Source organism: Aedes albopictus, chromosome 2, assembly GCF_035046485.1.
Source record: "Aedes albopictus strain Foshan chromosome 2, AalbF5, whole genome shotgun sequence".
In the NCBI taxonomy this organism is placed as follows: domain Eukaryota; kingdom Metazoa; phylum Arthropoda; class Insecta; order Diptera; family Culicidae; genus Aedes; species Aedes albopictus.
Genome location: NC_085137.1, coordinates 284,486,325 through 284,622,486, shown reverse-complemented (window position 1 = coordinate 284,622,486; position 136,162 = coordinate 284,486,325). Strand labels below are relative to the sequence as shown.

The following is a 136,162-nucleotide window of genomic DNA, read 5'->3' as shown; positions in this document are numbered from 1 at the left end:
ACGACCGGAGCAGCTTTCTTCAGCATCTCGGCGTAGCTTCGCCTTGAACGCTGCTGCAACGACCGTTTTTGATGTTGTTTTTGCTGTATGTACTTCGGGCAGACATTGAGATCATGTGGACGGTCACTGCCACAATAAACACACTTGGGCGGCGTTTTACACGCACCGTCCACATGTCTCTCCCCGCATGTTGCACAGCGAGGTTTGTTGCCGCAGTACTGGGCAGTGTGGCCCAGCTGCTTGCAATTGGTGCAGTTCATAACCTTTGGTACATACAGCCTCACAGGTAGCCGAAGTTTGCCAATCACCAGCAGGTCTGGTAATGCTGATCCGGAGAAGGTCACACAAAACTCATCCGATGGTGTGTAAACCTTTTTCTCGCCCTCCTGGCAGACCGAATGCAGTTGCCGGCAGTCCAGTATCTGGACAGGAGGAAGAGAAGGGTTCTTGAAGCGACCACAGCCTTGCATGATCGTTTCGCAGGTCAAAGATCCTTCGGCGACCTTCCCCGAGATCTCGACCTGATGGCTTGGAATGTAAACGAAATATTCAAGTGTGAAGAGCTCATAGGCCACAATCTCATTAGCCTGCTTCCGGTCACCAACCGAAACCCGAAGCTTTCCTGTACCAACCATGTCAATGGCGATAACAGAAGAAAACCGCTTTGTCAAGTCCTTGCTAATCTGAACGGTGTTCAAACGTTTGCCTTTGGGTCGGAAGAAAACAACATATGGCCCGCCAAAGTCGGGAGGGTAGGCGTTGAGGCGGGGGGACGTCGAAACAGATTTACTGTTGGTGTCCATTGCAGAAGTGTCAGGGTGAAGGGAGACAAAGGGATTAGCATTTACATCGCCATGTTGGCTCGAGCAATCCGATGCCAATAATGTAGCTTCGTTAATGCGGTACGACGTACCCCCGCCATCTTCATCATCGCCCATTGTGATAGCTAACTACCACCACGGGGCACTCAAAAATTAACACTATCACGGGGACGAGGAATAATCGAAAAACAAGGGACAAAAATAACGCTACAGGAAAAGTGAGAAAAAAATGCTTATATACCAAATTAAATCTAATCAAAGAGTCAGTGGAGAGGGGGAACAACGAAGGGTAACTTTATGTACTTATCTTTGTGCACTCTGTATAGCCACAGGCTCGACGACGACAGCGATCGGATCGCCCGCACTGGGAAGAGGCGAGCTGCTGCTGAGAGCCCGTCACGCTCTCTGCTCTTCTCTCGGTGGGCTGCTGCTGTCGACGACGATGAGCTTGGGTACTCACTGGAAGAAGCCGATCACGGCCGCGCGAGCGGCGTGGTATGCGGGGGGTGCTGCACTGCTGTGCTCGATAATCGGTCAATCCGCCACGTGATACAATAAAAACGTGAAATTTTCTCAAACTAACTGAACTTTTGCGGCAAAAATAGTGGCCTAGCCAACCGCACTCGTCCCACTAGGGATAACCACTTAAACACTTGATCACTCGGAAAACTAGCGCTTTGGAAATTAGCTACCGAACTGGGAATATCTGGAGACAAACCGGACGAACGAAAAGTTGCGACTGTCTCACACGAACGCTCGCCAAAGAGTGATTTCGTGTAGAATATCCCGATCTTTTCCAAATTTGAACCACTGATACACAACTAGTTGATGAACTTACAGTAAAAATTTGCTTTTGCCTTTTTCGAAAAGCTGGTTGAACATTTTTGTGCAAGTGAAAATTTTACCTGTCTCAATTATTTTGACCGCATCCCCTGTAATAGCTACGGCATCGCAGATTTGGCATGTATAGAAGTTAAATAGACGTAATTCTAGCATTGTGCTGAAATTGCATCACATCAACTTCTTCACAACCAAAACTTGCGCTGCCGTAACTGTTATATGACTTGCGTGTTGCTTGGGACCGAGCTTGACTACAAAGATATTAAAAGCTTTCAACTTTTGGTCTTGTTGATTTGGTCTTGTTGACGTTGATGGCAAGACCTGCCGCCGAGGAGCGATTGGCAAGATCATCAGAGCTCCGATGAGCTAGGAGAGCAACGTCATAAGCCAATTTGAAGTCATTTAGGTGCTCCATGATAATGGGCGGCCACATAAATTCACGATTTGGTTCACGATCAATTGCACCTACCAGGATCTCGTTGAATACGATGAGGAACAGTGGCAGTGATAGTATACACCCTAGCCTCACTCCAGCAACGTCCCGGATGGGATAGGACAAGACAAGGTTGTGCAGTACTCTGCACGAAAATGCCTTGTACTGTGCTTCAATGAGGCCGATGATTATCTCAGGGGTACTCTTGCGCCTGAGGGCTCCTCACATATTAACGTGATTGAGGTGGTCGAGAGCTTTTTCGTAATCAATGAACACCAAGTAGAGAGACTCTCGGAATTCATTGATTTGTTCCAGAATGATACGAAGCGTGACAATATTGTCCACACAGGATCGTCCGGCACGGAATCCTGCTTGTTGCCCTCGGAGAGTTGCGTCCATCTTCTCCTGTATCGAGTTAATGATCACTTTGCAGAGGACTTTGAGAACGATACACAGTAACATGATGCCCTGCCAATTAGAGCATACAGTAAGGTGCCTTTACAAAGAGTCTAATCTTTAAGACGCCTTACATCCAGTCGACCGGAAATGTCGTGGTTTCCCATATGTTGCAGAATAATAGATACAGCAGTTGTGCGGATATTACGGGGTCAGCTTAGAGCATCTCTGCTGATATGCTATCGACCGGCGGGGCCCTGTTCGATTTCATGCTAAGGATGCCTATTTCTTGTTCCTGCACTGATGAAACTTCGGTGTTGACAAGGTAATGCGTCGAACCCTTGGCAGATCATTCTGAGGTGTTGATGGCGTGGCCGATACTAAGGAAAGGTTTTTTTTTCGTGTTTGGGACATAATGCCACTGCGACCATTAATTTGATCTTTTGTGGCGTCATCCTCTTCATTTTTTGCCATACTGAAAAGAACCGACACTATCAGGAGTGACTATCCTCACAGCAAATGGCGTATGTCCCAATCAGGTACCGCTCAGTCTCTAATTTACAAAATCGACATTTATCTTCTTGCAATTTACCAATCAATTTCAGATAGTATTTGCAAGGGCAGTGGCCAGTTATTAGTCCAGTGTAAGTACTTATAGGGTGTCCCAGAAAGTATGGGCACAACTTTGTATAGCGAGAATACAATCTTTTTTTAACAAACAACAATTTTTATATTTTTGTATTTTTATTCAAAGTATTTTTATTGCTACCTGTAAAAACATTATGCATTTAAAAGTGTTTTTGTATGCAGAATGTTTAAAATAAAAAAAGAACTTTCAAAACCCCTGCACAACCTACTTTTTTACCATTTCGACATATACACAAATTCGAAACATTTTTTTAGAATTTTTATGGCATGATATATTCGAAAACATGTTTCCTTAGATTCTTGATTGAAAATTTTCATAAGAATATGGTTTGCCTGTGCGTACTGGCCTTTCAGAATTTTGAGAAAATCGAAAAAATCGCTTTTTCTATTTCTGGATGAAACATGCCCACAGACATTCGAGTTTTAAAACATGTTTTAACGAGATTTAAAATAAATCAATCTACACCTAATAAATTTGGAGTATTTATTTAACTTATAGTGAAATTTAATTGTCTTTTTCTGCATGCTGTGAAACATATTTAGAAGCTTGCTTTCAAGTATTTGAAATTCGGAGTTTCAAAAATATCGATTTTTGAGTTTGAATTAAATTTTCAGGTTCGAAATATGTTTTCAATTTAAATTAATATTTGTACAATAGATACGCATGTAGAAAATCACGGATAAATTTTTTGAAATTTTTTTCATGCTTAATTTCATACGTGGAAAATAATTTGTTAAGCGATGTTATTGAAAAATATAGAAGTTTGTGCGGGATCTTTAAAAGGTCTTCTAGGGAAAGTTCTACCGTATCAAAACGATGTGTGAAAATCAAATTCTAATAATTGGCATTTGATGTAAATATATTAAGGCAGGATATGTGTGAAAATCAAGATTAATCATGCATCCGTTTCCAAATAGCAGAGCTGCGAAGTTGTGCCCATACTTCCTGGGATACCCTATAGGTCATTTATATTCAGGTCTATTAGCCTTAGTGTGTTAATGGCGTCTGGTGTAATGAATCGCTTTGATTGACGAGAATCAGTTATGTTCATCCAGTTACGCTTAATTTTAAACTCTTCTAATATCTTGAATTTCATTTTTAAGGCACTTGTAGCCAATCTAAAAAAATGGCTCCGGTTCTATGAATTGAGTGGATGACCCTTGTTTTGCCAACTGATCAGACTTTTCTTTTCCTTCTATTCCGCGATGCCCAGGAACCCAGTAACGATTAACCTTTTTGCGACAGGACAATTGCTGCAGTAGCTTCGAGCATTCCAAGACTCGAACCAGCCAGCGTTTCAGCTGGTCAGCCGGGTCTGTCAATAACTGTCCAGACGTATCTTTCACGAGCATTGTTGCATTAAACTTAGTACCACTAAGGTGACTTGAAACATCGTAGACGGATGTCGCCGATGCTTACGGCTTTCTTGTCTTCTTCGGCTAGAGAGCCCCAATATTAATTTAAGGCTTACTAGTAACAACCATCTACAGTGGATTATCATACAAAACGAATTCCTATAAAACGGACTCGTATTAAGCGGACTCCTACAAGCACCGTCTAGTGTAAGAGTTACGAATTTTGCAACTCAGAATCTATAAGACCTAGACTTACCCAACAGCTTTTCCGAAGACACCATCCTTTAATATTATCCGGGTTTTGAGTACAGCACATCGCAACAGTGCTTGACAATATGGTTCAGCAATTCAGCAATTCAGCATCAAACTGTTGATATTACCTCTAGCGGCTAAGTTCGCAAATAATCATTTGGACCAAGTTTTAAAATGGTAGGTCTTTTTAATCACAAAGACTTTGCCGAAGTAAGGATGGCGTTATCGCTTAGCAAACTCGAGATAATTAATCACATCCCACAGTTACCCGAAATCCCATAAGCTTTATGTCTTCTTTTAAGCAGATTATTGCGCCCCTGACCAGTTGTGATCTTAAAAGAGTCACAAATGTATTTTATTCTAAAATGCAACAAGATTGGCAGAGTAGCCAATCTCATAAATCAATTTTATATCATCAGGTGATATTAAAACATTGAGATGATTCAAGACATTAGAACTACAATTTTATTGCGTTTAGTGAAAAAAAAATCGCAGTGATCACTTCTTTGTGTTTTATATTCAAATTTTAAATTACCAATGAGCGACCGTAATCAAATTTTGTACCGCAATGATCCACTCAAGGTTATTGTTTAATATTGCATCATTCAGACACCTCATTATGAATGTAGCGTCCAAAAGGAAAAGCGGTTTGCATTTACACTTGAGTGGCAGTTGACAGTTTGTGGCTTGGTGGAAGCTGGATATGCAATGCAACCGTGAACCAATCCATTTGTTGCCATTCCTTTGCATTGTAAGAAAGCTGATTCTGGATAATTAAAGTGAATAGGTATGATCCGTTGCGGAACGGAAAACAAACAGGACCGTAAACTACTTAATTTGATTTAAAAATACCCAATCAATCTTCTTCACTAGATCGATCGTGTTTTCGCAGACACTTTCATTTGAGAATCCATGTCTTATTTTCCTTCTTCTTCTACTACTTCTTTCTTCTTCTTATTCTTCTTCTTCTTATTCTTCTTCTTCTTATTCTTCTTCTTCTTCTTCTTCTTCTACTACTTCTTTCTTAGCGTAACGTTCCAATTGGGGCAACGCTATAAATCTTTCCCCAATTATTAACTGAAAGCTTCTTCTGCCTGCGACCTTTCTGCATGTGTGTATCTTGTGGAAGGCCCAAAGTTACTCTATGCCTAAAGAAGTCCAGGAAATTTCCATAAAGTTTTTGGACTGTCTGGGAATAGAACCCGTCACCATTAGCATGGTCATGCTGAATACCCACGCCTTTACAGCTGTGACTACGTAGGCCCATCATTTAAGATCTACTTCTAGTAGACTTAAAAAATCTTTAAGGGACAATTATCCTATATGATAATGCATTGGCAACATTAAGTTTGTACAATACATCAGAACTCCAGCCAACTCCAAAGGCAGTATGTTCATGCATAAAATTCAACACAATATTTCCGGTGTGGTTCTTTTGTGTACTGTGATACTATTTAGTACATCCCAACCATACTTTTAAAGCTGCGAAACATAAATTGATGGTTCAATATCCCTAGCAAATACATCCAATTACTAGCGGCAGCAACCCGAAACTGAACAATTTAATCTTCTGTTAGCTTGAATGATAAGGGTCCTGTGCTGATAAGCCCTCTCCGTGTCATTGCTGCAGCCCGTTTCGCTGCTGTAGGTACGCTGTCAACTTTGGCGAGGAAAACAGTGAGCGGGTGCAAAGTTGTAATAACTTTGAATTGGGAAAATGCCGGAAATGAGAACAGATATCGCTGGGTCTGTATGCTTTTTATGAAATACACATATTGAGGGGAAATAGCTGCCTATTTGATCTTGATTACTGTTTGCTCGATTGGAAATGTTTAAGCAATCGTTGGGGGCATTGGACTTTTCGTTATGAATGGAAAGTATTGCAAAAACGCTATTCAGTATTGTGCTACAACATGACATTTATTGTGATATTTTTTTCATCACCGAATCTTGTTGGCTTTGGTTTGTATTCCATAAATCTATCAATGTGTTTACTATTATTCCGAATTAAATTTTGAGTTTTCATCAAGCAAACACAATAAGGAAGAGAGAAGATAAATGGGAAACAATTTATATCGGCACGTTTTCCATCCAACCGCAAGAAAGTTTTTCAAAATAAATTGGTGCCTACTCCTGGATTGCGGGATAAACGAAAGAGATAATTGGATGGTCGTTCGTCGAGGATGACTGCAATTTTGGCAGCCTCCATATAACAACGAGATTCTTTGATGAGAAGTACTTATCACCTTTCTAGTCGATTTTGAATACTAATTGGAAGGACCGAAGGTTCGCGTAAGGAAATATTTTTTTCTTTGCATCACCAGCAGCCATGAAAATTGTTATGTGAGATTTGAATTTGTTGCACTCACACCGAATAATCTGTCAGAAGCTAACATGTACCGCAGGCATATTTTGATGAAGACCTTCAGCCGATGAGTGTTTAATTGCCCATGAAAATAAATTATAAAAAAATTAACGATTTCTAATCGGAATTGTAAAATATTTTTTACCGGTTCAAAAATGAATCGGTAAAATGAACCGGTTTAGCGAAATGAACATTTCTATTGTACTAGTCGCTTCTCATTCAAAAAAATCTGTTATCTCCATTGGTTCCCTTTTGGACGTTGGAGGGTAAAAAACATTCTCAAATTGTCCACTTCCCCAGGGGAACCAGGATTCCGGAACGGTCCTGAAAGTGGCCAATGTGGCCCATAGGAAGTCAACATGACTTCTAGTTAACTTATTCTAATAAATAATAAAGTTTTTATAAGCTTTGAACAAATATCATGCATGTTAAGACTTTTTGCCACCTTTTGTATGGAGCCGCATCACTGTGGGTCGGCTCCAGAGGCACGTTCTCCTCCATTTGGGAAATTTGTGCCAAAATTTATTGTTTTTTTAACCCTTCAGGACGCGCGCCATCAAGCAACCGAAACTGCACCGCATTCGTGCTGTATACGACGAGCGAGGTTTTTTGGTAGTGTTGTATTTTTTACAACAGCGCGCGTTCTGATGGGTTAATGTCTCAGGCTGATATACATTTCTTTTGATTTTTTGTCCCCCCTTTCAAAACTTTTTGCCTGAATTTTGCATTTTGAGGGGGCAGATAAAAACATATTGTTCAAAATATCGGGTCTTGTCAAAAATTCTTTAACAAATCCTATGAGTTTTTAATATTTTGTTTTAAATTAAACACTTTATTATTTTATCCCCCCCTCGATCAACCTGCGCGTGGAATAAATGTTTGTATTATTACTATTCGTGAATTTAAACTGAAGCTAACTCTTTACAATCATATTATTGTCTATTCAATAGTCGATTGTCTTTATGTTAATAGTCATTTGATAATTGTGGAAATCTCATAGCACACTGGGCTGAGAAGCAATGTTTGTCTCAGTCTGCTGAATTTCATCAAAACGATTTGTATCGCTTCGTATCAGGATTTTTTCATTATGCGATACATCGTTCCATATTGCTAAGGGGTTCATTTTTGGCTAAAATTCCCTATAAAGCGTTATTATTTTATAAGAATAGTCTGTTCCACTCTTTGTTGTTCGACTCACAGGTTTCGTAGTATGGAAGGGGCTTGACCTGTTTCTTTATCCATTCCAAGCTGAGCATTAGACTCAATATTGTCGAGATGGTAAACGTACAGTTTTTAAGCAAGGACGTTTGAGTTGGATGCCTGGTACAAGGATTTTCTTTTGATTTGTTAAATTAATTTCCATGGGCATATATTATTTCAATGAGTGCTCCATATTATTCAAATACAAACATACTCATTTATGCCGTTTTTCTTTTTGAACCTGGGTCAGTTCCAACCCGAACTCTGAATAAAGAAACGTTTTCAGGTTTGCGATTAATCACTGCAATGGTGTGCGTGAGTTTGAGGTCTGGTTTGACGGGTTTGACAGTTTGACTAGCTTGTTGCGTTCTGTTGCGTTTGTTGTTCGCGTCTGATCCGCTGCGGTTCTTTTTTCAAAGGAGAAAATATTAAAATAAAACATAAAATGGAAACGAAATCGGTAAATCTGGCGGAATATGTGCCGGCCGTGGATGATACCGGCATGATCCTGCGAGAAGGCGAATACCTGTTCCTGAAAAATATTTCAAGTAAGTACGAAGTTCTCTACAAATTCTCTGGGGTGAAGCGTCGAATGGAGGAGGATTCCGGGGGAAATTTGGTGGTGGGAAATCGGCGAAGGCGGGGGAAATTCGGCAACTTCAATGATTATTTGGTAAATCTGGTGGGGGAGGGGTCTAGCATTCTGTGATTCGACAGTGATTCCGGTGGAATAAGATGACTACGGGGTAATCAGGTAATTCTGGTGAGAAACCCGGAGGGAATTCAGTGGTTCTGGCGGAATTTGGTTCATTTCGGGAGGAATTCAGCGGTGCCGGTAAGAATTCGGTGATTCCCGGGGGAAATTAGGCAATTACGATGAAAATTTCGGAGGGAGTTTAGTGATTCTGGGGTAAATTAGGTGATTCCGGAGGAAATTGCGGAAGGAATTCAGTGATTCCGGGGAAATCAGGTAAAATGTCGGAGGGAACTTGATGATTCTGGGAGAAATTCGGCGATTCCTGTAGGAATTCTGTTATTCTGGGGGAAATTCAGTGATTTCAAGGAGAATTCGGTGATTTCGCGGGATTAGGGGTAATTCCCGAGGTAATTCCGGTAAGAATTCCGGAAAGAGTTCAGTGATTTTGCGGTTAATTTGGCGATTTCGGTAGGAAGTAGGTGATTCTGGGGTAATATGGTGATTCCGGGGGAATTGGGTAATTCCGGTGAAAATTCTGTGGAGAATGGGAGGGAATCAGGTGATTCAGGATGGAATTCCGGTGGAAATTTGGGGATTGCGGAGGGGGAATTCAGTGATTCCGGGGAAATTTGGTTATGCCGGTGAGAATCCCGGAGGGAATTCGGTGATTCTGTGGGAAATTCGGTGATACCAGTAGGTACTCGATGATTCCGGGGAAAATTCAGCGATTCCGGGGGATTTAAATAATTCCGGTAAGAATTCAGTGATTCAGCGGGTAATTAGGTGATTTCGGTATGAGTTAGTTGATTCCGGGGGAATTGGGTAACTCCGGTGAAGATTCTAGAGGGAATGCAGTGATTCCGGTGGGAATTAGATAACTACAGGGGGAATCAGGTAATTCCGATGAGAAATCCGTAGGGAATTCAGTGGTTCCGGCGGAAATTTGATGATTCCGGGAAGAATGCAGCAATCCCGGTAGGAATTTGATTATTCCGGGAAGAAGTAGGTAATTCCGGTGAGAATTCCGGAGGGAGTCGGGTGATTCAGGTTGTAATTCCGGTGGAAATAGGAAGTTTCCGGTGGGAAAAACGGAGGGAATTCAGTGATTCCGAAGGAATTGGGCAATGCCGGAGGGAATTCGACGATTCTTTGAGAAATTCGGCGATTCCATTAGGAATTCGATGATTCCGGGGGTTTTAGATAATTCCGGAAGCAATTCAATGATTTAGCGAGTAATTTGCTGATTTCGGTATGAGTTAGGTGATTCCGGGGGAATTGGATAATTCCAGTGAGAATTTCGAAGGAAATTCGGTGATTCTGGGAGGAATTCGGCAATTCCAGTAGGAATTCGGTAATTCCGGAGGGAATTTGTTGAATTGAAGTAAGCCATGAATTTATTAATGTCAATAAATCATTCCTTGTTCAAATCTGGCCACAACCAAACGTGTCTTTACTAACAGGTTATGGGCAACACGCACCATAGCTACGCAGGGATGGCATTCCGCACAACCTTCCTTTTGCATTGGGGTCATTTTTGGCCAATCGGCACATTAATTTGACTGTCGTGTCGTAGCCAAACAAGTTAGAGACCTGAAATTTTCTGACTTTTCCTAACTTTTGAAAACGAGTATTTTCGAGCTATAATCCGCTTTTAGCGACATCTAGGAAAAGAGCAACAAAAAAAGTAACACATTTGGCATTAAGGGGTCAAAAATGGCCAATAACTTTGACACGCTCCCAAAAATCCATGTCCGATCCGATTTCCATTCTCTTAGGCTTAAATGAAAGATATAAGTTCCAAGAATCAGACCGTGACCGTGGCCATTTCGGGACACGGGCCCCTGTAACCGGTTCCGGAAGGTGCCCACAGGGTACATATAAAGATTTTAGTGCAGAGGATCGTTTCGACGATTCAAATGCCGTATATTTTTTTCATCTAGAACCAGAAAAGCAGCGCGATAATTAGGGCATGAGCACATTAACCATATCGAGATATTCTGGTGAGAACCGGAGAGGCTGGAGAGGCCGCTTTGAGCCAACTTTTCAAACTAGTCATATGACGGCTCTATCTTTATGGTTTTTCATACCAATTACGGTGATAATCCCCCTGCGGCCACTGGAACGTGACATAAAGAAACATGTCAGGAGATGGGGGATGTATGATGGGACAGAGATGGGATTTCTCCAAGGATTCCCTCAGAAATTCCTCCAGGATTTCCTTCAAGAAATCCTCCAGGATTGCTTCAAATAACTCTCAAAGATTCCTGCTAAAATTCCTCCAGGGATTCCTTCAGGAATTCCTCCAGGGAATCCTTCAGAGATTTCTCCAGGGATTCCTCCAGGAATTCCCCCAAAGATACCCCCAGGAATTCTCACAGACATTCTTTCAGGGATTCTTCTAGGAATTCCTCCAGGGATTCGTTTAGGAATTCCTCCAGGGATTCCTCGAGAGATTTATCCAGGGGTTCCTCCAGGAATACCTCCAGGGATTCCTCCACAAATTCTTCCAGACGTTCCTCTAGAGATTCCTCCAAGAATTTCTCCAAGGATTCCTTCACGAATACCTCCAAGCATTCCTCCAGGGATTTCTTCAGAGATTCCTGCAGAGATTTCTCCAAAAATTCCTCCAGGGATTCCTCCTAAATTTTTCAGGAATTCCTCCAAATATTCTTCCAGGAATTTCGCAAGAGTACGTCCCAGAAATCCTCCAGGGATTCCTCCAGAGATTCCTCCAAGAAATCCTCCAAGGTTCCTTTGGAGTTTCTTCCAGGAATTCCTGCAGGATATCCTCCAATGATGTCTCCAGGAATTTGTTCAAAATTGTCTTGAGAGATTTCTCCAGAAATAATTCCAGGGATCATTTCAGGACTTTATAAAATGATTCCTCCTGTGATTCTTCCAGGAATTCTCCAGGACTTCCTTCTGTAATTTATCCAGAAATTCCTCCAGAGATTACTCCAGGAATTCCTCCAAGGATCTACTCAGGAATTCATCTAAGGATTCTTTCAAGGATTCCTCCAGGGATTTCCTCTAGGGATACCTCAAGGAGTTCTTCTAGGGTTTACTCAAGGAATTCCTCCAAAGGTACCTCCAGGAGTTCTCACAGACATTCATCCAGAAATTCCTCCAGGAATTTCTCCACGGATATCTCAAGGAATTTTTCCAGGGATTCCTCCAGAGATTCCTCCAAGAATTACTCCAGGGATTACTTCCAGAATTTCTCTAAAGATACCCCAGGAAATCTCACAGACATTCTTCCAGGAATTCCTCCAGGACTTCCTCCACGCGTTGCTCCAGAGATTCCTCTAGGAATTACTCCGGGGATTTACTCAGAAATTCATCTAAGGATTCCTTCCAGGACATCCAGGAATACGTCCAAGAATTCCTTCATGGATTCCTCCAGAGATACCTATAGATTCCAAAAATACTTCCAGGAATTTTAACAGACATTCTTCCAGGGATTTACTCAGGAATTCATCTAAGCATTCCCCCAGGAATTCGTCCAAGAATTCCTCCAGGGATACCTACAGGAATTCTTGCAGGTGTTCCTATCGGAATTGCTCTAAAGATACCTCCAGGAATTCTCACAGACAATCCTTCAGGGATTCCTCCAGCAATTTCTCCAGGGATTCCTCCTCGAATTCCTCGAGGAATTCCTACAGGCAGTCCTCCAGGGATTCTTTCAAACGTTCCTCCAAGGATTTATCCAAGAATTCCGTCGGGGTTCCTCCAGGGATTCCTCCAGGAATTTCTCAAAGGAATTCTTGAGGAATTCCTTCTCAAATCCCTTCAAGAATTCCTCCAAGAAGTCCTCCAAGAATTCTTCCAGGAAATCCTCCAGAGATTCAACCAGAAATACCACCACCTAGGATTCCTCCAGGGATTCTTTCTGCAATTCCTCTAAGGATTCCTTCAAGAATCCCTTCAGGAATTCTTCCAAGAAATCTTCCAGGAGTTCCTCCAGATATTCCTTCAAGAAATCCTCCAGGGTTTCCTTTAGGAATTCCTCCAGGGATTCCTTCAAAAATTCCTCAACGGATTCCTCCTGGAATTCTTACAGACATTTTTCCAAGGATTCTTCCAGGAATTCGTTCAGGGATTTGTCCACGAATTTCTTCAGGGATTTCCCCAGGAATTCTTTCAGACGTTCCTCCAAGGATTCCTCAAGGAATTCCTTCGAAATTCCTCCAGGATTTTTTCCAGGAATTTCTCTAAAAAAAATTCTTTAGGTATTCCTTCGTGAATTCCTGCAAGAATTCCTGCAGGAAGTCCTCCAAGAGTTCCTTCAAGAATTCCTCCAGGGATTCCTCCAGCGATTCCTCCAGAGATTGCTCCAAGAAATCCTTCAGGGATTCATTCAGTATTCCGCTAAGGATTCCTTCAGGAAATTCTTTAAGAAATCCTCCAGGGATTTCTCCAGAGTTTCCTCCAGAAATTCCTCCAGAGATTCAACCAGGAATACCTCCAGGGATTTCCAAAGAAATTCTTTCAAGGATTCCTCCAGCAATTTCATCAGGAAATCTCGAAGAATTTCTAGAGGAATCTTTGAAGGAATTCCTCAAGGGATCCCTGAAGGAATTCCTGAACGAATCCGATGAGGAATCCTTGGAGGAATCCTTGGGGGAATTCGAGGAGTACCCAACTAACAATCGCCAGCCGCAAACAAGCATGCATGCTGAATTGTTGCTTTATAATAGTAATTATAGCTGAACTAAAATAATGCTGTACACATTACTGTACAAATGCTTTTTCAATTGAAAAAGTAGCCAATGTTCAACTTCTCGTACTGGTATTAACAATGATAATTTAAAACACTTTTCAAGCGTTTTATAAGATTTTTATTCGACTCGCAGTAATTCCTTTACAACATAGTTTAACAAGACTTTTTTCTGCTTCTTGTTAAGTTCATGTAAAAATTAGGACATTTATCTGTATAATGTGTTTTTCACAAGTCAAATAAGCGCTTTCGTTTCATCATACTTCGACTCAGAGTACATGATGAAAAACACGTGTTTTTTACCGAACAACAGCTGAATTAATCTGTTGTTCAGTCGTTAACCATAATGTTGTACTAATTCACCACTGCTGTATAGGAGTCAAAGGTTCGATTCCCGGTCGGTCCAGGATCTTTTCGTAAAGAAAATTTCCTTGACTTCCTTGGGCATAGAGTATATTCGTGCCTGCCACACGATATACACATGCAAAATGGTCATTGGCAGAGGAAGCTCTCAGTTAAAAACTGTGGAAGTGCTCATAGAACACTAAGCTGAGAAGCAGGCTTTGTCCCAGTGAGGACGTTACGCCAAGAAGAGGAGAGGAGAGGAGAAGGCTTCGGATGGTGATGATTTCAAGACAATGCGAAACTTTAACATGAAGTCATTATCTCGACTCTCATACAATTTTTTAAACGTATTAAATGCAATAGAAAACATCGAGAAAATTATCAGTTATTAAAAAAAAATAATGTCGTTCTAAACGAACTTCAATATTGGACAATTTGTGATACTAGAATTGGATAAAACTCCATAGATTGAGTCAGAATTCCTAGATAGAAAATTTCGATCGGAATGTTGTTGCAGAGATTCCTCCAAAGATTCTTGCATGATTTCCACCAGCAATTCCCCCAAAAATTCTTCCAGGAATTCTTCCAGAAATTCTTCCAAAATACCTGCAGGGGTTTCTTCCAGGAATTCCTCCACAGATTCCGCGAGGCTGGAGGAATCCCTCCAGGGTTTTTTCAGGAATTTCTGCAGGAACTCCTCCAAGGATTCATTTATTCATTTCTTCAGAAACTCCTAAAAAATCCTCAAAAAAATCTTATTGAAATCCCTACAGGAATTCTATCAGAAATTCTCGAGGAGTTCCTTCAGACATTCCTTCCGGAAATTTCTCCAGGAAGCCTCATATTCCTCCAAAAACTCCTCAAAGAATGCCTCCAGGAATTCCTTCAGAGATTTCTCCTGAAATTTCTTCTGGGAAAAATCCTCTAGGAATGTCTGCCAGAATTTCCCCATTATTTCCTCTAGGAATTGCTCCATGGATTCCTCCTGAAAATCCTAAAATAATTTTCGCGGATGTCTTTTCGAAATTCCTCCAGATATTCCTCTAGAAATTGCTCCAGAAAATTATCCAGGAATTTCTACAGGAATTCCTCCAGGGATTCATCCATGAATTTCTTCAGAAAATCCATTCATCCAGAAATTACCCCAGAAATTCATTCAGAAATTTCTCAAGGAAGAACGCCATAAATTCCTCCAGGGATTTCTCCAGAAAATCCTCTGGCAATTTCTGCTAGAATTCCTCCAGAATTCCTCAAGGAATGTTTCCTGGAACCAGGGATGCCATATATACAGATTTAACTGTATTATACAGATTTTTGAACATTCGTACAGATTTCGATTTATATGCAATACAGATTTTTGAGCTAGAGGGGCTATTTTATTTTTGTATGGGATACAGCTTTTTCACCCAAATTTTGTATAAGATACAGATTTTTGAAAATACCGATACAGATTTTTCAAAAAATCATCTGGTACCCCTGCCCGGAACTCTCCCAGGAATTCCGCGAGGATTTCCTCCACGGACTCCTCCAGGAATTTCTCCAGGATATTTTCCACGAATTTCTTTTCCCAGGGATTCAATAATGATTTTTTTTTTCAGAAATTCCCCAATAAAATCCTCCAGAAATTCCTTCAGAAATCTCTCGAAGAGTTCCTTCAGACATTCCTCCAGAAATTTCTCCAGGAAGCCTTACATATTTCACCAGAAATTCCTCAAATAATGCCTAGAGAAATGCCTAGAGGAATCCCGGAAGGAATTCCTAAAGCAATCCCGGAAGGAATACCTGGAGGAATCGCAGAAAGAAAACCTTAACGAATCATACAAGAATGTTCTGGAAATTTCCAGAAGCAATTCTTGGTGGAACTCTAAAATTATTTCTTGAGGAACTACGAAAAGTATTCGTGACGGTATCTAGAAAATATTTTTGCGAAATACTTTAAGAAACTCATGGGGAAATGCCGCAATGGACCCCAGAAGAAATTCTCGAAGGATTCATGGACTAAATGCATAGAGCAATACTGGATGAAAATATTGAGGTAATCCCAGCTGCATTTTGTGTAATAGAACACGGTCTTTCTTCCTGGAGGAATCCCGGAAGGAATTCCTGGAAGAATACCGTAAGGAATTTCTGGAGAAATCCCAGAAATAATTCCTGGAGGAATCTCGGAACGAATTTCTGGAGGAATCCCGGAAGAAATTCCTGGAGGAATCCCGGAAGGAATTCCTGGAGGAATACCGGAAGGAATTCCTGGAGGAATCCCGGAAGGTATTTCTGGAGGAATCTCGGAAGGAATTCCTGGAGGAATCCCGGAAGGAATTCCGGAAGGAAATCGTGGATGAATTCCGGAAGGAAATCCTGGAGGAATCCCGGAAGGAATTCCGGAAGGAAATCCTGGAGGAATCCCGGAAGGAATTCCTGGATTAATCCCGGAAGGAATTCCTGGAGGAATCCCGGAAGGAATTCCTGGAGGAAACCCGGAAGCAATTCCTGGAGGAATCTTGGAAGGAATTCCGGAAAGAAATCCTGGATGAATCCCGGAAGGAATTTCTGGAGAAATCCCGGAATGTATTCCTGGAGGAATCTCGGGAGCAATCTCGGAACGAATTTCTGGAGGAATTCCGGAAGGAATTTCTGGAGGAATCCTTGCAAAAATTCCTAGAGGAATTCCGGAAGAAATGCCTGAAGGAATCCCAGAAGGAATTTCTGGAGGAATCCCGGAAGAAATTCCTGGAGGAATCACGGAAGGAATTCCTGGAGGAATCCCGGAAGGAATTCCTGGATTAATCCCGGAAGGAATTCCTGGAGGAATCCCGGAAGGAATTCCTGGAGGAAACCCGGAAGCAATTCCTGGAGGAATCTCGGAACGAATTTCTGGAGGAATTCCGGAAGGAATTTCTGGAGGAATCCTTGCAAAAATTCCTAGAGGAATTCCGGAAGAAATGCCTGAAGGAATCCCAGAAGGAATTTCTGGAGGAATCTTGGAAGAAATTCCTGGAGGAATCACGGAAGGAAATCCTGGAGGAATCCCGGAAGAAATGCCTGGAGGAATCCCGGAAGGAATTCCTGGAGGAATCCCGGAAGGAATTCCTGGAGGAATCCCGGAAGGAATTCCTGGAGGAATCCCGGAAGGAATTCCTGGAGGAATCCCGGAAGGAATTCCTGGAGGAATCCCGGAAGGAATTCCTGGAGGAATCCCGGAAGGAATTCCTGGAGGAATCCCGGAAGGAATTCCTGGAGGAATCCCGGAAGGAATTCCTGGAGGAATCCCGGAAGGAATCCCGGAAGGAATTCCTGGAGGAATCCCGGAAGGAATTCCTGGAGGAATCCCGGAAGGAATTCCTGGAGGAATCCCGGAAGGAATTCCTGGAGGAATCCCGGAAGGTATTTCTGGAGGAATCTCGGAAGGAATTCCTGGAGGAATCTCGGAAGGAATTCCTGGAGGAATCCCGGAAGGAATTCCGGAAGGAAATCGTGGATGAATTCCGGAAGGAAATCCTGGAGGAATCCCGGAAGGAATTCCGGAAGGAAATCCTGGAGGAATCCCGGAAGGAATTCCTGGGTAAATCCCGGAAGGAATTCCTGGAGGAATCCCGGAAGGAATTCCTGGAGGAAACCCGGAAGCAATTCCTGGAGGAATCTTGGAAGGAATTCCGGAAAGAAATCCTGGATGAATCCCGGAAGGAATTTCTGGAGAAATCCCGGAATGTATTCCTGGAGGAATCTCGGGAGGAATCTCGGAACGAATTTCTGGAGGAATTCCGGAAGGAATTTCTGGAGGAATCCTTGCAAAAATTCCTAGAGGAATTCCGGAAGAAATGCCTGAAGGAATCCCAGAAGGAATTTCTGGAGGAATCCCGGAAGAAATTCCTGGAGGAATCACGGAAGGAATTCCTGGAGGAATCCCGGAAGGAATTCCTGGATTAATCCCGGAAGGAATTCCTGGAGGAATCCCGGAAGGAATTCCTGGAGGAAACCTGGAAGCAATTCCTGGAGGAATCTTGGAAGGAATTCCGGAAAGAAATCCTGGATGAACCCCGGAAGGAATTTCTGGAGAAATCCCGGAATGTATTCCTGGAGGAATCTCGGGAGCAATCTCGGAACGAATTTCTGGAGGAATTCCGGAAGGAATTTCTGGAGGAATCCTTGCAAAAATTCCTAGAGGAATTCCGGAAGAAATGCCTGAAGGAATCCCAGAAGGAATTTCTGGAGGAATCCCGGAAGAAATTCCTGGAGGAATCACGGAAGGAATTCCTGGAGGAATCCCGGAAGGAATTCCTGGATTAATCCCGGAAGGAATTCCTGGAGAAATCCCGGAAGGAATTCCTGGAGGAAACCCGGAAGCAATTCCTGGAGGAATCTTGGAAGGAATTCCGGAAAGAAATCCTGGATGAATCCCGGAAAGAATTTCTGGAGAAATCCCGGAATGTATTCCTGGAGGAATCTCGGGAGGAATCTCGGAACGAATTTCTGGAGGAATTCCGGAAGGAATTTCTGGAGGAATCCTTGCAAAAATTCCTAGAGGAATTCCGGAAGAAATGCCTGAAGGAATCCCAGAAGGAATTTCTGGAGGAATCCCGGAAGAAATTCCTGGAGGAATCACGGAAGGAATTCCTGGAGGAATCCCGGAAGGAATTCCTGGAGGAATCCCGGAAGGAATTCCTGGAGGAATCCCGGAAGGAATTCCTGGAGGGATCCCGGAAGGAATTCCTGGAGGAATCCCGGAAGGAATTCCTGGAGGAATCCCGGAAGGAATTCCTGGAGGAATCCCGGAAGGAATTCCTGGAGGAATCCCGGAAGGAATTCCTGGAGGAATCCCGGAAGGAATTCCTGGAGGAATCCCGGAAGGAATTCCTGGAGGAATCCCGGAAGGAATTCCTGGAGGAATCCCGGAAGGAATTCCTGGAGGAATCCCGGAAGGAATTCCTGGAGGAATCCCGGAAGGAATTCCTGGAGGAATCCCGGAAGGAATTCCTGGAGGAATCCCGGAAGGAATTCCTGGAGGAATCCCGGAAGGAATTCCTGGAGGGATCCCGGAAGGAATTCCTGGAGGAATCCCGGAAGGAATTCCTGGAGGAATCCCGGAAGGAATTCCTGGAGGAATCCCGGAAGGAATTCCTGGAGGAATCCCGGAAGGAATTCCTGGAGGAATCCCGGAAGGAATTCCTGGAGGAATCCCGGAAGGAATTCCTGGAGGAATCCCGGAAGGAATTCCTGGAGGAATCCCGGAAGGAATTCCTGGAGGAATCCCGGAAGGAATTCCTGGAGGAATCCCGGAAGGAATTCCTGGAGGAATCCCGGAAGGAATTCCTGGAGGAATCCCGGAAGGAATTCCTGGAGGAATCCCGGAAGGAATTCCTGGAGGAATCCCGGAAGGAATTCCTGGAGGAATCCCGGAAGGAATTCCTGGTGGAATCCCGGAAGGAATTCCTGGTGGAATCCCGGAAGGAATTCCTGGAGGAATCCCGGAAGGAATTCCTGGAGGAATCCCGGAAGGAATTCCTGGAGGAATCCCGGAGCTTATGAGCTTAAAACGACAAATCGTAACGGAACGACGCAACGGCAATTTTAGGAGATTCCGTATTTGCCGTTCCTGCCGTTCTCATTGTGTGGCAGGATCTCTAGGAGAAATCAAAAAAGGAACTCCTGGAGATACTCAATTAAAAATAATTTCCATAGTTTTGGAACGATTGAAAACAATAATATTGAAATGGTAGTTTTTCCTACTTTTGGTGACCTAATCATTTATGGTTTAAATGACACCGCTACCGAAAAGAATCCGAAGATACAATCAATCTAGAAGAACCGGAAGACCAACGAAAGTAAAGCAACAATATCTTACCAGAGAAACGAAAGCATCTGTTGTTTTGCCGGAACATTCTTACGTCCAACGCCAGCATTTGCAACATAGAACTCAGAACCTTCGTATCTGGACACGAGATGTTCCGCTGTTGATCTTTTAAGGCGGAAATTACGGCGGAACTGTAAAAAAGCAAAGAAATTAATCAAAGAAACATGTAATTAAAAACCAATTACCTACCTCTTCGTCGGAATATTTGGCGACAACGTCTTCCACAAAATTCTCCACCCGATGCCTCTTCTGCCGATCTTTCCGACCACACGCCTTGAACATCAGATCTTCAAAAACAGGATCGTCAGAGTCTGATTCTGATGATGATGATGATGATGCACACATCAGATAGCTGGAAACCGCCTGTACAGCGGCCTGCACAACGCCATGCAGCAGATTTCCCCCCGGGTTACTCATTTTTGCACTTTTTTTCAATCGAGAAATCAACTACGAACTGTTACTAAAAACGTAAACACGAAACCGATTTGACAGATGTATGTTATCAGTGTATTGGTGCAACAGGTTCAAACTGTAAAAGAAGTCAGTGCGAACCCGTCGTCTAAAAAGTTCAACCTGGTGCGAACCTAGGTTGAACCTAAGCGAATAAAGAAACATTTTGACAGCGGTTAGGTTGGAACTGGGGCGAACCTAGGTTGAACCTGAACAAAAAGAAAAACGGCAACAGATTCGGTCGCTTATCGGCTTCCACCGAATAACTCGCTTCATCTACTTCCCGATCACTATAAAGCCAACTCCGCGTTCTGCCTTATCGCCGCCGCTGTAGTAGATGTGGTACTTGAATGAAGTGTTGGCGATGGGATCCACCGCTCGGAATTCGCGTTCTCCAGTTTTGGGCCATCGTATCTCCTGGATAGCGGCCACATTAACGCCGACATTCCGCAGTTCACGAGCCAGGATCCCAACACGTGCGGGTTCATTCAAAGTTCTCACGTTCCAAGATCCGACTTTCCAATCGTTGTCCTTTATTCGTTGCCGGGTCTGTTGCCGTTGAATCAATCCGTTTACTCTACTATTGCTTTTCTGGGTGTTTGAAGGTTTTCAGCAGGCTACCTTACCGGGGCCGCGCTGCCTACATTGCGTTGAAGGGGCTGCCTTCTTAGGTATAGCTGACGCAATACAGCATTTCATACTCAGCCGCTGGATGCCAGAACAGACGCTGTTTGAGCCGCACCTCCTTGGTGAACAGACGCTCGGATCGTACCTCCTCAATCTAGCTGAAGTCAGAAGGACAACAGTGCCCAGGCTGCACCACCATAAGCACACAACTCTTAGCTGGCGGTCTTTGTCATCGTTTGACCCATGGAAGCATGAGGTAGGAATTTGTGAGGACCAGAGCTATGTTGGACGCTCTCCTTATCGACTCACCGTTTTGCAGCCTAATTTGGCTATCACAATGCTAACCGGCACAAAAAAGGTTCATCATATAGTCATTACACTGCCGCTTTACGCATAACCCAAGTAACCAAAAGTTCAGATAAAAGGGTACTTTATAAGCTAAGCAGCTTGTTCGAGGTTGCTCATTAGCCTTCTAAGCAGCTTCATTTTTAAGTAATTTTGGAACTTTAAAGTTCACATAAGCACGCTCTACAGCCTTCTTAGCAGCTTCTGACAGAACTTTGTCAAAATTCATGCAGAAACAAAAATGTGTTTTTCAGAATCACAACCGCACCCTGTTGGTGGGTGTGTGATTCGTGTCTGCTTCTGATTTATATATTTTTACACATGTCGCTGCTACGTAGATTTGAACTGGATCCTTCTGCGTGATAGCCTGCCGACTTACCGCTGCGCTGCTGAAGACACTTGACAAAGTCAAGCTAACTTCACTACTGTACAAATGGGCAAAACTGGCTGCCGACAGAAAATCGATTCAAGTCAGACTGTACCTACTGATCACTCAATCACAAGTGTAGTACTGTGGTAGAGCGTAGGGCTCTCACGCAGCGACTATCGGTTCGAATCCGATGGGCGGCAAGTTTTTTTTGTTCAAGCCTAGTATTCATTGTTTGATAAATTCATAGTTGTCTTTTATTCTTGAATGCTTAAACAGTTGTTTTCTGTAAAAGAAATAAATTTAATCTTCATTGAAACACAATGCTACTGAACTGAACTTCTATGAACTTTAAAGTTCCGACAAAGTTTCGAGTAGCATCTTAAGCAGCTTTAAAGTTCCGTGAAGTTCAGATAAAGTTCCGAATGGAACTTTCTGGCTGCTTAAGAGGCTAACAATGAGCCTTGTCGGAACTTGTGACCGAAGTTCCAGCAAGGCTCATCGTTAGCCTCTTAAGCAGCCAGAAAGTTCCATTTGGAACTTTATCTGAACTTCGCGGAACTTGAAGGTGCATTTTGTCATGGGAAGCGGAACTTTTGGTTACTTGGGAACTGTCCCATGTTATATGGGATTCCCATATAACATGGGACAAACAGGCGTAGAACGGCAGTACAGCTTCTAATAAAAACTGCTTGCAAAAATAATAGAATACACCCTTCAACATTCATAAAGTTAATTGTCAACATAATCACACTGACTGGCCATGCTTGATAAAGCAATACAACCAGAGTTTTGACAAATAGCCCCTCTTTTATTGGCTGGTCATAACCTGTCAAAATTGATTTTTAGGCAGAAATTCTTTTATCTTCCAACATTTCGTCCTTTGGTTTGGGCTGTGGACTGTCGGAATATGTTTGTGATTTTAGGAATGAGTTTTTATTTTATTTTTTAAATCACTTCACCAATTATTAACATGATGTCAACACACTGTGTACTAAATGCAATGTTTGTGGTTGGTAAATTGGCAAAAACAAACATTCTGCAGGGTATTCCACTGTAGGATACCACTGGGATTCCGCAGGAATTCACTGAGTATCCACTGGGATTCCGCTGCGAATCCGCTGGGATTCCGATGGAATTCCACTGAGATTCCGCTGGGATTTAACTGATGACGTAAAGTTCTAAAACTGCTATGGAGGCGCATGGTATACAACATACTAACATCAAATCTCACGCCTCCAATGAAAGGGTTCAATATGAGACTTTCCTTAATTTATTATGAATGTTTTTTTTTTTGAGGTTTGGCTTTAACATACGATAAAAAGTTTTGTTGAATTACATACATATTGCTATCGCTATCATTCTTAAAATTGAGAAATCGAGGCAAATGTTTTAAACTATTTCGATAACATTGTCAAACGTAACACATTCGCAGAGAATTCTCTCAGCGACGATACCTAGTATAAATTTTCTCAACAACCCAGTTTCCTAGCCATTAATGAAAACTTTAACCGTTCCCTTTTATTTCGAACAATACACCATTGGCATTGGTAGAGCCTGTATTCGTTGCCATTGACATCCTTATCACGAGAATCTAGGATATGGAGTCATACAAAAACTACGTTTCGTTCACATGGATAATTTCAACCGTTTTCTACTCTGCCCGTTCTTGTAGGAAATCGTCGAACGTTTTGCATGGTTTGTCATACTTTGCTTAGCTTTCTATCATCCCCTTTAAATATGAGTTATAATTTGTACATAACCACTTGCAAGAGTTCATGCGAAACTTAGCACGTGCTCTTCAAATGAACATATTCACGTTGTGTTCATACCGCGCGACTGCGTAGAACTGCATTCGAGTGACTCCTTTTCAAGCATGATATCTTCTATGATGAAGCCTTGTTTCAATTCAGTGCCATTAGAACTACCTACACTGAAGGATGCTACTGTTTTTATTGCTGAGCATCGATACGAAGCTGATGTTTGCATTCTCATTATTCATCATCCTTAAGCTGTTGCTTCCCGTTAAATAGTTGGGAATGTTCAACGAACTGTGTAAATTTCTATAAAATATTTGCCCTTAAAGTTGCTTGCTTGCATTTTTCTTCGAAACGTAAAGAATGAAGAGGAAGCATATTAAATATGCATCAATAACGGTAGCTCTCGACGTTGAAGATTATCTTTCATAGAACAACGAAATCAATGACTGCTGCTGCTGAATGCTATCAAATTATGTGAGCACCGTTGAACTTCTTGGCATATCGTTTCAAAAGAAAACGCAAATCACAAATGATTAGAAAGGTGGTACCGGTGGAACGCTACACCGGTTCGAATTGAATTTGATTGATCGACAAGGTCGAATCTTATCGCCCTTTCCAGAATCTCCATAACGAGACTTTCCTGGAAGTGTGAATTGTTTGCTTGCATATCTGGAATGAGAAGCAGAAAACTGGAAAATCCATCCGATATCTGCTTTGCGCGTTTTATTCGTTGGTTTGAGAATATGAATGGCCTCTTTGTGCAACATGATCTGTATTAATTAAATTGGCAAAATGAAAGTTTAGGAAACGTAGTAAAAATTTTATTCTGAGTGACTTTGTAGGATGCTTTTTTCCATGGATTTTAGAATAACATTGCCAAAATAGGCAGTAAAACGTCTATCAATGTAACATGTTTGACTCTACTATCATGGAACAGTATCGTTCACTTCTTTCGTTATATAAAAAGAAAATCATGCAGATTACAGAGGAGATTCATTATACCTGTTTTAATTGAATTTCGGCCTTTTCTCAGCTGCAGACAGTCACGCGAAGCCATGATTGATTGAGGGGCTATTTTTGGTTGCTTTTGGTCTGAACTGTGTCATTAAAGTTGCAATGCATGATGCCTGGTTTTTTATTATATTTTTTTTGCTTTTTTTCTGCGTCGAACAATCTCCAAAACAAATCCGCATGGGCGGTTTAACCGTATAATAGCATGTTTTTGGTTTGCCACAATTTATAGTTCACTACTTTCAAAATATTGCAAGAGTTACGATATAAAAGGCTAGTATTTTTATGTAACAAAACATTCCTATTAGCTTCTGGACTCAGCGTGACCCATTACCAAACTGATGAAGATAAAACTTCAGAAAATAACCTTTGACGTACCCGAGCAGAGGGGAATATCAAATTAATAACTACGAAATCACAAAACCTGTTTTTATATCTTGTTGTGTTATTATTGAATTATCAAGGTATTACGTTTCCATAACATGTTTTGTTGGACAATCTTATTTTGTTATGACCAAGCTATTGGTATATAGCAATTAAATATCATTTCAATATTACATTTTGTTGTGGAACAAGTTTAGTTATTATTGTATTATTGAGAGTGTACAAATACTTTATGCTATTGCTATCAAAAATAAAATAAGTTTTGAAATAAAACCTACGTCATTCTACAACGCTATTTACATCATTTCGTGAGTGAGGGGAACAACCGCATATTCTCTCATCAATTTGTTTTCCTCTTCCATTATTTATTACATCCTAACTGAGACAGAGTGCAAGCAAACTTTTTCCGACGGAATACTAGCTAGTGATAGTATTCCGAGAGAAAAAGTTTGCATGATGCACCAGCAAAATTGTTGAACGATTTTTTGAAAGTGCGCAAAGTGAGGCCCTAGATGCGCAAAGTATGTTACGCTTACGGTATCACATTTGATAAGAGGTGTGGTGTATTACGTGACATGGAGTTGCTGTAATGTGTACAAAACCAAGTCCCTGCTGGGCGGCGCGAGGTTTGAAATTAACTGAGTTGTAGCTGAAAAGTACCCTACATACATCAAAACGATAACATAGCAAACGATATTGAAGGTGGGGTTTGAAAGGGACGTTCCAGATTCCGGTTTTGACATGAGATTTCAATGATAAAAATGTCAAAATTATTTAAATAACTTGTTTGAACGAATCTAATACATACATACAGCTGAATCCCAAATTGTAGATGGTTTTAAATGGGATTTTCCAGAAATATTTTGTATTTTTACATGTTTTCCCTATCTTTCCAGAGGATAAAATCGGATCTACCTATTTGTGGTAAAAGATTACACGAATATGTAGTTGAAAATACGCCTATGAGGGAAGAGAGAAACTGAAGTTCGCAATGAATGTTCCGCCCTTCTCACATGATGGTATAAATATGTACAGCATTCTCAATCAACACGAAGTCAAATATGATGTAGAATCGGATGCTAAAGTGGAGGCCATATGCGAAAACGCTTCCAGTTAACCACGGGTAAAGTGTACGCATAACGCCTCCACTTTAGCATCCTATTCAACAGCATATGCGATCGTTTGATATCATAACTAATTTTGCTTTCGGAATGTTATCAATAACTCTTTAATATCAAAATTTGTTATTGAAACATTTCCCAAATTCACTGTTATTAAGTTGTTATTGACACTAACAAAACATGTTATTGAATTGATTTTCCAGGAACAAATTTTTGTTATGTGATTTGTTATTTTGCCGCTTATGACAGACAAGTTTATAACTCAATATGTTATGTTAATAACATAAAAATCGCAAATTCCATTATGCAGTTATTTTACCAAAATAACGCATTTTGTTATGCTGTTGTTATTCTCTTCTGCTCGGGTATCCAGACATTTGCTAAGGATTGCCAATAATTCAATTTGTGTCCGTTTTATTTGAAAATGACAGATTTTTTTGTTTTGAGCTTTCACTCAATTTACTGGCAAAAAATCTAAACATACTAGAAAAATACATGAATGAACGCAACTAAACGATATTGCTTCAATTCCTAGAGTAGTCTATGGCAATTTTTTGTACTGAGTTCTATGAATGACGTTCTGTATTGTATTTCCTAAAATTATTCCCGTTCAAAAGTTTGAGTACTTTTGGATGAAAGGAAATGTTTCTGTTTTTTCGATGAAACTAATAAAACTGATTCGTGATTATTCAAGCTCTGATGCAGAAAAATTATTTAGCAATTTTCTTAGGTGAATTGAAATAGGCAGATGTACTGTCAACTAACTGATTTACAATGCACATAAAAGAGCGTTAAGGAGATGCAGAGGAATTACACTATCACAACATAATCGTAGAGATGTTTCTTGACTATGTGCACCATATTGATTTCATTTTAGTTTTGCACCTCAGAAAAAAGGGATAGCAAGGATAGGCTTGCCAATATACTCTATAAAGAATCAAGGCTTGATGGAATATATTTGTCTATGAATAAAAGTTGTAATGGATACACTTAGTTGCAAAACACCCAAGAATTTGTGTTTTTTAGCCTAAACATATAAACTACCTTTAACCCTCTAATACCCAACCCCGCCTTTAGACGGGGTATAGTTTGAGCATTTTTGTAATTTTTGTTTCGCGGAAAATCATTTTTTTTATATTTTTGGCTGATATTTACGACTGTTTTGTATATCTCAAAATGGTTTTTGGTGTATTTTAAAGCGTATTTAAATTTTTTGAAAATCATTGAAAAAATGATGTTTTAGTCACCTTTTAGAAGTCATTGTTTATTCTGTATTGAATCGCTACAATTAACATATTTTAAATTTTTCCCAAATCATTCTACCCTAGTTTAATAGTTTTAGGGGATCGAATACACTCTAAAATTATTTTTCTTAAAGTTACACGGAAAATGAAATTTTCTATGAAAAAAAAAATGAAAATAAAAATATTTCAACAATAATCATAAAATCTCAAAATGTTTTCATCTCAAAAAATCCGTATTCCAAATAGGCTTCCAGGAAAAATATAAAAGTGTGGGGATGTTCAAAAATAAAAATTAGAAAAATCAAAAACTGAAATTCACGAAATCGAGAATTAAAAAGAATCATCTTCCAAAACATGTTTAAATCGATTTTAGATGACGAAAAATGATATTTAGATCAAAATCAAAAATTTGGGTATTAGAGGGTTAACATTCACCTGTTCGCAGCTAGTGCTATGTGCACTAGCCCTTCTGAAGCAACACTTTCTTGGTGGTTCCGAAAAGACAAAGGTTTTGGCTTGTTAATTGAAAATGCGTTTTTCTCAGTCTCGATTAAATTAAAAAACTGCTATTAAATCCTATACAACGTTTCGGTCGCTTATAGGACCTTCCTCAAGGACTCTAAAATTGGTTATTTATTTTATATGATGATTTTTACAAAAATGGCTAACATGGGCATGTTGTTTAGTGGGTCGAGAAAAAAGTAGTCCTAGCTTTCACTTTTGTTGTATAGAACGGACATTACACAGACAACCAGTAAGATGTTGCATAGGATGATAAAGTGGAGGCCATTTGCGTGCATGCCTCCATTTAGGCGCATGTAAAATGCACACTAGGGCAGTTCAGACTTCAAACATGTTAAAAATGCAAAGCTCCCAGAATTCAATTCGGCTTTGACCCTATGACTTCATGCATGTGCTAATGCTCTACAGCGAGGAGAACCTTTTTCAAAAATTCTCCATAGTAATAACCATATAAACCTATTTTGCTTTTGGGCCACCATTAAATCACCACTGAAATGGCTGAAATGGCTGACAGGACTCTAGTTTTGCACCAAGGATTGTAATGAACATATGGGAGATTTGAATTTTTGACATGTTTAAAGTCTAAACTGCCCTAATGTACACATATCGGCTCCACTTTAACTTCGTATTCAACATCTTACACGATCACTGGTTGACAGAGTAACGTCCCACTACTTGAACCTACCTGTTCAGGTGTCTGTTGAGCAGATTATCCTCCCAAAAGACAAAAAAGAACACACACACAGATTTCGTGAGTTCAAATAAATCAATAATGAGAGACGACTACGGTTGTTGGAATTTCGCAGGAAAAGAAATCTTTGGCAAAGTTTCTTTGGAATCCTAATCAGACTGGTAGAGTGGCTTAGGACACCACAGAGATGACTCGATTGTGATACAAATACGCTAGAGGGATTGATGCTAAAATTTATTACCATTGTGCAAATTTTTGAGAAGGTTATCACGAAAAAAGGGTGGAAATGCATTTAAAAGAAATAAGTGATAAGTGATTTTCTCCGTCCGGGTTCTAAATGGACAATGCCTTGGGATTGGAATCAGTCTTCGAGTTTAATTAACTGAATAAAGACGATCTTTAAATATATGTTATTGCTTACTTGGAGCTTCTGTGCGCCAAATAAACTCATATCTAGTCAAGGAAAGGTCTCTGTTGACTAATCCCGTGAATATTTGATGACCTATCCTTCAGAGCAGGGATGGGAACACTCACTTGCAGAGTCTTATACTCACTTGCTATTTTCTCAGCTCAGAAGCGTGCAATCAAGAAACGATGTATAGACGACTTTTGCCTTGTGGTTTTGTCTAAAACTTTTCCGAATAGAGTAAGGGTCGCACACGAATCCTAAAGTCGTGATAAAGCTGTGAAAGCGACTCTCCACGAGGTGATTGTAATTTACATTCACCTCGTGGAGAGTTGCCTTCGCAGCGCCCTCACGACTTCTGTATGCGTGTGCGACCCCTACTCTATTCAGCAAACTTTTAGACAAAATTACGAGGCAAAAGTCGTCCATACATCGTTTTTCGATTGCACGCTTCTGAGCTGAGAAAACTGCAAGTGAGTGTAACTCTTTGCAAGTGAGTGTTCCCATCCTTGCTTCAGAGAACCGTGCATGGACAATTTACACACGAAAAAACTTCTGTTGGCTACTGAAACTAATCCCAAGCAACACATTTGTCATAGAAGATTCGCGGCAGCGCAGGTTTTTGTTGCCCAAAAGTCACTGTGACTTACTTCTAGCATGTAAGATTTATATGTTAGAAGTAAATTACAGTGACTTCTGTGTTACAAAAACATGCGCCGCCGTGACTCTTCTGTGACAAATGTGTTACTTAGGATATTAAATCGGTCAGGATGAAGTAAGTTGCTGTACAATGCTCAGGATGACCGGATGGAAGTCAGTAACTCAATGTTTAATATGAATTTGTCTCTAGGAAGTCCCATGTAAGCAAAATCATGTATTTACAGTTACTTGAACTCAAGGACTGACTATCCTCAGGACTCGTGTTGAAAAACTTACTTCATACTTACCTTACCAATCAGGCTAAGGCCGGGGTGGCCTTTGCTGTACATGGTAGCCGTCTCCATTCCACTCGGTCCATGGCTGTTTTTCTCCAGTTTCGCACTCTGCGTAGAGTCCGCAGATCGTCCTCCACTTAGTCGACCCACCTAGTTCGCTGTGCTCCACATCTTCTTGTACCGGTCGGATGACTCTCGAGAACCATTTTAGTCTGATTGCTGTCCGACATTCTGATGACGTGACCCGCCCACCGTAGCCTTCTGATTTTCGCGGTATGGACGATGGTTGGTTCTCTCAGCAGCTGATGTAGCTCGTGGTTCATTCGCCTTCTCCAAGTCCCGTCTTCCATCTGCACTCCACCGTAGATGGTACGCAGCACCTTCCATTCGAAAACTCCATGGGCGCGTTGGTCCTCTGCACGTAGGGTCCATGTTTCGTGCCCATAGAGGACTACCGGTCTAATCAGCGTTTTGTAGATAGTTAACTTCGTGTTACGGCTAACTTTATTCGATCAAAGAGTTCTGCGGAGTCCAAAGTAAGCACGATTGCCTGCCACAATGCGTCTCTGAATTTCTCTGCTGGTGTCGCTGTCGGCGAGCACCAGTGAGCCCAAGTACACGAACTCTTCAACCGTCGATATAAATTCGGGGTGGCGGGCGCGGTGATTCCTCCCTAGAGCCCTTTGCCATCATGTACTTTGTCTTCGACACATTAATCCGATTCGCCTTGCTTCACTCTTTAGTTGGATGTACGTTTCCGCCACCGTCTCAAATTTACGAGCAATATTATCAATATTATCAGCGAAACTAAGCAGCTGAACGGACTTTGTGAAAATCGTACCACTCATGTTAATTCATGCTCTCCTTATTAAACCCTCTAACACAATGTTGAACAGCAAGCACGAAAGACCATCATCTTGCCGTGACCCTCTGCGAAATTCGAAGGGACTCGAGAGTGTCCTTGATACTCGAACTACGCACATCACTCGATCCATCGTCGCCTTGATCAATCGTATCAGATTATCCGGGAATCCGTACTCGTGCATAATCTGCCATAGCTGTTCTCGATCGATTGTATCATACGCCGATTTGAATTCGATGAACAAGTGATGTGTGGAAACATTGTATTCGTGGCATTTCTGCAACACCTGGCGGATGGTGTACATCTGGTCAGTTATAGCGCGTTCGTCCACCCATAAATCCAGCCTGATATTGCCCCACGAACTCTCTTCCAATCGGTGATAGACGGCGGCATAAGATTTGAGAGAGTATCTTGTAGGCAGCGCTTAGTTGTGTGATCGCGCGGTAGTTCCCGCAATCCAACTTGTCGCCCTTTTTGTAGATGGGACACACGATACCTTCCATCCATTCCTCCGGTAATACTTCCTCCTCCCAAATCTTGGTAATGATCCAGTGTAGTGCTCTCACCAGTGCTTCTCCACCGTATTTTAGAAGCTCGCTTGGTAGTTGATCTGCTCCAGCGGCTTTGTTGTTTTTCAACCGGCCAACCTCCTCCTCAATCTCTTGGAGGTCAGGAGCCGGAAGTCTTTCATCCTGTGCACATACTCCTAGATCTGTTACCACGCCACCTTCGGTACTTGCAACGTCGCCATTGAGGTGCTCATCGTAATGCTGCCGCCACCTGTCGGCCACCTCACGCTCGCTCGTGAGAATATTCCCGTGATTAACTCGGCACATGTCGGCTTGTGGCACAAAGCCTCTACGCGAGCGGTTCAGCTTCTCGTAGAACTTTCGTGTGTCCTTAGCGTGGTACAGCTCTTCCATCGCTTCGCGATCTCGTTCTTCCTGCTGGCGCTTCTTCATCCGGAAGACTGAGTTCTGTCTGTTCCGCGCCTGTCTGTAACGTGCCTCATTCGCTCTCGTACGATGTTGCAGCATTCTCGCCCATGCTGCATTCTTCTCGTTTTTCAACTGTTCATATTCGCCGTCGTACCAGTCGTTTCTGTGATTCGGAGTCGCGAAGCCTAGTGCTGTAGCCGGAGGTACCACCTATGGCGGATCGGATGTGCCTCCAGCCATCTTCAAGTGTAGCTGCGCCAAGCAGCTCTTCCGTTGGTTTGGCCACAGCTAACTGCTGCGCGTAGTCTTGAGTCACTTCTACGTTACGCAGCTGCTCGATGTTGAGCCGCGGCGTTCGACTTTGACGCGTGGTGATAACTGTCAAAAGTTTTGAGCGCATGCATACAGCGGCTAGGTAGTGATCCGAATCTATATTCGCGTTGCGGTATGTGCGGACATTGGTTATATCCGAGAAGAATTTAATGTCGATTAGAACGTGGTCGATTTGGTTTTCTGTTTGATGGTCGGGTGATCTCCAGGTAGCTTTGTGGATATCTTTGCGGGGGAAGAAGGTGCTCCGGACTACCATACCACGGAAGGCTGCAAAGTTTACGCATCGCTGGCCGTTATCATGCGATACGGCGTGCAGACTGTTTCGCCCGATTACCGGTCTGTACATTTTCTCCCTTCCTACCCGCGCGTTCATGTCGGGCCAGCGTTTTTTACTCAGCCACTGGATGCCAGAACAGACGCTGTTTGAGTCGCACCTCCTTGGTGAACAGACACTCGGGTCGTACCTCCTCAATCTAGCTGAAGTCAGAAGGACAACAGTGCCCAGGCTGCACTACCAGCTAAGCACACAACTCTTAGCTGGCGGTCTTTGTCATCGCTTGACCCGTGGAAGCATGAGGTAGGTACTTGTGAGGACCAGAGCTACACTGTGGTGCATAATTGATCGAACAAACGCCGATTTTCATACAAAATGGCCAAGTTTGAGATGCTGTAACTATGGTTTGCATTGATGGATTGAGCTCAAATTTTGACACGAAAATACTTTTATGCTGAATTTTACGTATACAAGATACAAAATGTTTTCGTTCACAGGTTTGGGCGTGGCAAGGCGTTCATATTGTGCAAAAGTGATCGGACAGCGGCACCCCTTTGATTTACAAGCGTGCCGCTGTCCGATCACTTTTGCACAATATGAACGCCTTGCCACGCCCAAACCTGTGAACGAAAACATTTATATCTTGTATACGTAAAATTCAGCATATAAGTATTTCCGTGTCAAAATTTGAGCTCAATCCATAAACGCAAACCATAGTTACAGCATCTCAAACTTGGCCATTTTGTATGAAAATCGGCGTTTGTCCGATCAATTATGCACCACAGTGTATGTTGGACGCTCTCTTTATCGACTCACCGTAGAGCAGCCCAAAAACTTACTTTATCCGATTCGATATTGTATTCGTTTTTGTAGCTAACAGAAACCTTTCACGTACAAATAATTGTAATTGTTGTTCATCCACGGTTCTCTGAAGGTAAGGCCTGACTTTAATCAGGTAGTCCTGATGTTTGCTTTACTCTTTGATTATACAAGCATTACCCACTTTTTCAAGTATTAGAAAAGAGCGATAGATACAATAGAAAATAGTCTGTGAGGATCAAGGTGAGGAATAATTCGATCACTCTAACTATGAAGACTGGTAAATCATCACTAAAATTATGAAGACTGGTAAAAAGGCAACAGGTGTTCTGAGGATGTAGCTGTGACGTCGATGAGCAAACTATATCTATCTATATATCTATCAAACTATATTGTAGACTACGATAGTTCAGAAGTGTTGAATAGCCCAAGTAGGTACTCCAACAAAGCATGTTGGAAACTCAAATCGTTGAATGGCTAGCAACTTCAACAATGATTTAGCAACTAAATATGCAAATTTCCATTGAAATACTCAGATTATAAAAGAGGCTTGAATATCCCTTTCGGGACGGAGAGCAAACAACTGAAATTTCCATATAAATTGCCCTAATTTGGCTCTCCAGAACTCTCAGATTTTTTAATATATCAACACGTTTTTTTTTGACATTTGCAAGAATTACTCTTTAACTTTCGATTCCTAGGTTTGTCCACCTAGATAAATCAAAAATTATAAATTTACGACAGATAATTTTTTTTCATGTTTTACAATTTTTGCTCACTTTTTGTTAATCTTGTTCTGGTAAATCTCACACACAACATAAACAAAAGTTTGTTTGCACACGTGCAAGTATATGTAATGACGCAATATATAAAACAACTTACATCAGGTAAACCAAAGACTAAAAATTACGCAAAACTGTTGTTGCTCAACAGCACAATTGTGCTGGTTCGTCACGAAAGGGATATGGAAATCGTCCAGTCGGCCTTACTCCGTCCAGATATCCAAGAAAAATTTGGTTCTACAGTGGCGTTTCGGTTTTATCACTAGTCGTTTTAATCACTACTCGCCCGAATTCACGGTTTTCTGTTCGATTATATCACGATTTTCATTTCGTTTTTATCACACTTATTTTAAAACATTCCAAAATCAATATAAAATCAATACAGCATTGTCCAGTCTACCACAACAGTTAAAAAATATAAGCTACGACTTATATATTGTGTAGCTGAACGATTTTGGATAAAAAATTTAAATTTATTTCTCGTTTCGCTAAATTCACGGTTTCGTTTATATCACGGTAATTTTTTTTTTGACAGTGATAAAACCGAAAAACCACTGTATATATTTTTTTTTTAAACAAGAGGAAAAAATCAATTTTCACCAGGAGGAAAACACCTGATCTTACATTGCCGACTTTCAAACTGCGTTGGATATAATTTTGCTATGCCTTTTTGATCAGGGTAGATCACTGTCCTCGTTTTTGACGTCAAAGTCCTCGTAAGTTTGGATTTTGCAGAAATTTAATTGACAGTATTTATGTTTGTATTGCTTTTAACCCTCCTTGTGCATTATGCTCATATTTGATCCAAACCGTACACTACATCAGCGAGCTGTTGCCAACGTTATGCATTCGGAAGGTTAAAATTGTAAGCAAATATGTTTTAAAGTGACTAATTTGAACCCAGAAAAATCGTTAAATCTTTAATTAATGCATTCTGGAATGTCTTCGTTCTGTATTCTTGATCTTTTCCGTATTTTATTTCTATTCTAGGATATATGTGGTTTGTACGTACGGACTCCAAATGGACAGCGCAATTGCTTGGTCCCAAGATGCCACGTGATTTATGTAAGGCCCCTGAGTTGTGGGAACCATGAATGAGATCAGCGTACAATATTAGTTTCCACCTAATCATTGAGTCTACTAACTCGAGGAGGTTTCAAATACTCACTCCACTTGTTAAACTCAGCAATATGCCTACATTTCCATTGCGTAGTTTGGCGCACTATATTGCAACGTACAAAATGTCAGTTCCAATTATCGTAGATCTAAAACTCCCCCAGTTTCAGTATCAAATTGGATTCGTTGGGGAGGCCTAAACTATGCACCGTACCGTACTTCAGATGTAACACAATATTTATTGATGTCCACCTGTTGATTGGCCGACCCCAGACAAAATGATAAATAAACAAAGGATAGATTATGTGCGCTTTCGATTTATTGCCTGCGATCACACCCAAATTGGCACATATTGCCAATCGAATGTCACGCCTTTCACCCTCCCAGCGTTAGTCAACTTATCAGGCAAATGGGCAAACTCATTTCTGTTTATGAGGCTCCGTTTGCTGTATTTTGGTGGATTGTGTCATGCGATATGTTGCCGCTATAGACAAAAGCGTGCAAAGAATGTCTGTTGTCTAGTGTGGCACTTTCCCCGGAGGGCAGAATATCTATAACAAGTATCTACTTTTTCGTGATGCAATGTTGGAAATTGACGTCAACCCTCAACCAGATATTTTCCATATTCAGATAGTGACACTATGAAAATTTTTACTAAGAAGTGAAGTAAAACTAGTAACTTAGAAGATAGAAAAAACAAATGCAAGATCCTCAAGTGAACTCGAATATGATTAATAATTACAACCTATCAAATATTCCAGTTTAGCGTTAAGCTTTTGTAAGTTGAAGCATAAACCAATACATCTATCAGCGAATGACTAGGCTCCTCTTTACCCTATCCATCGTAGAATAAACAAACAGTGCATGACGATGGCAACATACATTATTGCAGCCGAACTAGATTCCCACATCCACCGCGGGCGGACGGCGTCTAAGGTTGTATCGTTGTATGTCTACTTGTGTTTGCTCTACGGTTGACGAGCGATTTACAGCCTCACCAGATTGTATAGATGAAATTTATGGATGCATCAGGCATGACAAGGTTTCGTATCCTGTGCCCGGTGACGCTTGAATTGCTTCTCATTTCGATGAATCAATGTGACAATTTCAGCGACTGATTCAAAATTATAACTCGAAGCATATCGTAGATAATTATGTTTTGCTACGGTGGTGTCATAAATATATATATTTTTTTTGGCATACAATGTAGTGGTGGAAAAAAAAAAGTTTCAATTATAGTGCTGGTTTACATTGTATTGGCTTGTGAATACGTGCCTTTACCAGATATTCGCCATCATCATAATAATGAAGCTTTATTAATATTATTGGTTGACCAATTGGCATACATAACTTTGCGAAACAAAAATGAGATTACAGATCTATCTTAAAAAGATACCTACGTGCCTCTCACAGATTTTGGGCCGCTGAATCTGAATCCAAGTTAAGATTTGCTCAGCCGGGGCCCGTGGCGTAGTGGCTACACGTTTGCTTTATAGGCAGATGGGTTCGATCCCAGCCCCGGCACTTTCGTCAGTTGCTCTTTCCCTCTGAGAGCAGCTGACACTGACCCTCTTCTGAGCCCATGGCTCAAATGAACCCGGATACTTGGACATCGGCGAACGGCAACTCATAATGGACTCCCAATCGGACTGGAAACAGGAACAACCAACAGCCACACATCAACATCCTCGTGCTTATCATTCTACCATGATAGGGTAGAAAGTGAAAGCAGCGCAACGGCAACCAGTTCGATGTAGTACAATTAAAATATAATACATTTAGTACAAAGTGTATGTACAGCTTCCAATTGGAATCGCTCACGCAGTGCCCTAGTGGGCAATGGAGCTGTAAATTAGGTTAAGTGATTGAAGAATAAAAAAAAAAATTTGCTCCGGCAATATTGTGATGTGCTTAATTAATTAAAATTAATTGACACAAATTTCACAGTTCTCCTATGTCAACACCCCCTCCCCCCTTCCTCGGAAAATTTTGTAATTTTACATGTTGAGGGAGGGGGACATAAACAAACTATTAAAGGAATTTTAATATTTTAATGGGAAGTTAGAGTTACCCATAACATTCAACCTCAGATCTAACACAGTAGACCGACGCCAGGACAGCAGCACTTCCAGGATGTTCTCCTCGCGGCCTCTCAATCGCTGTATGTGTCGATTTCGATCGCAGAGCACCGGTATGACCTCTTGTATACGGTCTGCGCTAGCCATTCTCCGAGTCTACGTGCCACCTTCTCTGTAGCTCCAAGACGATGTGGGCGATAGCATTTGCATTCCAGCCAAACTCATTTATACACATCTTCTGGACAAGATTGTCCGGAGTTGTGTCCTCCCCACATGTAGCAAGTATGCGGTCACGCATTGTGCGACAACGCGGGCACACGAACAAAACGTGTTCCGCTGCTTCCTCTAAAACAGCACAAACCGGACATTCGGGAGAAACTGCAAGACCGAAACGATGTAGATTCTGTAGGAAGCAACCATGGAGTGATAGGATTTGAGTCAGGTGGTATGTTACTTCTCCATGGCGCTTGTTAAACTATCTACCCTTGGAATCAACCTATGGGTGAACCTTCCTTTGGTGTAAATGTCCCACGGGCGCTGCCATTTGACCATGGAGGCCAATCTGGCAGTCCTGCGAATGCCTCTTGTGTCGCGCATTTCGAAGCACTCTGTGTCTTACCTGATAAGGATCCCTATAGGCACCACACCAGTGAAGAAGCCGAGTGCATCGCTAAGGGACCCTCCTAGCAGGGCTTTTTGTTTGCCCTTTTTTTTGCAGCGGCGAACACCTCCCGTTGTTCGTTCCGCTCTTTCTTTGATCGTGCTCGCTGTATCCGCCGCCTAGCCTGTAGGCAGGCGCGGCGCAGGTCCGCAATCGCTTGAATCCACCAGTAAGCCGGTGGTCTCCCATTTCTAAGGTGGACTCGCCCAGGCACGCACGCGAGAGCACCGCAACCAGCTAATCGTTGTCTAAACCAAGTAGGTTTCGCTCACTGCGGAATGTTTCTAAATACCCTTTCCAAGGTTGCAACCATTCATTTGCGAAAATTTACATTCATTTGCTATTATCTCAGTTCAGAAGCATGCTATCAAAAAACAATGTATGGATGAATTAAACCTTGTAGTTTTATCTGAAAGTTTGCAGAATAACATTGAGGTCGCACACGCATTCCAAAGTCGTGAGCGAGCTGTGAAGGTAACTTTCCACAGCGTGAATGAAATTTACATTCACCGCGTGGAGAGTTGCCTTCACAGCTCGCTCACGACTTTGGTATACGTTTGCGACCCCAATGTTATTCGGCAAACTTTCAGATAAAACTACAAGGTTAAATTCATCCATACATTGTTTTTCGATAGAATGCTTCTGAACTGAGATAATAGCAAATGAATGTAAATCTTTGCAAATGAATGGTCGCAACCTTGACCCTTTCGTCGAAGTATGATGTCTTCCACCTACGAGGGCTGATAGCTGTACCAACGCTACCCGTGTCTCTGCTGGCCCCTTCCGTAGTCGAACAGCTGCGGAGGCCACCTGCCCCTCGCACTGTTGCCTCAGTGTCGTGACGAGCTCCTACGCTTCAGTGACCTTGTCTAGGTTCTTCACCTTCAGAGTCGCCTCTGCTGAAGAGAACTCACCCCACACCATCACCAATGCCCTATTCGCGCCGTAGCGGTCTTTGTCGCACTTGAGCTTAAGGATTATTTCACCCGTACGGGTACGTCTAATACTGCGCACGTCAACTCCCAGATCCACGAGCTTGGCGCCGCTTCGCATCATTCTCAAGACGTCCGAGTACTTATGTTGTTTGGTCTTGATGACGAGCGCGTCGCCTTTCACGCGCTTGGCACTTATTCTCCTACGCCTTCTTGGTTTGGTGTCCCCAACCTCCTCGACTTTCGATTTTCCTTCTTCCTTTTCCGCTCGACTGTCATCCAAACGAGGTCGTCCCTTCGGTTCGCCCCACCCTGTGGTTGCTGAAGGCCTAGCAACGGTTGCAACCCCCTGTTTGCTTTTGAGGCCAACCCCGGGTAGAACGAAATGGCAAATGAAGGGCAAATTTTACCATTAAAATAGAATGTTTGAATGGCAAAATTTGCTATTAGTTTGTTTGAAATAAGAGTTAAAATAACAAAAATAATAACTAAATTTGTATGGCATAACAACTAAAGAATAACTGATTTTGCCATTGTAATAACAAAATAATAGCAAAAAGAATGTCAAAATAATAGCATATCTTAATATGATGGTAAATTATGTTATTGTTTTGATATTGTGGCAGGATAGTATGATAGTAACATTTGTTATTATTATGTTATCATACTATTTAATAATAACTCGTCAATTACAAGTTTTACAATGACAGCATATTTTGTAATTTATGTGTCATCCTGAGCCATTCATAAAGAACTAACGAATTGCAAATTTAGATATGATGACAAAATATGTTATTCTTTAGATATTGGTTTGTTATTCACCTCTACCCGGGACCCTTCCCAGCTTTCCGGGACGCCTGGCTGTGGTCCGACTTGCCGGCATTACTGTCCATCTTTGGGGTTAGTATTCGCCTAGCCTGGCAGGCACCGTCAGACAGCTTACCTGGCGACTGCTTCACCCGCTTCTACGAGTGCTTATTAAAATCAGTCGCATGCGCCACACCGTTTGGGCTTCCTGAGAAAGAGAAGGCCTCTATCCTGGTAGACTTCGTATTCTTTGCTTTCGCCAGTTCTGCCGCTGCTGTAGTTTTCACGACTCTCTCGTGATCGTCCATCGACTTACAAAGTCAGAACAGGACCGTTTTAAGGTCCTTGCTTATGTTGGACTTCGTAAACGCAAAGTCTATGATCTTGCGCTACTCAGTCACCTCTATTGCAACCAGCCCATCTCTTTTTTGGTTGATAACCCTCATCAACCACGCACAGTCCACTATCTCTCCCGGAACGCTCGCTGGAGAATGAATCGGAGATCCCACGCAGGAGCTACGTGCGCAGCTTCCAGCTCCTAACTTCTCACTTCTTCTTAACGGAGACCTAGCACACCAACTTCTTGGGAAGGGGTTAGCCTCATCATTACCGGCACCGCTCGATTTCTGATTAACGTCATCATCACTTAACACAAAAGGGTTTCTCTACGGGGAACCAATTTAACCCACATACCACACATACGTGATTTTTATACACGTTTAAACTGCACTGGTTGTGGGTGGGCACGAACTGACCTCAATATTCCCACAAACTCCAGTATTAAAATTTAATTCAAATGAAAAATATACGTTTTATCCTCACTGCCCCAATCGAACAGCTGCCCGGGTGCATTCAATACAAACAAGATTCAATTTAATCCACACCAAAAACAATGCTCATTGCAGGCTGTCTAACTGACGCATGTAATTTCGGCAGCTAAATAGGTAAATCGCACCGTACGTTACTAACCTAATTTTTATGAATCATCGATCAACGGTTAAAATTATTTATGGGTAACATTGCACATTTTCAAGGATCATATGTTCATTCTTTAAGGACCACTTCTTGATTTTATATGGAGCATTTGCAATTTATTATGGTCACAATAACCTCTTGTCGCATTCTGTAGTTAATTCTACCACAGCGTAAAATAGTTGGTGACCATGCGCCTCCACCTAGTGGATTGCTAAAAGCTTTATGCATACGAAACGGTTGTAGGAATCGATAAAATTTCTAACATGTTCACTCTTCCTTCGCCACTTAAAACACCGTTGATGTGGAACTGCAATGGTAAAAAAGGGCACGCTCGTTTGACTACATCTTGCACAGTCATCAATATAATATGAAAGTGAATCTGTGTTTAATTCATTCAATCTAAAGTAGCAAGTGAGCAACCATCTATCCACCGTACTTCAACGATTCCTCGTAGCAAGGTGAACTACATTATGCAAATCGCCCTTAACCACTCTCATGTTTTCGAGCTTCATGTAGCTTTCCTTGTTATAACACAGTTTCGCGACGTGCATCAGAGTACCATCCTTCGGTTGACTTTAATCCTTTTAGTTCGGGATCTAACAGTGGCGTCGAGAGCTTTTTTTTGTTCTACTCTGTCCTGTTTTACCTTCTCACAGATAGCAATCAGTGGAAAATGGGATACGAGGACTAAATTGTGATGAGAATGCTTCTGTTTGTTGTTCATTATTTTATCTGCGTTCAACTTATAACTATTTACAAGTGTACCTGCCGAAAGGATTTCTCTTTGGATGACAAAGGGTTCTTTATGAAAAATAGGGGATTGATTGACTTAGGATCAAAAGCAATATCTATATTGTTTGCTAACGTTTATTAAATATTGAAGCTGAAAACCAGGGCAGCTGATCATTGATGGCAAAACGAAAGTGGCTAATAGTATAAGGCAATGATTGCCTTATAAATTGTATATTAACCTTCACATACCCGACCCCCAACATCTCATTTTCAAAGTCGCCCTCAATCGATCATAAATTGGTGCAAGTTTATAACACCCAAGTGGCCATGTAATATCCGGAACCATTCCGGAGATATTCCGGAATGTACTGGGGTCAGGAAGGGTGCCGAAATGGCCATCAAGGATTATTTCGTGTGTTATTTTGTTTGAATCATCGATTTTCAGCGGAATTTCCATTGCGAACAATAAAACACAAATGCGATAGCCAGATTTGAATAAGTTGACCCATCCGGATCACCGTGACAGGTTCCGCGGGGCCCTCATTGGGGACACTTCTGGTATTCATCCAAAACACGTCGTGTGACATATCAAACTACATGATTTCGAATGACTGATTCAGAAACGATACCCTGAAGTCTGTATCAACTAAAATGGCCACCCCGGAATATCTAGCATAAGTTCCATGGGGTGACATCGGGGACATATCAGGTTTGCAATCAAAACATGCCGTGCGACGTATCAAACTCCTTGACTTCAAGAGAATGAGGCAGAAAAAATTGACTGAAGTATGTTGTAACTGATGTGGCCGCTCCGGAGTACTTGAAACAGGTTCCGCGGGGGCCTCTCAAGCGCAATAACTAAGGACAATGGAAATTCGCGATTTCAAGGAAGCCGCGAAACCCGCGAAATTGGGCGATGGTCGCGAAATTCAAGAAGTCCCGCGAAATGTCGCGAAATTTGACAAATTTTAGAAAACAACCTCAAAACTCCACAAATTTTAAATTTTTAAACATAAATTGGCTGATAGTTTTTAACAGTATACAGTTATTTACGATTCCGAATCCTGGAAAATAAAAATTTAATGTATTTTACATCTGCTTCTTTTCTGATTTTCCATCAAGTTTGTTACTTTTTTGTACATTTATGATAACGCCACGAAAAATCCAAGTGAATTATACATTACGCATGCGAAATTGGTGTTTTCTTCAACGATACCGTCAAAAATATGGTGCCGCGAAATTCACAATGTTGACCCGCGAAATTAAAGCAATTTTGCCACGAATTTCCATTGTCCCTAGCAATAACACACGAAATTATCACTTTTAGCCATTTGGCATTTGGCCATTTGACCCTAGTAGAATCCGGAATATCTCCGGAATGGTTCCGGATATTACATGACTACTTGATTGTAATAAACTAGCACCAATTTATGATCGATTAAGGGCGACTTCAAAAAAATCGGATGAAAATTGACGGAATGCCAGCATTTTCAAAATGCGTTGTCGGGGGTCGGGTATGTGAAGTTTAAGGACGGACTCGTTTGAATCCCAAGATGGCCACCACGATGACCGACTTTTGCGCAAAAAATTCATCTCTCGCGATTTTGAACGCACAAATCTCATTGAAAACCAAACCAGCGCACCGGATCTACTTATTTTAAGTTTATTACAAATGAGCAAAAACAGAATAAATATTACACTACCGTTAAAAGTTTACATCTTGAGATTTGTGCATCTGGTACAATATTGAGCAGGGATTTCAAAACGTTTGTATGCGAGTAATTTATATATTTCTTTCCATTCACACAAAAGTTCGGTTAAATCTACTAATAGGGTGAATAAACTTATGCTTCCAAATTCATCTTATTCGAAAGCATTGCGGTTGCGGCATCAATTAATTCCGTTTTGTTTTCGTTATCATTCGTGCTCACTTCTAGCAAAAAATCCAAAAATGAGGAAAAAACAAACAGGGCTTCATTCTTTTATTTTGAGGAGGATGAAAGAGGGAGCGTACAGGGTGCGGCAGAAAAAAAATGCGAAAAGTTCAAGGCACTATTACACGCTAAATATGGGATGGGATATATCTGACTATTTTTTCATCACAATGTATCAGTCAATGTCTATATTCTAGCACTGCAAAATAAAAATAAACATATTTGATGTTTAACATGTGATAATGTAAGCCTAATAAGAGGGTATCAATAAACTACGCGCCCAATGGTCATTAAACAAAATAACTATAACAGTAAGAAAAATAGCTTAAATTGGATGAACAACCAGACCACACTGATCCAGAGCCATGTAGTTTCACATACTAGATAAAATAAGTACATATATTTGATGATATTGTAGAGAAAATTAAAAATTTTGTTTTATCAGATACGAAAATTTAGCGACCTGTGTACTTTTTTGCGGTTTGAAAATTCTGATTGTCTTCAGCTTCAGGCGCCGTCCTGTAAAGGTTAGTGACCAAAATGGGATTTTTTAAATCTACTTTTCATAAAACTAGCCTATTAGAGATCGTGGAACGTTGAAACATAGATTGGTTAATGTCAAATGGACGAAAATGAAGCTTGAAGTTGAAAAACCCTTTCGCATTTTTTCCTGCCACATACTGTATATGCTTAGTAAGGGAACAGATACCCTCGTTGTGGTAATTTCTACGACTAGTTGTGTGGCTTCGTGGTCATCGGCTAGTGTTACCTAAATGCTCGCATCTTGCTGAGGAGTGTGGGTTCGATTCTCGCTGCAGATGTAAGGAAAAGTTGTCGGCTGTGCCACTGGGCCTTGCATGCTACTTAGTCCACTGTCTAGTGGCATGCTTCCTTCAAAGAGCGAATTGCTTACTGCAAGCATTAAACGCGTAAGTGTCTTTTTAGTCCGATGTAGCAAATGTCCTACCTAAAAATTGCATTTGAGGAACGTTTACCTGCATCAACATCACTTTTCTTTTTTTTTTTTGAAAATTTTACACAGACACTCGTCCAATTCACTCCCTGTCCCAAAAATTTTGAAACATTACCCAAAGTTAAAAAAAAAATCGCTAGACTGGATGCTGAATATTCCGGTGCGGTGTCCGGTTTTGTTGCCTGCTTCCGCTGCCAACCGAAAGTATGTTAAAGCAATTTAACCACCGTGTTTAATTAGCGGTGCAGGTATGATTTATCACTGTTTCGAACGGGATATGGTGGACAGGACACTAACGTCCCATGCAGTCAATTTATGCCACCCGTTGTGTTTGCCGGTGAAATTCATGCTGTGAGCCGTGACTCTAATCCTGAATAATGAGGAAGGCGGCTCGTGGTTGAATCGTAATCATTTTGCTTGCTCATTACGGATGCTTTAGCCCAACAAGTGAACGGTCACACATAATAAGAACTATCTTGCAGCTCACGTAAACTGGATTCCGTACGAAATTGCACAATGTTGTCAATAAGACCAATAGCATGTCGGTTGAGTATAACCGTTTTTGGATATTTATGATCAATTTTCCCAAACTCCCGTACAAAGTTACCATTAGAGCTTCCACTTCGTACGTGATACATTGCTGAAATAATTTGGCAAGCGTGCTTGGAATTCGGTAATCACATTGTGCAAAGCAATCTCGTAAAAATAACGTCGAATATACAATCTCATCCTGCTCCTCTTTCAAGTAAGACGATACGACACCTGATGGTTGGTGTTGTCATAAATTTAATTACTTTTACCCATGTCTCATAAATTGACCCTGGAAAATTAGCTTCAAATAGATGTGTTTCGCGGAAAATGCTATTCAATCTGTTTTTTATTATCTGAATGGGAAGCTTGGAGGGGATGCCCTCATGCAGACAGATGACGGTGAATGGATTATGAGTGAAGGTAAACGTATATGGTCGATGGGTTGTGCAATGATATTGTTACTATATATAAATTTCAAGGAAGATAGCCTTTTCCCTAAATACCAATCCAAGTAAATTTCCTCATGAATGCAGTTCTATATTTAGCACAGAACTCAATTAGTGCAGATTTTAAGATAGATTTATGACTAATAAGCTGTTCCAGCCAAAATTATATTTTTAATATTATGTTGGTTCGACTGTGATTTGAGATCGGAAATAGGTTCGGCTGTGCAGTCTTATTTATTGGAACAAACTATTTAATTTTGTCCGACTTTTCGACACCGGGTTCAGTGTCTTCTTCAAGGATTTTTTTTTCCAATAAATAAGACTGCACAGCCGAACCTATTCCCGATTATATTTTTCGATTGAGTGTAACAAGTTTTGTTTACTCAAGCTGCAGCCTAAACTTTCCGTCATCAGCAATTTACGGAACCGACAATCGTTTTCGAACAACCTAGAGTATTTGTATGTTACATTTACATACGAGTTAAATCTCGAGACTACGTTGCTAGAAAGAATTTATTCGGTATTTTTAGTTTTTTTTTTCAGAGATAGGTTCAAAAACTCCTTCAGGAATCAATTACACTAGGGTGTAACATTTTTTTTCGTTTTGGGTAGCTCTATTCTGTTTAGTTCGTATTTTAGTGGTAGTAATCACCAAACTGTGGTCCGTGGGCCGCATGCAGCCTTTGTAAATGTTTAGACCGGCCCGCAGACTGATTTTGAAATATATTTCATTTTTGTTGATCTGCCTTTCAAATCTTCGGCAATTTTGAAACGATTCTTGTAGATAGCGGTAAGAGTCCAAGCTCTATTTGACATATATTTATCGGCAGCCTAAAATTAAAAACCGCTCCATAAAGAATGAACATGTGTTCCATGGGAATGTGCAATGTTACCCATGAATAATTGAAAACGTTTCATACTTTATTGAAAATATACCGGTAAAACGAAAAAAATCCCATTATCCTTCACATACCCAACCCCCAACATCTCATTTTCAAAATGCTGGCATTTCGACAATTTTCATCCGATTTTTTTGAAGTCGCCCTCAATCGATCATAAATTGGTGCAATTTTATTACACTCAAGTGGCCATGCAATATCCGGAACCATTCCGGAGAAATTCCAGATTTAAGTGGGGTCAGGGAGGGTGCCGGAATGGCTAAAAATGATTATTTCGTGTGTTATTGTGTTTGAAACATCGATTTTCAGCGAAATTTTCATTGCGTTAAATAAAACACAACTGCGATAATCAGATTTGAATAAGTTGACCCATCTGGATCACCGTTACCGAGGTTCCGCGGGGGCCTCATTGGGGACACTTCTGGTTTTCATCCAAAACATGTCGTGCGACATATCAAACTTCATGATTTCAAATGACTGAGTCCGAAACGATACCCTGAAGTCTGTATCAACTAATATGGCCACCCCGGAACATCTAGCATAGGTTCCACGGGGGTGGCATCGGGGACATTTCTGGTTTGCAATTAAAACATGCCGTGCGACGTATCAAACTTCATGATTTCAAGAGAATGGAGCAGACAAAAATGACTGAAGTATGTAGCAACTGATATGGCCGCTCCGGAACACCTGAAACAGGTTCCGCGGGGGCCTCTCAAACACAATAACACACGAAATAATCACTTTTAGACATTTGGCAAAACAGACACCTCCCCCACCTCCTGACCCCAGTACAATTAGGAATATCTCCGGAATGGTTCGGGATATTGCATGGCCATTTGAGTGTAATAAACTTTCACCAATTTATGATCGATTGAGTGCGACTTCAAAAAAATCGGATAAAAACGAAATGGCAGAATTTTGAAAATGAGTTGTCGGGGGTCGGGTATGTGAAGGTTGAAAGTGCGATTTTGACCAACAAATAACACTACAATGCTCCATAATAAAATACAAATGCTCCATAATTAAATGCAGTGAACGATCACACCTCGATGTGAACAGACGTGTTGTTTCGCTCGTGTTTGCTTTCGGTGCGCGTTTGCAGTCGAAGTGATAGTTATTCTCCCCATCGGCCGAAGTGGAGAGAGAGATGGAAGTTAAAAACACGATTGCTTTTGTCTTCCCCGTTAAGGAAATCGTTGGCGACCACGCGATGATGGAAACCGTGTATAAAATTTCAGACGAGAAGTCAATTTTTATACGTTTCAAGACCGAAGGAGCCATGAAGTTCTCCTTGGAACAGAATCCTGAGCTGCTTGCTTTCCATTATTCTGATGGGAAAAGTGTTTCTGTACGTATGTCGATGGCTGGAGAGACCACTCGATATGTACGTGTTTTCGATCTTCCACCGGAGATTTCGGATCAGGATCTGTCATCGGTGCTGTGCAAGTACGGAAGAATTCGACGTGTTGTTCGTGAACGTTTCCCCGCTGAATTCCAGCTGGATATGTTCACTGGAATACGTGGGCTGTACATGGAGGTTGAGAAGGAAATTCCCGATGTGCTCTATTTTCGTCATCGAAAAGGGAGGATTTATTACGATGGCAAGAAGTTGAGATGCTACAGATGTCAATCGGATACGCATCTGAAAAGATCGTGTCCGTTGCTTCTGGATCGTCGAGGAGAGCAGGCTACACAGCAAAATTTAGCAACAAATGTCGAGGTAGAAAAAGGAAAAGAAGATGAAGAAGCCGGGATGGATGAAGCTGTCTCCGGCGAGTGCAAACAGCCAAAGGAGAAATTGAAGAAGAAAGTGAAGAAAAGCGAAACAAAGCGACAACAGTCATCTGATTCGGATGTAGAAAAACAAGCAAAAAAGAAAAACGAGGTTAATCCACAATCGAGCGAGAGTGACAGCAGCATCATCGCGGACCCGGACTTGCCTTCCGTTAGGAGAAGGTTCAAAGTTTCATCGTACGAGTGGATTGAAGATCAGAATGAACGCCAGCAACTGATGGAAGAAGACAAGAGCAGAATAGCAGCCGCCTACAATATTGCAATAGATTTAGTTGACGTTTATTACGATTAATATTAGTCTGTGTTGTTCTATATTTTATTATAACCAAAAAAAAAAAAAAAAACTTCGATTCGGCTCTGTTATGCCCACGTGGCGCCCGAGCCTCCCAAATAAACGAATAAGTAAAAAAAAATAATTAAATGCAAATGATCCATAAAAAATTAAAATTGTACCCATAGTAAATTAAATATTGCTCCATAGAAAATCAAATTGCACCATAAAAAATGAAATTGCACCATAGAAAATAGATTAAAGTTCCGTTAGTATTATCAAACTGCACCATATAAAATATGGATTGTTCCACGAAAAATTGAATATTTTTCATAGATAGCATATTGCCATAATGTAAGTTCGGCAGTGTTTTATGTCAAAGGTCATATTTTGATAGGTATTTTCGATATATTTTGTCAACATATGAATTTATATATATCGATAGTTAAATTGCGTTGACGTCAATCAAAAGCGACGAAAGCCAAAGTTTATTTTGAAACTTCATTTGCCTTTTACTATCGATTATTAGTATTTTATTATGGAGCATTTTCGTATTAGTTATTGGTACAAAATTGCACTTTTAATGACAAAACTTTATGTTTTACCGGTACATTTTCTATAAAGTGTGGAACGTTTTCATTTTTTTTGGGAAACATTGCACATTTTCATGAAACGTATGTTCATTCTTTATGGAGTGCTTTTCCATTTTCTATGGAGCATTTGCATTTTGTTATGGTCGCAATAACCTTTTGCCATATTTATCATAATGAAAAATTAGTCTTAAGAGGAACTCCACGGAGTCATGTTAGTCGATCCTGAGCGACCATTTAAAAATATCTGAAACTTTGCACAGTTTTTCAATATTATCTAAATCGCCATTTTTCGATATCGAATCTCCATATTCAGTCACGTCACGACTAACTTTTCAAAAGGGTGTATGCGAAAATGGATCAAAAATAGTCTAAAAGCTGTACAACAAAAACGGATTGTTCGATTGTTATGATTTTTTCAGAAAAGTTAGATTAAATGGTGGTTCCCAGGAAAATATACACTGTGAAAAATTCGTTTTTTTACATTAAAAAATATATGATTTTTGTCACAAAAACTCAAATATCTCAAAACCCTATCTATTTACCAACGTAATCTTTTTTAGGGGAAACGGTCCATTACATTAGCTATCTACCATAAAAATTTGGTGATGGCAAACTAATAAACAAAAAAAGTTATGAGATTTCAAACATTTCACAATTTTTACATTTAGTAACAAAAAGTATTAATTTCTGTGTAAATTATTTCGAGAATTATGCGCGTATACGTCTAGTTTATCTGCAAAAATTACCTCTTAGAGAACAGACTTTATGATCATAAGAAAGCTATTAACTTCAACAACAACAAATGCATGAGAGGTACATACCACAGACAAACAGACGAAACACCCAGAACAATTTTCGTGAAAATCCATCGTCCAGTTCACACTACCACCACCTGGTGGAAATGTTTCACGAAACACTGCGTTGTGCAATATCATCAACAGAAGGTGCTAGTGTGAAACGTCAAACGCAAAAAAAACGATGTGCGTGCTTCTTGTTATGAAAGCCACAACCAAAATTAAAAATGATCGTTAAAGGCATGGTCAATGAAAATTTCGCCAGTGTTACGACTGTTTGTCTGTGTACATACCCGGGTAGACGAGAATATCTAAATCATATCTCAAATCGAACACTTTTTGCTGTCATAGCACGATGTGATTTTGATGTGTTATTCAAAAATCTAATGAATATAACACGAATAGCTCTAAGTGATATGATATCAGTTTTTGTTCTTGTAGAAATAGCTGAAAATTTCAACATAAGAATAAGTTTAGCTCTTCTGCACGAAATGGAACACATACACCCATAGAGATGGCTCAATGTTAGAGAAATGTCGTGTGCCCCTGTCTGAGCTGTGAAAACGAAGAACCGCTTGCTCTTATTCCCATGTTGTTTACAACAGTGAGCCACAGTTGAGTGGTAAGCATCGCCACCTGTGAATCCTAAGGTCGTAGGTTCAATGCTGGATACTGACATTTTTTTGATTATTTCTTTGAAAAACAAAATGACAAATCTTGTCAGCTATTGTTTTGATCTATTCGAGTTATTATTGAGTATTTCATCATATTAGATTTTGAGATTATTTCTGTTCTTTTAACTCTTACTTATATCAATCAAATCAATATCAGTTTATGCTCTACAGTAATTCAATCAATAATAACTAAATATGCTAATAATCAGATTTTTCCACCTGCTCACAATGCTCACGAAAAAGCAAAAAAAAAAAACTACCGCTATGGATTATAAAGATTTTATAGTAAAACTAGCTGTACCCGGCAAACTTTGTCTTGCCTACTGCGTTTTTTGACGTTTTAAATTTCTAGCCAAGACCAAGTCCCCGGTCAAAATGTATGGAAGATCGATTTTCAAAAACTCTCAATTTTCCCATGTTTTTTGCCTCATAAACCTTCCTTGGGTGAAAACTAACAGAACAAAGCTTAGACGACTCAAATCGGACCATCCGTTCGCAAGTTATGCGCGGTCCCACGTATGCCACTGCATTTATATATATATACTAGCTGTCCCGGCAAACGTCGTACTGCCTGCCTACTGAGTTTTTTGACGTACAGCTCCCATAGGGACGTCTCCCGCAAAGTCACCTGTATGGGAGCCCCCCGTTCCAGAGACCGGAGAGGTCCCGCACCAAGCTAAGAACCTTCCCCGGCCCCACAAATACTCACACACAAAATTTCACACCGATCGGTCCAGTAGTTTTCGAATCCATAGCGGTCAGACAGACAGACAGACAGACAGACAGACAGACAGACAGACGGAAATTCATTTTTATATATATAGATATAGATTTGTCTTCAGAAACTAGTCAGTTAAAACCTATAAGTGATATTGTTTATTATAATCTAACGAACAACATGAGAAGTCGCTTTCTCAACGGTCTACAACTCAACGCTCTCTTGTAGGCCGTTTGATAAAAAAAATGTTCAAAAGAGTTACAAAATCTCACCGAAAGCACCATAGATAAACTAAATGAGACTGGTTATGCCCAAATGTCCACATTGAATACAAAATTTCGCATTTGCACGTCCTGTCGTCTAAACTTTGACAAACGAGCAATCTGTATATCATCGGTAAAGCAGGGCGCAAGAAGTTCCAAAACGACAATAACTAAGAAATTGCCAGAAGTGCCAAGTGCAGAGAATCATGCCACCGTACCATCTGCGATATCTGTTTAGACAATTTAATTACCCCTTTTCAAAAATGCTTTGAAATATTCTTCAAAATCTATATACATTTTAATATTTTTAACGTTGCAAAAAACGCTTTCAACATTCATCTTGAAGAAGAGGGAAAACACTTGTCCTCAAATATAATAGCAAATTAATGAATAAACGACTGATGCGCGAAAAGCGTGATAAAATCGAAACATTACTGTACATATAATATACATAATGTATAATAAAAACAAATTGTTCAACTCACGCAAGTCCATTAACAATAAAATCAGCATCAAACTGCGATTTCCGGCCGAAATAATTTACACAAAAAAAAATTTTACCAAATGTGAAAATTGTGAAATGTTTGAAATGTTTACCATCACCAAATTTTTACGGTAGATTGCTAATACAATGGACCGCCTTCCCTGAAAAAAAATACGTTGGTAAAAAGATCGGGTTTTGAGTTATTTGAGCTTTTGTGACAAAAATCATATTGTAACATTTTAAGATTTTTTTCGCAGTGTATATTTTCTTAGGAATCACCATTTAGGTATCTAACTTTACTGAAAAATTCAAAGCAATAGAACGAACCATTTTTGCTGTTCGTTCGTCACCCTTTTGAAAAGTTAATCGTGAATCAAAATAAAAATTTGATATCGAAAAATGGCGTTACAGATGGAACTGAAAAACTCTGCAAAGTTTCAGTTCAATAGAAAATCATGAATTAAAAAAAATCCTAAATTTTGATGCTGTTGCTTTTAATCGCTCTTAAGCGTTTAACCTTGTTGCCTGTTTAAATCCATCAAGTAAGTACGGAGCTATTTTATCTTGATCCTTAAAATTGCAAAAATGTTTTGTCGTGTAAAATAGCAAGGCTGCATCATATCTCATCAGTTTAGTCGATAATTATCTTTTTTTTTATCTGTATTAACGAGATTTTTAGTCCTTGGCTAGTTCCTCTCGGGACCCACGCTCTACTTCCCTTCTGAAGGAAGAACTCACATTTTGCGAGTTTGTCGGGAGTGGGATTCGATCCCAGGTCCTCGGCATGATAGTCACGTGCTTTAACCATCACACCAGGCCCGCTTTACAATAATTATCTTTTCCAAAACTTCATTTTATCCCTATTGTGGTACATTTTAACCTAAATTTGCTTTATATAATATATTTATGCCTTTTTCATAGAAATAAGCACAAGTTGACTTTACTTGAAAATTTATCGTAATATCACCACTTAAATAGTAGTGAAAATCTTTTGTCTATTAATTTAGCATATAATTAATCTCAAAATTCAACCTTTTAGACTGCTGCTACAGTAGAATTGCTGGAAAACTTTTTTAAAAAATTTCCACCGTGACGTATCTAACAAATTTTAGATACATCTAAGGCTCATGAAAAAAAGTAGAAGATGACGTTATAAATACTGTATTTCATCAGTGTTATATGACCTTTCAATAAATGCATTTACTTTGACAATCTGGATTACAGACTTGAAATTATTTCAAATTATATGGTGTATTCGAATTAAATGAACACCGTGTATAGGAAACCACAAAGGAAACTATTCAAACATTTATTGCCAAAAACCAGCTCATCAAATTCCATCAGAAATTCATTCTGAAAGTTCTTCAGAGATATTTTTTAAGAATAGATGAATTCTTTTAAAGTTTGTTTTGATATTTTCTAGGAATATTCTTAGATGATCATCCATTTGTTTCTCCAGTTATTCCAGTAGAGTTTAGTCAAGAGGTTTCTCCATTCGTACTACGTTAATTTTCTCAAAAGATTCTTTTAATTCAACCAGGGGGAGTTTCTTCAGGTATTTCCTCGTCTTCAAATATCCTCTGAATATTCCACAAGAGCTTCTTTCAAGAAACCGACCAGAGATTTTTTTTCGTGAATTTCTTCCAGAGTTTATTTAAAGTTTATTCTTAGAAATGAATGGCCAAAATCCCGATGACCGAAAAAGTCTACATAGGAGTCTATTATAGGATAGGAATATTAGGAAAAATCATCTGAATAATGTGATCCTATCAGATTTTTTTACGCGGGGGATACATACCGCGCAAAAAACCGCGTGAAAATGAACCGTGTTAATTCAAAAATCCGCGTGAACGAAAACCATCTTTTATAACTTTTAACTCAATAAATTCCTTCTTGATTTTATATTAAAAAATTGACCCGACTTTGACCCGACATTCGATATTTTTTCACTCTGGCGGAATTTTGCAGGGTTTTCTCGTGTTTCGGGCCCAACTACTTATTCGAGTGACAATGTATTCAATTGACAAGGATTCGCTTCTCATTTGGTAGGTGCTCTGATTGAATGAAATCGTTTTGAACATGAATAGAAGGAAAAATGACTGAAAAGATTTGTTGGTTATTGTTCAAATGAATGAGATGAAGTTTTGCAACACTGGTTTAAACCGGTTCGTTTTTAAGGCTCCATGTCACAGTTGTCGCATAAGTGTTGAAGTACAGGCAGTAAATCATGTTCACTTAACCTTCCGTAACTCACGCGGTTGCCCACCACCGTCAGCACCACGCCAATGCTGAACACTAAAAGCGAGACTATTTCAACGTGTTGTACAAAACACAACAGCGCGATTGCTCGAGGGTTAATAGTGAAAGGTCACAAAGCATTCTTAGAAATTTTTGGAATATTCCAGGTAAGTGTTCCGAAACTCAGTTTTTAAAGTCTATGGCTATGACAGTAGCTTCTCAAGCTAAAAATAGTAACTATACATAATTAGACAGGGTTTAAATCAATAATTATTCCAAAATAGCTTTAAAATATTCCACATCAGCCAATTGAACAGCCAGAAATGGACATAATAGACATAATAGATATAATTATCTGATAGATAGATACAATAATAGATGTAATAATAATCTCTGGAAATAACAGATTACTAATCGTATATTTGTGCAATGAAAAAAGTTCATGTAATCTCAAGAACGGTTTGGTTGTCCTTAGACATCTCAACAGATCTGATGCTGTCTATTGAACTTTGAGATGTTCAGTTAGTTACACCCGTAGACTTTAGGATCTAAACTCTAGAACAGTTTGGATGACCTAGGATATCCTGACTGATCTAAAACTGTCTAATGAACTTTCAAAAGACTTACTGGGCATAATATATTATATTTGTATAATGCAAGAAGCTACCGCTACACCCGTAGATTTTAGGATCTAAACTCCAGAATAGTTTGGATGACCTAGGGTATCCCGACTGATCTGAAACTGTCTATTGAATTTTCAAAAGACTTACTGGGCTTAATAGATTACAAATCGCTGCTTTGTATAATGCAAGAAGTTACCGCTGCACCCGTAGAATATAGGATCTAAACTCCAGAACAGTTTGGATGACCTAGGATATCCCGACTGATCTGAAACTGTCTATTGAACTTTCAAAAAACTTACTGGGCATAATAGATTACAAATCGTTGCTTTGTATAAGCAAGAAGTTACCGTTACAGACGTAGACTTTAGGATCTTAACTCAAGAACAGTTTGGTTGCCCTCGGATATCCAGGAAACTACTCTGCATAATATTCTACCTTTTTAATGCTGTTAAGCACAAAAACTACAGAAATATGTAGAAAACCTCTATAATAATGCTTGGAAAAATTCTGGCTTAAAATTAAAAATCCGCGTAAATGAAAACCGCGTTAATTCAAAAATCCGCGTAAAAAACCTCGTAAATGAAAACTGCGTAAAAACCTGACTGTACTGACGTCATTTTCATGGAGGCATACCAGAACATCCTGAGTAACCAGCGCTATTTTACCATGACAGCACTGGCAGTTTTGTGGACAATGTTTTAAATTTTTATCTTGCTATATTCATAATGACTGGTGTAAGAATCCTATATTTTCCTGATTTCGCACGGCAATCAATTATCCATTGCTCCCTACTTACTAAGTACATAGACCTACCTACGTAGAGCCACACACTGAGCTCTTCTACTTGCATTGCAGTGGTTTTGTGTGTAGGTTGTTCAAAGCACCATCTAAATGAAGAATGCTTCTGTTGTTGTTGATAAAAAAAAAATGCATCCAAGGACTGTATGATTACCAAGCTTTCTATTTTTAGTGCCCATACTTCATGTAGGGTTCGTGTGCCATAAATAATCTCATGCTCCCAAATTTATCCTATTCAGAAACAAGCGGTTACGGCACCGATTGAATCCGTTATTTTTGTTTTCATGCGTACTCACTTTAGAAAAAATGCAAAAATAAGAAACAAAACAAATAGTGCTTCAGTCCTTTGTTTTCCGTAGGATGAAAATGGAAGCCACATGCTTAATAAGGAAACCAATACCCTACTGCACTTTCCGTTAGAATCTTTGAAATTTTCATTTGCTACACTTCCGAATTGATCCAGCCTCGGGCGGAAAATCTCGCTAATAAAGATAAATAATAATTTGCTGCATTACATCTCACGTGCCGCGACTGGCGGGTGCATTAGATGGAATAAAGAGCTCGACACACCGGTTCCGAGTTCGACTAAATAAATGTATTTTTCAATAAACACATCATCTCACCGTTGAAATTGATATTGTAAACACAATGTTTCGTTCGTTTGCCATTTCGCTCATCATTGAAATGTTCATGAGTTACACCAGCATAAACAAACCTTCATTCGATGCCGGTGGTAGATCAGTTCCGGCGCACACTCATTGGGAAGCATTTTCGCCACAAGTGTGATGGGAAGCGCGCGTGATGGAAGCGGAGTTCATCCGCCACATGCTGCCGAGTAGTTGGACGGTTGGGATTTCAGTCAACACTTGACGTCCGCTGGAGTCAGACGTTTTCCCGCGGAAAGCCATTTCCACCGAATCCGAATGGTACGTTCCTGCTGAGTGTGGTTGGTCGATTGTGTCGGCTTAGCGGTTTCATTATAACATGTAAATAATAAAACTAATGTCAGACGTTCGGATGTGGTGGATATTTTATTATCGCCAGGTGCTTGAACAGATTACAAGAGATTAATGGAATGAGAACATCCGTCTAGAAGCATTCAAAGTTCGTGGGATGATGTTGATCTTGTGGCTGCAGGAGCAAATGGATTTTTTTTTATATTTTTCCGCAGTTGGTGATATTGGAAACGACGAGCCGTATATCATTGGATAATTGAAGTATTAGGATTTACCTGACCAGTGAACTGGCGTGTGATTTATTGTGTTGAAGATGGAATTGGATAGCAGTTAGGTGAAGAAAGCTTAAGTGAGTTGCGACCATGAAACGTGCGATGGATTAATAAAGCGGAGAGCTATGCCCAAGGGTCGAGGCAATTTCTTTTGATACGCTATTTTTAAACTCTGATGAAAAAAGTTTGATTCGTGAATTTCGTTCAAAATTCCTTGTAAACAAATCGAGAGTGAAAATCGTTACAGCTGGATAACATTAATTTGAACAACAAAGCGGCTCCAGTGTCGGTTTGAGGAAGTAATGGGAAATGATTTCACAGCGCCACATTGCAAATCGTGCGGTTAATTGACGGTGAAGAAATCATCGCTGGCTTAAACGAGGCGTTCAATCTCGTTCTTGGCGGGGCGGCTTTGTTGAGTAAAAAACGAAGAAAGGAAAGCGATTACTGAGTGTGGCATGATTTCGAACCTGCAGTCTTGAAGCGTAATAGAAAGGGTAAGTGCAAAAAACAGTTTTGGCATGATTACCCATAAGTTTTTAGTAACCCAGTAAGCGTCTGCTAGTGTCAAAGGATACACACACGTTAAAGTTTCCACGCAATTAGTTAAAGTGTTCAAGGTTATGTTACTTCCTGGCAAGTTATTTCAACTGGAACAATCTGTTATTAAGTGTAGTGTGTTTAAATTACACTTATAGATGATAGCATTTATTTTTAAGAAACCTTTTTTTCTACTTTATTCTATTTGATATTGGTCTCAAGATATACAGACTAGAAATCATCTTGGATCTTCGTCAAAAGTTATTAAAGTTTGGTTTTGGTCAAGGTTTGTCTAAATTATTGAAAAATCCTGATATGTTCGCCAAGAGCACTGAAACTGAAACTTCCTTTCTGCTTCAACCATTTGGAGCCTGATTATTTTGTCACTGCAGTCGCAACCTCGCTGGCTTTGAACACGTTTGTTATGCTCGATTTCATCACCAGGGTCAACATGATACCTCCGGGTCCGGCGAAACTGGGCAAACACTCGCTAGCATCTCGTCAAAGAACCAAGGCCAGGTAGTTTCCATTCATCCCAGTCAATTTTTTTTTGGTAGAACAGTTTTCATTTTCATAGAATTCAAATTTCAAAACTAGGGTAACGGAAGAATACGAGCCCAAATGCGCCAACTGGTTCATAGTACAATCAAAATATATAAGTTGACCATCAAATGTTGAAAGATATTATTACGTGCATCAAATCCTGGTTCAAATTGTCTTACACAGCAAAACAAAATCTTGTGATATCACATCATTTTCGCTGTACATTAGTTGCTTCGTAAAAGTGATGTACAGGGGATAGCCAAAATGTTTAGGATAGGCAACTTTTCTCTCATAAAAAAAGTTCTACATGCTGTAACTTTTCATAGAGTACATCAAAAATTCTCAAATTTTGACTGTTTGTCAACCTATTATATGTGCTTCATTGGTACAAATTTGAGCTCGACTGGTTAATCTTTCGCGAAGCTAGAACCGTTCTCGTAAAACACTATTTTTCAGATAACTAATTTTTGAGCTGTCATGTCTCGGAGACCAGTGAACCGAATTGAATGAAATTTTGAGCGATTTTCAACAATATATTAATGCTTGAGTATTCTTCAAAACATGGGTACTTTTTGAACGTAGAAAAAAAGTTATGATAATTTGACATTTTCACCCATATAGAGAAAATTGAGTCAAATTTACAATACCGCACAAAAATACTAAATGTGTTCTTCCTTTAAGCTATGTGGGCTCTAATATAGCTGGTTATAGATATCTTAGGAACAGAAGTAGAAAATCTTTGGATATCAAAAATAAAACTCAATGACATACAGGGGATGGCCAAAATGTTTGGGATAGGCAACTTTTTTTTTCTCTCACACAAAAAGTTCAACATGCTATAACTTTTCATAGAGAGCATCAAAAAATCTCAAATTTTGACTGTTTGTCAACCTATTATATGTGCATCATTGGTACAAATTTGGGCCCGATTGATTAATCTTTCGCAAAGGTAGAACCGTTCGGGTAAAACACTATTTTTTTAGACAACTCATTTTTGAGCTGTCATATCTTGGAAACCAGTGAACCGAATTGAATGAAATTTTGAACGTACACTAACAATATACAAATGCTTCACAAACTATTAAAACATAGATACTTTTTGAACGTTGAAAAAAGTTATCATGGATTGACCCTTTTTGGATTTTTCTCGAAAAATGTTTTTTTTTTACGTCAATGTCAATAAATTTTAGTGTTGACGTCCAAAGATTTCCCACTTCTGTTTTCAAGTTATCTTTAATCAGATATATTAGAGCCAATTTAAATTAAAGGAAGAACAGATTTAGTATTTTTTGTGTGTTATTGTAAATTTGACATATTTTCCTCTTTATAGGTAAACATTTCAACCCGGTATAACTTAATTCGCCGTGAGAAAATATTACACTTTATAACGTTGTATTAAGTATCAATATATTGTTGATAAACGTTGAAAAATTCATTCAATTCGGTTCATTGGTTTCCGAGATATGACAGCTCAAAAATGAGTTGTCTAAAAATAGTGTTTTTCTCGAACGGTTCTAACTTTGCGAAAAATTATTCACTCGAGCCCAAATTTGTACCAATGATGCACATATAACAGGTTGATAAACAGTAAAAATTTGAGATTTTTTGATGCACTCTATGAAAAGTTACAGCATGTTGATTTTTTTTGTGGGAGAAAAAAAGTTGCCTATCCCAAACATTTTGGCCATCCCCTGTAGATGTGAAAAATTTACATTTTTTCGAGAAAGATCCCAAAAGTGTCAATCCATCATAACTTTTTTCAACGTTTGAAAAGTACCTATGTTTTAAAGAATTTTCAAGCACTAATATATTGTTGATAAACGTTCAAAATTTCATTAAATTTGGTTCACTGGTCTCCGAGATATGGCAGCTCAAAAATTAGTTATTTAAAAAATTGTGTTTTACGAGAACGGTTCTGGCTTCGCGCTTCTTTTTTTTTTTTTTTTTTTAAGAAATAGGGAAATGTTGGGAAACAGTGTTTTTGTAAAGTTTATTTAGATAATGATTTACTCTTGGTTAACATTGTTTTCAATACAATTTACATTTTTTAAATACAAATATTAGAGGCGATCCAACTGTAAAGTTGAAAACCTCTTTAATAAAGATAATAATAATAAAAAATACAAATATTCTATAGCTTTCACATAAGTTATTATTTTCAATTGCATTAAATGTTTGTTCAATCCATGCTTGCCTATTTTTTAGTTGAGATGACTTATTTTCTTATTTTTTTTATAATTCATCTGAACATCTGAGCATACTACATGAATGTGATTGTGGTTAAACTGTAAAAACAGAACAACAAAAATACACTTGAGATCTACAAAGCTTCAATGTATAGCTTTTTAAAAATATAAAACTGGTAACATTACAAACTTCTCCTTATTCTTTTTTGAAAAGTATTGGAAAATTCGTCGATCTCAAAAGCAGACTCCATTGAAGGAAAACTCCCCAGCAGCCACACAATCGTATATGATGTTGCATAGGATGCAAAAGTGGAGGCGATATACGTACATTTTACACACGGGTAAATGGAAGCATGTACGCATATGGCCTCCACTTTAGCATCCTATGCAACATCATATAAGACTTTGTGTTGGCTGGGTCGGATTATGATTGTCAAGAGTTTATTATATCCATACACCATGCAATGATAGCTTAGTTGCAAGAGACTATTCCGAGGCGACCGGTGCGGGTTTACGAAAACTGACGAAGCTTCTATTTTTATAGATTCTCGCAAAAAAAAAAACAAGACTACGCACAGCGTACACAAAACTAAAATGTTAGAATACAGATTTAAATGTTCTTTAAAAATGTCCCATATTTTTGACGAAACTAGACAAAATTTGACTTTTCGAACCCTCTAAGCAGAATACTCTAAGAGGGTAATGTAATCAGTGTGAGTGTAATCAGTTTTGTACCTTTTAATTCCGCCCAATTTGCTTATCCTTTGACAGATGCGCGTATTTCGACTACCACTTGTAATCTTCCTCAGTGGATAACTGACACTGAGGAAGATTACAAGAGGTAGTCAAAATACGCGTATCTGTCAAAGGATAAGAAATTAGGGCGGAATTAAAAGGTACGAAACTGATTACACTCACTCGAAGAGGGTATTCTGCTTAGAGGGTTCGAAAAGTCGGTACAAGATCTTTATTCCATGTTGTTCACGTGGACATTTGGTAGATCCCCACCCCCTCTCCGTGGACAAGTAAGGGCCAATCCCCCTACCCTCTAAGAGGTCCACGTGGTATATTGACGTACGCAAAGAGGCTTTCCGTGGCTACGATTACAGTCCAACGGCTCAACTAAAAGCACAAACGCAAAATAAAACCACTGACAAACAGACGTAACATTCTGACATTTCCCATCGTACACCGATTAACTGGTTTATTTAAAAAAATGATAGTCGGCCAACTGTTCACCCGTAGCACTCACATCGTTTTTGTTCGAGTTTGACGTTTGCCCACTACCACCACCTAGACGATGATTGGCCAAACTCAGTCCTTTTTGCATTGGGCGAACATGTTCCCGGGTTTATGATTTGAATGGAAAAATGTTCGAAGTGTTACGTCTGTTTGTCTGTGACAAAACCGTTACTGGTGGACCTTGTGGTATCCTTGAACGAACGAAATAACAAAAAAAGGTTTTAATTGCAAACGGGAACGATTTTTCTCAAGCAATCACTTTTATAAATTAATATTAAAAAAACATAAAATTGGTATGATTTTTTTCACGAAAAATAATGATCGTTCAAGGACACGGTACATGAACAGGGAAGACTCAAAAAAAAAAATAGATTGAAATCGGTTGAGTACAGTTTCCGAAATGGTCACTACCCGCATATGAAGAGCACTAGATCTTTCAGTGTAACTTATCTAAATCAGTTGCAATAGATAGAAACCAAAGACATAAAATTGCAGTACTAATCAATGAGCAGCTTGCTTCCTACCCTTCTAGAATGATAAAGAAAGAGCACTGGGGGGCTTATCCGTCCCGAATTTCAGATAAATAGTGTGGGATTCGGGATTTTTCAGACCCCGTGAATTCTCAAAATTTTTGTCTTGGGAAAGACCGTCTAAATGTAACGTAATATTATTCACCTTGTGATTTGAGAACCGCTCACTTGGTGGTGGTAATTAGAAAATGTCAAGTGAGAGCAAAAATTATGGGAGCACCGTGTGTGAGTGATTGGCAACGTACTTCAGTTAACGAGACGTCTGTTTGTCAAGCTGATGTAAACTGTGCGATTGTTTTTTTATTTGGTTCTATTTCGTTCTAGGTGTTATGTATGCTCGTCTGTGCAAAAGCCAACGTTGTCTTCTGCGTCAAAATTAAACACGCATCCCCTGAGAATTACAAACAATTCTCCGAGAATCATGATCATTTCGCAATAAAGTTACGCAAAAGTGGAAGCCAGACATGAAAAAAAACTGGTACCAACACGATTTAAGAAAGCCTACCAGCTCAAGCAATAAAAATAAATCATTGAAGCGCGGCAAGGGCTGGCGCACTTTCTAGACATCCGAGATAAAATACTTTGTAAAGCGATGACATATCACATCTGCATCCCAAGGGATGCGTAACTTGGAAACCGTGTTTCGGAACATATTTTCCACGAATTGGAAAATAGATATGAACTCATGGGGGTCTCCAGTTAGCCTAGTGGTTAAGGCGATGGATCGCCAGTCCGGAGACGGCGGGTTCGATTCCCGTTCCAGTCAGGAAAATTTTCTCGACTCCCTGGGCATAGAGTATCATTGTCCTTGCCTCACAATATACAAATTCATGCAATGGCAGGCAAAGAACGCCCTTCAATTAATAACTGTGGAAGTGCTTAAAGAACACTAAGTTGAAGCGAGGCAGGCCAAGTTCCTGTGGGGACGTAGAGCCTTAAAGAAGAAGAAGAAGAAGAAGAAGAAGAAGAAGAAGAAGAAGAAGAAGAAGAAGAAGAAGAAGAAGAAGAAGAAGAAGAAGAAGAAGAAGAAGAAGATGCCACAGTGTTCAAATTCGCCGAAAGCATGTCAGCATTTCCAATAAAACATTTGAATGAATCGATGTAGAATGTTTTAATAACATGCCTAGTAGAATTTTAGATGGTGCCTATTGAAGAATTTTCAGTAATATTCGCATAGCAATATATAGGGAAGTCCTTAGGATCTGAAGTGATACTAGGACTGAGTTTGAATTTAATAAATGCTAATGAACTTGTTGAATGAAACTAGGATATGTGTGTCATCAGTAATCTCAGGTTCCCATATTCGTCCTATTCGAAAACAAGCGATTACGGCACCGATTAATTCCGTTCTTTTTGTTTTCATGCGTGCTCACTTCTAACAAAAATACAAAAGTTAGAAACAAAATAAAAAGCAATTCAATCCTTTGTTTTTCGTAGGATGAAAATGAGAGCCACATGCTAAATAAGGGAACCAATACCCTATAATGAAATTCTGCAGTGTGTGAGAATTCAGTAAGAGACTCGTATGTAAATCGTTTAGAATGTTCTAAGAAATGCTTTCAATTCATGCTCATACATATTTCAATTATTTAATATTTTGACCGGCCGTTTTTGCTTGACGTTTTATATTATTTGATTCGTAAATCTTACAAAAATAAACCCAATAAAATATCTGAAAACTTGAAATGTGGAAAATGTGTAAAATTATAGCCACAACACTAGTTTGAAAAATGAAACAAAAGCTGTAAACTACTATCAACTACTAATATTTTTGGTCATTATCTCTCTGGTTCGAATTAGAACAAACATTGGTTGGAAATCGTCAGCCTTGTATGAAAAGTAAAAAAAAAATCCACTCTCAATATTATAACTCGTTTTTCTTCCAGTTTTCTAACTAAAGGCATGATTGGCGCTGGACTAGGTGCAATAAACTCGTTCAAAATCAACTTTCTGTCAGAAAATCTTCAAAACAATTACTGTTAACCACAAGTTGACACAATAAGGTATCTGATTCAGATGGAAGAAGTGAACGAAAACAGTCGTTTCGTTGTGAATTTAGATAATGCACAATTTGGTTTACCTGTTGTGCCAGGAATAGGGTCAAAAACCCTATTCTAAAACTTTTTGAGTATTTTGGCTTGAACTTCCTTTTTTACCCTTTTACACCCATAAGAAGGGTATAAATATCGCTCGAAAAAACGACTTTCGATCCAAGGCCCGGAGGGCCGAGTCTCATATACCAATGAACTCAGCTCGACGAACTGAGCAAATGTCTGTATGTGTGTGTGTGTGTGTGTGTGTGTGTGTGTGTGTGTGTGTGTGTGTGTGTGTGTGTGTGTGTGTGTGTGTGTGTGTGTGTGTGTGTGTGTGTGTGTGTGTGTGTGTGTATGTGTGTATGTGTGTGTGTATGTTCGTTACAAAAAAAAGTCACGCACGTTTCTCAGCCGTCTGCCAACCAATTTGAGTTCTCTTGGAAGCAAATGAAACCTACTACATCCTAGTAGAACGCTATTGAATTTTTTTTCGATTGGACGTTTGGTTACCGAGATATCTCTCGAAGAGTACTTATGAGTCATACATCCAAACTTTTTAAGATTTTTGACCAAGTGTATCATATAAAATTTTTTGGCCGTTTGTCGATCGATTTGGGTTCTCTTGGCACCAAATGAAAGCTACAGCATCCTAGTCGATCGCCCAGAAATTTTTTTTTTGATTGGACATTTGGTTACAGAGATATCTTTTGAAGAGTACTTAGGATTTATACAACTAAACCTTTTGAGATTTTTGACCAAGTGTATCATAATAAATATTCTGGCCGTCTGTCAACCGCAATTTCGATTCGACATTTGGTTACTGAGATATCTTACGAAGAGTATTTCTATAAATTATTTTTTATTAATCTATTCACTTACTTGATATCTTGCACTAGTTTTTGACCAGTCTATGGGAAATTATTTTTCAATAAATAATACTGACAAAGTGTATTGTTGTTTTCAATAAAATTATAAATAACATATTACAAATACACAGGAATTTTATGAAAACTAACAATATGTTAAATGAAAGCTTTGAATTTATATTTTGTGGGAAAAATGCAAGAACCGGACAGCGAAAATAACTAGCTAATGCCAAAACTGATTAGTAGATATATCATTTTTGTCCTTTTTTCACCATAACCATGAATACCAAGTACTTCGGAGCTAATTTAATCGACTGATTAAGAGATATTAGACAAAGTATATCTCGCTGATTTTCTTATCCATTTGTTAATCGATTCAAGATCTTTTGGCAGTTAACAAAAGATACAATATTCCAGAATATGTAAGCTATTTTTTAAAAATTTCACACAAGATTCTAGAAGGTGTCTGGCATTTCTGGTAGTTTAGTCCATGGTCCATGATGCTATTTTGGAAATAAATGGGGCACGTTCGGTGTAGTACTAGATTTGTAGTAATGAGCTGAATTTTAGTATGGTGAGAAGGTCAGTTCTCTGTTTCTGCAATGAAATGGTACAAAAAGCGTGGGTATTATGATTCGTTGCCAAATTTGATGCCGTTTGAGCAAAACTTTGGATAACTATGTTGTTTATGTTGCAAGAAATGGAGAAAACAACAACACTGTTGTTCAAAGTTTTACTCAAACAGCATCAAATTAGGCAAGGAATCATAATACCCACGCTTTTTGCACCATTTCAGAGCAGAAACGAAGAATTGACCTTCTCACCATACTAAAATTCAGCTCATTACCACAAATCTAGTACTTCATCGATCTGTCCTATTCACTAGATGCCAAATCCACAATATTTTCTAGAACTTTAAAATTTGGTCCATCACACAAAATAAATATGTTAAATACAAATCATACAACAATAGTTTTAATAAGTGTAAGTAGGGTTCTGTTCACCATAGGTGGATTAAATTGGGTTTTAATTTTTTTTCTGTGTATTTTAACTTATGCTAATCTTACTCTTCCTTGAATTTCCTGTCAGAATCACATCCGAAGGTTTTCAAAGAAATTCGTCAACTAGTTTGGTATTTAGGATTATGCTTTCTTGCTATTATTATTCCAAGAACTCTTCAACACACTTCTCAATCAATGCACATTGGATTAAATCAATCCCAAACGTGGAAAATATAAAAAAAAAATCTAAATACAAGACTTTATGTGTCCACCAACAGATCATTCGAAAGCAAATTTTCTCAAGAATCGATTGGTGACTGATTCAGCCCGCTCTACCCCAGTTTCCCCTAAAATTTGAGTATTTTCGTTATTTTACGGCATCTTTTATGATTTTGATGAATAGTTCGCTGGAATCACATTGCCCCAAATCCATTGAGTAAAGTTGCAAATGAGACGTTATTAAAATGTTGAAATTTTAGGGTATTATGGGGTCAAATAGGCAAAGGTATATTTTCAAGGTAAATTCTCAGTATTTATTTTTCCAAATGAACTTTTACTTAATATCAACTGCATAATAAATAGAATACAAACATACATACATTCATTTGCTCAACATCACATTTAAAACAAGACATAATAAACAATAGTACGCCACAATATTCGGTTTGTGGCTGCCGCTCTCCATCTTCGGTCACGCCCGATGCTCGCCAAGTCACGCTCCACCTGATCCGCCCATCGTGCTCTCTGCGCTCCACACCTACTTGTGCCAACTGGATCAGTGGCAAACGCCAACTTTGCAGGGTTGTTGTCCGGCATTCTTGCAACATGTCCTACCCATCGTATCCTTCCGGCTTTCGCAACCTTCTGGATGCTGGGTTCGCCGTAAAGAGCATCGAGCTCGTGGTTCATCCTTCTCCGCCACACACCGTTCTCCTGCACACCACCGAGGATCGTCCTTAGCACGCGTCGCTCGAAAACTCCGAGTACTTGCAAGGCCTAGAGATGGGCAAAACAGTTCTTTTAAGGGAATCGTTCTCAATTGAACAGTTCTTTAGAAAGAACTAGTTCTCGTGAACCGTTCTATCGTTCAGTAGTTTTTTCATCATTTTTTTTTTGTAAATCTAATTTAGAACTAATCACATATTAACGTACCTAACGTTTCAAAATATGACTTCCCTACTCAAGTCAGTTATCTTTTATTTATTTATTTTTGCCTTTCTCGTACTCTAAGTGTACTGGAAAGGCTATATGTTCACTCCAAAAATGACTTTTCGATAGAAGGCCCGGAGGGTCGAGTCATATATACCAATTGACTCAGCTCGAAGAATTGGGGTGATGTCTGTGTGTATGTGTGTGTGTGTGTATGTGTGTATGTGTGTGGACAAAAAAACTCACATCACTTTTTGGCAGTAAACCTCAACCGATTTTAATGACCGATGGTTCATTCGACGCGTAATCTGGTCCTATTGTTTCCTATTGAAAATGGTTCAGATCGGTCCAGCCGTTCCGGAGTTATGGCCATTTAGGTGTTCCGGAACGGTACCCCTGAAAGGGGCCAGACATGAAAATGCAACAAACCCATGCATGGGACCCATCAAACCACGGCATTTTCGATAATCTGATGAACGGTAAGCAGGAAAATAGTCTAAGACTATATATGAACCAGTAGTGTTCCGGAACCGGTTCCGGTTGTCCTACCGGAAGTGGCCAAATATAAAAGTGAACACAACCTATTCATGCGGCACATCAAACAGCGGCTTTTTCGGTAACCTGATGAACGATTAGCAGGAAATTAGTATCAGACAATATCTGAACCGGTAGTGTTCCGGAACCGGTTCCGGATGTCCTGCCGGAAGTGACCAAATATAATAGTGAACCAATCTCATGCATGCGACATATCAAATAGCGGCATTTTCGATAATCGCACTCGTTTAAACTCGTTTGTGTTCATTATCAAAAATGCAATATTTTTCCATCAGCAGCCTAAAACTAGCTTATACAAAATCAATATTTTCAAATTCTCTAGAAGCTATTCAATGATCATGACATTATAAACGAGTGCTCGATATACTGTAACCCATTAGAAACATGTTCAAAAATTGAGTTTCTGTCAGCTTTTCCCAAAACTGGACCTCTGTGCGGTGTTAATGTAAAGTAGGATAGATCAACTTATTATGGGAAAATTATAATATGTCACATCAACACTGAACAAAGTTTTTCCAATCTCCTTTTGCGTCTAAAATTACTGTGCACAATTTGGGTGCGCCTGGTTGAGCCCTCGCTCTTCTCATTGCGATTTAATATTGACTGGAAAATTTCCCTTTTCTGCATTTTTTTTTTTCATAAGGTCAGATTTTACATGAATCGTATTAGGCGTATAAGTAAGTATTCTCAGGATGGGCAAACGTCGACGGAAAGATCATGAGTACATATTCGACGAGAAAGGCACTACCACCACTAGGTGGATTCATCTGGGTTTTTTTGTAAATTAAACTACGCTAAAATATAAGATTTGTGATCTTGTGCATTTACCCGATATGTATTTATCAATTGCCGTTTTCGGACTAGCTGTATGTCATCAGAGAATTCTTCTTTTTTTTGGCACATCGTTTACAGCATTCACTCTCTCAGAAACTAAACTCTATCTTTGGAAAGCTGAATGAATGGTTCTGAGAGACATTCAGTTTTCTTGTTTCTGAGAGAACGGAGAACTACCGTTCTTTTCAAACGAACAATCGTTCAGTCATTCTTCCCAAAGAACTAGTTCTTTTGAACCGTTCGCGAACGGTTCGCCCATCTCTAGCAAGGCCTCCTCGAGCATGGTCCATGTCTCGTGTCCATAGAGGACCACCGGTCTTATTAGCGTTTTGTACATGGTGCATTTGATGCGTGGGTGAATCTTTTTAGACCGCAGCTTTTTCTGGAGCCCGTAGTAGGCCCGACTTCCACTGATGATGCGCCTTCGAATTTCACGGCTCACGTTGTTGCCAGCCGTCAGTAAGGATCCGAGGTAGACGCACACCTCCACCACCTCGAAGGTATCACGTCTATCGTAACATTACTACCCAGACGGATCCGGTCGTGTTCGGTTCCGCCTACCAGCATGTAGGGTGGATGTACCAATTATGGCACTTCTGAGGAAAACTACTTGTACAAAAATAACGAGAAGACCAACGAATGTCATTAATATATTAAAAGACAGCTAAGTTTCCACACTTTACAGGAAAAATATAGAAACGGAGCCAAAGCTACTTTTAGTATTCATTACAGCGTGTGCCAATGATAGGAACCCTGTACCAATTATGGGTACATTTTTTAGCTTCGGTTTCTTTTCGCACTATTTGCATGCATTCTTTATGGGATTAGTCATAACTGGTACACTATGGCGAAAAAGGGTGCAAGGGAGCCGAAGTTTTAAGGAAAATGATTTATTTCTACCATAATTTGAACAAAATGTGGAGTTTAAATGAGTGCAACCATCTTTTGTGAACGTGATCTGTTGTTCACGATTTTTTCTTGTTGGTTTACACCGTTAAAGGGTGAAATCAACTATGGCGAAAGATGAGTACTATAGCCATAATTGGAACACTTACTTTGTTTTTGAGTCATTAACCACCAGTCCGTCCTTTGCTGCTTCGCGTTTCAGGCGGGTGTACAGATCTGTCACCGTTCCAAATATTCTGGCGATAATGTCCATGTCGTCCGAAAAGCACACAAATTGACCGGGTTTTGTGAAAATCGTTCCCCGGCTGTAGAGCCTGGCTCGTCGCATCATACCTTCCAGAGCAATGTTGAACAGTAGGCATAAGAGTCCATCACCTTGTCGCAGTCTCCGGCGAGATTCGAAAGAACTGAATAGTTCACCCGAAATCCTTACGCAGTTTTGCACACTGTCTATCGTTGCTTTGATCAGTCTAGTCAGCTTCCCAGGAAAGCCATTTTCGTCCATGAGTTTCCATAGTTCTACGCGGTCGATACTGTCGTACGCCGCTTTAAAGCCGATGAACAGGTGATGCGTTGGGACCTGGTATTCACTGCATTTCTGGAGGATTCGCCGTACGGTGATGTTCTGGTCCGTTGTCGACCGGCCGTCGATGAAGCCAACTTGATAGCTTCCCACGAACTCTATCGTTTTAGATGGCAGACGACTTTCCTAAACTGCTTTCAAATGTTTGATGATGACGATGATTTCAATGACGAATTGTTCAACGTTAACTACCTTCAACTACACTCCACGGCGCGTGAACAAACTTGGTCACTCCTGCCTCTTCCACAGATCAGTACGAAGTGATCTTGTTAAACTTGAGGATCATCAGATCAATCGTCATATAATTGATTTCGTCACCGGAAATCACGAAGTGATATTCGCGATCCCGAAGGTTGCTCTCCCGCTCCCAACAGTCATATCCGCGCATTTCATTCTACGAGCAGTCTTAATCAACCACCTTACCGACTGCTCAAATCATGGGAGGAAAAGAATCGGGGAAAGGTCAATATCTTCTCAAAGGATTCTCGACGGGTCGATGTACGCTGTAGTAAAGCGAGAAACCCAGCATCTCTGATCACGCTGTGTCATAAAATTGCACGCGTTTTGCAGTGGGAACTCATTTAATTTTTTGTAGCAAACGAAAACTGGCTGATGAACAAATGAACATTTTTGCGGTGAATATGGCTTAGTCTGGTTCAAAGTTTCTAAGGCTTTCCAATAAATGTAAATAATCTGCTATTTTAATAACGACAATCTGAACAAAAATACTTAATGAACAACATACACATAATGGCTTCGTTACAGAGCTTAGAATCCTTCCCTAGCACTCGGGCGCTGGTCAGCCACCCCTAACATGGGGATCAGACGCTGTTGTAAATTCATGAGGTGAGTCAAGCCGATCAATGTTACCCCACTGATCAATGACACGCTGAACTTTCTGCAGCCTATGCCAATGTGTTAGAACCTGAAGAATAAATTCAACCGAGTTTAATATCAACCATAAATACGGGTGTATTAAAATGTTTCTAGCATTTGAAATAAATTTGTCAGAAAGTACTAGTATGTAATCCACTTCTTTCGGTTTTGCTTTTAACTGTCACTGTAGTAATGACAATTAACATTCCGATTGTCAACAGTAGAATATATACAAATAGATTATTTCGCTTGACCATGCTGAGGGTGACGGGTTCGATTCCCGGTCGGTCCAGGATCTTTTCGTAAAGGAAATTTCCTTGACTTCCTTGGGCATAGAGTATCTTCGTGCCTGCCACACGATATACACATGCAAAATGGTCATTGGCAGAGGAAGCTCTCAGTTAATAACTGTGGAAGTGCTCATAGAACACTAAGCTGAGAAGCAGGCATTGTCCCAGTGAGGACGTTACGCCAAGAAGAGAGAAGAGATTATTTCGCTCTCGAAAAAGATTACGAGTTCCCTGTGTTTAATCAGAGATCAAACATGATAAAAGTTGATTTGAATTTTGTCACGGACGGGATAGAATCTTTTCAAATTTTGGGACAGTCAAAAGCACCAGGATTAAACAGATCCAATAACCCCACGAGCAAAAATACGCTCATTACGAGTGGTCTCATGCATAAGACGAGCTTAAATTAATGTGATGTGGTTCACTGGCTTGTGAAAAGCAACATTAATTGAGCTGGCAGTTGGATCTTATTTTCCAAGTAAGAGAAAGCATTGCACCCAGTCATGCAGCTTGTGCAATATGAAAAATTGTCGCGGTTAATGAAAGTTAGAAAATTTTATCTCCACGGTATACCTATAGGATATAAACGCAAAGGTCAATGAATTTGTGGTTGTAAATGAAATTATCCATCAGTTGACTACAAAATAATAAGGCAAATCAACCATTCACAACCATGTCACGTGTTTTGATTTACTCTACACTTTGTAATAAACTCTGCACCCTGAAACATTGTGGTTGTTTCAGCTAACAACGCAGGTCACACAATTAGCTATAATCATAACATTAACGCACACATTATGATGGTGGTTTCAGAAGAAACTACGACCATCAATAATATAATGAACTGAAGCTCAGTGTGCGTCTACTCGGTGGCGCCAGTTTTCCAACGAGACGTCCTTTCTAAACACTGGATACACGAAAAGACCATTTGCAAGTTGGCACGTCAGCTGGGGTTTGTGCTTCTGAAGCTGAATCCTATTAGATCTATAACGTTCTCAACGGAGCATGAAAGTATCCTTTGCAGCGCATGTTTACAATTTATCTTGACGATAATATCTTGATTGGATAAACTTGAGACGAATTTTCGAGTGGTCAACTGGTGCCACCAATATTTGAAGTTTTCCTTTTCTTTTTATGCTTTTAAAATAGAACGAATCAAAGAAAAACCACAATCTGGGAAGAAATAACAAGCTCCAAACATAATTTGCTTTGTCGTACGTTGACCGTTTCCAATAAATAGATAGATAAATCTTCATTCAGAATCGAAAAAAAAACAATGACTATGAATTGCTCATATTTTTTTTTGTTAGTTGACTTTTATTCAACTGAGAGGGAGAGACGAACGCCCAAGGGCTCCCGAGCAGAGGAAAATATCAAAATAATAACAACGGAATCACAAAACCTGTTTTTATATCTTGGTTTGTTATTATTAACTAATTAAGTCATCACCGTTCCATAACATGTTCTGTTGGGCAATCTTATTTTGTTATGATCGTGCTCTTGGTATATTTTCTTTAAATTACATTTCAATAACATGTTTTGTTGTAGCACAAGTTCAGTTATTATTGTGTCATTGAGACTGTACAAATATTTTATCAACATAACTAGCATCAACATATTACAACATAACTAGCTTTGCAATCAAAACTACACCTCAAAGATTTTCGTTGTTCACATCATTCCGTGAGGAACTGGGAGAGAAAATATTATTTTGTCATCAGTTGCTCTTCTTTCTGACATTACGTTTTAACTGTGACAGAGCCAACTTATCAGCCTTTTGTTTTATAAGGACTTTGAAAAGTAAACCTGTTTATTTTTGGTCCCAGTTTCAGTTAGGTATGAATACGAATATAGAGAATGTAATAGAGTGTTAGCCATTTTATAAACATTTTGGATCAACTGGTGGAATTCAAGGACGAACAACACATTTTCGACAAAAATGTAAAAAAAAGTCATAAAGAAAAAGAACTCTATTGATTATTTTTAGACATTTTATTTTTATTGATTTCACTGCATCGAGCCCACATAGATTCACTTGGATAAATGTGTCAATGAATCAGGTAATAATGTAAATTACTCCTATAAACAATGAACCATCAAATAAAGGGCTTCAAAACGTCGATAGTTTTTCATCTTAAGTTGTTTGGAAAATAAACGAAAACTATTGTTTCTCTCTGTTTTCGATAATAAATCGCTTGCGACAACAATAGCGTCCCAATTATGAATGAAATATTTAACAATAGATCCTATTGTTGCGTATCCCATTGAAATCATATGGGACTTTGGAGGAGTTCCTATCCGCAACAGAAAAAAAGCAAATTTTTTTTTTTCAGATTGTTATCAATAACTTATTCATACCAAAATTTGTTATTGAAATATTTTAAAAATTCGCTGTTATTAAGTTGCTGTTGAAACTAACAAGACATGTTATTAAACAGGTCTTCCAGGAACATTTTTTTGTTATAATTTTTGTTATTTTGCCGCTTATGACAGACAAGTTTATAACAGGATATGTTATGTAAATAACATGAAAAAACTCTTTCCGTTACTCAGTTATTTTTCCAAAATAACACATTCTTTTATGCTGTTGCTATTCCCTTCTGCTCGGGCTGAAAGTCTCTTAAATAAAGACAAATCAAACAATCAATCAATCAACTGAGAGGGGAACAGTTGAATGCATGAGATGGTTCCGAAGCTGAAAAGTGTGCTCAGTCTTATTCGCAACAGAACGTTTGAAAGAAAACGAATATGATGTTCAAACGACGAAGTGAGAACATTACAAATCGAAATAGGCCCAACAAGGACAAACGTCTTGAAATCCCGCTTCAAAAGTGCATCAAAACTTCAGACGTACAAATCTCAATAAGAAAGCTCCACACAACAGTGAATTTTATTATTCTGTTCTTGCTCACTTTTAATAAGGTACACCGGGGCAAGTTGAAACGGGTGGGGCAAGATGAAGCAGCGGGTTAACATGATGTTATCCAATTATGGTAAACCTAAACAGCTTGAATGCCAAAACACATAGTTTTCGATTCAAACAATCTTTCGGCGAAAGAAAAATTTTCAAATTGTATTGAAAACTATTTCAAAACTTCGTGTTTCATCTTGCCCCACCCATTTCAACTTGCCCCGGTGTACCTTAAGCTTAAAAGAAGAAGATCATGAGCGCTGGTTTTGTTTACGAAGAAATTTGTGCGCTTGAAATCGTGAGTAGATTCCAAAGTCGGCCATTTTTGGGATTCTAACAAGCCTGTCTTTAAAGTAGGCCGGCTCTAAACTTATTTGTTAACATCAATTTTTACTCAAAGCTAACCTCAATAAGCATACCGTGCATGAATAAAAGAGTTTTATGGTACACATGGCGTTGATGGGAGGTGTTGTTTTGAAAGAGAGTCTTTTATCGAGTTTTATTACATATCCAGAAAAATCGATATTTTATTGATGATTAACCTGGGCTTGTTAGGGGAATATCTGTAAATAAAAAGAAAATCGGGTTAAGTACGGTTCCTTTGAATTCAGAGTCAAGTACAAGACACTGAAGACGACCTTACAGTTGATGTCGAAATACGTATCTGTCAAAGGATGCAAATTCTTAGTGGAATTCAAAGGAACCGTACTTAACCCTGATATTTTATTGTCAAAAATCTTGGAATGAAATTTCATGACATTCGTTTCTTTGAATCCAGAAATTTTACAGTCCCAAATTTGCTATCGGATGATTATGCCTTTTTCTAGAAAATTTCTAACTGCAAGTAAATAAGCCCGATCTTTCCCAAATTTAGACCATTGATAGACAGCTAGTTGATCAACTTACAGTAAAAGTTTGAGGATGTTTGATGCACTTTCCGAAAATTTACAGCTAGTTGACCATTTTTCGGAACGTTAAAATTTTGTCTGTTCCGATCATTTTGTCATCCCCTGTGGGGCTGTTCATAAATCACGTAGACCAAAATGTGGCCATCTCTTACTTCCCCCCTCTCCCCTCGTAGACTTTCGTTCATACAAAAATTTTAAAATTTGTATGAAGCGTAGACTTTGGCCAGACCCCCCCCCCCCCTCACCCCAAAAAGTCTACCTGATTTATGAACGGCCCCTGTATGCCTTTCCATAGCTGATACTTGCAGATCAAACAAAAAGTAATCAATACTAGAGACCAACTCAGTAACTGAGCAGAATACTTGGAATAGCGTTTATTTTATGAACGCAAAACCCATGGCAGTTAATCAGAATCCTTCAAATGCCTAATAATTCCCTAATCCCAGAAAAAAAAAATACTCGGCACAATTTTTTCTCATGCAAACTTTAAATACATTTTAAGTATTGTTATAAAGCAACAAAAATGATAATAGTTATTTATGTGACGAGTTGCAAAAAGTTGATTTTTCAGCACGAGTCGTACATTTATCCAACGAGGCTTACCGAGTTGGATAAATACATACGAAGAGTGCTGAAAAAACTCATTTGAGTTGCGGAAAAGTTGGCCATTATGATACTCAAATGAGTTGTATAAAATTGAAATTATGATACTGAATTGCATAAAATTATTTATTCCAACGATTTTTTTTGCGGAGATTCATATTATGCGATGTTTTAGCCCAAGAAACATTTTGATGACTAATTAGTCTTGTAGAGGTTCTGAGAACCTTCATAAATCCTTATACCATTTTTATGATGGTACTAAGAACCTCTTCTAGTCTATTTGGTTTAAAATGTGACTTGTGTTAGGGTACCTCCCAATTGCTAGAATTGAAAAAGTGTTCCACCGAGGAGCGATCGGCAAGATCATCGAGCTTATTCTGCATATCAGAGCACCGTTAAGCGTCTTCAGCCATTTTATAATTATTCATGTAACGGGTTGTAAAAAGTAGATTTTTTCAGTACGAGTCGTACATTTATCGAACGAGGCCGAGTTGGATAAATACGAAGAGTGCTGAAAAAGTCGAGATTTGCTGCGAGTTCCACGCAAAATGTTATGCAATGATTTTTTTTTCATAATAAAACCCAATTGACTTGCATAATGTTCATAATGCAACACAAAGGAGTTGCATTATAAACATCATACAACTATTTTTCATTGGCACAGCAACCCTCAATTTGGTTAACGATCAATCGCACCTACCAGGATCTCGTCGATTACGATGAGGAACGGTGACGAGGACCGTGTTCACCTCGTAAGCCAGAGTATAGCAGAATTTGATCCGATGCCAACCTGGTTCTCCAAAGTTCGGCCAACGGACTTCGCTCAGTCCTAGGACACATAACATGTGGAACTCCATAGTAAGAACGAAGGAAAAAGTTGCATCATTTTTCCAGCTCGCGCCACTGGTATATCTAGTCTAGAAGGCATCAAACTGTCATTGATAATGGTAAACAAAAAACATCTGATCCAAGTAGTAGTCCAGTTTTACCAAACATTCGCAAAATTTGCTGCTGACAACCCACTTACTCATCAAATCATAAAATGTTTAAAAGCTACGGAATAACGCATCTATGTATTACATTTCGATTTCCGTTTTTATTTGAGAGTAGGAAAACGAATTCTAGACCAAAACAAAGTTTCATGACAATTTATGTTTTACTACTATTTTCACGTGCTGCCAGTTTAGATCTGCGAAGTCTTTGTTTTGCTTCATATCTATGAAAAATGGTATACATGTTGCAAAACGACTTGGTAACAATGGTATAACGCATTTGAAATTTCGGTGCCCTCTATACCAGCACACGCAATAAAAAAGGGCTTCAACTTTTTTGCCAGAGTTCCACTTATGTTATGTGCCTAGGATCTTAAGCACTCTTAAGCTTCATACGGTATGCCTCATTGGCTATTTGTGCTGGTTTACCTTGCTGGGCTTAGGTTAGTACAATCAGTAGCAAAAAAAAAAAGCCGAGCTGGTTTTTTTCTCCTAAAATCCGTCATGTTCAATCTGCTGCAACTTTGACAATTATCAATATTTTTGTCTGAAAATTTTACCACTTCATCATCAACCACCACATTATCAATGTATTATGTAAGGTCAAAATTTTCAATTGATAGAAATTAGAAATTTCGAGTTATAATAACTAATATGAAAAAACCATTTTTAGACATTCTTTTTTCAACAATCCATATTTTGGTGAAACATTTAAGTAGTTTCATATAAAAATTTACTGCAGCGTCAGTAAATATAGGAAATGTTGTGGTCAAAATTTGAAATGTTTTGCATCCAGCGGTTTGGGCCACAGAAATCGTCAAAGTTGAAGTACTAGTGTGGGTGCCTACAGTTTTCACTCCATATTGACCATGCTGAAACAGCGGTGCAGAAAAAAAGCCGAGGGCAATTCGTTCCATTAATCTTTAGATCTATGTTTAAATAAGCAATCCATATTATGTGATATATTTCTCGGCTTTTTTTCTGCACCGCTGTTTCAGCATGGTCAATACGGAGTGAAAACTGTAGGCACCCACACTGGTTCTTCAACTTTGACGATTTCTGTGGCCCAAACCGCTGGATGAAAACATTTCAAATTTTGACCACAACATTTCCTATATTTACTGACGCTGCAGTGAAATTTTTATGAAGCTACTTAAATGTTTCACCAGAATATGGATTTTTGAAAAAAGTATGTCCAAAAATTTTTTTTTTCATATAAGTTGTTGTAACTCGAAATTTCTAGTTTCTATCAATTTGAAATTTTGACTACACAAAACACGCGGCGCGAGACAGGACACAACACTTATAGTTCTTACAAAAAATTAAAAGGGGTTTTAATTTACCTTTTAAGTCGACCGGTTTCGGGCTCGACGTTGCCCATCTACAGGACGATGTCCGACTGATTACGTTAGGCACTAATACAATTGTACTGCGTACAGTACTCGTCGACGAAAATGCTGTTGTTCTACTGAATTCTCAGCTTTGTCAGGTTGAAGGGGGGTGACTGTATCGGGGCATCGTCTTCATTCATGAGAGGACGATTCGCTGTGGCAATGTACATGGACTCCCATGCGTTTAACTGGGTGGATTTTCTCACATTCTTCACCAGCTTAGCATTTTCCCAATCCGCAGCATGGTCCAAATGAGTAGTGTGTACTGCCACGCTTGATTCATTGGTCCGTTTGTTTTCGACCGCGTGTTTATGTTCACGAAGACGAATTTTGAACTTCCGGCGAGTTTGCCCAATGTACACCGCAGGGCAATTTTGACACGGTATTTGGTAGATCCCAGATTTTTCATCCGCTGGGACCTTGTCTTTCAGGTTGCACAACAGGTCTTTCAACGTGTTACTGCTTTTGTATACAACCTGATATCCATGGTGCTCAAGGGTTGCATGGATCGGGTTCGAAATTTTTGGGTAGAACGGAAGGCTGATCCTTTTAACTTCCTCTTTTTCCGGCTTCAGTGTCGTGGCATTCCTCCTGTGTTTCTTTCTCTCGTGTTTCCGGAGAATTTTATCCACAAATTCCCTGTTATAACCATTCAACTCCCCAGCTCGGTGGATTTTATTTCTCTCTTCCACGAAATCCTCTCTTTCCATGGGAATGTTATACAAGCGGTGTGCCATGGAATGGAACGCTGCTTGCTGTTGCGCACCAAAATGATGAGAATCCGAAGTAATATACCTGTCCGTAGAGGTGGGTTTGCGGTAGATTGCGTACTTTAATCTATTTTCCTCTGTCTTGGAGATCATTAGATCAAGGAACGGTAGTTTCCCGTCCACCTCTTTCTCCAGCGTAAATTTTATGCTCTCATGCTGGGCATTCAGCAGGTCAAGTACCTGGGATAGATACCGCTCCTTTACAACAGCGAAAATATCGTCCACATAACGTCTCCACACTCGGGGGAACAATTTTTCTTTTTGCAGTTCTACTTCAAAGTCGCTCATGAAAACGTTTGCCAGCAGTGGGGATAGTTTGCTGCCCATGCTTAGACCGAAGGTTTGTTTATAGAACTTACCCCTGAACGAGAAGTAGTTCTGATTCATACAGACCTCAGCTACCTGCAGGTAAGCGGCTATCTGGTTATGCGGTACACGACTCCTCTCTAGATGTCTTCGCAGGCTCCGCAAAGCATCGCCCACTGGTACGCTAGGGAATAGCGCAGTCACATCAAATGAAACCAACACCTCCCCACGCCGAACTTCGACATCTTTCAAATGCTCTACCAACTCTACTGAGTTACGGACGCTTTTACCGTGGGCTATCGGGAATTTCCGTAATTCATTCACTAACCAACCTGCCATTTTCTCAGTGGGGGTATTAACGTTTGATGAAATCGGTCGCATCGCCACTGGGTTTTTATGAATTTTCGGCAAGCAGTATAACGTCGCAACTTTCGGGTTGGGTACGAGAAATCTCCGTTCCAACCGGTCTTCTCCCATCAAACGCGCAACTTTTTGGCGGACGGCATTGGCCTCTTCAACCATCGCATTAAGAGGGTCTCTCGGTTTCCCGTTCTTAAATTTGCACTCTTGGTATGGTATGGTATGGTAATTTTGACCTTACATTATCAATATATTGATGATGAAGTGGTAAAATTTTCAGACAAAAATACTGATAATTGCTAAAGTTGCAGCAGATTGAACATGACGAATTTTAGGAGAAAAACCCAGCTCGGCTACTGAGTGTACATTCCAAGTTCCAAGTCTTGTTCGTTGTTTCGTGTTGAATCAGTTGCCATTCGTAATCTTTCATTTTCAGTTTCTGTAACGGTTTCTGGGTTACGGGAACAGTAGGTTGTTGGCCTAAGGTCCCCCAACCACCGTGATGGCTGCCCATGATAGCATAGTCGACGTAACCACCATTGACAATGTCAGCATTCACAAGCTAATATCTATCATATGTGCATGATTGTGACCAGTTTTACTCAATAAAAGAAAAGATCTAATCACTATGTAGATGTCAACCTGAAAAAAATGTAAATTTTCCATTTTTATTGTTAAAATTTCAAAAGTGTGTTGAAAACTACAGTGGCGCGTACGTCAACTAAGCGAATATGAGCAGATAGGGATGCCACCTTAGGTATAGCTTCCGGTGGAGGAGCATTTCATATTCTGCCGCTGGATGACAGAACAGACTCTGTTTGTGCCGCACCTCCTTGGTGAACAGACGCTCGGGACGTACCTTCTCAATATTGCTGACGTCATAAGGGCAACAATGCCCATCAGGCTGCACTATCAACCAAACAGACAACTCTTAGCATGCGGTCTTTTTTATCGCTTGAATCATATAGACTGTTTCAGAAATTATAAATACACTAACGATAACCTGCCGTTTCAATTTGAGCACAATATCCAGAAAAGTTTCTCCTAGCTCTTATAGTAAACATGCTTACGAAGCAAATAATACCAATTTTGTTGATGTTTCTGATACAAGTTAAAAAATAGGGCTCTGTAAACTAGTTGATTAAAATTTGAAGTTGCACAAAGTGGTCAAAAAATGTAGCATAGTAGAAAAGAAGAAAATCTTACAGATAAAATATTTAATTTCCAAACACAATCAAAATTGCTGTGTCGATAATAAAATATATTTCTCGATTAGTAAGAGTATTTTTTACTGGAATATTTGATCAAGAATCACCATTACGGGCCTTCTCAAAACAAACATTTTTGTTTCAAATTTCTCAACAACACCAGTAGCAACAAACGTTAAGCAAACGAATGTCTTAATTACTGTTTCCTGCATTCGTTTTTATGGTATGACAAGTTTTGCCATCTGAAGGATCGAATGAGCTGAAAAAATAAGTTTGTTTAGATTAAATGCGTTCAGGAAAGCTAAGAAACTGTGTGGTAGTTCTTATGTTCCGTAGAAAACCTTAAAAAATGAGAAACTTGATCTCCGAAAAAATGTTGTGGAAATGCCTTTATCGATTTTTCCCAAATTTTGATCAAGGCATTCCTTAGACAACTTGTTGAGAAATCGAATGTGATAAAAAATTTAGATAATTTTTGGTAATTAGTGATAAAAAATGTTGAAATCATCAAAAAACAAATGCAAATTTGAAAAATTAAGTTATTTGTTAGAGAACTCGACTGTTCTTTAAAATATCGAGACAATTGTAAGGAAATATAAAAATATGGAGTACAATATGCTATACTCTGAAAAAAATTGGTTAAAATCGGTAGAACAGTTTATTTAATTTAATAAACAAAGTGTATTTATAATTTCTGAAACAGTCTATAGAAGTATGGGAAACTTATGAGGACGCTCTTCCTATCGTCACACCGTTTTGCAGCCTAGCTAGATCTTCGCTTCTCGTACCTATTTTCACTCGCTCAATCGCGGCTTATGCGTTCCTTCGCTTCTCTAACTTCCTCTAGGGGTCATCCGTGATCCACTAAATTCTTTGAGTGCATCGCTCACCCAAATCATTCTCGCCGGTGCGGCGGTCACATGCAAACATTTAGTGTGTTCTATCGATTGGTCAGATACTAAGGGATCGTTCGCATAAAACGTAACGCTAAAAGGGGTGGGAGGGGGTCTACCACTGTATTACGCTCCATACAAAATTTCAAAATTCCCCACACAAAAGTTGTTTCGTGGGGAAAAGGATGGGGTCTAAAATTAGAAAATTTTGCTTTACGTTTTATGCGAAACCCTGCGTTTATCCTTGAGCTTTGATTGATTCTGGCGGAAAACTTTTTCTCTGGCGTTTGTCATTCGGGCGAATGTGACCTCGAATATGACACAATCCAAATTTGATCGCAAAATAGTCCACCTACTACTATTAGCGATCAGCGAAATTACCAGGAGTGGTAGAACCCAAGAAGACAGAATATATTATATTGTTTTGTAAATTGGTTGTATAAACCAGAACAAATTTTATTAGAAACTGGACCCCTCCATGAACATGTTGAATTTTCAGTGTACCAATTTAGGCCAAGAAAGTTCCATCCCCAAAATTTACGTGTTGAGCTGGAAATGCTACACGGCGGGGCCGTCATCAAAAATCGTTTGGGTCACCGATTCGGCAATAGTTCCACTCCGGAAGCAACGTATCAAGCCACTGATGCTGAAGCCAATATTTTTATCATAGCTCTCCGTTTCCCAGCTCGTGGGTGTGCTTTTTATGGTGCTACTTATAGGCACATGTTGTGGAGAGGAATTTCCTCATTCTCGATCCTTTTTCAGCAGGGGAAGGAGAAACATACCGGCAGTTATTGTTACTGTAATAAATTATCTGCATGTTTCCTTTTCGGTCGATGGCAAAAAACCGAAGCAAACTCTCCTGTTTTCAATCCAGATGTTTTTATTTAAGTTTGACGTGAGTACCTGTTATTTTAAAGTAGATGCTACCAACAACGATAAATCTCACCTACACCTGGTATTCACCCGAATATCCAAAGATAGAAAACATAATTCTCTCTCTTGTCGGGGTTTTGAAATTCATATCGATCAACCATTTATTTTTGGATTGATTAACAATATTGAATTCTTAGGAAGAGCAGTCCTTAGCCGGAAGGATTGAGACGAAATAAATCAATGAGTAGCTATCTTTGAATTCCAGATTTCCATGGACAAGCAATCAACATTTTCTGTACAGATGTTTATATTTATTTGCTTGCAGAATACACTGTAACCGCTCGATAACACAGCAGAGAAATAATTGTAATTAATGGATTGAAAACAATATTGTCATCTTGCCGAGTGGCAAGTAATCCATTTCACAACGGGCTCACAGCTCATGAAGAACGCAGCAATATCGCCAGTGAAAGACTTCAAACGATGTAAATCAGAATGTGACCCACGTGAGCCAAGCAGTTAATCTTCATAAAGAGAAAACTTTCATGGAAGATATAAAACATGGCAGTTGGAACTTGCTTGGGTTGTATTTATAGTTGACAGTTTGTCAGTTTTCAGCAATGCCAGTAACAAATATACCCTTGGACGAATTCAATCAGCAATATAGAGGGTTTGGCAAAATGGTACGTTAGGTATTTTTCAATATAGTTTGTGAAAGATTAGTGGTGCAGAAGCTATGTATAATAGTGGATTTTTTTTCTTTTTTAGATTAGGGAAAAACCCCTGGAAGCGGAATTCTATTATTGTCATTGCTAAGAACAAAGACTTTTTTTTTACATTTCAGTCGTGTTGAAATAACTTCAGTTGATTTCAGCAATAGCAAAGTACTCTGATAAAACTGTTTTACAGCGAAACGCTTAACAATGAAAAAATGCTTCATGCATAAACGCATCAATTAGCCGGATAGCACGTAAACCAATGTTGTAATCAATTTTAACCGCCTTTATAAAGCACGATTTAAAAACATGGTCCAATAGTGAAAAATAAAATAAGTTGTTATTCATGGTAGCTATTCAACGAGATAGCTTCTGGAATGGGGTTAGTTTTTATTGTTGTTTACTTGTTGTTTTGTGTAGTGACACGGTTTGGACAGGCACCGAATAGCCTTCCACCATGGTGTCAGTTGGTTGGTCCAACGCACGCTGACGATTATGATTGGAATCGAAAAGTTTCCGATATGTCGTAGCATATTTTTATTCTGTTTTGACGTGGGATTCGCGTTAGAATCAGCTGCTTTCTTCAGGGTGATGTAATTAATGAAGAATGATTTTTTTTATACAAAAGAAATAATCGGAGATCATTTGAGTTATTTTTGAAGTGAATCGCCACAATAGATCAAATATTGGTCGCAGTGGTTGTGCCCCGTACAGAGAAAAAAAATCATATATTTTCAGGATTCAGGAACCGTCGACGGAAAACTATGAGAACATATTCGACGAGAAAAGCACTATCACCACTAGGTGGATTAATTTGTTTTTTTTTGTTTTTATTGGTGTGACCAAATTTAAGGGATTATATACTCGGGTAAAGTTTGTTTTTTTTTAATTCTTTTATCATAAAGTATGGGTTCTTTCTTACGGATGCTATATCAAATTTTTAAAGAGATCCAAGCTGTAGAAACGAATATACAGCGTTTTGCGCCTTGCTCCCTTATGAGTCGTAGTGTAGGTATATTTGAAAATTTAAATGCTTGAACATGATTATCTCGGAATCATGTTTTTTTTCCGAAAACGTCGATGCGGTAACTACAATCGCGGAGTCAGTTTTCAATCGATTTCAACAAATCAAGTCAAGTACAAGACAAGTACAAGTACAATACACTGAAGACGACCTTACAGTTGAGGTCGAAATACGTATCTGTCAAGGGATGCAAATTCTTAGTGGAATTCAAAGGAACAGTAGGGAAGACTGGGGAGACTTGATCCCTTTTTCTTAATTCACCTAAAACTTTAAGAAAAATAACAAAACTAGATCCAATTTCCATACAAAATGACAGGTAACATCTATCGCAAGTTAATACACAACAGAATGCACAGTGGGAAAAATCGACCCAAAAAACGGATCTTTTAACGCCGCTGGTTTCGGTACGTGAAGTTGACCATTTCTGACGTAAAAAATTACGAGAAATCGATTGGTGCTAAATTCATTCACCGCACGGCACGGGAAGTGGTCCATTTTGCCCCATTTTGCCCTTTTTTTTATACAAAAAGAGAATCAAAATGTACTTTCAAACAATCAACACGACTGTAGATCGTTGAAAATAGCTGCAGGTGTAATTGGAAGTTAGTAGCCATCATAAGAATACATAAAAGATCCTTTTTCATGGTTATTTTGCCCCGTATGCCCCAACAACTGCTAATTATTCACATTTTTTCCTAATTATGAGTGGATTTTAATGTTACTGATTCGAAGTTGACTTGTTTGGCATACACAAAAAGCGCTAGATGTATAATCACCAGAATCATCTTCAGGAGTTGTCCGATTTGCCCCATTTTGCCCAATTTTCATGAAAAAATAAGATTTAAAATGTGTTTATGAAAAATAAATCCTGCTTTGGAACGTTGAAATTAGTTGTAGGTGCAATTGGAAGCTAACAGTTATCATGCGCATATATGAAAGATATTTACCCTATTTTACCCTACATGCCCCTAAAACTGCTGGATAATAACATATTTTATATGGTTTTGTTATGTTACTGGATGCAAAACATGAAGTCATGGATAATTTTTTATATATATACAAATACGGTTTATCGATTTATACTAGAACCATTCTCGGTAATGATATGAATAGCTGTCCATTTCACCCCAATTGGCCCTGATTTTTTTGCCATGTGATGAATAAATTAATTTGCCCTGATTATTTTACTGTCCTTTCGATTACATTGGTTTCAGTACCAAAAGTCCATCAATTCGGACATAAGCAAATGCGGGAAATCAATTCATACATGAGGCGACAACAAATCAGGGCAAATTGGGGTAAAATGGACAGCTATTTGTACCCCCCGAGAATGATTCTAAAACCAATCGATAAACCGTATTTGAATATATAAAAATTATCCAGGACTTCATGCATTGCAACCAGTGACATTACAAAATAATACAAAAAATCATTATCATCCAGCAGTTTTAGGGGCATGTAGGGTAAAAAAGGGAAAATATCTTTCATATATGCGTATGATCTCTGTTAGCTTCCAATTGGACCTTAAACTAATTTCAACGTTCATAGCAGTATCTGTTTCTTATAAATGCAATTTAAATCATTTTTTCTATGATTATAGGGCAATATGGGGCAAATTGGACAACTACTGAAGATGATTCTGCTAATAACAGATCTAGCGCTTTTTGTTTATGCAAAAAAAAAGAAATTCAAATCAGTAACCTTAAAAATCCATTCATAATTATGTAAAATTCACAATTTCCAGCAGTTGTTGGGGCATATGGGGCAAAATAAGCATTTAAAAGGATCTTTCATATATGTTTATAATTTCTATTGACAGCTTATTACACCTGCAGCTGATTTCAATGATCTACAGTCGTGTTAGTTGTTGGAAAGTACATTTTGATTCACTTTTTGTATGAAAAAAGGGCAAAATGGGGCAAAATGGATCACTTCCCGTGCCGTGCGGTGAATGAATTTAGCACCAATCGATTTCTTGTATTTTTTTACGTCAGAAATGGTCAACTTCACGTACCGAAACCAGCGGCGTCAAAAGATCCGTTTTTTGGGTCGATTTTTCCCACTGTGGAATGCCTTTAATTTATTTTTAAAGTTTTCAAAACTGTGTTTATATGGAGGCATGTCTTATGATGTGTTTTTCAAAAATGGGTGACACTTGATCCCCCTTTGAGCGCATGGTTTATTTGAAGGGAAAATAATTCCAGAGTCTTCCTATTCATTTTCTTTTCGAGTTTTCTTGTAGTTTCGATGAATATGGAGTGTTTGAAATTATAAGATTTCCGGGGCAATATGGACACCCGGGGCAGAATAGACACCCTCAATATTTTGAAATATGCGAACTTTTTTGAACTTTTAATGAATGGAGAATATAGTACATTTCAGGCCAAACATGTCTAAAGGTCCTATCTGCAGAAGAGAGGCTCTCTTTGGTTTCTCTTTCTTTCGTTAATATCTCAGCTGTTTATTTGTATTATGAATGCCTCCTTGTATTGAACGATGGTCAAAACAATCGTCTTTTGATTTGTACTGCAAAAACAGTTGAATAGTGTACCATTACATTGCAATAATTGAAAGAGAAAGTGAAAAATGAGAGCCTCTCAATTGCAGATAGGACCTATTGAAATGTTTGGCCTGATTTGTCTAAAACGTAGTTTCTGGAAAGAAACATTCGAAATTAAAATTATACTTGATTTTACACGAAAAAGTTGCGTCCTCCGTTTTTTGTGCATGAAAATTATAATTTTCACACCATCTAAAATAAGATTTAGTTATTAATTTATTGCAGGTCGATTGAAATATGATATTTCTAGAACACATGCAAGTAGTTTTGCTGTATCTACATGCTTAACATGTTTATATTTTCTTCTTTATATTTCAAAAATCAAGTTTGGAAAAATCTTCTGCTGCCAGGGCAAAATGGACACTCACCTTTTTGAAAGAAGCGGCAAGGGAAAAATATAACCTAAATCACAAACCAACCAAATTCTTCAATTTCAGTGTATTTTTGGTTAAATGTTCACTATAGTAGACATAGGGTGAAACAAATCGGTCAAAAAACGACAGCAGTGGAAAATAGTTGTTCTAGGCACAACTGTACATGCCGACAAAAAACGAAGCTTTATCCAAAACAGCCTGAATTTGAATTAACTGAACAAAAATGAACTACTTCGGCGTATTATTCATCCATAAAAGTTGTTCTGTAATGAAATGACTTTATAGGTGTAAATAATGTACGAAATTCGTAAAAGTCTCATGGTGTCCATATTGCCCCATAGGGGTGTCCATTCTGCCCCGTATGCTTGAAGACGGTCATGAAAAACTAACATTTTTCATAACATTTTTTGAAGTGGATAAATCATTTTTCTTCGTGAACATTCTTATGCAATGGATGCTAAATAGACTTTAAAAGTATACATGTATAAAAAAACTAAACTTTTTTTGACATCTGGCCAGGTCAAGTTGGCAAAAACCTTAGGGTGTCCATATTGCCCCGCCTACCCTTATGCCGTATCTTCAAAATGGGGAGACTTGATCCCCCTTTTCTTGGTTTGTACTAAAGTTTTAATTATCTGACACATTTTATCGTTTAATAGACTAGAATTCCAAGTAAATACGGGCTTCCGAATAGAATTTTATTTTTCACATGTATAATGTGTGTGTAATCCTCGAGGGATCAAGTCTCCTCATGTCACTGTTGTGTATACTAAGCTGATTTAATTAAAATATGTTAACAATAGCCTTATTTAGATAAATAAGTTTGAAAGTATTTTATTTAAACTATGTGCTGTGAAATTTTGACATGATTTGGTTCAATTTTCACAAAGTTATTGAGATTTTTCGGAATCGCATAAAAGATTTTTGAAGGACTGAAAACAAACCATCAGCCGTTAAAAAATAAGGCAATGTACAATCAAAATCACTTGTAGCCAAAACATAGCCGTTTGTCCAGTAGTAGTTTTGGAAAAATATGTTAGAAGAAAAATGTTTTTGATTCCGAGCAAATATTGGGGGAGCAAGTCTTCCCAGGGATCAAGTCTCCTCAATCTCCCCTACTTAACGCGATTTTCTTTTTACTTACAGATATTTCCCTAACAAGCCCAGGTTAATCATCATCAAAAAAAATGTTTTTACAGTTCGCTGTTTATGTGTCGTGTCCATATTTTTCGTAATAATTTTCGTAGTAGTTTTATTTTTTTTTTATGGAAAGATGTGACTTTTTAGAGAAAAATCGTTCCCGTTTGCAAAATAAAACCACCGTTTGTTATTCCGATCGTTCAAGGACACCACAAGGTCCTCTAGTAACGGTTTTGTTTTGGGTTGAGCCGTTGGACTGCAATCATAGTCACGGCAAGCATATTTAAAGAAAACACGTTTTACAAAAATTGTTATAACTTTGGTAATTAGGGGCCATCCATAAACCACGTGATCACTATGGGGGGGGGGGGGGGTCTGCCGAAAGACCACGAAAAGCCACGGAGGGGGGTGGGGAGGTTGTCACCAAACCACGTGGTTTTTTTTTATTTGGTGTTTTATTTTTCCTGTCTGATCCAAAAGCATAAAATCAATTTTTATTCAACTGACTATGCTGATTATTCCTGTCCACAGCACGAAAAATTATGCTGTCCATCTAGAGCCCGTACGAACAAACCACCTGTATCTTAGAAAGAAAAATAACATAGGGAAAGGTCGAGCTTTGACAATAAAGACGTTTAGTGCACTTTACCTTCCGTCAGTCGCGCGGTTGGCTACCACAGCTAATGCAGAGTATTAAAAGCGAGATTTTTTCAACGTGTTGTACAAAATATAGGTTGATGAGAAAATTCAAAGAAACTTTTTCTTTTATTTTGAATACTTTTCTGCTTTTTTCTCATAAATTTTGAAAGTTGCCTGTTTACAAGGTCAGGTACAAGTTCCAGTTTGCCTAAAATTCTATGTCACATATTTCTCTTCTAGCAGAAACAAAATAATATTATTTGAATTCAGGAAAGGAAAAGTTCGAGTGATTTTATTGACGATAAACACAATTCAATTATTATGATACCACTAAACATCACCTTCACCAGCTAACGTGGCTGATCACCAAATCAGACTAAAATTCCGGAAAAAATGACCACGTGGTTTATGGACAGCCCCTTAGTACTATTTTTTCTGTTCTCAAGCTGATTTTGATATTGTAGAATGTACGACGTAAAAATAAATAAAAACAAATAGTCTATATTTTTACATATATTCAAACTTTTGCTTATTTTCACGCACCTCTACATATAAAACCCATAAACCCATATAAAATACAGTTCATACTTGAATTACAAAAAAAAATACATTAAATCCTGGGAATTAATGTTCATTGGTGCAAAGATGCTGATGAGTCTGTACTTGAAGAGTTAACCCCTCACTTTCAACACGCAGATTCACTTATTGTTCGGGTTCAAGAATTTGGCGATTTACTCATGTGGATACAATTAAATTTACATTATTCAAACGGTTAGCATTTGGTTCATATTAACCAATTACCCACACCAACTATAGCTTTACAGTTCATTTGGATTTCATATGCGAAATCACTTTGAATAAAATTATTTTGAATGCATACCGACAAATATGTAAATATCAAGTCACTCTAGCTTTGAATGTCCATTTTCCCACAACATCAACGCTACCATACTGACCACGCCAATAGAAACAACACGCAAGTTAACCAAAAAAAAAAAAAATGGAAAGCCCTTCCATTTCATCAGAACAAAATTGTCTGCTGTATACGATTGTTTCAATTGCTTTTGGCACAAGTCAAAAAGCAATACAAGATCAAAATTGATGACCCGTGTTGTGCGAATGAATCCAATAACAATCGTGAGTAACACCGCTCATAACCGTCATTTGATTTCTCTAATGCTCTTGATAAGCGTTCCATAAGACCCGTAACGGTTCTGTCTGCAACAGATCGCACATTTGGAACGAAAGTAATCAGTAATAATGATAAGTATCCAATCAGAGTTCATGAAAAAAATCCAAGCTTCCTCCATGCGGAAATCTCAGGGTCGTTCTGCCAACGAATTTGGCTCATTTCTTGCTAGCACTGGCTATCAATGCAATTGATGTTTGCTTTTTCAACACATTCAGTAGTGCGGGGTAACAACGAATATTTTCTCCTACCTTTGATCGATAGTTCTTTTGTCTTTTTTTTTAATTTCGAAACAAATATTGGCCCAATTCGTACATGAGTTTTTCATAATTATTTTTTATTGACTTTTTGCGGTGAATCTAATACTACTCAACGTCCAGTTTTTAAACGACTAGAATCTTGGTAATCCTAGACAAGCAACAAGATCATAATTTTCAATTAACGCAACGTACAGATGAATACATTATTGGTCAGATTATAAAAAACACAGCTCATGTCAAATTTGAATTTACGGCGTTTATATGCTGGACCAATGCTTTAACAACTAAGCTACCGAGCCAATCAATTACATGGCTTTGTAGGGATCTATGACGAGAGGTCGAAGGTCAAAAGGTCAGTGGTCAGAAGGTCGATGGTCAAAATGTCAAAAGAAAAAAGGTCGAGGGGTAAAAAGGTTGAAATGTCGAAACATAAAACAAATACTAGGACAAAAGGTCGAAAGGTCAAAACAAAATGTCGAATAAACAGAAAGTACAAAAGGCGAATAAACAGAAATTAAAAATAACTGAATTGACAGTATAATTTGTAAGAATGACCAATTTTTAATCTTCCATGACGCGCGCCTGTTGTATGCCCAAACTGCACCGTGCTCGCGCAGTATGCGATGAGCGAGTGAAAATTATTTGCTTTTAAAACAGTTTTTCTATCTTACAGGCATTACCAACTAGTGTGCAAAAGAAGTATAAGCATGGGTCAGAAAAAGACATTTCACTTCTGTACACTTTTTGAGTTCCATTTTGGCCTCATATCAACTGTGCAAAATTTCAGCTCGATCGAAAAAGCTACATTTTAGCGCCAGCCGTTTAGGGGCTGTTCATAAACCACGTAGACCAAAATTTGACTTTCTCAGAAATATACTTTTGTCCATACAAAAATGTTAAAATTTATATGGAGCGTAGACTTTGGCTAGCAAACCAAACCAACCCTCCCCCACCCAAAAATTCTACATGGTTTATGAACGGCCCCTTATATTTTCATAAGATTTATGTACTATGGGAAAAGTCACTTTTCCGAAGCAAAATCGCCACAGGTTGCCACTTAACTCTTAAAAATAAATCGATGAATGATTTCTGTTGGAAATTCTACGAGGAATCAACCCTGCAAACCGATCTAAGGCTTGTGAAAAAAGTTAGTGACTGGTCGAATGGAATGGCATCGCTGTTTAACATGTAAGGAATAACGAGGAGAGGTGGAATCTCTCAGCAGGAGTCTAAACAGCTGACATTTCTGCAATATTTCTCTGAATTACAAATTAAAGATTTTCTTGTATGGAATGTTGTGGAATGAAATGTGGAATGTTAGTGCGAGGGCGGTCGAATTCTAAAAAATTAAAACGCTCTCACGCACATGTAATATTAAATTTTACATGTGCGTGAGAGCGTTTTAATTTTTTAGAATTCGACCGCCCTCGCACCACTATGCGGTATGAAGCTCGCATTCAACATTCCATACAAGAAAATCTTTAATTTGTTTAAATTTGTTTAATTTTTTTGTCAGCTTTCTAAACATGCCAACTGTCTAAATTCATAATTTCCGATCATTTCATCGAAATTTGAATTTTTGATAACCTTTGGAACACCGTGGTTTATGGCCTTAATACAAAAACTGCAATGTTTATTCACAGCTATGCCAGTGCCCCATGCTTTAATAAACGCACGAACTGTGGTAGTTGCTTTGAGCACTTTGTTCGTAGACATACGAAGTAGCCTAAAATAGTTATCTTTTGATATTCTTGAATAAATAACCCGTTTTTGAGTCAAAATTGAACTAAAACTATAGTAGAATCTGCACGCCAGCGAGAGGGTGTTGTGATTTTATAAGCCTAAGACCTGTTCAGTGCTTTCGATTGGTGTATGATTTACTTTGTGAAAACTTACGATAGATTTCGTGATTACCATATGTTTTTGAGGGTTTTGAATAAAAGGGTTTTGGCTGGCTTTTGTTCAGCAACGCATAACTGTGTACTGAGAGCAAGCTGTAAATTTATAAACTGATGGGAAAATGTGTGCAATATGACGGGGTCCTTTTGCTATAGGTTATATGATGTAACATTTTTCAACTGTGTAGGTTAGTATGAGTTGTTAAACTTTTGTCTAATTAATTACTGTTGTTGTGCTTTTCCTCGTAAGTTCGTAGTTATGACTGATAGTGTAGATGCATTTGGTTCAAGTTTTACTGCAAAACTGTGATGAAAATTCCGGGAGAGTTATCATTTTCCTCTGCTGCTATTTAATATTAATTATAACCCTACACAATCACGCAACAAGATACTGCTACCTTGTTTCAGTTCATTCTACCCCATCGTTATACTTGGTTTTCCACCTCTCATCTCGCATGATGAGCTCATCGTATGAAAAGAAGCAGCTGGGATCAAACACGGAAACATATGTTATGTCTTCGAGGAAATATGTGTGCGCGATGGTGGAGGGAAATTCCATCGTCTCCAGTCATGCAAGCGATGCTGTGCTATGTCATCGCATGACGCTCTTTTTGCCCGAAAGTTTGTGGAAATCTCAACCCTTGATTTGCTGAAATCAAGACACCTACAAAAAGACAAGCGGAACGGATTGCACGATAGTTGCCTTAACATTGTTATTACTTTTGTGGTTCCATGCCTTGCAGCTTTGTACAACTTAGGAATGTGCACATTGTTCTTCAAATTGACACATTTACAAATTAAGGGGGAGTTTCACTCAGCCATTTGGGTGCTGAACTCAACTCACTGGCGTGCAGAAGGTTGAGCCGTATGTGATACAAGATTATAAAAGATAACGACAAGATTTTAAAAGACAGGACATTTTAAACCATTGAGTCATTGCCATTGGTGTACAAAATTGCAGATAACTTTTGATGGGATATAGAGAGACTAGTATTTTTTTTATGCATGATGCAGATTTTTTGGGTGCATCCCTGGAGAAGATAATGGTAGGATTTTTTTAAGAGGTCCCGAGCGAAATATCTGAAGATATCACTAGAGGACTTTCTGAATCCATCCCTGGAAGTGTTCCCGGAGTTTTTCTCGAATTCCTAGAGGGATTCTTGGAAGAATTTCTGAAAGTATACCTGGAGGAATTCCAAAAGGAATCTCTGGAAAAATTCCTGGAGCAATCCCTGGAAAAACTCTTGAAGGGATTACTGGAGGATTTGCTGGAGGAATTCCCAGAAGAATTCCGGGAGGAATCCCTGGAGAAATTAAAAAAAAATCTCGTGAGGTATTCCTCGAAGAAATCCTAGAGGCATTTCTGGAGGACTTCCTGGAGGGATTTGTGCAGTAATTTCTGAAGAAATTTTTTGAGAAATCCCTGGAGGGTATAACGAAGGAATTCATGAAGCAATTCCTGGAGGAATCTTTAGAGGAAATCCTCTAGGGATTCCACCAGGAATTCCTCCCAAAACTCATCCAGAAATTATGACCAGCATTTATCCAGGTATCCCTGCACAAATTCCTTCAGAGATTCGTCCAAGAATTCTTTCAGGAATTGCACCAGGATTTTTGACAAGAATTCCGCCAAAAATTTATCCATTTGGCAAACGAAGTTCGTTCCCTTGAAAATGCTTAGATTTTGCAAGGATATTGTTCAACCGACTGGCTTCACGCAAACTGGAAACATTTATTCAAAGGTTTTTCCAGCCAGATCGTTCAGCAGACCGAAGAGCTTTCTGGTAGGCCTTGCGAGCCGACCAAAAAGCCTCAGATCCAGCCGAACGTCGTCTGTTCCAACCCCTTTCTATACTGTTTCCTGAGATTCGCTAGATCAGAGTTCCACGCTTCCTCTCTAGCAGATACCATAAAGGTTGGGCGGTTTCCTATGTTAAGTAATCCAAAAGCTGCAGTACATAAGTATTAGTATGGGACACGCTTGTATGGAAAAAATAAATCCTCGCTCCAGTCGACTTTTTAGATCCCATTTAGGTCCCATATGAACTGTACAAAATTTCAGCGCAATCGGTGAAACTATAATTTAGCGCAAGCGGTTCAAAGTTTACATAGGATTTACTATGGGAAAAGTTACACTTTTAAACAAAAAATCCCAGAGGTCGCCCCTTGTCTCCTTAATTCAAATCGATCAATGCTTCTTGTAGAAAAGTCATTTATGAAACTTTCCTTCGAAGACCGCAAAGCAATTGGATGCTTGTGGAAAAAGTTATTGATTTATTACCGATTAGTGATCCGACGAACGGCTTTTTGTTTTGTTTTATCAGCAGCACTGTAGCTGCTGCCTTGGCTGCTGCTGTTTCTGGGGGTGGTGATGCCACCCGCCACCCCATGCAGCAGCGGCAGCAGCAGTGCTGCTGAAAAAACAAAACAAAAAGCCGTTCGACGGATCACTAATCGGTAATAAATCAATAACTTTTTCCACACGCATCCAATTGTTTTGCGGTCTTCGAAGGAAAGTTTCATAAAGGATTTTTCTACAAGAAGCGTTGATTGATTTGAATTAATGAGACAAGGGACGACCTCTGGGATTTTTTATCTGAAATTGTAACTTTTCCCATAGTAAATACTATGTAAACTTTGAACCGCTTGCGCTAAATTATAGTTTCACCGATTGCGCTGAAATTTTGTACAGTTCATATGGGACCTAAATGGAATCGAAAAAGTCAACTGGAGCGAGAATTTGATGTATGTCCCATACTAATAAGTATTCCATCAAACGAGCCTCTCAAATTGAAAGTAGCAAACACCGAATTCCCAAGGTTTCCTAGATAGAAATTCCCCTTAGGAAAATAAGGTTCTTTGCCTAAAGTCACTTGAGCTATACTATTTTGCATGAGTCTGCAAAGATTGATCGTTGCTGTTCGTTTGTGCTGAAGATTGATCTGAGCTATCCTAACCGTAGCCACTGCCCAAACTAGGCAAGATTAAACTCTCAACAATCACAGCACAAAAAAGAACAGCAACAATAAAGTCAGTTCGGTATCGATTTGAATGCGCCAATGACGAGGATACACAGAATACACTGTGTAAAATGCATGATGCGAAACCATATAGGTGAAAATTTAAACTAATTAACCCGTATCGGCCTGAGTCAGCGCATATGAACTAAAAATGTCGTCGTTCAGCGAATACATAACGGATTTGAATATTTTTTTGACAGTACACTCGTACATATGTCTAGTTTGTAAAAGTGGACAGAGAACGTCGGAATGGTCCCTATGGCCGGAGTTATTCCGGTGGGTCACTGGGTCAGATTCGTATAAAAAGGGCTGTTTTCGGTACACAGAGTGTTTTCCATTATGATTCGCTATTAAACTCACTCTATTTTCACTAAAACTCATACCTCTGCAACCAAACATTGTTTCCACACAGTTTTTGACCGTTTAGGAACTACCGGATGTGGCCACCGGACATAATCTCCGGAGGAACCTGCCACATACTGTATACTGGGGTACACAGCCATAACCCATTTTTTGCAGCTCTATGTATTGACTTTAGCGGTATAGTGTCTAAGAAGAATTTGTTCTATATACTGAACTCTTTATTTTGGGATTTTCACTTTTGTGATTAATCCACCTAAAAGTGCGACAGAAATTCACTTTTTTTAAAAACTACGATAGAGTGTTGGAGTCTTCTGCAAAATTGTAGAAAAATGTATTTTTGGATAGTTTGCCGAACAAACTATTACCATATTTGCTTAATTACAAGATATATGTGTCGTTTTTTGTGAACGACCCCTCAAAATAGTTTTTTCGTTATATCTTTTTCTGGGGATTTTTGGTAATTTTCGTGTGTTCTACAAAGTTGTTCTTTGTTATGAAATACACCTCCTTCTGCTTTTTTATCATTGGAATAACGCTCCAGGTGGAACAGAGCCTGCATCTCAACTTACGTAAATAGATTTTCTTAATGATTCCTTGGAGAAATCCCTGGTGGAATCATGGAACGAATATCATAGAAATACCTGGAATGATAATAGGTCTCCTCCAAAATTTATTGGAGGAATTCCCTTGCAATAACAACCACTAGCGTAGGCAGCCTTTTCTTTTTTTCAATTATTCTTTTTGATAAATACTAAGAAAAGCGGGACGAAGGAGAGGGAAATTCCTACAAAAGTGCTGCTGTGAATCCTCCAGATATTTCTTTAAAATTTCTTGCTGTGATTCCTTCAGAGATTTCCAGTAGTATTTCAAGCGAAATTCCTAAAGAGAGAAATCTGGAAAAATCATAGGAAATATCTATAGAAATTCTTGGAGAAATCACAGAACGGATTTGTATATGATAACGTGGACATACTTCTGGAGCAATCTCAGCAAGAATTTCAGCATTTCAGTAGGAATTCCTTGAGACGTTATCCAAAGATTTCCTCATTTTCCCAAGAGTTCTTCTTGATATTTTCAGCGAATTTCTCCAAGTGTTCCTTCAGGAATTTCTATAGGGAATCTTCTACCGTGATTCTGCGTGTTGTTCTCAAAGTTCTGTGCCAAAGTTATCCTGAATCAGATACAGGAGAAAATAGACGCAACTCTCCGGCGGCAGCAAGAGGGTTCCGTGCCGGAAGATCTTGTGCAAGTGGAAGAGCAGGTTAACGAATTCCAAGAGTCCCTCTTTTTGGTGTTCATTGAGTACAAAAAGCTTTCGATCGTCTGAGCCACGAAAATCTGTGGGGCGCCTTGAGACGCAAACCAGTTTCGAATAAAATCGTCAACCTCATGGAAGCGCAGTACGAGGCTTTTACATGCAGAGTCCTGCATAACGGAGCTTTGTCGGACCCCATCCGGGTAGTTTGGTACTAGCACCGCTATCGTAATCGACGAGATCATGGTGGGGGCGATTGACCGTGTACCAAATCGTAGGCTAGTTTGGCAGTCCATTGCAATGGTGCATACTAGACTAACGACGCTCTAACATGCAGAATAAGCTGGATGACCAGACCGAACGCTCCTCTACGGCGGGTGTACCATCAACGTCAGCAAGACCAAATCGTTGGCTATCAACACGGATCAAAACGGCTACGACTGCTTTTCTGAATCTACGAAATATATGGACATCCAATCAGATCAGTCAACGCATCAAAACTAGAATTTTCAATTACAACGTGAAATCTATGTTGTTGTATGCCAGCGAAACGTGGTGCGTGTCAGCAGAGACGATACAAAAGCTACAGATTTTCATCAACCGATGTCTGTGGTTTATAATTCGGGCCTGGTGGCCTCACAACTGGATTTCGAGTACTGAGCTCTATCGACGATGTCGTTGGGAACCGATATCAACAGAAATTCGAGAACGTAAATGGAGGAAGTCGACCACACACCACGAAAGAACGGAGACGAAATCTGCAAGCAAGCGTTGGATTGGAATCCAGCAGGACATCGCAGCAGAGACAGACCCAGGGGCCCGTGGCAACGAAACCTCAACAAGGAAATCTAAGAAGGCGACCCTGACCTGGGCCCAGGTCAAGGCTGAAGCCAGCAGCAGCCCAGGATGGAGATCTTTTACGTTGGCCTTATGTACCCCTAGAGGTGCTTAGGATACATGAGTGAGTGAGTGAGTGATTCCTGCAGAAGTTCCTTCTGTGATTGCTACAGGGATGTTTAAAAGGTACCTCCAAAAATTCACCATGGAGATTACTCAAGAATGCGTGCTGAGTTTCCGCCAAGATTACTTCATATGATTCCTACAGAAATTTCTTTCGAAATTATCAAATAATTTCTTCACAAACTCATCCAGGGTTTTTTTTTGCCGAATTCCTCTAGTGATTTTTCTCTGAATTTCTCTTCGTATTCTGGAAATCCTCTTCAAATTTCTTTGAGAATTCCTGTTGAAAGTGTTCCTGAAATGGTACTGTGGTTTTTCCAGGATTTCGTGGTGGCATTGCTACAAGAAGTGTTGCTGGAATTCTTCATGCAATTCCTGCTTGAAATACTTCAGGAGGATTCCCAAGAGCAAAAACTGCAGAAATATCATCTAGAAGTGCTTGAGAATTCTCAGCAAGAATACTTGGAGAAATCCTGGTAGAAGTTCATGAATGAATCCGTGCAGGAATTTCTAAGGTTATTCCGATAGAAATTATTGGAGGAATCCTTGGGAAAATCCCTAAAAGGATGACCGGAGCAATTTGCGGAGGAATGTTTGGAGAAATCCATGGTGAAATTCCAGAAATTTCCAAGAGAACCCATCAGACATTTCTAGAAGAATTACAAGAGGATTTCTCATATAATTTTGGGAAGCCTGGCTGGGGTGTCTCTGAAAACTCTTCCTGGGATTCCTCAAGGGAATCTCTCTAAATTTCTGCTATGAATCCTTCAGAGAATTATTGAAAGATAACTCTAGGAATTTCTTATTGTATTCCAGTAATTTCTGCTGAGATTCCTTCAGGAACTCCTTCTGATTTTTTTTTTAATTCTTGATAAATTTCATGCATTTTGAGCATCTCCAATTATTACTGTCCAGAATCTTCCAGGAATTCCTGAATGATTTCCTGCAGCTGGGAAACTCAGAAAAAAATCTGGAGGATTCCAGTCTGAAATTCATAGAAGAATCCCAGCAGCAGTCCAGTAGCAACCCCAGCAGTAGTTCCCAAAATAATCTGAAGAGGATTATTAGTAGGAGGACTTAGTTTCTATAGTAATCAATACTGGTATCGCTGGAGGAATCCCAGCAAGAATTTTTAGTGAAAATGCCAGAACAGTTTTTGGAAGTATCCTTGCAAAATCTGCAGGAGCAATCTGAAGAATAAATTATAAAGGAATCATTGGAACTACAGGCGGAATTTATGAAGGAATTTCGAGAGTAATTTCTGAAAGTATCTATAGAGAAATCACTGGAAGAACTATTGCAGGATTTTTTAGAAAAAACCGTGGAGGAATTCATGAAAAAAAAAACTTGGAGAAATCACTTGACAAATCACAGGAAGAATTCCTGGAGGAACTTCAAGTGGACTCCCTGGAAGAATCCTGGATGATATCAGTAATCCCAGTAGCAATACCTAGATGAACCCAACAGGCATTCCGGAGACAATCCAAGAGAAATTTATGAAAACATTATCTTGGAATTCTTCAACAAATTCCTGATGGGATTATTTAAAATATTCTTCTTGGGATTGCTTCAAAGGTGTCTGCAATAGTTCCTTTACATATCCTTACAAGGATTCCTCCAGAGATTTGTCTAAGGGGTCCTATAGAAAATGCTCTTGCTATGTCTCCAGAGATTTCTTCAAGAATTCCTTCAGGACTATGTCTTAGAATAGCAACAGATATTACTACTAGGACTTCTCCAGAAATTACTGCTGGAATTTCTCAAGCATTTTCAGCTGAAAGAACTCTAGAATGATCTGTAGCGAGAGATACCTGCGTAATCTCAGCAAAATTTCCTGATGGTGTCTACCAGAAATTTATAAATAAATCCCAGCAATATTCCTGAAGTGATACCAGTAAGACAGAGACAGATGGAAGAGGGGGATTAGCCCTCTCCTTCATTCCGCTTTTCTTAGTATTTATCAAAAAGAATAATTGAAAAAAAAGAAAAGGCTGCCTACGCTAGTGGTTGTTATTGCAAGGGGAATTCCTTCAATAAATTCTGGAGGAGACCTATTATAATTCCAGGTATTTCTATGATATTCGTTCCATGATTCCACCAGGGATTTCTCCAAGGAATCATTAAGAAAATCTATTTACGTAAGTTGAGATGCAGGCTCTGTTCCACCTGGAGCGTTATTCCAATGATAAAAAAGCAGAAGGAGGTGTATTTCATAACAAAGAACAACTTTGTAGAACACACGAAAATTACCAAAAATCCCCAGAAAAAGATATAACGAAAAAACTATTTTGAGGGGTCGTTCACAAAAAACGGCACATATATCTTGTAATTAAGCAAATATGGTAATTTGTTCGGCAAACTATCCAACAATACATTTTTCTACAATTTTGCAGAAGACTCCAACACTCTATCGTCATTTTTGAAAAAAAGTGAATTTCTGTCGCACTTTTAGGTGGATTAATCACAAAAGTGAAAATTCCAAAAAAAAAGAGTTCAGTATATAGAACAAATTCTTCTTAGACACTATACCGCTAAAGTCAATACATAGAGCTGCAAAAAATGGGTTATGGCTGTGTACCCCAGTATACAGTATGTGGCAGGTTCCTCCGGAGATTATGTCCGGTGGCCACATCCGGTAGTTCCTAAACGGTTAAAAAATGTGTGGAAACAATGTATGGTTGCAGAGGTATAAGTTTTAGTGAAAATAGAGTGAGTTTAATAGCGAATCATAATGGAAAACACTCTGTGTACCGAAAACAGCCCTTTTTATACGAATCTGACCCAGTGACCCACCGGAATAACTCCGGCCATAGGGACCATTCCGACGTTCTCTGTCCACTTTTACAAACTAGACATATGTACGAGTGTACTGTCAAAAAATTATTCAAATCCGTTATGTATTCGCTGAACGGCGACATTTTTAGTTCATATGCGCTGACTCAGGCCGATACGGGTTAATAACATAATTCCATTTAAACATTTAAACTAATTAATAACAATAATTCCGCCCTTATTGAGCCTCAAGTATGAGATTGAAGAGGGGCAGCTGATTGTCTCGGAGAAACACAAGGTCCACCGCGCTATGGAGCCATCTACAAATTACGTAACACTCTAGGGGGAAGGGGGAGTATGGCCGAGCGTTACGGCTCATACAAAAATTTTCGGGTTTTCATACAAAAAAAAACGTTACGGAGGGAGAGGGGGTCGAAAAATGTCGATTTTAGCGTTACGTAATATGTGGATGCTGCCTATTGCTCGGGTTAGTGCAGTAAGGGCAAAATACTGCAGAGGGTACCCTGGTACTTAACAGGCTCCGTTTGCGATTAGGTTTTTATTAGCACCCCCTAACCATTCATTCCTAGGCACGGTAAGCATGAAGCCGCATAACACCTTTAATTAGGGGTCACCTGGTTAGTGCACTCCTACCACTGAAACAGGCGGTCCGTAGTGCTACTCTTAGCCAGTTGAACCAACCGCTACCGACACTAGGAAGCTATATAGGCTGATCGGGAAAAGAAGTTAATATTGGTGATCGAATTTATACGGGCCCGAAAAGTCGAGAAAATGTTTAAGGTGGCGATTCTGTGAAAGTCCTCTCCAAAAATGTAAGGAAATGCATTTGGTTAATCAAATTGATGGGCCCCCATTAGTTAGAGCCACAACCATTTTTGCGGACCGCTCGATTTTGGTCAATCGTTGGCTAATTTAAAACGTTATAGCTCGAAAGTTTTTTTTTTCCAGAAACCACTTCAAAACGAAATGTTGTTGAAAAGAGAAAATGTATAGAGGTACTACCAAAACTTTATTTTCACCATGTTTGCAATCACCGTTTTTCAATTTTTTACGGAAATAAAAAGTTGGGACATTAAAATACAACATATCAAATTATAGATACATTTTTTCTTATCAAAAGTTATCTGCACATTTGTATTTCAGATCACCCCTCTCCCTTACTCCTCGTAGACTTTATTCCATACAAAAAAAAATGTATTGAGCGAATATATACTTTGGCCAACCCCTATAAACATCTAAGTGGTTAATGATTGCCCCCCTTTTCCTTCAAAACATGCTTTGAATCCGGTTCAAATAATTTTGATGTGATAAGGGTGCACAACATAAAAATTAACTTCAAAAAAAGCATCTTGATGTATTGAAAAACAATCGAAACATTCAGGCGGGCGTAAAGTGGGAAGCACCGTATAATAGGAGTCCCAACTGTAGGAGATTCAGTTGTACAATGCTTTCTGATGAGTGATTCATACAGAAAAGAGGGATGAGAATTTGTTACTTTTCATTTCACGAGTAACGAGGGCAAAACTTTTTCACCGGTATCATGCATTCAAAGTGTAGGTATAGATGTTAGATAAGTGAAGAACTCCGCACATTATTGTTTCCCAAATTCCAACAAGCGGTACGCCTCTTCCTTTGTGCTTGTTTTATTTTTTAACGAATAGTTTTTATTGCTATTAGTGGTGGTCTACCACTTACATTCATATCCTTTTATCCCATGTTACTCCTGTTGAAATCATGCATTTAAGTGGTTATTTGACATTGACATCCGACTTTTCCGACAGTTTGTCTCATGGCTTAAGCATCCTTCGAAGTGGACTTACAGACTTTACAAGATTGGCGTCATTGATTTGGCTCCTTTCCAAGATATCAACACACGCCTGTGATGCACAAGGAGTAAGTTGTCTCGCTTTCACAGTTGCAGATAATTTCTTTTATGTTCATTATACAGGGTAACAGTCGTGATATGGCAACAGTGGCACGGCATAACAAAACGAAATTGTATACATATTTTAATCATTATCCATATTTGTCAATGCAATTTGAATAAAAATTGACGGTGTGAAAAAGTGAGCATTAACGTTTTTGAAATTGAGTGAAAAATCATTTTACTTTTCAAATTATTCCAGCATTTCTTTCGCATTAGCTAACTGAGTGACTGGAATACCTGTAACAATCGGACATTCTTATATTTTTTGGCTTGTGGATCATTTTGAAAAAAGTGCTTTTTTAATTGTGGAACATTTGCCATACTTAATTGAGCCTTAACACTTGTTTGAGTTGAAAACATGTTATTATTTCCTCGAAAGTATTTCAAGTACAATACCCTATTTGGTGCGTTTCCTTAACGAGTTGCCTTTATGTCTTTCACAATCTTTCTTGCAGGACGTATCCATACATACGACACTTGCCGACAGATGCAATCTAAACCACTGTACTGTTAGTGAATACTGTAGAATGAAGCAAAAGAAGGCTGCAGCATAAGAGGCAAAAAGAGACAATAATGTAATTGAATTCAACGAGCAAACTCTAGTGCTGATGCTTATGGTACAACAGCGCCACCATGTTGGAGGAAAAAATGAACGTGACAGAAATAGGTCAGCTAGTGATGAACGATTCCGAGGCATCCAGTGGGGGCACGGCCGAAAACTCTACAGTTCGCGAACTTCTTTATTGTGGGCAAGGACTGGACGACTTCCACACAAGGTAAGTAGTTGAATTGACATTCGCAAGTAAATCACGTAGAGTGATGCAATTTTATCATACCTATCTTTTGTGTCGTAGCTTTGAACCCAACGTGTTGTAATGTCGTTTGAACGTGAATTAGAGTTATAAAACAACGCAAACGCTTTCAGAAAGCTGCGTGTTTCAAACTTTCAATATTATGCGTCTAAAACTTTCAAATATTTAGTTTAGTTTAGTTTAGTTCATAACCTGTTAATTTAATTTGAAAAAATGTATTTCGTTATATATTGTTTGATTAAAAAACAATGAGTTATGAGATTCAAATTGTTTGAGCTACAGTTGTGTTCATAAAAATAACAGCGAAACCTGATTTCCATACTAAGTGGCCAATTTTGACATGCTGTAACTTTGATCTCCTGTGATCGATTGAGCTGAAAATTTGACAGCAAACTGCAAATATGGAGAATTTTGTTAATCTGAAAATCTGAACGTTTTCGTAGCAATCAGTGGTGTAACTTTTCTCACATCAGGAGAACCCCAACTAACAATCACTCATTTAACAAGCACCTATATGACGAATTAATTTAGCATGATGCTGAATAACATTTGGATAATTTTCAGGCATAACCTTTGTTTGGGGTTTGTTTGGAGGGTTTGGAGAAAGTACAAGGACCATAAGCGTTTAACAAATATATAGTTAAGCTGTTATTCAGCTTCAGCAAAAAATATTAAAAATAAATTAAAAGTAAACACTTTCAATTTCCACGAGAGTTTATGATTGGTACTTATGCTATGAACAACTATGTATTATGATATAATAACTATACATAAATTTACCTTAATCAAGTGTACTGGAAAGGCTATATGTTCACTCCAAAAATGTTGGCATAAAGCATCCTTCCAAAAGCCAGGTAGGCAAACCAGCAAAAATTCATTTGAATTCCCGATGAAAATAGTCAATTTCTGGTTTTTGCGTGCTTGTAACTAACGTTTTCTGGTGATTTTGTTATTAGCCATGTGTTGCCATAGAAATTGTGCATGGAGGTTAGCATGGCTCAAAATACCACATGTCAAAAAGTTCGATGGGCCCCTTCTTGTTTTGTTCTATATGACGCCACGATGCTTCGGTCAAATTTGAAGTTTGTATGGAAGCTTATATGGGAAAACATGGTTATTTGTTTTTATTTCCTCGAAGGTTAAATTGCCAAATATTTGACCAAAAAAAAAAAAAAACAATGCTCAAACATCATTTATTGATTTTTTTAGGATTTTTTTTCTTGAATTTATTCTTTGTCAGGTGTTTGGCCCTGTGTACTTATAACCTAAATTAATTCAACTCGAACGTGAAAAATAATGTTTAATATCTGTTGTTTGTTTCTCATCGTAGTAACGTAGGTTGTCCCGAGCAGAAGTAAATATTAACAGCATAATAACTGTATAATGGAATCAGTAATTTTTATGCTATTAACATATCTTATTATGTTATAAACTTGTCTGTCATAAGCAGCAAAATAACAAAAATCATAACAAAAAATGTTCCTGGAAGACCATGTTAATAACATGTTTTGTTATATACAATAACAACTTAATAACAATAAATCTTTCAGTGAATTGGAAAACTTGTTATTTTTGTGTTATAGTGTATCACATATTTGTACATTTTCAATAGTAGAACAATAACAAAACTTGGTCTACAACAAAGTATATTATTGGAATGTTATTTAGTGGATAACAAAATAAGATTACCCAATAAAACATGTTATAAGAAAGTAATACTTTGATAAGTTAATAATAACAAATTATGATGTAAAAGCAGGCTATGTGATTCTGTTGTTATGAATTTGATATTCTCCTCTGCTCGGGGTTATACATGTTTTATGTCAACTTCTTTATGTTTGGTGTTGGTAGTTTGCCCCTGTGGCCTTCCGCACGAGTTTATGCTGGCCTGTTTGCTTACATGGGGGCTTTGGCGCTTGAGCGGAGTTGCGCCGCTTAAGTGACAGAGCTTTCTGTGAGAGTGGGTGGGCTTGGATTCGTGCAGATGCCTATTGATACCGGGTGTCTATTTGTCTTACAGCTCTTTTTATCCAGGAGCTGATAAGGAATCCAATAGTTACGTCGGCTGTGGTGAATACTGAGCGATCACTTGACGCGAGTGATCTATTGCTTGCTTCCCGCGTGAAGTAAACAATGGCCAGCTAGTTCTCTTGTTCACATCGGTCGTAGTATATATTGAGCGATCACTTGCTTGTTCAGACATGTCGGTTGTGGTAAATATTGAGTGATCACTTGACGCTAGTGGTCTATTGTTTGCTTTCCGCGTAAAGCAAACGATGTGACGGTAGCCTGCATGGCAGGAACAAATATCAAAAGGTCATATTATTTATCAAAGTGAATCCTGACTCAACGATACCAACCCTACTAACATACACTCCTTCCTGCAGCCTTTGGTGAAGTTGCAGCGGTAAACGCGGTCCTTCACTTGTACTAATATTCCTTCCCTCTTCCGACCTGACTGCTAGGACGTGGCCGGCGCCGCTATTGTACTGTAAAAGAGAATCTCTAAAGCGTGCACTGCACAGTGAGAATGTTGACCACTCCTAGTCAATTATTCAGTTGATTCATTGCGCAACTGTCATTGGTTCGGGTCAATCAAGGAGTCGCATAGAGATGTGCAGTCAGTATAAGCTAAGCTAAGAAAACATGCTTTTTTCCATTTTTCTTATGAGAAGCACTAGTTTTCTTAAATCACATAACCGATTGTAGATAACTATAGCTTTACATGTGCTGAAAAACTTTGTCGAAGACCGCAAAGTCGTCCAGAACTGCTGAGAAAAGATGGTACCTGTATACATCTGGTGGTGATTAACATTCAACATGAAAAGGAAAACCAATAGCAATACAATCTCATTGAATGGGCAGGTGTTATCTAGGATATAGCTTTTTCAACAAGCGTCTGATCACGTTGCGGTCTTCGACAAAGTTTTTCGGTGTATCCTAGACTATAATTCTATTGAATCGATTACGCGGTTTAAGAAAAAAATTGTGCCCCTCACGAGAAAAATGCAAACTTCAAACGAGTTTATCACCTCTCAAATGTTAACGGTTTGAGCTGAAAATTTGACCAGAGCATCGGGGCGTCACATTGAACGAAATAAGAAGGGGATCCATCGAACTTTTTGACACGTGTTTTTTTATACAAGTTTGAGCCACCCTAATGGAGGTGCATGGTTGTTATAGCCTTTGCAGCCCAAGTTAAGTGACATCTTACCCCCTACTAGATAGGCTTTTTGTGTCATTTCTGTTGTACAACAAGCATTCAAAAACGCTTAAAATCAACGAAAATAGTTCATACTGGTGAATGTTTCCTCTGAAGTTTCCAGCAACAATTGTTTAGTTGCTATTAACACGTGATTAAGTTGAATCGTGTATGCATAGTATTTTAAGTATTCTCAATTTAGTTGAAAATCGGAGTTTTCGACTAGCGAAGTTGGATTTTTCTTCAAATCCATGCGTCGAACCTAACTTCGGCAGTGGTGCACTGTAGAGTAAACCTGGCTATACAGCGCACCACTTTCGAAGTTAGGTCCGACGCACGGATTTGGAGAAAAATCCAACTTCGCTAGTCAAAAATTCCGGGTTTCACCTGCACGGAGAATATATTAGGACATGAATTCAACCTTGGTGTAAAATGTCGTTAAGAAATGAAAAAAAAAAAAAACACTTGTAAGGCATAGGCTATTTAATCGGTGGCTTAGATGGAAAAGCATTTGTCTAACGTATAATGGTCGTGAGTTCAAATCTCACCTGAGCTATGGATTTTTTGTTATTTCACGGAACTACCTGTTTGCTGAATTTTACGTATACGAAGTACAACATGTTTTGTTCGCATGTCTGGGCGTGACAAGGCATTCAAAATGAGAAAAAGTGATCGGACAGCGGTACCCCTATGATGTACATGCGTTTTTAATAAAATTGTTGCTAATTTGGTTGAAATTACCCCATATATTGTAGTTCAGATAACGGATTATTTTATGAAAAACCTCTAGTGCTGTTCCAGAAAAGTGAAAACTTACTGAACTATGTTTTAACTGTTACACATCTTTTTTGTGCTTGGAGCATGCTAAACAATAAAACCACAAGAAATCACCTAAACTAGGTTAATAATGTACAAAAACGATTCACAAATTTTGACAATTAAAAACTTTTGATGAAATAGGGTGACGATGGGTATTCTCGGCAGGTTTGTTCTCTTCGTCATGGGGTTTTTTTGTCGGCCAAATTTCCTGAAATTTGGGCATATAATTCAGCAGGAAGGATTTGAGGCCAACTCTGAGTTCAACAGCTTTCAAAAACCCCCCAAGACGAAGAGAACAAAACTGCCGAAAATACACAATTTCCCCTATATGATTTTTTAAATGAATTCACGGTTTGATGAATTCGCTGCATTTTTTATCGTTCAACGAAACTGACAAAAATTTGATGATGGTTCGTTTTGCCAAGGATTACCTCTCTCTATCCAAACTTCCTAACATTAAATTTCTTTCCAATCAATTTTTCCAAGCACGCGTGAGTTTGATTGTATCCTTCCCGTGTTGTGTCGTACCATTATAAAATGATAAGGTACATCGGGGCAAGTTGAAACGGGTGGGGCAAGATGAAACGCGAAGTTTTGAAATAAAATTCAATACAATTTGGAAATTTATTCTTCGCTAAAAGATTGTTTGAATCAAAAACTATGTGTTATGGCAATAAAATTGCTTCTCATCGTATGAAAACGTTATATTAACCCGCTGTTTCATCTTGCCCCACCCGTTTCAACTTGCCCCGGTGTACCTTAGCAAGAATGAGCCTTTTTGCTTGTCATGATGTTTCCGATAAATTGTCGTTCGAATCTTTTAACACTCTAAAAGAAAATGTTCTTGTTGCTTTTATAAAACCATTCAATAATGGTATCACCGCATGCCGAGATTGGGAAAGAGAGTTTCGGGCAAATAACTGATATTGAAAATCAATATCAAAGATGAGAATGCACAGGGATTTCCTCATAGGAGCGTTACATTTTATAGCATATATAGCATATAGTCTCCAACGACTGCGATTCCGGCACCCGAACGATTCGGACCGATTGCAATTTTCGTCACGGCAGCGTTATCTCTGTGTTGGGAAATAGAAATTTATTCTTATTTGCATTGGAATAACCGTCTATACGGAACGTTGATAAAACGTGGTTTGGTGGATTGTCACTTGGCATACATGTACGTATATATGAACCGCGTGTGTGCTACTAGTTGAACTAAAAGACTGTTGTAAAACTCCAATAGGAGAAAGCTTTCAAGAAATGATAGATATGGTTATCATCTCTTGAAATCGGAGAAAGTGGTTTTGAAATACTTGCATAATAAGTGGCAAAGTCTCTGTTATGGATACATTATTGCTATTACTATTACAGAAAACCCAATAATTCGATAACATTGCCATGCTTTGCAATAACGCATATCCCAAGATAGCCGAAAATTTGAGTTTCCTATTAATTGAGAGCTTTTGCGTTACCCTACAAAATGTAGTTGAATAAAACCCCAATTAAGCTCACTTTATTTGTTTCAAACTTAATTTACGCTCCTTGAGGTTCTAGGTATTCCGGAACAAGTGATATAACATAAAGTTGTTTCTCAAATTGTCCATCTCAAGAAGCACTACCACCAGCAGTGTTGCAAAATTTATTAGGCTCAAACATTATATTCCAAATTTATTTTTATTTTTCAAAATTGAAAAACTGGACTGGTATTCAGATTCTCGGATCAGTTCAATTAGCAAATAGAGCTATCATCGTTAGAATAAAAGGACATTTTTTCACTGGCGACTGATTTATAAGCTGTTCTTCCTAGTTACATCAATACAGAATGGATTGGTGATCAATCTATCAATTCTATATGGTGTTATTCCTTCATGAAAAAATTTACTGTTCTTTTGACTTATACTGTTACAAGCTATTTGTTAAATTGTTTTCCGGGAAATGTCTTTCTGGAAAGTAATTTTCCGGGAAATGCCATAAAATCGACATGTTACGAATAAAAGATTATGACAATATGTAACCAACGACAAATAGTTCCACCTTGACCAACATGTCGCCTAGGTTTCTCAGTTTTGATTCCGTTTATCATTTGATTAATGCCATACAATATACTCAGTACTCCATGTACCGTTTTTCCATCTCCGAATCGGATTGAGTCTGTGTGTTCAGAAAGCGTTTTTACTATGAATAAAATATCCCTTTTTCCGTTTCCGTGCAAGTGCCTCACAGTTTCATGCTGGGATTTTTCTACGTGATGTTCTTCAATATGCAGTGGTTTACAAGACCATTTTATCACTCTTGCTACGCATAATCAGACAGCAGACATTGATTCGGTTAGAGGACACCAATGGCAATGTATACACAGCGCTGGCACCGAATAGTAAGTACGCGATTGAGTAAGTTTAATGGAAAAAGACAGGCTGCGACACGTGACCGGTATGGAAAAACCTCGGTGGTTTATTTCGTTCAGCATTGCGTACATAGATAAATAACAGACCAAGCATGGAATATCGTAGACAGTGTCTGTACAAACTTTGTAGACATTTATCAAGTGGATGCAAACTGCGTACAACATAAAAATGGTTTGATCTATATTCCATGTCATGGATAAATTTTGTCTATTTTTGAGTTATGAGTGCGTTTTTTTTTTCACACAAATGTGAAAGTACGTATTTTTGCGTGTAAGCTTCCCATATATGGATGATAAATAGAGAAGCTGTGTAAATTTGACCCTTCGTGACTACGTTTAATCGAATTTAGGATATTGGATCCGTTCCATTATATATGGTTCATATGCGTTCATAACAGCTGGCGCTTCATAGATAGGCTTTGATTGAAAGCAACACATCATCACGTGACGTGCATGAAGTAAGATAGCACAGCAATCATTGGAGCCTCTTTGAAGAAGTGAATCTTTGGTCAAAATACATGTCTGTCACTTGAACCCGTACACTTATTTGTCGTACTTCATATTATTAATCTTGTTTATCATATCTTTACTTGCTGGGTTTGGGTTCACAACGGTTTGGCTTCTACGATGATTGGAAAACCCTTCTGCACTAGAATTACTTATGCGTCAAGTAGCCTTGAACGTTAAAAGAAAGGCGTATATTTGAGCTCCAGGTGTTATGCAGCTACAGTAATTTAATCACGAAGATCTAATAAGCCATTCTCGTGAAAATGATGATGGTCGTTCAAATATATGATTCATATTCTGTAACGATTTTTTTTTATCTAATTCATTTTTTTAAGACTCAATCGCGCATAACGCTTAACGGAGCCGATATTTATGAAATATTGATAATATACAGACTTATTTTTATGTACAACAGTAGTAAAGAATGGAGCCAAGGTACTAGTGGCAGCTCGAGAAATCCAGCGAATTTGAATGTTTTGCGAATGGCATAGATATTATTGCTAGGAATTTGGAACGGTGGCAGAACTGTGTACATCCACTTGATACGTAGAACAGTAAAGTTCAGACTGATGGTTGACGCGCCGAAATCATAGAGCATGCTGGCAGGCGGAACCGCCAACACTGAAATGAGTTATAGAGCCCGTTTTACCCCAGTTCCCCCTTGTTTGAGTATTTCTGTTATGTCACGACATCTATTATCATTCTGATGAATATTTCGCTGGGATATCATTGCCCAAATCCATGGTCCACTGCACGAATTTATGCTGGCCTGCTTACCCTCACAGAAAATTTGACGCTTGGGCGGTGCCAGCACCGCTCAAACGTCAAATTTCGTGTGGGAGTGAGCAGGCCACTATAAATTCGTGCAATAATCCATTGAGTAACGTTACACAGAAGACGTTATTAAAATGTAGTATTTTAAAAGTATTACGGGGCCAATTAGGCAGAGGTTTATTTTCAAGGTAAATTTTTATTTTTTAATGAATTTTCACGAAATAGTAACTAAATAAATAAAAAGACAATTCACACCGTCTTCAGCCAGAGGCTGCACAGACTGAACACATTACATACATTAGACAACGGACAACACACAGAACACCCAGTGGCCCAGTGATGAATTTTTCGTTAGACGAAAAGTTTTCACCGACTGGAGCGGGAATCGAACCCACCCTCCGAGGCTTACGATACGCTTAGATGACTGACGCCCCTAACCGCACGGTCACGAAGCCCACAATCGAATACACAAGCATTATTTCTAAAGAAACTATCAAAGTTTCCATAATGTTCAATTTTCTCCCAAGCAAATATGAGTAATTCTCTGCCTAATATCACCGTTTCCAAACGTTTCCAAACGATGAGCGACAGCTTACATACTCTAAAAAGGTCCAAAATATTGTTTGCCCATAGCCTCATAGACGGGTGATGACGGCAGCATATAGTTTTAGAGCTTAGTTTGCCCCAACTCCAATAAACACTGTTTATTGTCAAGTTAAAATAGCTTTAAATTGAAAAATCATTACATAATATAAGTAAATATTGGCAAAGAGCTAGCTATTGGTGTTTTTGCATCCTCTATATTGTGAACATTTAGGGCATCATGGGATTAAATGAGGAAAAAAACAATTCAAAAGGCCAATAGCTTTATTGAAAGAAAATTTCCATAAGAATTGATTTATGGATGATTCATATAAGGACTACATCTCTACAGCAGGAAATTAAGCCGGTTTCACAAATTTATTCAACAAATGCTGAACACAATAGTTTAAATTACCACTTAAACTTTTTATGGCTAAAGGGTGATACGGTCAAAATTTGGTCACACAATTTGTTTCATAACTTGAGACTGCGTACACCAAAACAGCTGATTTTTGGATCAGTAATGGTCCATTATATGTAGATTGTACCATAAAATTTTCATCAAAATTGGTCTAGTATTTGCGGAGATATTGTTGAACCCTGAGATCTGCAATTTTATTTTTTTTTCACAAATAAGAACACATTTTTACTGCTTTATTTATAGAGCCAGAAATACTTAGCCGATTTCAATGAAAATTTTCCTGTATGTGAAGTATGCATATCGAAATGTTGTTTTTACACCACTGTATGTTGTTGATCCAGCCACTACAAAGTCATATTTGCTTAAGTGGCACCCGGTCAGTTTTTTCATATTCAAACTGCTACAACTTTGAAAGTATTCATACAAAATAGCTAAAAAATTTTACTACGAACATATTTTCATAATAGTATTATACTGTAAAATTTAGATAAAAATCGGAGCAGTATTGGTAATTCTATAATCAAAATTGTGCTTTAATGACCTTCAATTTCCGAAAATTTTCTATGGAGCGCCTTTGTACAAAATTTTAAAAAGGTAGGTCGATGGTTTTATCTATATATCAAAATTTTATGGTATAAGCTACATATAATGTAGCATTACTGGTCCAAAAATGAGCTGTTTTGGTGTACGCAGTCTAAAGTTATGAAAAAAAAAAATGTGTGACCAAATTTTGACCGTTTCACCCTTTATATCGGTCTTTTTCTACTCAGAGTATAAGGGAGTAGAGATAAAAGTGAATAATGAAATGATAGGTTCGCTAGGTTGCGAACAAGTATGATTTTTTTTATAGAAGGTGAAATTAGGCAAGTAGGCCATGTATTGAATGAATACCCCAAGTAACCACAGTACTGAAGCCTTATTACATGCAGATATACGGTGTATTTAGTGCAATCATTACTTTACATGCAAACTTAAGGTTGATTTAAAGTGGAAGTGGGCAATTATAGAATCAAATTAGGATTATACTGGTATAATCTTGAAGCAGTCGCATAATTGCCCATTTCCACTTTAAATCAACTTTAAGTTTGCATGTAAAGTAAGGATTGCTCTAAGTACACCGTATATCTGCATGCAATAAGGCTTCAGCACCGTGGTTACTTGGGACATCCAATGCGTGAAACTTCTGCCGTACGACCTGTGCTTTTAAACAGATCGGCTTGGTTGTAGTTCATACCACCTTACCAAGAATGGCAAAAGTTTCAGGCACCCGACTGCCTATGTATTGTTCTGTTTTCATCACAAGTTCTATCGATCGGTAGCTTTTTTGGAATTCACACTCCGTTCGTAGGGGTATGTCTATATCGCGGCGTGTTCTTTGTATTAGCTCTTCGATCTTATTGGATAGAACACTTTTCTTTTTAAGCTAAACTTTTTATATCATATTCTGATTGATCGACCATATTATATTTATAACTTAAACTTTTTATGGCTATATCGGTCTTTTCCTACTCAGAGTATAAGGGAGTAGAGATCAAAGTGGATAATGAAATGATAGTATTCACTAGGTTGCGACCAAGACAAGGAAGTTTCACGCTTTCGATGTATTCGTTCAATACATGGCCTACTTGCCTAATTTCACCTTGATGATATGATGATATTGTTCTACCATCTATTGTAGCAAGGCAGCTGCCTATAGCACTGGAATAATCTGAAAAACGATTTGATCAAGATTGTGCTGTTGTTAGTGGTCAGTCATTCTCCTGTATGAAGGGCCAAAAAGGGTTGTGCGGACCCGCAAGCAGAGACACTTGCGCGAAACCCGCGTCAGGGGGAAAGAATCTCCTTCCAGAATAAAGTTCTCACGAGCAACTGCAAAACCAAGCCCTCGATTGACAGAATACTCCCAATAGATGGGGTCGAAGAGCCCGCCCTCAATCTACAAAATGTTAACAACAAGGAGGAGGCAGTTCCAAGCTCCTGTCCAAATCGTTTTAATCGGGTGCCCTGATGGTCCGTCCCTTTCCCAATATATGATGAGTTATGTATATGTAATGTATGTCAGTGTGTGTTGTGTATGTTTTGTTATACATTTGTTTGAAAAACAATCATAATCATGATTAATAAGCATTTATAAACAAAGCATTTACCTGATTACTCCTGAAATAAAATGTGGATTAGCAACAAAACATTAAAAAAAGCACATCAAATCTCGATCCTGGAATGTCTGCTCACCACTGATCGGCCACTTTAGGCATGAAAACATTATTGTCGCGCTTATCTTTCATTAGAGTCCTGCGGCGGTCATACGCTCGCAAGACATACCGCCGCATGACAGTCGCAAGGCAAAACAAAAGATTTGCTGTCAAACCCCATATAATGAAATTATATACTTTTAAATCTGGTGACGTTTCCCGTGAAGTGAAAAGGCGTATTGCAGCTGCGAATAGGGCCTTTTACGGATTGCGTAGCCAGCTTAGGTCCTGTAACTTGCAAACGCAAACAAAATTCGCTCTGTATAAGACGCTGATTCTTCCGGTTGCCCTCTACGGTCACGAAGCGTGAACGTTAAAGGAGGTAGACCGAAAAGCTTTTGGAGTTTTTGAGCGCAAAGTGCTGCGGACAATTCTCGGTGGGAAACAAGAAAATGGAGTGTGGCGCAGACGCATGAATCACGAGTTGTACCAAGTGTACGAAGATGCGAATATTGTGAAACGTATAAAATACGGCAGACTTCAGTGGGCTGGACACGTAGTGCGAATGTCGGAAGAAAGAATAGCGAAAACAATATTCAGCAGAGAACCCGGTAGAGGTAGGCGACTTCGTGGGCGGCCGCGAACTCGCTGGCTGCACGCGGTTGAAGAAGATCTACGATCCCTACACGTTCGGGGAAACTGGAGGAACATCGCTCAAGACCGACGAAGATGGAGCTCTACTATACGCTCGGCATTGGAGTAAAGTTACTTTGTAGCCAACAAGGTATCAAGGTATCAAGGTAGGTAAATCTGGTGACGCTGTTATGATTAGTGACTGTCGCGCTTATATCAGAAACCAGAGGCAGATAATCGCCATATTCTGATTTTTCTTGGGGAGCATAATAACAAGATCGAAATTTGATGCGGTGGTAGATCTTACGCCGCAACGCACCATTCTAAGGTGATCTACCCACGTTACGGCCCGAGCAGAAGAAAATATCAACAGCATAATAAATTATGTTATTTTGGCCTAATAACTGAATACTGGAATCAGTAATTTTTTTGTTATTAGCATAACATATTATGTTATAAACTTGTCTGTCATAAGCGGCAAAATAACAAATATCATAACAAAAAATGTTCTTGGAAGACTAATTCAATAACATGTTTTGTTAGATCAATCACAACCTAATAACAGGAAATTTGTGCACTTGTTATTGTTGTGTTATTGTTTATCACATATTTGTACATTCTCTATACTGCCGTTATACGCATAACTGTCCCATGTTATATGGGATTCCCATATAACATGGGACAATCGGCCGTAGAACGGCAGTATAGTAGAATAATAACTAAACTTGTTCTACAACAAAATATATTAATGAAACGTTATCATGTGGATATATCCCAATAACTTAAACATAACAAAATAAGATGACTCAACAAAACATGTTATTTAAAAGATATATTTTGATAAGTTAACAATAACAAACTATGATATAAAACCAAGCTATGTGATTTTGTTGTTATCAATTTGCTATTCTCCGCTGCTCGGGGGGACCTACTTGCCTAATTTCACCTTCTATAAAAAATGTTCATACTTGTTCGCTACCTAGCGAATACTATCATCCCGGGTAGAGCGAAATGGCAAAAGAAGTGCAAATTTTAAAATTAAAATAGATTGTTGGAATGGCAAAATTTGCTATTAGTTTGTTTGAAATAAGAGTTAAAATAACAAAAATAATAACTGAATTTCTATGGCATAACAACTAAAGAATAACTGATTTTGCCATTGTAATAACAAAACAATAGTAAAACGAATGTCAAAATAACAACATTGACGAACAAATGACGAAAATATCGATATTTTTTTTTTATTTTGTGCCCAAAAAGTTTTATATTAGCTTAGTTATAATGAAACATTTGAAATTTACTTTTATATGCAAAGTTTTGATCCACGTTTGCGTTTTTCTTAAGTGATTAAAGGAATCATTGTTATAAAATAAAAAATACAATGTCTGCCACACTGACAAAGTTACACGCATTATCAAAGTTACCTCGTTTTACGGTACATGAAATTACAAGGACATTGCTTACCTTTATGCGTTTATCGGTGTATGGAGATAGTCACATATTTAGTTTAAGCTTCTACAAAATGTGCCGTAAATAATATAGTGTTTCTAACACCTGTCCAAACAATGTCTTTAACCTCCCAGAAAAATTGGGTCTTCAAAAGTGTGGAGGCATCGACGGATCCAAAGCACCAGTAATAAAAGAAAACTCCACTCCGCAGATGGATGGATGGATCTGAAAATACCATACGTATGGATGATATGCAAAAATGGAAACTGTGAAACTGTAAAGGAAAAGTAACACAATTGTGCGAGAAGCGAATTTGCATTTTTCATCACTTGTTCACAAATGAAACCTACTTTTCCCCCAGTTGCATTATTCAATTTCGTATGCTCAAAAAGTAAACGAATGATTTACTGCTCTTGGACTGTTTTGTGGCTCGGTTTCTTCCACCTGAACTGAAAATATATTCGCACCTTACACTAAATAAAATAACACCAGGTAGTAAAAAGGCTGCTGGCCATATTTTTGGGTCTGCTGAATCAAAAATTTAGAATTTGTCTTGCGATGTTTGAACGGGTAAACGTGGCCAAATGTTCTATTGTCGTACCGCGCGCTTCCTTATCCGTCCACCGACAACAAAAGACCTGCTTGGTGCGGAGTGCGCTAGAAGGGCAAGCGTTCAAATCTAATGGCCCAAACAACGTTGAAAAATGAATTCGGAAAGAAACAACGCGGGCAAGCACACTTCTCGTTTCCCAAGCCGTAGTGACACGAACAGCAGTTACGCCGTCAGTACACTCGTAAAAGTTGTCTTATGCTCTTCATATAATAAAAAAAAAATGTGTTTTATTATAAAAATCTTGAGATGTCTGTTCTCCACGAATGATTCACTCGCCATACTATATAAAATATAATTAGGAATTGTTTCAGAATTACATCGTTACTGGTTTCCATTTATTTCGTTTGTACTGCCTACTTTGAAAAATGTTTTCTAATACATTATGTTAAAGTTATATGTAAGTTTTGCCTATACTAAACCTAGTTCGTTTTTATAAACGACCGAAAAACTATTACAAGTTTATTTTGGTTGAGATTTCGTTAAATATAGTGTATGCTTTAAAAAATGAAAAATCGATAAACTCTATGATACTTTGTGCTCGAAGTATAAACCTAAATTCCTCGTAAGCGCTGGATATTAGTTTCATACGGCTGTGATTTTGTAACACATGATTTATTATATTCATTCCCTTGTGTAATTTGTTTGCTACAGCATGCATTTATTTATTCTCTTCCACAGCTACTCCAACATCCACGGAATCGTGTGTCTTCTGGTGTGTATATTCGGCAGCATCGCGAACACCCTGAATATCGTAGTGCTTACAAGGCGAGAAATGCGTTCGCCCACCAATGCTATTCTCACTGGTTTGGCCATCGCCGATCTGCTTGTAATGCTAGACTACATGCCGTACGCAATCTACATGAGCCCATATATGCAATTTTCAAGGGAGGAAAGACTGACCTACAGTTGGAGTTGGTATGTCATGTTTCACTCAATATTTGCACAGATTTGTCATACCATCTCAATATGGTTAACGGTGACACTGGCCGTGTGGCGTTATATTGCGGTCGCATATCCGCAGAAAAATCGCATATGGTGTGGTATGACCAACACATTACTAGCAATCACAAGTTCCTACATAGTGTGTCCCATGGTGGGCATTCCACTGTACCTGTCATTCAGCATAAAACCACATGTTGAACAGCTCGGAAGTGATGGTAATCCCTACAAATTGAGTACAAATGGAAGTACAGCTCGGAATATCACTCTCTACCGAACGTCTCCCTCTGAACTTGCGGAAAACAACCCGGCATTGCTGAATGTAAATTTCTGGATTTATAGCGTAGTGATAAAATTGATTCCATGTATAGCGTTGACGATACTGAGCCTTCGTTTAATAGCTGCCTTGCTGGAAGCAAAACGTCGCCGGAAACAGCTAACGGGCAACTCGAAAGGCATGAAACAAATCGTCGACGGACGAGTCGTTGATGTGCAGCAAAAGAAAAGCTCCAAAAACATGGATAAGGAAAAGCAAACAGATCGCACAACTCGGATGCTGTTGGCCGTGCTGCTTCTATTTCTCATAACAGAGTTCCCACAGGGCATCCTGGGGCTACTAAGTGCACTGTTAGGGAAGCACTTTTTCTACAACTGCTATTTGAAACTAGGTCAGTTTCGGCGAAAGGCAAATGACGCAGTGATACACATACCTACATACATGTGTACTTCGGTAAATGGTTTTGGCTTCGTGCAAGAGAAATGCTTCCGGCTACGCAACTGTGATGACTAACTTTATGAAACGTTTTGATTTATGAGGTAGGAAGTTTAATCATTTGAACAATCATTTGAACAGACGAGTGACCGTTAATTGTTCCTAGGATCTAATGATTCATGAAACAAGGTATTACATATTACAGTCGGGACTCTTATACTGTGACGTCGATTTTTGCTTTTGAGTTTTGATACATCATTTTGAGTGGTGACTCCAAAAATATTCACCCAAATCATGATCAAAGTTTCTTTGACTTATTATCTTTCGAACGACACTTAGGGTTTCGCAATCAGACGCGAGTTGGCTGAGATATTGGCCTAAAAAATGGCATGTTTTCAAAAGGGTGACTCCAAACTTTTGTATATACTTTGTTCGTGCAAACCGATGTCACACAGTCCGACAGGAATGTTGCGTTGAGCCAAATGGTGTTGATCGGAACACCATCAGCGTATTATCAACAGTTCCCCAAGAACCTTTACCTTTTATATTATTTGTAAGTACATATATTCACAAACATCTCAAGATTCTCATATGTGCAAACAATTGATTACAATCTTTTAGTTTTCATACGTGCGCACTTCATATAAAAAAAAAGAAACAAAACAAACAACGTCTCAATTCTTTGTGTTTCGTATGATGAAATGGGAGTCACATGCTTAGGTTTTTTTCTCCCAGTGTGTACAAAGAACTTTCATCCCATAGAGACTTTTTCTTGTTTTTGATGAAACCTTACATGACTGCAGTCATTACTGTACATGTGATGGACCGAATGTGCTTACTAGTATGGGACAAACATCAAATTCTCGCTCCAGTAGACTTTTTTGATTCCATTTAGGTCCCATATGAACTATGCAAAATTTCAGCGTAATCGGTGAAACTATAATTTAGCGCAAGCGGTTCAAAGTTTTCATAGGATTTACTATGGGAAAAGTTATACTTTCAAACAAAAAAACCCAGAGGTCACTCTTTGTCTTCTTAAATCAAATCGATCAACGCTTCCTGAAGAAAAATCATTTATGAAACTTTCCTTCGAAGACCGCAAAACGATTGGATGCTTGTGGAAAAATTTATTGATTTATTACCTATTAGTGATCCAACGAACGGCTTTTTGTTTTGTTTTATCAGCAGCACTGTTGCTGCTGCCTTGGCTGCTGCTGTTTCTGGGGGTGGTGATGCCTCCCGCCACCCCATGTAACAACGGCAGCAGCAGTGCTGCTGATAAAGCAAAACAAAAAGCCGTTCGCTGGATCACTAATCGGTAATAAATCAATAGCTTTTTCCACAAGCATCCAATCGTTTTGCGGTCTTCGTAGGAAAGTTTCATAAATGATTTTTCTACAGGAAGCGTTGATCGATTTGATTTAAGAAGACAAAGGGTGACCTCTGGGATTTTTTGTTTGAAAGTACAGTCGACTCTCCACATGTCGATGTTCTACATCTCGATATCTCTCCCTATCTCGATGGTTTGGTCGGTCCCTTCAATCTGCATACATTTCACCTTTCTACATGTCGATATCTCCTTATCTCGATATCTCTCTATCTCGATGCGATCTCGTTCGGTTTTGTTCGAGATTTTCTCTCCATATGTCGATATGTCCGTTTTTATAGGTTGCTAGATCTCGTTTCTTAGGTGCAAAACATTCTGTGAAGGTGAAGTGACATCTGTTTGTTGACGGTTTTTCCTAGTTACGGACGATTTTTCAATCTAGTGTGCATTACAAATTTGTTCTTGAGTTCGATCTCTCCCTATCTCGATGGTCCCTTCAATATCGAGATGTAGAGAATCAACTGTATAACTTTTCCCATAGTAAATCCTATGCAAACTTTGAACCGCTTGCGCTAAATTATAGTTTCACCGATTGCGCTGAAATTTTGTACAGTTCATATGGGACCTAAATGAGATCTAAAACGTCGACTGGAGCGAGGATTTATTTTTTTCCATACAAGCGTGTCCCATACTAGTGCTTACTCTTTTTATAAGACTTTTTTTTTGCAATTTCTCATCGTAATAGGCTGTTTTACCACCGACGAACCGACGTGACAGCTAGAACAAATAAATTCAAATTTGTTGTCCCCGACGCCATGATGAAAAATAGCCAAACACTACCGCCTCCTCTATAACGGTTCGCGTTGTTTTGATAGCTTGACTCCAAACCCCCGTGTATTCATATAGGAAAAGGTTCGAGCCTGAGCTGATTTGACAGAAGCGTTCGCTCGCCCAAGTAACACACTTGTCACCGAAGAGTCACGGCGGCGCAGGTTTTTGTTGCGCAGAAGTCACTGTGACTTACTTCTAACAAATAAACACTTACTTGCTAGAAGTAAGTCACAGTGACTTTTGCGCAACATAAACCTGCGCCGCCGTGACTCTTCGGTGACAAGTGTGTTACTTGGGCGCTTTGCTGGTCGACCGTTAAATTTAGGAGGGACACTTTTGAAACACCACTGTCACGTCGGTTCGTCGGTGGTTTTACCTCACGCAAATCTGACAGGAAAATACCTACTTTCCCTCACCAAATTAGCAGTGCTGTAATGGTTCATTACAGCAATGGTTTGCGTTACGTAATGAACATTACAGGACGCTTTTTAGTTTTGATCAACTTCTTGGTGGTGGACGCAGCTCTGAAAAAATGTGACAAATGCACAGTATAACCTGTTATGATCAGACTTTCTTAAACATGGCTGTGAACATCAGTGTACAGTTTGATGAAATTTTTTGTTAAAAACTATCCTCAAGCGGTAGTTTATGAAATTGCAAAAAACGTTGTACGCAACTCGGTGCAGAACTCGATTTTTCCAGCACTCGTCGTAATTATCCAACAAGGCTTGCCGAATGTACGACTCGTGCTGTTAAAATCTTCATTCTGCACCTTGTTGCGTAAACTACTATTATACGCGTTTTTTGATATCCCTATCTTTTGTTCATAGATAAATATTCGCTATCATAATGTTTATGCTTGATGAAATAATTATAGCCAATATTTTACATGTTAGGGGTTTAGAACCGCGATATATGCGTTTGCTTTTTTGTTGTTGTATAAAATAGTTAATTAATGTACTCTGTGTTTCCATCATGGATTGACACAAGGTCGTAGATAAATTCAAGAACAACAAACACTTTGATGTGCAGCACTGTATGCCATCATTACAGCCACCCCGGATCCAATCACTTACGACAACATTATTTTTTCGTGCGTCATTTACATCTGCTATGCTTAATCAACGAAGCCGAGCGTCATGAAGTAAAACCATTTGCCGGAACGCAGAAGCAAAATAAATTCCGCTTAATTAAATTTTATATTTTTTGTCATCTTTTCCCCCAGGAGACCTGATGGACGTGCTGGCCTTGATAAATTCTGCCATTAACTTTATTCTGTACTGCTCGATGAGTCGCCAATTTCGAAATACTTTTAATTACCTGTTCCGTCCAAAATTTCTCGACAAGTGGCTTCCGGTGCCCCAGAACGATGACGGAACTCCAGGAGGCCGCCGGAACCAAGAAGGAGCAACTACGCAAATCACTCAAGTCTAGCAATCGAGGGGACGTCCTAATTGCCGCCATTGTTGTTCTATGCTGATATCCAGGGTGTTCAGTTGGCTCGTATTCGGTAATCGGCGCTCCGAAACAGCCTCAACAGAGTGTGCGGTGCTTTAGTGACGTCTCCTGGCAACCAACCATAACGACGGTATTCCAACTTCCAACTGTGGCTTCACCAGTACAAGTGAGTGTCCTCCTTACGCGCCGAAAGTTGAACCAGCCTCCTTTGTTAAAAAGTTATCATTATTGTAAATCTTGAAGTATGTTTTCAATTTACGGGAATTAATAAAGTTGGTTCCGAAAATAATGAAGTCATGCACGGTTTCAGGCAGCTTGACTGCGGTAATAATCTTCCACTCGATGAATTTGTTGCTTGGCAAAAATATAATCAGTACATTTTCAGTTCGCTCTGCAATCAACATGCTGAAGTTAATCCATCAGGAAACTCAATTGTGGTTTTCTGGCGCTCCAAATTTTCCGTACTCAAAAAACAAATTATAAAACTAGAAAAACCGCTGTTGATTTTGATTTGTTTTGCATAGATAAAAGTGGGTTTACAATTATACGCCTTGAATTATAACTGAACAGCTAAAATACACTGAAGGTAATGTTAGTTAGGCAAAATCAATTCGTGTTTTGTCGCATTGTTCATTAGAGGTGAATCTACAGTGTATCAAACAATTGTCCGTACAGGAAATTTTTTGTCGAAATAATTTTTCATTCATATGTTTATAACTTTTTTATGCGTCAATCGAAAACGCTGAAAATTGGACCAATCATGGATCATATATTAAAGCTCCGTTGGTAAAATTTTGAGCGAGATCGAACATCAATCAAACATTAATGAACTTTCCTTTATATCGTTTAAGCTATCTGTTTCGCAAGATTTAGTATCGATAATTAATGATCCATTTTACTGGCCTGATGGGGTTGAGATCCGCGAATTTCAACCAAAAAACGGGAATCTGCCAAATCTGATAGCATCGACATAATTAACATAAGTTCTACTAATGCCAATAGACCATCCAATTTAATGCTATTATCAAACCCAGTCCCTTCAACTTCTGACGGGGTCAACAGTCCTGCTTATGAAACAAAAACTAAACTGCACTATTTAGATTTCAAAGATCTTCAATCGTTACTTGGGAGACATTCTAGAAATTTTTTGAGAATTGGACTTCACAACGCTCGTAGTTTGGTAAGTAATATTGATAATTATAGGTCTTTCTTTTTGAATTCTAAACTTAACGTATTTGCAATCGTCGAAACTTGGCTTAAACCTATACACACAAACAAAAGTGTTGAACTTGAAGGATATAAAATTATCAGGTCAGATCGAAATTGTAAAAAGAAAACCAGAGGTGGAGGAGTTGCTTTTTATTTGAAAAAGTGTTTAAAATACTCAATCATTACAAAGTCTGATGGGGAAAGCGAAATTGATTACTTATTTATCAAATTAACACAAGCAAATTTAGTATGTGGGGTTATATACAAGCCTCCAGATATTAACATATCGAAACTAGAACATATCTTTAACTTGATTTTAGAAATTTCTTCTATTGAGCCCAACATTCTCATAATGGGAGATTTCAATGTAAATTTGATGGCACAGCACTCTTATAAAACTTTAAAGATGATTGATAATTTGGAGGCAATTTCTTTCAAGTTGATTACAACTCATCCGACATGTCACAAAAACACTTCTTCGTCAACTATAGATCTGTTTGCGGGAAATTGTACTAATAACTCGAGTAATGTATCAATCTTCCCTTGGAGGAATAAGTGATCATGACTTTTTATGTATCGATTATCGTTATAAACTTCCAAAAACTGTTCCTAATTTTTACTGGATTCGGGAGTTTGATAAAATTGATAATAGTGCTTTTATATCTGATCTACGTGGTGTTGCTCTCAACAGTGTGTTTGATTGCATCGGCGTCAATGAAAAATTACGTTGCTTCAATGAACTATTTTTTTCAGTTCTAGATCATCACGCCCCTATGAAAAAGAAATTATCCAGAGATCCTACTAACCCTTGGATCAATAGTAGTATCAACCGATTATTCAAAAATCGCTCCGACGCTTACGAATGTTGGAAAAAAGACAAAACTGATAGTCGAAAATGGAATAACTTTACTCGCCTTCGCAATCTGACTAACCGTGAAGTTAAACGTACTAAAAAAGAGTTTTATATTTCTCAGCTTAGTGCTGATCTTCCTGCGAAGGAGCTCTGGAAAAACATCAAACGGCTTGGTTTAAAGCAAACTAACACTTCAGTCGGAGGTGGTGATGTTACGGCTGATTCTTTGAATTAATTTTTCGTTTCTCATTATATACCGCTTTCCTTCAATGCGAGTGGAGATACTATCGACTCTCAACCTAATTTTTCATTTAGAGGTGTAACAAGTGATGAGGTCCTACTGGAGATAAATTCTGCTGCATGTGATGCTGTTGGTCACGACATGATTCCACTAAAATCTTTGAAATCGTCTGCATGCGTAACTCTGCCTTACATAACGGACATTTTTAATTGTTGTATCGCAACTTCTGAGTTTCCAATCGACTGGAAAATTGCGAAAGTCATTCCTATAGGCAAAATTGATAACCCTTTAGAGGAAAAAGATTATCGCCCGATAAGCATTCTTAGCGCTCTTTCCAAAATATTTGAAGCAATTCTTTCCAAACAATTGAATGACTACTTAACTCAGTACAGCCTCTTAAGTCCTTTTCAGTCAGGCTATAGGAAAACCTGCAGTACTATAACGGCACTGATAAAAATTGAGAATGACGTTAGAGAAACTCCAGATAGGAAAAATGTCACTGTAATGGCTCTCCTAGATTTCAGTAAAGCATTCGATTCAATCGATCATAATTTACTGTGTAAGAAACTTATGTGTAATTATCGCTTAGATCGTTTTTCTGCCAATTTAATAAGATCGTACCTGACCAATCGATCACAGTACGTCGAGCTCAATAAACAACAATCTAACATTATTCCGGTTTTGTCTGATGTACCACAAGGGTCTATTCTCGGGCCATTACTTTTCTCTATGTATATTAATGATTTACCAAGTGTTTTATCGTTTTGCAAGTTTCACCTATATGCAGATGATTGTCAAATTTATTTATCCGGAGAACCCATCAGAATTTCCGAAATTGTGAAACGAATGAATTCTGACATTGAAAGTATTTTAATATAGTGTGAAAATAATGGCTTAACCTTGAATGCTAAAAAAACACAAGCTATCATCTTTCGGACCAAACGTACAATTCTCTCAGAAGTTCCATTGATAAGAGTAGGAAATGATCAAATTGAGTTCAAGGGTGTTGTCAAAAACCTGGGTCTACTAATGGACTCACACTTAAATTGGTCTGCTCAAGTCAACGCAGTCTGCACTAAAGTTAACGGTGCCCTACATTCTCTTGTTATACTGAGACATTGTACCCCTCAGCATATTCGGGTTCAATTAGCAAGATCACTCCTAGTGCCCCTGTTTGATTACGGTGATATTATATTTGACCTAGTCTCCAAAAAGAACTTGAAGAAACTTAACCTTGTTTTCAATGCTGTCACTAGATATGCATACAACCTTAAGAAATATGATCACATATCAAATTACAGAAGTGCTTTGCTGGGGCGTAATCTAACGAATCATCCCTAGTAGCACATATGTTTTATAAAAGTCAATGCAACTCCTATATGACCAAATTTGGTCATATAAGAGTCATAAAAACTGATGTAGAACAAGTGTGCTACTGGGGATCTGAAACTGCGATTGAGTATTCAAACCTATAAAATAATAAATAACCCTCCACCATATCTTCTGAACTTTTTTAATTACGCTCAGTCTACTCGTGCATCCTTACTTGTTGTTCCTAGATGTCTCTCAAATAACTTAAAAGAATCTTTCCGCCATCGTGCGATTAAAATTTGGAATGATTTACCTAGATCTTGCAGGAATGAACTGACATACATTTCATTTAGGAATAGTGTTTATAGTTTCTTTAATTCATGAAATATTCTTTGGCATTAGTATTTAATAGTAACACATGCTTTGAAAATCATTAGGTGATTATTTGTGTTGTTATACTTAAATAAATAAAAAAAAATAAATATTATTTGGTATGTAAAAAAAAAAAACATTTGGCACTCTGAACATATACAGATTTTTCATATTTTTTGTAGTGAATATAAAACCTTGAACTAAGCTGCATATGAAAGCCTTGGGTATAAGCTGTACCACAAAAAAAAATGAAAAAGTTTCATCAAGTACATATTGAGTTATAATGTTTTAAAATTGTGTTCAAAAATCTTATAAGTTTTACTAAAAGTTCTATAACTTTCAGAAAACTCAATCGATCTCGCTCAAAATTTCATCAATGGAGCTTAAATATATGGGTCATAATTGGTCAAAATTTCAGCGTTTTTGATTGACGTATAAAAAAGTTATAAACATTTAAATGAAAAATTATTTTGACCAAAAAATTGCTGTACGGACAATTGTTTGATACACTGTATCTATATATATAAAAATGCAGTGGCATACGTGGGACCGCGTATAACTTACGAACGGAGCGTCAGATTTGGGTCATTTAAGTTTTGTTTTGTTAGTTTTCACCCAAGGAAGGTTTATGAGGCAAAAAACATGGAAAAATTGAGAGTTTTTGAAAATCGATCTTCCATACATTTTGTGACCGGGGACTTGATCTTGGATAGAAACTTGAAACGTCAAAAAACGCAGTAGGCAAGACAAAGTTTGCCGGATACAGCTAGTTATAAATAAAAATGTACGTGCATTGATTGTCATTATAACGGTGGGGTCGGGTATAAACAGTAGATTAAATAGATGTCATCACTGAGTAAAATGTATCTAACGTGTGAATAGTTTCTTTTTCGAGTAAATATGACGCTCCATTGTTGTTGATGGAATCGTGACGTCGCGGTCTTTTGAATGCAATATTTGACAGTTCGTTTGGATACAACAGATTCATCTTTGCAGATCTATGTTTGTTTACTCTACTATCCACGTCACGGCACTTCATGAACACGTAACTAAATAGTGGCAGTTAATTTTTTTTTTTGTTTTTCAAGGTAGTCAAAATTTATTAAAAACGGTAATTATAATGGTGTAGAAGCGATTTTTTCTTCAAATTTAATTTTTGCATTTTTTTTTATTCATTTAAATGTTTGCATAATAATCAAGATAAGCATTTTTAATGACCAAAAACAACAATTTGTATAACCAGTTTATCATTTTGACTCTTGCCTTAATTTTGAGAAGGGCTCAAGCAAAAACACTAAAAATTAAAAAAAAAATCTCCGTAAATCTCGACTATGTCAAGATCGTATAAACAATGGAATAAATTGTCCCTAGAAATGAAATTTTCAATTTTTGTGTGTTATAGGGTATTGGTTCCTTTATAAGCATGTGGCTCCCATTTTCATCCTACAAAAAAAACAAAGGATTGAAGAGCTGTTTGTTTTGTTTCTTATTTTTGTTTTTTTTTTGTAAGTGAGCACCCATGGATCAAAATGAAGTTATTTTCGAATCCATTTTATAAACTAACACCCCTCGCCCCTCTAAGCGTGACGTACTTTATGGATGCTCCCTCCCCCATAAAAAAGTAGAAACTAGTAGAAAAGGATAGTACGCAATAGCATTCACGTTCCAAAAGCTTTTATTCTGAAATATTCAACCATTTTTCAATTGCGTTATTTGATTCACCCTCTAATGGACACACTACAAATTGACGAGATAGCTGCATGATACATCACGATTCACGAACAGAATTCCACGTTGGACATATTCTCAATTTACCTGCAGCTTTATCTTATCAGTCGTAATAAAGCTTCTTTAATGTTACCGTACTTGTCCCGACAATCATTATATCGAATGTGGCTTCCGTTTTGCGGGCAATCATTTGTCAACGTTTTATCAGATGTTTCTGGCATTCGAAGAACGTTTTGCGCTTGAAATACAATTCCGCTCTTTCACTAACAGCGAGCGTACCTAACATGAGAGACCCCACTTATCGATGTGAACCGCAAAATCTACATTTAGCTTCATTTGAACATAATTGCAAGGGATTCTGTACAGGTAGGCACTGTGCATAGTAGTTCAATTATGAATTTATAATTGCATGCATGCTGTGGTCTGCGAAACGTGATGATGGCAAAATGCAAGTTCGATGAACGATTCGCTTTCTACTTCCAGATATATGGGTTGTTTGTGACTAGGTACACGCTAGCCAGAGGTCATGGGAAAGTGCATGAGATTCCAATTACATCTCCTGTCCTTCATCCTTCATTCACTCAAGCGGTCGCTATTATGAGTGTTTGCCAGAAGGACACCTAGTTGCTGAAAACAATGGCATGTCCGTAGGAAGAATAGAATGAATCGTGTTCTCTTTTATTACTTCTAAAGAAAATTAAAAAAAAAAAACGTCCCTTTTGCTAGTTTGTGACAAAACTTCTTTTGACAACGTCAATATGGAGAAGTGTTCCATGATTAAGACATAGTTTTAGAAAATTGACGTTTTTGCCTTTCTCGTACACTAAGTGTACTGGAAAGGCTATATGTTCACTCCAAAAATGACTTTTCGATAGAAGGCCCGGAGGGTCGAGTCACATATACCAATCAACTCAGCTCGACGAATTGAGGTGATGTCTGTGTGTATGTATGTGTGTGTGTATGTATGTGTGTGTATGTGTGTATGTGTGTGTACAAAAAAACTCACATCACTTTTTGGCAGTAAACCTGAACCGATTTTAATGACCGACGGTTCATTCGACGGGGAATCTGGTCCCATTGTTTCCTATTGAAAATTGTTTGGATCGGTCCAGCCGTTCCGGAGTTATGGCCATTTAGGTGTTCCGAACCGGTACCACAGGAAGGGGCCAGATATGAAAATGCATTTAACACAAGCATGCGACACATCAAACCACGGGATTTTCGATAACCTGATGAACGGTAAGCAGGAAAATAGTCTTCGACCATATCTGAACCAGTAGTGTTCCGGAACCGGTTCCGGGTGTCCCGCCAAAAGTGACCAAATATAAAAGTGAACCAAACCCATGCATGCGACACATCAAATAGCAGCTTTTTCGATAACCTGATGAACAGTGAGCAGGAAAATAGCCTGTGATCAAGCAGAGACTACAGGTAGTGTTCCGGAACCGGTTCCGGGTCCCCCTCCGGAAGTGGCCAAATATAAAATTGAACCAAACCCATGCATGCGACACATCAAATATCAGCTTTTTCGATAACCTTATGAACGGTTAGCAATAAAATGAAATCAGACTATATTTAGGAAAACCAGTAGTATTCCGGAACCGGTTCCGTGTTTGTTTTTTCCTTCTAAACCATAGGGGGATAAATCTGCTCATCAAACACCCTAACAGGAAGGTTAGGGTAGTGTGGGGTTAAGGCCGTCTTCTACAACACTAGTAGAAGCCAGGACTACTCTCTCCTCGACCCACTAAAACACATTCCTATGGTCGCCAAACCCTACGTCTCTCCGGAACCACCAAGAAGGTATTGCTTCAGAGAGGGGCTAGTGCATATCGCACCCACAAGGTTAGCTGCCTTAGCCTAGCAGCAACAAACATCGATGACTCGCTCTGGAGAGTCCATCACGGTAGCATGCTGGCGCTTAGCCAGTTTCCCGAGTAGTCCTCACCACTCCCTTTGTCCTCGGAAGGCGGTCAACCCCGCCCGCGCCCATCTGCTGAGCGGACATCAAGAACTGATGCCCACATGCAACCCGATCTGACCTGCCCGTAAGGAAGGGTATCACTACCCTTCAGGCCCTATCAGATGCATCCGTAGGTTGCAGACAGCAGGGTCTCTACTACCCCGACCCTTGCCGGGGACCCCTTTCCAACCGGTTCCGTGTGTCCCGTCGGAAGTGGCCAAATGTAGATGGGAACCAAACCCATGCGCGCGACACATTAAATAGCAGCTTTTTCGATAACCTGAAGAACAGTAAGCATGAGAATAGCCTTAGATCACAGCAGAGACTACCGGTAGTGTTCCGAAACCGGTTCCAGGTGCCCCGCCGGAAATGGCCAAATATAAAAGTGAATCAAACCTTAGACCAAACCAAATGCATGCGACACATCAAATCGCGGCTCCTTAGATAACCTAATGAACGGATAGCAAGAAAATGGTTTCAGACCATATTTGGTACAACCAGCAGTATTCCGGAACCGGTTCCGGTTGTTGCTGGAAATGCATATGAGAGCCATACTCATGCATGCGAATGCGACATATTGAATCGCGGCTATTTTAATATCCTAATGAACGGGTTGCAGGAACACAGCCTTTGATAACATCAGAGACTACCGGTAGTGTTCCAGAACACGTTTTTTTTCGCCAGAATGACCAAAATGTAAAATGAATCTAATCCATGCATGCACATCAATTTTCGGCTTTTCAGAAAACCTGTTGAACAGTTAGCAAGAAACTAGTCTCAGACCATAAGTATTTAAAACAATAGGTACAGTCTTGGAACCGGTTCCAGGTATCTCATAGGAAGTGGTGAAAACAGCGATAAATATGTGTAAGAGAACAAAATCTTTACAAAACTGTAGCAAGGTCAACGAATCACACCTTTTTTCTAATTCCTGTTTAAATCGCATCAACCACGAACAAAATTTTTCAATCCCCTTTTGCGTCTAAAATTACTGCGCAAAATTTTGATCCGACTGGTTGCTACTCGCGCTCTGTGATATGGTTTAAATTTGAATTGGATTCAGTATGAAAATTTTCACTTGCTTCAATTTTTTTGGTCAAATTTTATGAATCTAGTAACCAGTAAAGTGTGCAGGAAAAAGTTTATCAAAGACTGTAAAGTGATTTTTTGTTGTGAAATAAATTATATTTTAGCTTGTTATAAAGTCTTGGTATTGATCGACTACCAGTAATAGTGAAGGTGGTCACGCAGTCAACTAAGAGGTCTGATATTTTTCGGCTGTCTATACATTGGACATAACGTTGGAAATATAGGGAAATATGTGCCATCAATAAGTTTCCCGACGATGATGGCTTGGATAAAATTCTTGCTTTTATAAATAAAGTATTCACAGGATTCAGGGTGCTTAGGTCGACGGAAAGATCATGAGTACATATTCGACGAGAAAGGCACTATCACCACTAGGTGGATTAATCCGGGTTTTTATCACTCATATGTATTAGTCGCGATTCATATATTTTACATCAGGCGTTTCCATAACGTTTGTCTCATTTTTGATTTGAGTGAAAAAAAAAAACTCGATCAATATCTACCAGGAATAAACATTGAATTCAAAAGGAATTCATTGTGAATTTTCCTAATAATTTAAGAATGATGGGAGAATAAAATAAATACATCAAATGTAAAAACTCAAAATCCTATAGGAAATTGACCACGTATCTTGATAAACTCACTGAAACTGCATGGGTATTTTGCAAGACCATACGGAGGGTAAAGGGTTTGATTTCTGGTTGGTCCAGGAACTTTTGTTGACTTCCTTGGTCATAATATATTTTCGTGCTAGCCATGCGATATTGACAGTCAGTGACAGAAGACTCCCAGATAACAACTGAGAGCAGATTTTTTCCCAGTTAGTACATTGAACCAAGAAGAAAAAAATAAAATATATTATGCAACCAACGAACTAAACAACACACAGCTTTAGAGGGCTTCCAAAAGCCACGTCATGCCAATTGAGGAAGAAGGATTTCTGAAAATGTGGCAAGCAATGGATTATATATATGAAAAACACGTATAAAAACTGAGGGGGGTTGAAAGTTTTCAAATTATGCGTGACGTACTAAATACATCAAAACCATTGATATCAAGACATTGACAGTTGGAAATCTCGCTCCTGATAATCTCACAACATGTGAGTGCTTCTTTCTGAAGGGAAATAAAGCATGGGTCCTGAGATGAACTGGTCCTGGATAAAAAATCTCGTTAATAAAGATGAAAAAATACCGTTAGTGTTCCTGAGCATATTTTCCATCCTACTTTACTTGTAAACTCCGTGTTATTTCAGCCTTCGTGATTTTTTTTTTCATATCATTTACTTGACACCTTTGCTCAAACGTTAACGATGCGATCTTTTTTTTTCATTTCAGATCACAGAATTATGACAACATACGTAAATCATGAGATTGACTTCAATTAAACCATAACATCCAAAGGAGCTACAAATATGCAAAAAATCAACATTTTAAAGTTCTTTGTAGTTTTTCCTTAGTTATTTATTGTTTTTCTAATGCATTCATTTATTTTTCATTAATCAATTAGGCAATTAGTTTTTTTAATTCACACTGCTGTTCACAAATTTTTACAACGAATTTTTATAATAAATATAGCATATGTTATTGCTTAAAACTTTATTTCATGAGATGTTACATATTGGTAAACTATTTATGTCACTGTTAGCTACTTTATTGATGCAGTTGTTAGTTAAATAAAGCCTATGCAATGGATTTTCGAGCCCAGATCATTGCAGCAGGTGTATTGAAATTGGATTTCAGTATTACAGTTAACTCTCCTAAGCTCGGTATTCTTAGACTGGATTCCGGCTACTTTGAATAGTTTTATATACTTATTTCAAAAACTTATTTTTATAAAACTCGAAAACTTTAAAACGATTGCTAATGTCATTTTGACTTATGGAGAATTTACTGTACACAGTTTCACAAACTATTGACAAACTTTTGGAGCAGAATAATGTTTTAAATACTCCAATGCGTACATATAAGGTAAATCGTGCCGTTGTTGCGCTTCCACCTTCCCTGGTCGTAATCATTGTAAAACTGTGATTTAAATTATTAAGTTCTTCGATTTCATTAGTATTCATATCAAAACAAAATATCCTACTTTTACATTTGTCAAGCAAGCCTTTTGAATTATTGATACAAGTTTACTAGGAATTCTAAAATTATGCCGTCTTCGAATAAAATTCTTCCTTTCGCATGAAGTAGAGAATCGACTCATACCAAAACCTCTTACCAATGAAGAAATCGAAATGTATGTAATAAGTTTACCAAACTGCATTCTAGACGTTATGTTGATAAAATAATTGTTGCATTAATCGAGAAGTATTTCCTGTTGGTTCAACGCAAATTATTTTCAATAAAAAAGAATTCAAAAGAGAAATAGGTGTTGCTTTAATTATCCGAAATGACTATTTTTATTCATAAATTTTCAATTTGAACCTATATCCGTATTAAGGTGCGTGTTAATGAGGAAAAAATGTTTAAAATTTGTTGAAGCAAGAAAAAAATAACTAAAGAATAACTGTTATGAAGGACGGGATGAATGACCCATAAAAGGTTAAAATCCCTGGTAATAAACAAACAAACAACAACTGTTACGAAGGGAGTTTGAATTTCCAAAGTTGCAATTTCGACCTGTTGTCCGTTCTACCTTTTATCGTTTGACCCTACATTCTGTCAACCTTTTGTCCCTGAACCTGAAAATATATTAGAGTTTATACCATGGCTTTTCAATATCTTCGCGTCTGTCTCATGGTCGCCGTGGTGTGCGAACTGTCGACCGAAACGGACGTATATCTGAGAGTGCAAAAATAAAGTGTCCGTGACAATAGTCACATCAGCATCTATTGTGCTGTAGAATAATAGCTCTTGAGCAAAGAGCAAAATGGAAACCCAAGTGCGAAAGAACACCGTAAAACTTGTGTGCTCCTCTTGTAGCAAGACCCCAGCTCACCTCGAAGTGCTCAAATTTGCTCTGCAACAGCTGAAAGTCCCCCCCCCCCCCCCGCCGACCTGCATTTCGTGTATCGGGATGAAAATTAAAAAAACAAGTTCTACCTTAAGTTTATTGATGACTCAAAGTTTGCGAGCTTCATGAGTGGCCTCGAAGAGGCCTACACGTTTCCGTACGATGACGGCACTGTGACACGCGTTCAGCTGGAATTGGCCAGCAGAATCTTCAGGTACGTCCGAATATTCAGTTTACCCCCGGAAATCGAAGAGAAAGACATCGCTCAGGTCCTGGGCCAGTTCGGTACCATCCGTCAACAAGTGAGAGAACGATTTGCGGCAGCACATGGCGTCAACATCTTCACGGGTGTACGGGGAGTCCACATGGAAGTGGCAAAAGAGATCCCCCCACATCTGTACATCGATCACTTTCGACCAGGATCTTCTACGATGGCCTGCTGAAGAACAAATGCTTCCTCTGCAGAAGCGAAGGCCATGTAAAGTCGGACTGTCTCAAAATGGTGACTAACAAGAGCAGCAGCAGTGAATCATCGTACGCCAATGTGACCGCATTGGGCGCAGCTGCAAAGTGTGCACCTCTGAGTTCTAACGTGCAGCAATCCGAATCAACTACAAATACCATCGAAGACCAGGAGACAGTGCCACCACCCACAACAGCATCGAACACAGCGATAACCGAAACATCCCCAAATACTACTAGCGCCGTAGGAGACAACCGAACGGCGGCCCCCCTCGAAGCATCGAGCAGCGAGGGCTGTAAAGAATCATTCAACCCCAAACAGCAGATGTGATCAGCAGCGACGACATGGACGTGGACGAAAAAAAAAAGCGGCTCTGAAGCGTGCAATGATCTCCTCGTCGGAAGATGACACGGCGTCAGGTACAGAAACTCCGTTTCTTACGGTCCAACAGCGAAAAGGTAAGGTTGATACGAAGAAAGGTAAAGTAGCTGAATCGCTGCCTACCGTAGCTCTGGAAAAAAGGTCAGTTTCGAAAAGTAATCTGGCGACAACTTCAAAAGTAGTCCCCAACCAAACCAAACGTTCAAAATGAACTTTACTCGCAAAATTGCTACGTTGAATATCAACGCAATTGGAACAGCTGTGAAAAAGGCTTTGCTCAAAGATTTTATTTGGAACAACGATCTCGATGTCGTTTTCCTCCAAGAAGTGTCGTTTGAATGTTTCTCCTTCATACCCTCTCATTGCGCTTTCGTTAATATCAGCACGACAAACAAAGGCACAGCAATTCTTCTTCGTAAGAACATTGATCCAAAAAGTATGTTACTCAATCCCAACGGTAGAATCTCTTCTATCGTTTTTGACAATACGAACTACATAAACATTTATGCACACTCCGGAACAAACTTTCGGAAGCAAAGAGAGCAGTTTTTCACGGAAGATGTTATCCCACATCTGTCCAATGACTACCCTAACGCTTTACTCGGTGATCTCGATGCAAACGACTCGAATTCCGAAGCAAAAAACTTCTGCAAAGGGCTACAAACACTCGTTTCCTCGCTGCAACTCGTACATGTTGAGAAAGTTCTGAAAAAAAGTATTTCCTTCGCGTTCCACCGAGGAACTTCAAAGTCAAGACTAGACCGAATTTATTGCCCAAATGCGTACCTGAAATTAGTGAAGTCGATTGATGTTTATCCAACGGCTTTCTCCGACCACCAATCAGTAATTTTGAAGTATGTTGTAACTGATGCCAGTTGTATGATATTACAAGACAGAAGTTTTTGGAAAGTAAATCCATCTCTATTGGATGACCCTGAAATTTCTACAAAATTCCTTCAATTGTACAATAGTATAAAACTGCAAAATTGTTTCCGTGAAAATTTCAATGTTTGGTGGAACATAAACTGTAAAAACAAAATTAAAAATTTCTTCAAAGCAGAATCCTTAGCAATCAATGAACAAATTCGCCGGGAAAAGTCCTTTCTCTACAAATGCTTAAAAGAGATATCTGATTCTATGATGCTTGGTCGATCGTGCCCGGATGAAATGGCCTATGTGAAATCTAAACTAATCGAAATCGAGTACAGACGGTTACAAAATTATAAATTAAAATATCAGCCCAATACCATTCACGAAGAAGAAAAGATAGGATTTTACCAAATTTCTTCTAGATTGAATCAAAGGAATGCCCCAAACACGCTCAAGTTAAAGATAAATGGAATCGTCACGTTAAATAGTACCGTTTTAAAACAATTTCTAGAAGATCATTATCGACAACTCTTTGAAAAAAAAAGGATTTTGATCAAACGGGCATTCAGCCAATTCTCGAACATGTTAACAAATTTGATGAAACCAATTACCGTCGAAGAGCTTGAAATCGTTCTCAGGCAGTGCGCAAAGAAAAAAAAGCCCTGGGCCAGACGGCTTAACATACGAGTTTTACAGTTCCTTTAAAGACCAACTTAAAATTGAAATGGTTAAATTATTCAATGTGTACCTTTTGGAGGGAACTCCTCCACTGGCGGCATTTTCTGAAGGGATAGTAACGCTTATTCCAAAGAAAGGTGATATTTTAGAAATTTCCAATCGTCGGCCCATACCAATGTTGAATTGCGACCATAAAATTTTCTCGAAGATTCTTATGAATCGTATTCAGCCTCTTATGGACAGGCTTCTTGGGCCTGGTCAAGCTGCCTGCGACCCAGATAAATCATGTATTACGAACCTTAAATTACTAAGAAATATTGTAACCCGCTCTCAACAAACTAAACGTTTCAAAGGCCTTCTCATATCCCTAGATTTAGAAAAAGCGTTTGATCAAGTTAATCACGAATTTCTATGGATTCTTCTGGACAAGTATAAATTTCCTAGATGTTTTATTAAATGTATTCAAAATTTGTACACTGCTGCTTCATCAAGGGTATTGTTCAACGGTTTTTTGACAAACCCAATTAAAGTTACCACTTCGGTCAGACAG

At 38.8% G+C, this 136,162-nt stretch overlaps 3 protein-coding genes across 4 annotated transcripts; 1 reads left to right on the top strand and 2 right to left on the bottom strand.

Moving 5' to 3' along the window:
- Nucleotides 1-19,594: 19,594 nt before the first annotated feature.
- Nucleotides 19,595-20,596, bottom strand: LOC115253593 (uncharacterized). Its single transcript, XM_029873034.2, has 2 exons — nucleotides 20,108-20,596; nucleotides 19,595-20,049 (listed from the first exon to the last, which is right to left on the bottom strand). The coding sequence occupies exons 1-2, from the start codon at nucleotides 20,333-20,335 to the stop codon at nucleotides 19,906-19,908; spliced, it is 372 nt and encodes a 123-aa protein (XP_029728894.1). The 5' UTR covers nucleotides 20,336-20,596; the 3' UTR covers nucleotides 19,595-19,905.
- A 35,311-nt stretch (nucleotides 20,597-55,907) lies between these two features.
- Nucleotides 55,908-132,632, top strand: LOC109416504 (G-protein coupled receptor dmsr-1). 2 transcript variants are annotated; one of them, XM_029873028.2, is made up of 6 exons: nucleotides 55,908-56,049; nucleotides 56,295-56,848; nucleotides 102,277-102,597; nucleotides 116,911-117,839; nucleotides 121,267-121,665; nucleotides 131,603-132,632. In XM_029873028.2, exons 3-5 carry the CDS (start codon nucleotides 102,455-102,457, stop codon nucleotides 121,473-121,475), a joined length of 1,281 nt encoding a protein of 426 aa, XP_029728888.1. In that variant the 5' UTR covers nucleotides 55,908-56,049; nucleotides 56,295-56,848; nucleotides 102,277-102,454; the 3' UTR covers nucleotides 121,476-121,665; nucleotides 131,603-132,632. The 2 variants fall into 2 exon arrangements, with proteins under 2 accessions (XP_029728888.1, XP_029728887.1); XM_029873027.2 differs by having other exon boundaries at nucleotides 55,934-56,848.
- On the bottom strand, nucleotides 77,365-78,387 carry LOC134286613 (uncharacterized). The gene has a single exon (XM_062848247.1). The coding sequence runs from the start codon at nucleotides 78,385-78,387 to the stop codon at nucleotides 77,365-77,367; it is 1,023 nt and encodes a 340-aa protein (XP_062704231.1).
- Nucleotides 132,633-136,162: the final 3,530 nt, after the last annotated feature.

What these genes read in the sequence shown, in the direction of transcription:
- LOC115253593 (XM_029873034.2), bottom strand. Translation starts at nt 20,335, where the DNA reads ATGAGTAACCCGGGGGGAAATCTGCTGCATGGCGTTGTGCAGGCCGCT. An exon ending in CCAAATATTCCGACGAAGAG is followed by an intron (nt 20,050 to 20,107) that starts GTAGGTAATTGG and finishes GCTTTTTTACAG; the next exon opens with TTCCGCCGTAATTTCCGCCT.
- LOC109416504 (XM_029873028.2), top strand. Translation starts at nt 102,455, where the DNA reads ATGTTGGAGGAAAAAATGAACGTGACAGAAATAGGTCAGCTAGTGATG. An exon ending in CTGGACGACTTCCACACAAG is followed by an intron (nt 102,598 to 116,910) that starts GTAAGTAGTTGA and finishes TCTCTTCCACAG; the next exon opens with CTACTCCAACATCCACGGAA. An exon ending in CAACTGCTATTTGAAACTAG is followed by an intron (nt 117,840 to 121,266) that starts GTCAGTTTCGGC and finishes CTTTTCCCCCAG; the next exon opens with GAGACCTGATGGACGTGCTG.
- LOC134286613 (XM_062848247.1), bottom strand. Translation starts at nt 78,387, where the DNA reads ATGGGCAGCAAACTATCCCCACTGCTGGCAAACGTTTTCATGAGCGAC.